Here is a 121,896-nt window from a genome sequence, read left to right as displayed (position 1 = left end):
CCCTGTGGCGAGGCTCTCCACAGCTGGTAACGGGGTGTCGCACGCAGGGGCAGGAGGGACAGCAGGGGCGGCGTGGGCAGGAGGGGCAGCAGGGGCGGCGTGGGCAGGAGGGGCAGCAGGGGCAGGAGGAGCAGCAGGGGCAGGAGGAGCACGAGGGGCAGCAGCGGCAGGAGGAGCAGCAGGGGCAGGAGGAGCAGCAGGGGCAGGAGGAGCAGCAGGGCAGAAGGAGCAGCAGGGGCAGCGGGGGCAGGAGGAGCAGCAGGGGCAGGAGGAGCAGCAGGGGCAGGAGGGGCAGCGGGGGCAGGAGGGGCAGCGTGGGCCCCCGACGAGCCGTCAACAAGGGCCGCGTCGCTCATGCCGGGCGCCCAGAAACCTCGCGCCTCACGCGGCAGCAGTCGCCATGGCACATTGACGTGCCAGTGGCCCCTCCGAGGGTGGAGGGACGGGAGCAAGAAGCAAGAGAGGAAGTGAGAGTGAAGCAGCAGCAGCAGCTAGTGGCGGGGCGGGGGTACACGGGGCGTGGTGGGGAGGGAGCAGGAGGGAAAGAGGCAGCAGCAGCGGTGAGCAGCCCCGGCCCCCAGCGATCGGTTCCGGGAGCGGCGTCAGGGGTCGGGCAACCCGCGGGCCGCTCCTCGCAGTGGCCGCTCGCTACCGAGGAGCAGCGAGCCGGAGCAGGAGGCCGCGGCTCGTCCCTCGCAGCCTCCGCAGGAGAAAAGGCGCCGCTACGAGGCCCGCGCTGTGCGACAGCGGCGTGAGGATGAAGGCGTTGCTATCGGCAGCGTCGAATAAATAGCGACCGAGAGTCCGAGGGGAGGCCCGTCCCGGACGATGGCTCGGCGCTGGGACCGGGCGGTCGAGGCCCTCTGCGGCCTGGCTCCGGCGTGGAGTGTGGCCCTGCGGGTGCCCAGCATTCTGGCCCTGGAGCGGCTCTACCGCTGGGACGGCCACGTCTCCCTGCACGAGTTGGGCCTTCCCGACGCGCCGCTCTTGCTCGCCAAGTACCAGTCCGTGATCTGCAACCTCTACTACCTGGGTGTGTTGAGGGGACGTCTGGGGGGGGGCTCTCGTTCAATTCTGAGACCAGAGGGTACCTCGTGCGGACCTGGGGACCAAGTGGGTACCTACGGGGGAACCTGCAGGGTTCCTACCGGGGACCTCTGGGGCCACGGGGGTTCAGGGGCGTTAAGTCCACGCCCCCGGACGAGGCATTGAACCCTCCTCATGCTGTGGCTTGTCTTATTAGGTAAAATATCATTAATAACACTATTATTATAATGTACACTTCTAAAGCGCCTTTTCAGCCGGGGATGACAAGGCGCTGCATGAGTGATGCGGGTGGCTGTAGTTTGTGTAGTGGGGGGGGGGGTGCTGAGTGCAGTGAGGCACGCAAGGGGCGCTTGGGCGTGGAGCGATCAGCGATGCGATGCCGGCGACACAAATTCAATTCCCGCTCACGGCCAACAGTGACGATTATCTGAATCGGTCCTGGGCCTCCTCTATTTCGACTCGGCCTCACATGAGTACCTGGGGCGGTGTGTAAACAACGCCACTGGGGAGACAAAGGCGGCCGGGCGTGGTGCTGGCCACCCACCCCCTCGTGTGCCGTGCTGGCCTTCATATATGCTCGCTAACAGCACTTGCCCCAACAGTTTGTTCAGGCTACACGGGGGATCTTTGTTTTTTGTTTTGTGCATCGATGCGCGCAAAGGGAGCTGGGGGGCGTGACGGTGAGATACGCGGCGTAACCCCCCGACTCGCCATTCCAGGCCACATCTTGTGCATCGTGATGCTCGGGCTGCCGCTGCAGCGCCTCGTCCGCCTCTACCTGTGCGTGCTGACTGCCGGGCTGCTCTACGCAGGACACCACATCTCCAGGTGACGTGCCCACCACCACCAACACCACCACCAACCACCAACACCAACCACCTGTGTGGTCACTCTCCCCGCCCCCAAAGACAATGATCCCCCGTGTAGCCTTAACATATTGTTGGGGCAAGTGCTGTTAGCACCTATGAAGGCCAGCATGGCACACGAGGGGGTGGGTGTCTCTCCAGTGGCGATGTTTGCACATCGCACCAGGTACTCATTTGAGGCGGAGCTGACCTAGGGGAGGCTCAGGACCGATTAAGGTAATCATCACTTGTGTTGACCGTGAGCTGGAATCGAACTTGGGTCGCAGGATTCGTAGTGCACCACTACACTACCGGTCCCCCCCCCAACACACACCGGGGTAGACTTTATCTCAAATGAAGCAGAAACCAACATTAAAATGCGTGACTCGCAAGTCCCAACTATGCGAGCTTATTTAAACATCTTCTTGGTTCTTTCGGTAAAGTCACGTAGAAGGGAAGTAATAAAATAATAAAAATCCCTGCAGTCACGAAAGCTTTAAATCGCAACGTATTTAAACAGTTGGGTATTTCCTGTTAAGACACTCACGGAGCGGCTACACCACTATTTCGTGAAATAAAGTGCTCTGCAGTGTTCCGTTTTTTTTGACAATGTGATTATTTCGTGCTCACCTGCAAACATCAATATTTTTATTTACACGTGAACAAATTTAGAAAGAGTTGAGCCCCGGAACTGCAGCACTGTTGTTGTGCTTGCCATTGGTGACCCGTCTACGGGATAGATGATGAACCTTATGTCGGGACCCCAGGGTCCCGAATAAACGCTGCGACCCACCTCGCACAGATCATTCTGTTGTCATGTCGTCCAAGCGCAGCGAGGACGAATGCGCAGAAGAAACAAAACTTTTAAACTTTGATTAGCGCATAGTGTAGAGCTCGTCAAGAGGAATAGATTGCCATATCGTTCGCCTTCAACAGACATAAAATGACGTCGCAATGCAGTTTATGCAAGAGCCGGGGGCTTAAGGGACCCCGGGGTCCTGCCATAAGGTTCATGTTACAAAACGGTGATTAACGATGAAGTTAGCACTTAGCTGTACACATGAAGTACAGGGGTCCCTCTTCTCAGATGTTCTCTTCGACAATGTTCCTCTCTGTTGGTTCCCCAGAGCCAGTGATGGAGATGTCCACTGTTTTGATACAGTCACTGGAACTTCTTCCGAATTGACTATGAACTGAAAACTTAAGAAAAATTTGTTGCACAGGCTTCATATTCCTCGACGGCCTGATTGTGTGTTGACAGTTTATTGGACTTTCACGGTCTCATTTGAGGTGATGTTTCCATGAGTGTATATTTTGTAAAAAACTTTATCACAAAGTAAGGTCATGTAGCTCCCTAAAGAGAGGCTGTGCTGTATGTGTGCCTATTTGTGCCAGATTTTATGTGGAGGCAGAGCTGGAAGCTGGTTATGAAGGCCCAGTACTGACCCAGCCGGATGCACGCACACGCTTCTTCTTCTGCTTGGCTGGTAATGTAACACCTGGATTGTGTCTCGAGTCCCAATAGTAATAATAATGACATATATAACGGGCCAGATTTTGCAGACAAGTCAACAACTCAGAGGCACGGAGCCAAGCTCAGGGCTGCACGAAATCCTGATCCAGACAGGCCTTTAGATGTTTTTTGAAAGTCAGAGTGCATTTGATGTTGTGGATGTGCAAAGGGATAGAGTTTGTTGTATGTGTCGGGTTATGAAATTTTGATGAAAATAATAAAAATTAATAATTTTCCGAAAAATGCGCAAATCGCATTAATTATGTTAATGTGTGTACTAACATGCATAAATTATGATGATGCGTGTGATTATATGCATAAATTATGATAACCGCTGAGATAATCGTAGTAATTTATGCGGATGCTTGCGATGATGTTAATGTGAGCAGTTGTGATAATTAGGCTTAGCTTCGTTTATCCAGAGTTATATCAATCAGGATAACACGCTTATCATCGATTAAACGTTTACCGATTATCTTAGTGTGTGTTATGATATTTTAGGTCTCCATTTTCATATCTCATCGCAGGATACAGTTATCAAGAATAAGATAGTTTTGCATGGATTTGGAAAGAAGCACTCGAACAGTTGGTGTTAAGCAATTTTATTCTAAACAAGCACATGACACTCTCTTATCCGAAAGCAAGTATACGTCAATAAATTCATGGACAAGATTATGCAGTAACGAAAATGAATGACTAAAAATACTTCTTCATTGGCGTGATTATGTAGTTAATGAAAATGAATGACTAAAACATTTCTTATTCATGTAACTCGACGGCAGCAACTGCTTTGCACGATCAGTTGATATTGAACGCACCACCTCGAAATGGCAACCCTTTCTGAAACGCAAAGATAATAATTTTTTTTTTTTAAGTCTTATTCGTGTGCGTGCTGTGTGTGCGTTGTCCCCTCGTAATTTTAATTGTGTCGTTAGCTTGTGTGGTGTAGGAGGATACAAACAGCGGCCAAAAGTTTTCTCTGGCTTGGGCGTGGCCGCCGCGAGCCCCTGCGTGTCTCTGCTTGTGCGCTCTCTCTCCCTCCACTGCTAGATGACGAGTTGGCACGACGCTCGGTGACGCCCGGTGACGTCCGAGTCGTGCTGCTCTTGCACTCTCTCTCCCTCTACTGCTAGATGACGAGTTGGCACGACGCTCGGTGACGCCCGGTGACGTCCGAGTCGTGCTGCTCTTGCGCTCTCTCTCTCTCCACTGCTGGATGACGAGTTGGCACGACGCTCGGTGACGCCCGGTGACGTCCGAGTCGTGCTGCTCTTGCGCTCTCTCTCTCTCCACAGCCGTTTGACCAGGCTTTCTCCACTGCTTCGCGCTCTCTGCTTTGTACGCTTGGTCGACGCTTGGCGATCTCCGCCCTTTTACAGGTTGATTGCTTGTCATCACTCGTCACTCTCTCTGCTCCGTGCTTCCCTTGTTCGGGCAGCTGCCAGCTTCACTCGCACTTAACTTCGTTCTGCGAGAAGCGACACCTGCTATCGGTGTTTCGTGTCCTCACGACGCTCCGCCAGCCGGAGCACGGCTGAAACCCAGCCCTGACCCAGGTTGAACTCAGACTTCTGCGACTCGAACGACCCCTCCTCGTTCCATCACTTCTCGAGGCACAACCGCCCCAGCTCTCTTGCGAGCCCCGTCGCAACACTGCGTCGCAAGCCGAGTTGTGAGACTGAGCGCGACTCGGACAGACTGCTCTCAGACTGTCACTTTAACGATGTCTCGTCGTTCCATCTCTCCTCGAGGCACGACGCGCCTCCGCTCTCTTGCGAGCCCCGTCGCAACACCGCGTCGCACGCCGAGTTGCGAGACTGAGCACGACTCAACCCAGACTGCTCTCAGACTGTCACTTTAACGACGTCTCGTCGTCCCATCTCTCCTTGAGGCACGACTGCCACACCTCTCTTGCGAGCCCCGTCGCAACACCGCGTCGCAAGCCGAGTTGCGAGACTGAGCACGACTCAACCCAGACTGCCTGTTCGCTGTGTGCGCCCATGCCTAACTCAAAACGTGACTCCCTTCTGTGCATTCCTTGCGAGCGGGCAACAAAACACAAACAGAGCGAGAAAAAGCAGACACCCCCGCGACCCTTGCGAGAGAAAACAAACCATGTCAGCACAAACCCCCCCCCGCCCCTTGTGACCTTTTTACTCCCTCTTTGCTTGTCAGGCCCTGCTGGAAGACAAAGGTGGCTGAGGAGATGTTTGCAATACATTTATGTGGTGCTGTGTATTACATTTATTCTTGAATTATATTTTATGAGTTCCTTCGGTCTTGGTATCGGGGTTATCATTCGTCTATGTTTAATGAATATTCGTCATGATCCTCGTCACATTATTATTTTGGGCTTCGCCAAGTTTAGTTCTCCAGAGATTGGTGTTTTTATTCTGAGTTAATTTTTTTATGTCCTGAGGTTAAGTGTACTATGCACTTAAGCTTTCTGGAATTCGTACTCTTTAGTTTTTCGGAAGGTCGTGTAGATAGGAAACATATACTTCTAAATAATATGTATGCGGTGAATATAAGGGAATTACTAATAATAAAAGTATTGTTTGTTGGTTAATTATCTATGTTAAGTTTCTACTTTTCGGTAAGGAAAACGTTAAGAAAACGCGAGTTTCAACCGTTGTTTGCTCTGCACCTTATCTGTACATCTCCAGATGTCTTTGGGAGGTTAGTCCATACATCTTTTGTCCATCTGGATGTCTATGACCTCTCTGTCACCGACTTCTTACCAGTTTAATGGCCGTTTCACAGATTCCTGGTGTGTTTGTAGTGGGTTGTTTTCATTATTTAATTAAAAGGTATATATAGATATAATAAAAAGAGAAATAGTTTTTTTTTCTTAATTATTCTTAATATTAATAACGGAAAACAGGGCATAGATCCAACAAGTTCCACACTGAGGGGGCGACAGCAGAAAACCGACATGAGGCTGTAACAGTTCGAGACCTTTGGTGTCCGAAGGAGATTTTGAGTGACGCTGCATAGGGTTTTATCGTGAGCTTCAGTGAGGCGAGGTACGGTGGGAGAATGGGTGGTGAAGGCGTGATGACATTTCTGTACGAAAAAAAATCACCCCGAAGTCATTATTCAGGTGCACACGTGCTGCCTGTGTGAGTGCCCATGTATAATTTTCTCCTGCATGTGTTAGCGCCGGTGGTTGTTCTTAGTCAAGTGTTCTTAGTCAAGTGAAGAAAAAAAAGTGGTGGTGTGTGTTTGTGGTACAGGTCAGCTGTTGGTGTGCACGATGTGCTTGCTGCTAATGCAGTCAAGACGGTTGTGGCTATTCTCGGCACCGCTGCTACCACTGCTGGCAAGGCTGTGCTCGGTGCCGCTCCCTACTCTACCAGTGGTTAACTGTTTTGCCATGGCATTTACGGGGCTGGAGGTGTTGTGCTACTTAGTCTCAAACCTGGGTGTCCCCTACGACCTTGCCAAGTCTGCCTATCGTGAGGCTGTACAGGTGGGAGGCACGAGCGCACACTCCACGTGATGCACTTGCACACAGAACACAACATGTAAATTTGTCATACATTATCACACGTAAATGAGCGAAATATTTTTTTTTATGTGAGCCCAGGTTTGTGTGTGTGTCTATGTGTGTGTGTGCACATCTGCTGGCATTTGCATTAGGTCACAGAGATGTATGGCTGGCTGGCGCTGGGCATGAGTCTTTGGCATTCGCTGGTGGTGCCCATGCTGTTTATGGTGTTCTGGCTGGTGCTCTTCTCGCTGCACATCTACTCATACGTGACCACACGTGGGCAGGCCGTAGTGCGCGAACGACTGCTTCTGCTGCTCTTGACCAGGTCAGGGCACCTCTGTGAGTGCCTTTAAGTGGCCAGCTATGGACTTGTTGTCTGTCATTCCACTCGTGTACCATGTCCTACCAATCCATGCCCGAGTGTGCATTGTTAGATATTTCGATATTTGTTCATTGACTGTTCCATCCCTTCCCCTAGTTTGGCAGAGTGCTGTGGGTCACCCTACTCTCTTCTGGGCCTCACCTTCACTGTGTCCTACCTGGCACTTGGTGTGCTCACACTTGGAAAGTTCTACCTGCAAGGATACCAAGCCTTTGCCAATGACAATGTCATGCATAGGTGAGACGAGGCACTTTTACATTCAAAGTCAACATGACTGTCTTGCTTTGCTTCAGATGTTCACACACAATGGGCCACCTATAACCTAACAGCCATATTTGTTATCATGTAGGGTCATGTGAATGTATTTAACAGATGTGGAACCATTAATTTTAGTTTATTGCTGCTGGCTACAATACTTCTTGTGCATCATGTATGGACACTTGCAAACAGGACTTTCCCCTCACAGACCAGCGATACACAGGATAACTTTATTCTTGCATGCATTTACTTTTGTGTGTGTCATCCTTGACCTGGTTTAGATTCTCAGCTATTATTAAAACATAACAGTGGCTACCTTATTTTACCCTGTTCTGAGTCTGTTCTTGCTCAAGCAAGGCTTAAAGGTGTAAGTACTGCAGCTGGAAGTTTGACAGATACCCCAGTGTAGTTGGAAGAGAAGTCTACCTGCCCATGTGTTACTGTGCATAGGGGTGTGACGGAGGGTGCCACACTACTGCTGCTCGCCGTACAGACAGGGCTCATGGAGCTGCAGGTGCTGCAGAGGGCTTTCCTCCTCACCATCATCCTCTTTATTGTCGTGGCCTCCACTCTGCAGTCAATGTTGGAGATTGCTGACCCCATTGTGCTTGCACTTGGGGCATCCAAAAACAGGTGCCCTTCATTTTCTATCTCCCTTGAAAAGCACACAGCTGCCTAGAAATGCAGACGAGTGCTCATTATAGCCCTGTGGTTTTCTGAATTGTTCACAAGTGACAGCATTTTTAATAATGTGCCCTCCCATCTAGGAGCGTGTGGAAGCACTTTCGTGCCATCAGCCTCTGCCTCTTCCTCTTCCTATTCCCCCTCTACATGACCTACTCCATCTGCCGCTTCTTCACTCTTGACTTCTGGCTCCTCATCATTGTGTCCAGCAGCATCCTGACCTCTCTACAGGTAGGAACATTTTTTTGTATACCTCCAGTGCAGTAATGACTAAAATTGATGTGACGTCACTACTGTATCGGGTCTGTATACACATGACGTCACTGTTATGTTGGGTCTGTACACACATGACGTCACTGCTATGTTGGGTCTGGACGCGTGACGTCACTGCCTGTTCGGTATGGAGGCTGTTGATGGATGCCACGGGGGTTGTGTCAGGCCGTGGCACTCCGAGTGACCCCGGCTGGACACGTGCCCATATCCAGGAGGGGGCCAGGGGCCCTGGGGGACCCTGGGGGTCACGTGGTCGGGGAGTGGAGCCTTCTTGTGGGTTCGAGAAGGGGAGCGTGGCCAGGGGGTGGCCGGCCACGCCAGAGAGGCTTATAAGCGGGCTTGGCACAGAGAGCTGGCTGTTGGTGCCTGGGATGAAGACGTCTCATGAAGACTTTGAAGAAAGAAGCCTCCAGTCATTGTGGCCAAGCAGAAGCCCTCCTGGCTTGGCCACGCGAAGTAGTAGCCGAGTGTTAGCCAGAGTAGGACGGTGGTCACCACCTTATGTGTCGGGTGTGTTGCAGTTGTGTTAAATAAATAGTGTTGCCTCCACACGAGTGTGTGCGCCTCTATCGAACCATTACACATGTATTCCACCACCCTCAGCTACTTGTGTTTTTCTTGTCCAGGTGGCGTGCACTCTCTTCATTTATCTTCTCTTCCTTTATGAAGAAGTGGTGGAGCGGCCTCTTGCTGCGCTTGATGACATAATCTACATAGCCAATGGATCATGCCGTGCATTAGAGTTTGTGGTGGCAGTCGGGGTAGTGGGCTATGGCACGGCTGAAACACTGTTGGGCGAGTGGAGCTGGCTGGGGGTCTTTATCCTGGCCGTGCACGCCTACTACAATGTGTGGCGGCGTGCACAGCACGGGTGGAGGAGCTTCCTGCGCCGCCGTGAAGCCGTGAGCCGTATAAACGCCATGCCCATTGCTACGGAACCACAGCTGCGTGCACTTCAAGACGTATGCTCCATTTGCTACCAGGTGCGGCAGGTGGTTTCTGGACGAGTTGGAAATGTGCATGTCCCATGGGGAATACATTCAAGTTCTCTAATTGTACATCATTATTTTTTATCATTACCCCTCCCCCTCCTGCATCTCTGGACATCATTACTCCCTATCCTCCACCTCACCCTTGTCTCGTGACGTCACCCCCTCTCACCAACTCACTGGAATCTTGTGACATCATCACCCCTCTGCTCCAACTCGCCAATATCGCGTTACTCCCGCCCACTCACTTTGGAATCCTTATAAGCAGTTACATTTGGAGGCTTGCCCCCTCTTTTCTCTCCGCCTGATGAACACCGCTTGTGTTGCGATCGAAACATCGTGGGTTTTTTGCTTTTATTTTCTATTCTTAATTTAATTATTTCAATTTTTTGTGGTTTTTTGCTTTTATTATTTTAAATTTCTTATTTTTCTTAATAATTTTTATTTTATTATTTTTTAGTTTTCTATCTACGTGACTTTACCGAAAAAACTAAGATCAATTCCTGCAGTCACGAAAGTTTAAGTAAAAATTTAAATCATGTCCCCTCTCCTCACTACCTTCTATGGCTCGTGACGTCATCAACCCCTTTTCACATTAGCCCAATCTTGTGTGACGTCATCAACCCTCTCCACTTCAGGGGTGTCGCATGACAATCATCCCTTTCCTCACCTCGCCAGCGTCTATAAACGTCATCATACCTCTCTTGCACCTCACCACCCTGGGTCTCATGACGTCATCATACCCTCATAACCTCACCCAAAACTGGCGTAACTTCAGTATACCTCTCCCGAAAAGTCCAGTGTCTTTGAGGTAAAACTATTAAACTAAATTATTTCGTTTATTTTACCAGGTAAGGCCCACTGAGCTATATAGCTCTTTTTCAGAAGCAACCTGGCCATAAATGATAGCTCAATGAAGTGGTTTATCATGTGGACATTTATCGCAGCCAAATACTCGAAACCCATGTTTCTAGGTCATCAGCCCCTCTCCGCCACCTCTGCACAATCAATCTCTCCACCTCGCATAAACCCCCCCACTCCCCGGCCAAATCTATTTGGCGTTACAAACAAGTGTATTATATAGATTATATGCATTATACTGTATAAACATCACTTTATGTAAGCCCACCCACATGTATACAGCCATAAATAATGAAAGTGGAAAAATCTTTTCACTCGAATCATGTTTGCTCAAGAGCAGCATAATATTAGACGTTTATACCTCGACATATTAGTACTTAAATGGGAAACATAAAAAAAATGCCTTCGGACCCCTTCTTGGGACTCTAAATGATCATTGTTCATCCTGGCTAAATAAGCATATTTTAAAAAATATTTTGGAGGTTTTAACAATTGCTCATTCACATTGCCTTTTTAAAGGTTATATTAGGATCCTGGCATAACTGGTTTTAATATTAAGTCCTTTGGTTTTTGTTTGCCTTACACATTGTGCACTGGTCTGTGTGTCTCCCTGTGTGCAGGACATGGAGAGTGCAGTGTTGACACCATGTGGACACTACTTTCATGCAGGCTGTTTACGCAAATGGTTGTATCTACAGGAGACTTGTCCAATGTGCCATCAGGTCCTGGGTGGGTCGACACACAGCCCTCAGCAGCAGCAACAGCAGGCACAGCACAACCTTCAGCGGGAGGTTGTGGTTGTTGAGGAACAGTTACAGAGTAGTTCTGGAGAGAAACGACCACTCAGTGCAGACCAACCGGAGCTGTCAGAGCTGTCAGCAGAGCAGCAGGATATGGAAAATCAAGAGATGAAGTTGTCACAACCAACATAATGATCCTGCAAGACTGAGACTTGGCGAGACGTATGGCCCAGTGTGCAGTTGGGGCTTGAAGAGTTGAGTTTCAAAGGACAATGCATGCGTTTTACAGATTGCCCTCAAAGGGATGTTTCAAGGTTGAACAGCCATCCTATCTTGGAAGTTGGTGGGAGAATAGACGGGATGGCAAGGATGAAAAGCGGTATGCATGGCCTACGTTTTACTGAGGATCAGTTGATAGAATCTTTAGTGAGCTTTGTGGGCAGTGAAGTATTTTCCAAGATGCGTTGTCTGGATCAAGTAGCCTTAAGATATCCATGAAAGGGATTCAAGCCAGGGTGGGTAGAACCAAAGCACGTGTAAAATCATGCACTCGTTCGATGTATTGCATTGTACAGAGTAAGTATATTTTGAAAATACTGTTAAGGCAGTTGACATGACGTTGCTGTGCAAGCTAAGTAGAGATGGGCAGAATCAATGCAGCCACAGCCACATTTTGTCCGTTTGAGTGCAGCCAACTGGCTTTGCAGGGAAAACTGAAATGTGACGTTTTGCACCTTGGCACAATTGCACACGGTTATCATGGGTGTTGCACCAAGTCGATTTGCACATGCAAATCTTGGGCGCTGGAATCTCACAGCCCACACTGTATCATTCTGAAGGTATTGCATACCAAAGAGGTATACTTGTTGGCCATAGCGTCAAGCCCAGTGTAGGCTTATGTGCATGACAGCTACCTTGATTCATCCATTCTTCATGACCATTACTGCCTGCAGTCTGACCGACTGCTGTATACTGCCTGGTGAGTTCAGACTATGACCCGGCACGTGATACATATTTTTTACATTTTGAAACTTAAAACTTGTCATTTCACCAGGTTAGTCCCACTGAGCTACATAGCCATTTTTCAGAAGCAACCTGGCCACAAATGATAGCTCAACGAAGTGGCTTATGTGGAAATGTATAGCAGCCAAATAAAAGCATGATTCTAAATGCGGAGGAAAAAACTGGAGGACCCGGAGAAAAATCCACATGACCACGGAGAGAACATGCAAACTCCAAATATACAGGCGTCGGGGTTAGGATCGAACCCACGACTTCATGTATACCAGGCGAGGTAGTTAACATCTCGCCACCCAGACCGCTTACTTGTCCTTTTGTATGAGCCATGTTTATGCATGAATGCTGTGAAAATATTTTTGTTAGCACCAATGTGGTTATTTCTGTATTGCGTTGCAGTTTTTTGTGTTGTGTTTTAAGTAGAAGTGTCTTGTCATTTGCAATAATTTTTCCTTTTTCAAGTTTTTATTAAAACACAAACCTCCTGCTCGTATGTGCTTCCTCAGTGGGAAGTGCCATTCAAAGAGAATGGCACAGCAAGCATTAATAGCTATGCAGAACAAATTTTGCAAGGGAATTTCTCGAGAGAATCTGTAAGTGTGCACACTGCAATCAACCCTGCACCTTTAATTAGCACGGTTGGCTATGTATGGTGTGAAAGAAGTTCAGCGTACATACCTCAGCTGGCAGCAGTTGCATAATCCAGACCATGCAAGGACAATCGGTAAGCCTTTTATTAACATCTTGCAATGACAGACCAATGTGCATTTAATATCCATTCCCAGAGGCACCATTATCATGACCAATACATCCCCCTAAAGACAGTATGAATATTACTGTCGTTTACATGCGTGTGTAGAGCTGAGGTTTTCGAGTGGAATCCGCCCCCATGCGGCTTCCCTCTGTGTGGAGGTATTCCGTTTGATCTTCTATTTTGGGGCTTGCAAGGTGGACAGGAGCTCCCCAGATTCCAGCAGTTCCTACAACAAAGCATCAAAAGAGGGGAAGAGTTAAGGGTCTGAGCACATGAAGAGCTTCATTAATATAGTAGTATGGCATAAGGGGGTAAAATTCAATATGTGAACGCACGATAGTTGGAGGGCCAGACTGATAGAGAAGTATGAAAATAGTCTACTCAAGTTGGAGCCAGTGTGTGTCCTATTCTTAATGCACTTAATTTAAACTGAATTTAGACTTCGGAAGCCTAGCAGCATGCAAGAGAGATTAGACAAAAAAACACACCTTAACAATGTCCAATCCTCCAACCAGCTCACCGCATGCATATAGCTGGGGATAGGTTGGCCAGTTTGAAAAAGTCTTCAGGCCCTGCCGAACCTGAACAGAAAATGTGGGACTGTTGGCATGGCCACTTGGGATACTGCTCCAAATGTGAAGAGTTCACAAAGTAACACAGTACTTTGTTGTTTAAAGTGTGTTCTTGCACATACCTCCTCATCTTGAAGTATATCGAAAGTTTCATACTTCACCCTGGACAAAAGAACATGTTTCAACAATGCTGATTCATAGAGACCAGTGTGGTAGTGTTGGCATTTGTATGTGCATTCCTCATTCTTTCGACTTACCCATTGTCATTGAGAATGTTCACAATACTCCGACTGAACCCACAGCGGGGTGTCTGTAACAGGCAGTGGAAATTTAGATTAAACTGTGGCCAGCCTGCTTTGAGTTTCAAAAGTATACACTGTATGCACTACATTCACTTACCTCTTTATTTCCTTTCATGAACAACATAACGGGGGCCTTGTTTATAAGAGATTTAAGCCTAGAAAAGAAACAAGTGTTAATGACCTGTCAGGAGTTGAGTCAAGCTTCGCTGCCGTTATTTTGTTCTGAATTGAAGACATTACCTGTCCTCTAAGCTTTCTTCCTTGGGGAACATCTTGTCCAACTCTCCAGTCTCTGCCAGCTCCTATGAAAACAGTACATTTATCCATAATGGAGGTTTTTGTGTTAGATCGCTGTAAATGTGTCATTAAACTCGCTACCATCCGACAGCCAATTTACTCTTCTTGGTTCTTTCGGTAAAGTCACGTAGAAGGGAAGTAATAAAAGAATAAAAATAAAACGTAAAATAATTCTCACGACGTTTCGGCCACAACGCAAGCAGCTGTCCTCAGGTGTTAGGGAGACAGCATCTCCCCGACAGACGGCTGCTTGCGTTGTGGCCGAAACGTTGTGAGAATTATTTTATTATGTTTTATTTTTATTATTTTATTACTTCCCTTCTACGTGACTTTACCGAAAGAACCAAGAAGATGAATCCCTGCAGTCACAAAAGCTTTAAATCGAAAGCCAATTTACTATTGTAATGAGAGAGCGCCATCTCAGGGACGACGTGGGATAACTGTGTAACGGGTCCCGGAGATACTTGTAGAGAGGTAACTTCTTTATTACAATCCAACACTCCAACTCTCCAACAGTCCAACTCTCCAACAGTCCAGATACTCTGTTACCGCCTAGGTACACAGCCTAGGTACACAGCCTAGATACTCTACTCTGGCTACGCTCTGGAACTCGCCCTCATAAGGTCGTAGAGTCGGGAGTTCCAGAGTCCCACCACTGGCTCTCACAACATCCCAGGGTCCTGAGATGGCTGGTCTTGGGACTTGGGTCTTGAGCTACAACTTGCCCCGATCGTCCAGGGAGCTCCCCTTTTATGCCTAGTCCCCAACGAGGGGTGGGGCCGTGTGCGCCCCCAGATATCCCACAGAGCACACACAGCCCCTCCGTTGGTGGCGCCATGCGGCTTAAGCGCCTGGGCCACCCGGGAACCCAACGCCTGGCGCCAAGAGGCTTAAGCGTCTGACCCGCCTGGGAACCCAGCGCCTGGCGCCAAGGGGCCCAAGCGCCTGGCCCGCCCAGGGTCCCAGAGCCCCCAGCAGCCCCTCCCTTCTTATGTCACTACAACTGCATAGTCACTGCTGGGTAACTAATATCCAATGAGAAGAAAGGGTTCCATCTGGGCCAAAGGTAACGGGCGGAGCTCGTGGGTATGTACGGGAACCATCGGGAAGGTTCCACGAGGAGGCATGGCTAGAGGCGGAGTTTAGCTCTGCCAAGGGCAATATAAGGTGAGGCAGTGAGAGGACTCGGGGTCGGTGTGGGAAGCCTGGAATCTGGACTGCATCAGCGCCTACCTCTACTCGCTACCGGCCACGTGGCGGCCTCTGCCAGCCAAGCCTTCTCTCCCTCCAGCGCGCCGCCAGCCAGCGGCGAGCGTGGAGAGATAGACGCGCCGCGATGGTGGAAGAGGGAGAGCGCACGTTACGGCAACAGAGAGAGGGAAGCCATCTGGAGAGAGGGTTCGTCGTGGAAGTGCTTTATTACACTACTATAATGAGTTGATGTCTGTGTCCCACACATGACGTCACTCCACATCGACCAGCGCCCCTCATTAATAATCATGAGCGGTTGACATCACTCCAAATGGAGAACCCACCGCCTCATTAATAATCATGAGCAGGTGACATCACTCCACATGGGGGGGGGCAAGGAACCTCTTCCCCCCTCAGCGTCAACTTATAACCCTCACTACAAAAGCAGAACCCTCACATCACACGATTTCCATAACGCTATTGAGACATAGAAGTAAAAAGGACGTCATGATGAACAAGGGATAAGAACTTAAATGAAGTATCTGTGTCACCGCAGCCTTATAAATTGCACATGAATGGATGCAATTAATATCACGTCGCGGTCTGCTTTTCACTTGCAAGTATCAGATTTACTGCAATACACTCGTCCTTGGACAGGCAAAAGGCTTGTAAGGTTTGTCATGTAAATAAAACATGCCAATTTGTTACTAGTTCAGCACATCGGTGTGTTGGAGATAAACTCACAACATTTACCGTGTTGGGTGGTGGCAGGTTTAACGACAGTTATATTTACACAATCTAACCCAAAAACCTCGTATGGACAATATTAGTCACGAAAGCCTACGTGTTAATACATATTTAATTCATGGGACCTCCTTTGCCAGTACGAAAATATGATAATCAGTTTTCCCCTTTTTTTAAATCCTTTATATTAAGTTCGCTTGCTTGCTTGCTTACGACCGTGCAAATCTTTCGGTCGTTTTTTAACCCACTTCCCGTGATCCAATCGAGCTGACATTTTCCACACAGACTCGTTGTGCGTGACAATTAATGTTCGTGAAAAATGTTTTCCAAAATTGTACACTTTTTAGGACAAAAATATTATATTTAATTACCAATTGCTTAATGGTGCAATGCAATCATCTGACCCATAGGTGGCAGCCATCTCAAGCCAGAGGACGAGAGGACTCTAGCCGCCACGCATATAAAGGATTTATAGTGAAAAACTTTGTTTTTACAGGTTATACAGTACTTGTCTGGCAATAAAACAGGTGCCAGAAAAAAGGGGAAAACCTATTATATTTTGGTATTGGCAAAGGAGGTCCCATGATGTAGAGGCTCACCCCGAGCTCTCATTACTCTAATAGTGCATTGTCTTTGGGCTGTACGCCTTTTGGCATGATCTAACACCGTTTGAGACGAGGCTCAAAAGAAAGCTGTCTCTGGTGTGGACCAATCAGTTTCAAGGACAATGCATATATTATCAGAGTATGTTTTTTTTGCATTCTGACCACAAGCATTGTGGTTAATGCAGACATGATTCCTTGTAAAAGGTTTCAGTTTGCTGTTTTAACATCTTAACACCTGTTTTGTTGCCAGAAAAAAGGGGAAAACCTATTATCACATATTTACTTGCCATACAAATGCCTTATGACAATTCCAAAACTGGGTGAAACGGTCTCACATTTATCGGCTAGTTTACTTTGTCAGGCTGCACGTATTCCTACCACCAGTACTTTTATGTCTTGCCGGCACCTCTCGCCACTCCTCGTGTGAAATTAAGATCAAAATGTCACCATAGTCAAACACGTTGATGACATGACACTTCACAAACGCTATTATCTGTCAGATATAAAATCAGTCGTAATAGTCTCCCACCATCTGGTCTTATGTCTTCCCCTTGGTTACCAGACCACGTGGAGACCACTTCAATGTCTGTCTCAGGACTAATTCCCCCCCCCACCGTCCTGTCACCCCGTTCTGGATAAGTGCCAGCTTCAACATGTGGTCACCGTTAATGTGATTACCACCCACCCCTGGGCTCACCTTGATGATATCGAGACCTCCTATGAGATCTCCGTTCACGTACAGCTGGGGGTAGGTAGGCCAGTTGGAAAACTCCTTTAGGCCCTGTCGTACCGCCTCATCAGAGAGAATGTCAAAGCTGCTGAACTCTGCTCCGTGTTGGTTTAGTATTTCCACCATCTGCCGACTGAAACCTGCGTGCCCAGTGAACAGGAGACGGCTGTTGGCGGAATCTTTCTGGGAATAACTTTGTTCAAGGTGTGTGTGTGGCAGTGTAGTCGTTAGGGCACTGCACTATAAACCCGGTGACACTGAGTTTGTTTTCCTGCCATCTCTTGAGTTTAACGCAGCCCTAAAAAAGAGGACATAGCGCGTCGCGTTGTGTACACATCGGCACTGTGAAGCAAATAAGGCGGGCGTGGCGTTGGCCACCCGTGCCGGCATTTTAGATTCCGGCCAACAACACTCGCCCCAACAGTCTGTGAAAGTCTATACAGTATATATATAGGGGGGGGGGGTGTTGTCTGTGTGGGGGGCTGGCCCACTTACCACATCGCGGTTCCTTTGACGTGCCCTTTATAAACAGCATGCACGGCGCTGCACGGACCAGCGTGTGGAGGCGCTCCTTGAGATCGGCACTGGGCGCCTTTGCCACGGCGGTGGTGGGAGCAGCGTGGGGGGGCGGCAGGGACGCGGCCAGCTGCTGGACTTTCCTCACCAGCTCCGGGGCGTGAGCTCCGTCCAGCCGCTCCACGGGCTGGCCGGCCTGCTCCCCCACACGAACACGACGCTTGCTACACGACGCCGTGCGAGTGGAGCAACCACGACAGCTGCGTGCCGTGCGAGTGCCCGCATTGTTACCTTGAAGAAGATGAAGGTGGGCACGGCGTTCACGTTGTGCTTGAGCGCTAGCTCCGGTACAGCCTCGGCCTCCAGCTACACGGGGGAGGGGGGGGGAGACGTGAGAAACACCGTGACCACTGCAGTTGCCGTTTAGTCAATGGAGGTTGCTTGGAGCGGATCGGCTGCGCGTCACCTTCACGAAGGAGACGGCCGGGTGCTCCGTGGCGAGCTCCTCCATCACGTCGTTCATCTGCGCGCACTGCGGGGCCCATGTTGCCCAGAAATGCACCACGATGTGGGGCCTGCGCCACGCGAAAGGGGGCAGAGGCTGCGTAAGACCGCCTCACAGGGGTAGAACGCCTCACCCCGGGGATGGCCACCGGCAGAGTTCGGGGCCTGTGTGTGCCCTCACACACAGGCTTAGGGGGGTGGGTCGGGGTCCGTGTGCCCCACAGCTCTGCTTAGTGGCCTTATACTCCATGGTGAGCGGGACCTGAGGCCCGGCTTAGAGAATATCTAGGACCCTCTGTTTGAGGGTGTTTAAGGTTTAGGGTGATGGAGAGAGTTGGGGCGGCGGAGGGGGTTAGAAGGTTGCACTCACAGCCCCGACAGCAAAAGCTCCTGCAGATCCTGGGCCGAGACGGACCGCACGGACATGGCTGGTGGTGGCGGACACGCGGTCGTTGTTGCGCTACTGCTGCTGTGGCCGGCGGCGGCGGAAGAATCGCGTCGTGCGACGCCCAGACTCGACGTGGAGCGTACCTCGCCGACTGGGGTCACGGTACCGAGACGGACGGCTACGGTTTGAGAAACTCGATCGGAGCCTTCGGCCGTGTGCCGACGCTGGGCTCCTCCCAACGGCTGTGGGGCCCCCCCCCACCCCCCACGCCCCCCCACCCCCCACGCCCCCCCACCCCCCACGCCCCCCCACCCCCCACGCCCCCCCACCCCCCACGCCCCCCCACCCCCCACGCCCCCCCACCCCCCACGCCCCCCCACCCCCCACGCCCCCCCACCCCCCACGCCCCCCCACCCCCCACGCCCCCCCACCCCCCACCCCCCACGCCCCCCCACCCCCCACGCCCCCCCACACCCCACGCCCCCCCACACCCCACGCCACCCCACGCCCCCCCACACCCCACGCCCCCCCACACCCCACGCCCCCCCACACCCCCCCGCGCCCCCACGCCCCCCCCACACCCCACGCCCCCCCCACACCCCACGCCCCCCCCACACCCCACGCCCCCCCCACACCTCACGCCGCCGCCAGGCGGAGCCGTCGAGCGCCTCCTCGGGGTCCTGTCGCAGCCCTGCGCGCTCACGGCTCTGCGATGCTCGACCTCACGTCGCTCATAGCAGTCCTACGTAGTCTGACAACCCCTTGCCCTTATTACAGGCCAATTCAGACATTATTGGTCACCCCGTGCCCTTATAAATCTCAACGTTCATCCTACAACGTCCCATCACAAGGGAGAAACACAAATTTAGTTTGTTTTGCCCGTATTGAAAAACGGATGTGCGCCGTATGGACTCGAACACTCAATTTCCATGGACAACAATACGTGGTAAACCGTGTGGGTTGATAGGTATGAAACACCGGTGCAGTAGCGTGGTTTTATTTACCAAAGACCCCCCCCCATAGCCTGAATAGACTTTGGGCAAGTGCTGTTAGCGAGTAGCGCCTGTGAAGAGCCGGCACGCACACCACACGAGGGGGCGGATGGCCTGCACCACGCCTGGCCGCCTTTGTCTCTCTAAGCGGCGATCACAAGCGGAGTTTGACTTCAATATTGGGGGGTGCAGGGGCTCTCTTTGTCCTTCACATTAGGAATCACGGGTGCATAAAATAAATGTTTTACCTTAATGGTAAACTACTACAAAAATACTTTGGATCTTTCGGTAAAGTCACGTAGATAGAAAAAAAAAATTTCACCCGAGGACGATTGCTTGTGTTGCGATCGAAACGTCGTGATTTTTTAATTATTTTTCTATCTACGTGACTTTACCGAAAGACCCAAAGAGTATTAATTCCTGCAGTCACGAAAGCTTTAAGACAAGATTTACTTAAAAATAATTAAGGTGTCAAGTTTGGGAGGAGCGTTGCCTACCCATGGTGGCGATGTCTGCACACCAGGTATTCATTTGAGGCCTATTCGACCTACGGGAGGTCCGGAACTGGTTCAGATAATGATCACTGGTGTTGACCGCGAGTGGGAATCGAACTCGGATCGCCGGGTTCGTAGCGCAGCGCGCTAACCGCTACCACTCCTGCTCCCCCCATGTTTGACAACACACACACACGTTGAGAAGCGATTGAACTATTGAATAGATCGGAAGTTAACATTTTAAATGTTTAGAATTTTCCAGCGTAGTTGGTATATTTGTAATGTTTTCATTTAAATATTTCACCTGTATCATTTCTGACGGTGGATCATCTCATGTGCACGTGTCCCATCATTTCCACGCGACGTAGCTCGGTCATTTTAACCACCTCTATTGGAGGCCAATCAGTTGCAGAACAGCACCCTCCTCTTGCTTATACACCAAATGATTACAGAACTTTATTTGGAAAAAGATTTATTTTTATAACATCAATAAAAAGCGTATGTAAAAATCAAATAACCAAACCAAGTTCTTGACAATATCCCATGTCCTCTACACACGAATTGTCAGTTTGTGTTGCAACTGTCGTGTGAAAGGCCATATGCTGGCATCTGTTGTTCAGGACTCATTGGGCAATCCAAAGAGCTTGACGGTTCCAGCATCTCGACTGTTGTCATATTTCCCATCTTTGTCATCACAAGCGAAAGCCAGCAGAGGTCGCTTCGGATGCCAAGCTACCGTGAATGTGGGAGAGTCACAGTGCACCTCCCATAACTTTTCACCTGTAGGCACACATTGCACAGTGTTGTCAGCCTATGCCGAAGATCCCACCAATGTCTGTGTAGATGTCGTGTCTGACAGACCAAGTGCAGAGCCTGTTAGTAATGAAGATAATGCAGAAGCTCCTGCGATTGTGCATTTGTGGGCTTCATAATTTCCCAAGCCATTCTACCAGAGGTCGCAACCGGGTATCCGATACCCATACCTTACCTGATACCCGGCTACCCGTACCCGGCCGGGTACGGGTAGCCGTTTGTGACCCTGGTGCGGCCGGGTACGGGTAGGCCGTGAGTCACTGGTGAGTAACCGTTTGTCACTCATTTCGGGTAGGGTACGGGTAGGGTACGGGTACCCATTTGCGACCCTGGTGCGGCCGGGTACGGGTAAGGAATCAAAACCTGTTTGCGACCTCTGCATTCTACTCTTTCCCAGGCTCAGAGATGGCTGTTGCATTACAGTGGTAACAAGTTATAAAAATATTTATGAACTGAGCAACATAAGTACCAGTGTCCACGTCTGCGATATCAATGAAGTGATCCTCGGAAGCAGAGGCCAACATCTTTCCATCGTGGCTGAAGCTGAGTGTCCGTACCGGCCAGTCCAGCCTGGAAATCAGCAGCAACAAGTCAACATGAGACGGAGAAGATGGTGCCAACAGCTGATGTAGGAACATCCATATATTAATAATAGTCACTTGCATCACATCTCATCCGAAACATTTGGAAGGGCACCCCCCCAGTGGCAGCTGTCCGTGGGTACAAGGTGACTCAACACCAGGCCTGCAATTGGGCATTAGTCTCAGTAGCAAGTGATTATTGCTGTGTGCGAGCAATTTGCGCGTAATTTATAGAATGGACGATGACGCCAGCACACAATGTCACGTTTGTTTTGAATGTCATCTGATTTTTAATGTCAACTGTGTGCGAACAGACGGCACATATTTTACGGCCAATACATCCGCAGTAATAACCAGGGTGGCCTATTGGATGCGAACCAAGAACCTGTGCAATAATGGGCGAATACACTAGCACTGGGTCATATTACATCCCCCCCCGCCTGCTTCATGCACTCACTCTGCACTGTCAAAAAAACTGGTTTATGGGGACAGATGAGTAATATTGTTTGCATGTTTATACTGGTAAGAACCTCCTGGTTACACCAGCCCACAGGGGATTATTGTGTCCGTCGTGCAGGGAGGGGCTGGGTGGGGGGTGGGGAGGGGCTGGTCACCCCGTGGTGCCCTTATAAAACTCAACGTTTAACCTACTCACAACGGCTTGTGCCCGCCCTCACAGTAGGGCATATTTGCGGAAGACACCACGCCACTGTTGACCCTGGCCATTGACCAAGCAACCCAACGTTCCTACCAGCTCCCTCCGCAGGAATGTTTTTGTGACTTCTGTTCTCCACAAAGACGCCGTTATTTTGTGCGACATTAGTTCATTCTCACCTGGAGAGGCAGCGAACACAGGTTAGCTCATTGGCATCCCACAGGCTCACCAGTGCATCCGCACTGCCTGTTGCGAAGTACTTTCCTGTCGGGTCAAACTTGATGCAGATGCAGTTGGAAGGGTGGGCATTAATTGATTGGATGGGTTTCAGTTCAGGGTAGCTGGCAATAAAAAAGGACATTAGAAGGCATTTTTACAGGAAACATCATGCTGTGTGCAAACCATGTTATTTGCGTAAATCAGAATAGACCTCACCTCATTATGCTAATACAGCCATTGCCGTTGGTGAGAAAAAAGAGATCATTGTCATTGTTCCAAGAAATTTCATTGACTTCAAACTTAAATTGCTCTTCAGCTTTTGTCTTGTAATTCTTGGCATCGATAAAAGTTACAACATCTTCCTTATTACCGACAGCAATTGTCTGACCATCTGGACTCCAGCAAATGTTTATATTTTCTCCTGAAACAAAAAGGCCCACACATTAGTACAAAAACATATACCCATTCAAAACTTGACCAAACATCCCAAAGCAATATATACCAGAATAAAAAAAAACTTTTGGGACTCCGTGATCATACCCTGAATAACGACGTTGTTATTTTACACAACAGTGTACTGACTGCTCACAGAATACACTTGTTCCACCCGCTCTATTTGAACCTCCCATGTGTACCACATGGCTCTTTGTAAATGAAGATATACTGGTTATACATTTTCTTTTTCTTGTACTTTTAAATCATGCAATTCCCTCCTTGTGTATATTTTAAAAGGATAATGGCCGATGATTGAATACTAATGATGGGAGTGGCAGCTGATAGAACGAAAACAGAGATGAGCTCGGCAAAACACAACTGTGCATGTGGTATGATGATGTAAAAGCCAACGTAAGTGCAGGAGAGGAGTGGACGTGTGCCTCACCTTTGGTGTTGACAGTCGCCGCACACTTGTTACTGCGCACGTCCCAGATTCGCACCGTCTTGTCTCCGGAGGCTGTGACGAACAGCTCTGGGTTGAGAGGGTGCCAGCACAGCTGGTCCACGCTGTCTCCGTGCCCACGGTAATTATTCTCCTTCACCTGTACAACAGCAGCGTGCATTTGCACAGAAAAATCGCAGCCAAAACTCGCCTCCACTTGTGATGCCAGATCGTCCTCAACCTGGTTATTTCTTTAAACCAGGTGAGAATTCAACAAGAGACCTGGCGAATTTCTTGGAAAAGTTATGTCGGTCAGAAAAATCATGAACGCAAGAACAAAATAAAGTACCGATTTAAAGCTTTCGTGACTGCAGGGATTCGTCTTCTTGGTTCTTTCGGTAAAGTCACGTAGAAGGGAAATAATACAAATAACACGTAATAAAATACAATTCTCACGACGTTTCGGCCACAACGCAAGCAGCCGTCCTCAGGTGAAGAACAGGTCTGTCGGAAAGACAGCATCTGAATGAGCACCACCAACTTGGCAGCGTATATTTAAGCTGGGTTGGAGGGGGAAGGGCGCCTTGACAAAGGAATTTGCATATCAAGAGGAATTTAGCATATTTATGGGAAATGCAGGTATGGGATTAGTCACTACTTGTGGAATGCGTAGGAGGTGGGGGGGGTTCAAAGTCATATTATGCCCGTGCATTATGTAGGATTAGCAGCATCAAAGGGAGGGAGTAGGGTTAGCAGTAATAAAGGGAAGGAATTTTAATAGTAAGGAGCTGCAGCAGCTAAACCACCACGTAAAAAACCTAAAATATAAACGACATCAGTATCATCAATATACTAAATATACTCTCCAATAAGCTGAGCTACTAACAGTAAGTCATACATTACAATTCTATGTCGCAAAAAATATAATATGCCTCCAGCTAAACTTTTATCTCTTACATCACACGGGTCTACCCCGTACTATATACTGCCATAGACAAACCCAACATTAAATTATATACTGCATTACTATACACCACCCTATGCCTTAGACTATACATTGTAATATTACACTATGTATTATTCTACCCACCCTACTGTATACCACACTGCTGTATATTCACTATACAATTACAATACTATATATTACCTTATACATTATATTAAACATTAAACTTTTATACTATTTATTATTATACAATCTGCTATACACTATACCATTGACCATCGCGTGAAAGGTACTAAGAGGAAGCAACGAAATATGTCAATGGGAGAGTGGTGGTAGGAGACTTGCAGTGGAGCAAAGACTCCATTCCCTGTGGAGAATAAAAGATATATAGTCAATGCCAGTGAGTGGACTGTGGTCTGAAAGTCACCGTAAACGTGAACACAATCAGTTAAGATCCGAAATGGTTTATTACGTCCTCCCAATGATTGCTGAGCCAGAATCCATCTTCTCGGTTGAAATTGTCTCTGTGTTTGTATATGTGGATCGCCTCATGAACGAATCTCTCATGGTAGCCAGATGGCTTGCAGAGAACCTCTGTCTTGGAGAAGTCAATGTCATGTGAGCCCACTGAATTATAACAGTGATCTGCCACGGCTGAGGTGTTTGTCCTACCGTGTTTCAGGTCTGCTTTATGTTCACGGATGCGGTCCGAGACATGTCGTTTTGTTTCTCCAATGTAACTGCTACCACAGAGGCAACTTAGTTTGTAGACGCCAGGGTACTGTATGTCTGGAACCACATATTTTACAGATGGGACCAGATTACGGATTTTATGTACTGTGTTGAATCGGACCTGGATCTTGTGTTTAATCAGGATTTTGGAGATCTTTTTTGTGACCCCAGCAATGTAGGGTAAGGTGATGGTTTTGAATGGCTCAACAGGATCCTTCTTGATGGCTGGAGTGATGGCTTTGCGGATTAGTAACCAATAGCATTAAGAGCTTGACGTACGTGCTTGAGTTCACTGGCAATGTGTTCCTGGTCGGAGATGCATTGGGCTCTATGGTGTAGAGTCTTGATGAGGGAATTCTTCTGGGATGGATGGTGGTGGGAATCTGGTTTTAGGTAAGCATCCGTATGGATGGCTTTCCTGTAGACAGAGTGGCTCATTGAACCATCAGGTCTCCTTTTAATTAGGACATCCAAAAAGGGTAGCTTTCCATCTTTTTCGACTTCCATGGTGAATCTGATGGCTGGGTGTATGGAATTTATGTGGTCGATGAATTGGTCTAGAGCAGGCCGGCCATGTGGCCAGATGACAAAAATGTCATCTACGTACCTCTTCCATAAGGTTGGGCGTAGAGTGGCAGTCTGGATGGCGTCAGTCTCAAATTTCTCCATGAAAACGTTGGCTACAACCGGAGATAGGGGGGAGCCCATTGGGGTGCCCTCAGTTTGTTTGTAGAAAGTTCCATTCCAGGTGAAGTATGTATTGGTTAAGCAGTGTCTCACCAGGGGGGTACCTCAGTATTCAGTCCTTGATGAACCAAGTCTTCAATGATTGTGATGGTGTCAGGTACAGGAACTTTGGTGAATAAGGAAACCACATCAAAACTGACAAGCAGGTCGTCTGGGGACAGGGAAATTCCCTTGATTGTCGATACCAAGTCAGTAGAGTTTAGTACCGCAGAGGTGATTTTTCCAGTGAAAGGCCGCAGGATTTCAGACAAAAAACGAGCCAGTTTGTAGGTGGGGGAGTTGATAGTAGTTGTATAGTGAATATACAGCAGCGTGGTATACAGTAGGGTGGGTAGAATAATACATAGTGTAATATTACAATGTATAGTCTAAGGTGGTGTATAGTAATGCAGTATATAATTTAATGTTGGATTTGTCTATGGCATTATATAGTACGGGGTAGACCCATGTGATGTAAGAAAAAAAAGTTTAGCTGGAGGCATATTATATTTTTTGCGACATATTATTTCCCTTCTACGTGACTTTACCGAAAGAACCAAGAAGAAAAATAAAGTACAGCAACAAAGCAAACCGGAGCAAACCATCTCCTTTTTACAGCCCTAAGCCAGTTTGGGAATGCCACATTCCTATGGTTGGGACATCTCTCCATAGGACAACCACCGTTGATTTCCCATTGCTGCGCTATATACTATATATATTTTTTCACTTGTTTACCCAGGAAAGACTCATTAAGTCTCAAGACTTTTTCAGGGGGGGTCCTGGCAAGTTTTCGCAGTAGGGAGGTGATGTCATATGTACGGGCGCCACGGTGGCGAGATTTTAGCTACCTCGCTTGGTACCTAGGAGGTCGTGGGTTCGATTCCGACCCTGACGCCTGCTGTATATTTGGAGTCTGCATGTCTCTCCCCGTGGTCGCGTTGATTTTACTCCGTGTCCTTCATTGAGCTATCATTTGTGGCCAGGTCGCTTCTGAAAAAGAGCTACGTAGCTCAGTGGGACTAACCTGGTGAAATGACAAGTTTTAAGTTTCAAAATGTAAAAAATATGTATCACGTGCCGGGTCATAGTCTGAACTCACCAGGCAGTATACACTATACAGCAGTCGGTCAGACTGTGCAGGCAGTAATGGTCATGAAGAATGAATGAATCAAGGTAGCTGTCATGCACATAAGCCTACACTGGGCTTGACGCTATGGCCAACAAGTATACCTCTTAGCTCAGTGGGCCTTACCTGGTAAAAAAAGTATTACTTTAATATCCCGGTATAATTTGCAGGTAAATTTTAAGCACTGGCATGTTTAGCCAACACCAGTGACTTTATTTTTATTTTAGCTTTGGGAAGATTTCGGAGAACACAGAGGAACCCCATGTAGAGCAATGGGAGAACATACAGAACCAGTATATTTTATACTGGAAAAATCCGATGAGCTATAAAGCTCCTTTTCAGACGCCCAGTAGGGGCGGGTCACAACGTTATAACAATACAAACACACGTCAGGAGTGCTAAATATAGAAAAAGGTAAAAAAAATAACTTAAAAATACTGTATAAACACCACACTGTACGGCCCCCCGAGTCAGGAATCGAACCGCGGCCTTTGCTGTGAGGACGAAGTGTGACCACTGCGTGACGGCCCTGCAGAGGCAGAGAGAGAGGGTACCATGCGGTCCTTGTCAAGCAGGAAGACGCTCGCGGTTTTGTCGAAGGAGCCGGACGCGAGACGCCTCCCGTCACAGCTCCACGCTACGGAGTGAACCTTGGCCCCGTGCGCGGTGAACTCCTTCACGCGGCTGTGAGCCCTGAAGTGCTGCTCCATGGCATGGGGCTCCGGCATAGCAAAGAGGGTTGTGGAGCGGGAGAGAGGGGATGGAGCAGGAGAGAGGAGGGCGTGGAGAGGGTGAAGCAGGAGATAAAGCGTGCGGCGGGGATGGAGCGGGAGAGAGATGATGGAGAGCGTGGAGCGGGAGAGAAGGGGTGGAGCGGGAGAGAGTTGATGGAGAGCGTGGAGCGGGAGAGAAGGGGTGGGGAGAGGGGGTGGTGAGGAGAGAGCGGGGAGCGCTGTGCCCCACTCACGAACTCGACGCAGCCGGTTTGGGAACGCGCACCGAGGACGTCACGCACGAGGTGTCCAATCGCAGGCGACGTAGTTACCCGCGTGACGTCACCCGGAATCGTGGCCAATCGCAAGGGCCGGGCTCAGTGGGCTCTGGGAGGCGACAATGGAGGCGGCGGGGCTCGACTACTCCGTGCACGAGGCGTGGACCGACGCCACGAACGTCTACCTGGTGGCGGCGCTCGCCAGCGTGGGGCTCCTGGTGTACGCGCGCCGGTGAGTCGGGTCTCGCCGTCGCAAGGGTGGGGGAGGCTACCTGCTCGTACGCGTGGAGCTCTCGGTGTGTTTTGTTTTGGTGGGTGGGGCCTCGGGTTGCCACCTTCACCATTGGAGACTAAACCCGGACATATGGCTGCCTTCGTAGGGCTATCAACACTACGTTAAACTGTATTGGCGTTTAGTTCCGGAACATATTTCCACATGCAAGACTACAACAGGAAACGGCAATACACTTCAACACAATACCGGCACCACTGCTCGGTAAATTAATTTTTTTCCATCCAAACAAATCCCCACCGGGACAGGTGGCAACTCGCGGTGGCGGAGCTTCTTGTGTGCGCACCGCGCCGGTGAGTGCAGCCTCACGGTGGAGCTATATCAATGGACCCCGTATGCGTGTTGGTGAGTGGACTCCCATGCTGCTACAGCTCTTTGGTGATGGACGCATTGGCCTCTTGGTGGACGCATCCCGGAGCCAAACTTTTGACCCTTAAGTCTCTTGTACAGCAAAGCAGCTTCAAGCCTTCCTGAATTAATTCAGACATGGAGAGTACGCAACCAAGCATTATGAAATTGGCAGGTAGAAGGCTCATAATTCAGTAAGACATCACTTTAATTTAAAACACGCTTCCTAATGATTGATGGTAGGTCTAGCTTTAGCCACAACAAACCATGCAACTACTTAAAGACCAATTTTTTTAAATTTGCATTTGTCACAAGTTCTGGAAAATGTTCATACGTGAACAGCCTGTCTCATAGAACAATGCCTCGTGAAAACTCGGCAGAGTAAGATTTCAGGCCGGGTCACTGCACTGCAACAGCCACCCACTGCACCAGTTATAAAACTATAAACAACAAAAAAACCCGTTATTTTACCAGGTTAGGCGCCCTGAACTGTAGGTCTTTTTCAGAAGCGACTTGGCCACAAATGATAGCTAAACAATGTGGTTTATCAAGTGGTCATTTAAAGCAGCCGATATTCTAAACGCATGTTGCTAAATCTTGAGGGAAAAACTGGAGGACCCAGACAAAAATCTATGCAATCAAGGGGAAGACGGAACATGGAAACTCTAAATATACAGCAGGCGTCAGGGTCGAACCCGCGAACTCCTGCATACCATGCGAGGGAGTTAACATCTCGCCACCGCTACGCCCCATATGGCTCATATGGCTTCTGAAAAATAAGCTGCTCATCCATTAGTGTCAATAAATACTTTCAATTACATTGTTTCACCAGGTTTGACTTCAAAACTAGGATCGTCAAATTTGCAAGTTCTATGGCTCTCGACTCTGGGCTGTGGTCTGAAGACAGAGGGCTCCAGATTATATTTGAGCAAGCAAATGTGAATTCCAAGGTTGTAGCTTGTGGTGACCTCATGAAAGTGAGCAGTTGTGAAAATTGTGCCGAGTGCTGTAGCCTGCTAGAGGGCTAGACTTTGGGATTCAGATGTTTCGAAAAGTTGAGTTTTGGAAAGCACAAATCGCTAACTTGGGAGACATTTGTTTTGTGTATGTGTTGAGGCCGCTGGCCCGCGAGGCCTCTCTCTGCTGGGCGCCGGCCGCAGGGGGTCCGCCGTCTCCCGATCCCTCGCTCGTGTGTGAACAGCTGCTGCCGCCGCTGTGCTCATCGCTCGAGGGAGAAGGGCTTCCGCCCGCCGGCTCTCCTCCCGGGGTCGCACCCCCGCGAGTCCGCGAGAGGGGCATGGCTCGTCGCCGGCTCACTGCCGCCTGAAAACACTCCGTTGCCTCTCCGCCAATCAAACGCGACGCCTCCCCTCACACAACCCCGCGCAGCAATCAAACGCCTTGAACGGGGGGTCAGGGGTCGGAGGGCGAATGACGCTGCTCGCGTCCGCGTTGCCGATTGGGGGTTTTCGTTACTGGTGGTATAAAAGGCTGTGGGACGGGCGTTCGCAAGGGGAGTTAGTCCACACGCAGTGCGGGGGTCCGCAGCAGCAAGATGAAGCACACACCCATGGAGCACCGACCACACACGCTGTGAGCGTACATACACACAGCACCACGCGCTTCCACCCGCTCGTCGAAACCACACGAGGCTGTGATTATTTATTAACGATTTATTACTGGCCGACTGTGAGCCACTGTTGAGTCAGTAGGAATCGGCAAGGCAGGCTTACACTGTTTCCCGATGGTCTGTACCCGATTTATCTAGTTCGATAGGATCTAAGCTGCTTTGGCTTTTAGACTAAATCTCAATACTCTCTTTCCCTCTTACTCACAGTTCGATGCGTACGGCGCTCCGGCGGGCCCGTCCTCTGCACACCTCAACTCGTCGCACGGACGTTCCAGTGGCTGAACTGGAGAGCTTCCCTATTGCTGACTTTAGGAGCAAGAGAGCTTTCCCCTTTCTGCGTCCCCCTTTTATTCTTTACCCACATCAAAGAAAAGCCGTCGCTGATCCGAGGGCCTTCTCGGCCAATCAGATTGCTCGTCTTGCGCCGCAGCATTCGGCGCTCTCATTGCCGTCCACGTCCCGGTTTCCATATCAAAGGGACCGCCGCTGGCTGTTGCGCTGGCGGCACAAGCACATTCGCCCTGCCAATCAGACGCCCACCCTGGTTTCCCGCCGTTCGTGGCTCCGCTCCCCTACCTGCCTGCCGATTCGTGTGTGGGGGTGTGTGTGTTAACCACGGTGGCTGGGTAGTCCCGCCGTGACCATGTGATCTCAACCCAAGTCACAGCGCTGCGGTGCGAGTTAGCATCGGGGGAGATCGCCCAATTCCCTGGCCGCAGGAAACCGTGAAGATTATCCCTATGAGAGGGCTTCTGGGTGAAAACCTGTTGGCCAGGTGACCTCCCCTCGGAGCTCTATGGGGGGGAAATGTATGAGGGTGTGTTTATGTGGGGGGTGGTGAGGGGGAAGTAGTGTCGGCTCCGTCGCTTGGTGGTGGCGAGGTCGTAGATGGGGCACCCGCAGAGCGGCTTCGCGGCGGCGGCATCACATATGTGATGTAGACATTTAATTTCAAAAGGTGTCATGTGTTCAAACGTCCCTTCCCTGTGAGTGGGTGTTGGCAGTGGAATGGCAATGTACGTTAGCAGCACATCGCATAATGGATCTTTCCCACGTATGAGGAGGCAGGACACGAGCACACTTGATGTCAAAGTGATTTCCTGCTCAAAATGAGCATTGAGGCATTGATCATCTGTTTACAGCCCTGGGTTCATGGTGGAAATTTAACATTTCATGGTAGAGATGAGTCACCCCATATGACAACTACTGTTGCCCCACAAAGTGGTATATATTTTATCAATCCCGGAGTGATGATAAGCCCACTCAACTCTAAACCAGGATTTTAACTCGAAAACCTTCTGATTATGAGCCGTGGACTCCAATGAGTTATCAGGTGGGATATGAGCACACTACTTTTTGCCTTGAAGGATTTAACTGCAGAAATTAACACATTGGATAAATGGGCTTTTTATACATTGCGTGTTGTGCAGCGCAGCAATGCAAACATTTTCTTGGTTCTTTCGGTAAAGTCACGTAGAAGGGAAGTAATAAAATAAAATAAAAAAATAAAATGTATTATATAAAAATATTCTTATTTTATTACTTCCCTTCTACGTGACTTTACCGAAAGAACCAAGAAGATGAATCCCTGCAGTCACGAAAGCTTTAAATCGAAATGCAAACATTGTTAACGTTTTTACAGCAATCGGCGCAAAATTCAGAGGATATTTGGAGTGCCCCCAAGTGCTGACCGTGGACAAGAGGATGCCTTCCTCAGTGACCTCCAGACGGTGCGACTCAGACAGCAGCTCGAGATGTACTACATGTGTAAGTGGCCTGATCCCTACACCTAGATTGTGACCGTTGGACATTTTCCGGTAAGGCTTTCAACACTTTGAGAAAGCAGCTCGCACATTCATCGTAGAGTGGTTAGGGTTTCATTTACATTGCTGACAACTAACTCGAACGAAAAAGGGCCACATAGTTCTTATTAAATTTGTGCACAAGTCGGTCTTTTTACATGTGTAGAGAGTCCACCAGAGGAAGATCGAGAGTCGACACTTTTCTTTATTTTGCGCGAGCTCACGCCGCACGCGTCCACCCAACTCCGACTCCCTCCAAAAAGTGCCCCGATCGCCCCGCCTCTGTCTGGGCGCTCCCTCTGTCTCTCGCCCCACCTTCTCTCTCCTTTTCCTCGTGATGTCATCCTAACACGAACCTAGTATTTCTATCCCCGGATATCGTAAGTACACATGTAAGCAAATTAGTTGGATTCAACATGTGTAATAATTTGCCATTGCTTTAAAATACTAAAATCTTGGGCAGAGCATTGTACACCAAATTGGCCATGTGTATCCTGGTGGCATGTTGTGGATGTTAGTCAGTGTATTAATAAAATCATGCTTATCATATGTAATGCTGATGCTGCAGAGACCCATGTCCTCACAGCAATTACGGTACCATGTGTAAAATCTAACAGGATTTTTTTCCCACATTAATTCAAAACTTTGGAATGCACTTCCACAATTATTGCAATAATTTGACAATTGGCTTACATTCATCACCAAACTGAACATTAATTTGGTGGCTCAGCTGTAGTGCAGACAACTTGCAGTCTGAAGGTTGCAATTTAAAATCCTAGTTGGAGGTTAATTCAGCCCATCATCTTTGTGGGGAAGTCAACAGTGATTATCCTTTGGAGAAAATTACCCCCACTATAGGAATACACACTTACCTCTGCTCATTTGAGATAACTTTTTACTATTTAACATTTGGTGATGATGGATGTTGCAGCAGCAGTTATTAAATGTTATACACAAGTTGGAGAGGCACGTAGTCTTTTAATATTCTACTGGACAATACATATAAGACATTATCGCACCGTTATCAGTAATGTAATAGTTTTTTTAATCTCGGTTCATGTTATGGAACATTGCATGCTCCGTATAATTTTGAGGCGTTGTGCATTGTTGATCATTACCTACTATAATCACCCAGAAATGTCTGTGTCCCACGTGTGACGTCACTCCACATGAGGTCCCCCCCCCGCTCATTAATATTCATGAGTGGGTGCATTTTTACACTAACGCAGGTCGAGGTGAATTAAATCATTTATTACGCAAAGTCACTTCAAATTTGACATTTCTTTACAGAAAGTGACGGTAAAAAAGAAATCTACGCAGCACAGTGCGACATCCATACGTGACGTCACTGCAAAAGAGCCCCCCCCCTTCATTAATATTCATGCCCGCGTGGAAATTTACACTAATGCACAAAGTCGCGCACTCCACATGCCGCACCCCTCCCCTCATTAATAACCATGAGGGTGACGTCACTCCACATGCCGCACCCCTCCCCAATAACCATTAGCAGATGACGTCACTCCACATGGGGCAACCCCCTCATTAATAATCATGAGCTGCACAATTTTTCTATTGAATATTTCAGATTTACTGCAATGTACACCTGTCCTTGGATGGGCAAAAAAGCTAGTTTCGTTATAAAATGCACTTTTTAAATAATTGACAAGGGGAAATGGGCATTTATGTTACTGAACGTCATGGGCAATTGATATGCTATTTGTAGATTTACAAGTTCATTGCATATGTTATTCACCTCTAATGAGTTGAGCGTGTGATTTTTTTTTTACAGGTAAACTTGTTTCTTACCATAAATGGGTTCTGTGAAATGATAAGGCAGTGTCGGTTTTATAAACTATTAATCCAAACTGTATAACTGGGAAACCATGTAATAATATTTAAATATTCCTTTTCAGCAAGGAAACATGAACAGCGACAACAGCAGCTGGGAATTAAACCGGACTCTGTACAACTACAGCTTGAATGAGGCCCTGAACACAAAATGGTGAAGACCGTGCACTTGCTTTTTCTCTATTCAGAATGATGCAAGGGAGATTGTCAATGTTGATTTAGCATCATGGAACCGTGCATGGAAAGTGAATTATAACCGAAAACTCTCACATCATATATTTCCTAAATATGGATGCGTAACTTAACAAAACCAAGTCCACTTTTCCCATTTGGGCTGCACCTTGAGAATTCTCTCAAGCTTTCGCAATGCACTGTTCATTGCGGGCATTGTTTGTTACATGTTAAACACGAGCCCCAAGACCAGTTCGAATGAACTGAAAACCATTTACCTTCATGTTTGATAAATGAATGGTTATGTTTAAAAGTGCAGTAGTAATATATTTTCCTTGCCTATAAACCATTTTTTAAGTATGTACAATTACATCAATGTACAAAATGTTGCACTATGTAGTTATCAGCGACATTGCATGAAAAATTTTGGCAGTTTTAATGAAAGTGAAAACAATACATTGCTTTAGAATCTCATTAAAATTTCTGGTCTAGTAATTCCAGTATCCAATACTGTATCTTGGATTTAATACTTGTTGTGTCTGGTCTATGTTGGCAATAGATATATTCTTGCGCACTTTGCGTCTGTTTAACGATTTTTTTGTATACATGTGTAATAAAGGTCGTTGAGGCGACTTCTGGAATCCGTCTTTTATTAAACTTGTATTACAGCTTTCCTTCACGCTGCTAACAAGCAGCGTGAGAGGGACCCCCTTCCTCTGTTCGTTCCTGTTCTGACCACGTGTCGTTCGTCTCCACCCCTATTTAATACCCGGGTCACGTGGTACGTTTCCACCAATCCTGGTTAGCCTCCATGGAATATTCCAGGCTCCCTCGTAAGCTCCCGGGACCACGCCCCTGACTCATCTCCCCATTGGCTGTGGCCAAAGCCAGCAGAACCAATCCTCTACTTACAGCTGTCACCTTTCCATTACGTCAGGGCCACGCCCCTAGGCTTTCCCCCATTGGCTATAGACCAGGACCGGCAGAGCCAATCATCATTACGAGTTGTGATACGTCAGTGAGCCGGATATATCCTCACATTACACATGTTCTATTCTGCTTGTATTGTGCTGATTACAGGTCAATAAATGACATCAAACGTTAAATCCTGCACTGCATTTAATTTAATGTATATGTAATAAAAGACTCCGTCAGGCACTGCTGGTCTCCGTTGGTCTTTTATTTAGTTTCTTTCTCCGCACCCCGCTGGTCCTGTCCGCGGACCAGCGTCGTCTCGCGCGCGCCCCGCACGCGCTCCCTCGTCAGCTCCTCCACGCTTCCTCACACCCCGCTGGTCCTGACAAGGGACCAGCGTCTCCTCGCGCGCGCCCATGCACGCTACTCCGTTAGCTCCTCCACTCCCGCACTCCGCACACCGCTGGCCGACGGCGTGCTGAAGGTCCTTCGGCCACGTGGCCAATGGCGCGGATCTCCTCTCACCACCCAACCTGGCTCAGCCTCTTAACTCCCGCAACTGACCCAGATCTCTTCCGGGCTCCCACTTATATCCTCTCCCCCCACGTGACCCTGACTCCTCCCCTTCCGGATCGTCAGATCTGGCCTTCCCATACTGCCCTGCTGGCTCCACCCCCATTCACCTCGCTTCCCATTGGAGCCTAGGTGAACGGCGGCCCCTCCCACACGCCCCCCATACCGGGCTCCGCCCCCAATACCCCGGGCCGTGTGATTGGGCCAGAGCCCAGCAGCAAACCCCATTTACGCTCGCATTACATATGTTGGGGCTACTGCCCCCCGATTCCTCTCTGTGAGACATAACTCTCGGCTGGCCCCTGAGCCACTTTGTCCATTCAAACACCCTCCGCGTGCCTTCCCTCACACAGCCCCGCGCAGCAATCACACGCTCTGAACGGGGGGGGTCAGGGGTCGGAGGGCGAATGACGTTGCACCCGCGCGGCCACCGCGAGCGCGTGATAACGCTCGTTTAAAGGGGCCGTGGAACAGGTGTTTACGGTCGGTGTGAGCCCTCACACAGCACAAGTCTCCACGGCGACAGAACGGGGCGTGCACCCGTGGAAACACCGACCACCCACGTTATGAGCGCACACATACAGCACCACGCGCTTTCACCCGCTCGTCCAAACCACACGAGGCTGCGATGGGTTATTAATGATTTATTATCGGCCGACTGTGATTCACTGTTGGGGCAGTATGGATCGGCAAGGCAGGCCTCCACTATCGCCCAAGGGTCTGTACCCGATTTATCTAATTTGATAGGCTCTAAGCCAGGGGTCTCAAACTCAAATTACCTGGGGGCCGCTGGAGGCAGTATCTGGGTGAGGCTGGGCCGCATCAGGTATTCCACAAAAAAAACTTTGCTAAAAAAATCCAAACTTCTCAAATGTCATTACTAACAGTTATTTAACTTCAATGGGTTCTTCTGAACATGAATAGAATATTGAAGAACATGAACGGTTCTTCTGAACATGGCTTCTCTTGCCTACTTCTTGCTGCCAGAGACCTGGCAGCGCTTCCTCTCACATAGCTGAGCCACATTTGGCTTGAGGGAGGAAGCAGTTGAGACCCTCAGTATGGCTTGAAGATGATCATCAGTAAGTCTGGACCTGTACTTGGACTTATTGAAGTTCAAGGTGGAGAAGAGCTTTTCACACAAATATGTGCTCCCAAAAAGGCACATGGTCCGCTTGAACATTCTGGAAAGCTCAGGGAAGCTGGGGTTCAATTCTCGCAAAAATTGCCCAAGCTTGTCTTCTTTTCCACTCACCTCCCTGAACTTGGCTTTGAGGTCAGAGTTGCACTGCAGGTCAATGAGCTCCATTTGAAGCACAGGAGGGGCATCTTGCACATCAAAGGAGAAGGGATCCGCAAAAGTTTGAAAAGTGGCTCTGTGCGTCTTGAAGTCTGCAAATCTGTGATCAAATTCCTCCTGTAGCCTCAAAATGGCATCAACATACTTCTCACCACTGAATGGTGTGCCTGCATTCAGGAGTGCCTTGCATGCTGGGAAATGGCAAAGGTTTGTCTGAGAGAGCTGGGCTTTCCATAGCACAAGTTTTGTGGAGAATGCTCTCACGTTGTCATAGGCAGCACTGACGAGCTGCCCCTCGCCTTGTAACTTCTTGTTCAGTACATTCAGCTCATGCGTGATGTCAACAAGAAAAGCTAAGTACATGAGCCATTTGGGATCACTTAGCACAGGAACAGCCACCCCATCCTTCTCCATGAAGGCTTTCACTTATGCTCTCAACTCCAAACATCTCTTCAAGACGTTTCCCCTGCTGAGCCAACGTACCTCGGTGAAGTAGAGCACATCCTCATATTCTGACTCCATTTCCTCTAAAAAAGTACGGAACATCCGGTGCTTTAAGCCCCTGGATCTGATTTGGTTGATGCATTTCACAACAACAGACATTGTCAAACTTCAGGCATTTGCTGCAAAGGGCCTGATGATGGATGATGCAGTGCAGAGCAATGGCCTCCTCCACACCCTCCTCTTCTAGTTTTCTTTGAACAATTGCCACCAGTCCATTTTTCCTCCCTGTCATTGATGGCGCTCCGTCGGTTGTTATTCTAACAAACTGCTTCCATGGCAAACCGGCATTCACAATGGCATAACACAGCTGGCAAAATATCTCCTGAGCGGTGGTGTGGCCATGCATTGGAATTACTGTGAGCAACTCCTCCATCACTTCAAAATTGTCATCAACACCACGGACATATATTGTGAGCTGGGCAGTGTCAGTGATGTCTGAACTCTCGTCAAGAGCGACTGAGTATCCATTGAAAAATTTGGCTTTCTCACACAGTTGATCATAAATGTCACTTGACAGGTCAGAAATGCGCTCTGCCACGGTCTTAGCAGAAAGGCTGATGTTGCTAAACTGACCTTTCTTTTCCGGACAGACTATACTTGCAGCCTGTAAGATGCACGTTTTGATAAACTCGCCTTCTGTGAATGGCTTTCCTGCCTTAGCAATCATCTCACTAACCACGTAGCTTACTTCGACTGCTGCATTATTCTCTTTGGTTGCTTTCTTGAAGACATTTTGTTGCCTCAGTAGACATATTTTAAGATTGGCAACCGGTTGGCTCTCTCATCTCCCTGGTATTTTGCATACTCCTCAGCATGTCTAGTTGAGTAATGACGTTTGAGGTTGTATTCCTTGTGCACCGCAACTTTTTCTGTACAAATAAGACACGTAAGGGTGCTCATGTGCTCAACAAAGAAATATTGCATCTCCCACTTTTCCTGAATTTGTCTGTGCTCGTCACCAACCTTTCTCTTCACTGCAGGCTTTGAAAAAGACATGATTGGGGCTGTGTGACAAGATATATATTCATTCCACTTGCTGTCGCTCACGCAATAAAGTTTCAGTCAAGTGTTTAGCCAACCAGCGACGCACGGAGACGTAATTTCCGCAAATGCACGTCATTTCCGCTTTTTCCGGTAACAACAGGTGCGTAGATTATGGGGGGGGGGGGGGGGTAATGCGTTCCCATCAGATTTCGTCCCCACACCCCAGTCACAGGCAGACACAGCTGTAGCGGCTGCTACTATACACGCTTCTCTGTTCAAAGTACGGGGATCTGAGCCGGGATGAGCTGTGGATCTGCGCTTTGACGCGCTCCGGTGCGCGCACAGTGGAGAGCCGAAAGAGGGAGAGGAGAGGACTATATGAGGCAGCGTCATTGTGTGACCACGGGGTTCAAATGCTGCTGGTCACTGTCGGGGCTTTCGCTGCCTTCAGTCACATCATCACATTTTTCTATACATTTTTGTGCTTACTTTGTGCCGGCGTGTTGGCTTGCCTGCGTTCCGGGACTTGTTTGAGCAGATCCGGTACCTCTCGTATCGAAAAAAATATGAATATTAAAAAAAGCTTTTTAAGAAATGATTAAAATAAAATATAACAATATAATGTAATCACTAGAAAATTACGGAGCCCCTGTTGACATCGGTGGATGAATTACTAATTTGTGGCCACGCAATAACAAGATAACAGGACCCTGTGGGGTGGGCTGGTAGGACCGAACAATTGAATGGCTATAATAAAATGAAATGGCAAAAAATGGCCGCCAATAAGTGGATGCCCCATGGTCCCGCCCTCCACCCGCGTAACCCCGCCCCGGCCACCCGTGGCCCCGCCCCATCTTGGTGTCCCCGCCCCCAGCTCGTTGCCCCGCCCCTTACCGCCGTAACCCCGCCCCAACCCCGCGTAGCCCCGCCCTCCACCTCGTGCCCACGCCCCCTGCCGCCGTTGCCCCGCCCAGCCCCGCCCCCTGCCGCTGTAGCCCCGCCCAATACACCCCGAGCGGGGGAGAGATTCCCAGGCCTGGCTCGGCTGGAGAGCCACCGACGAGGGGGGGGGGGGGGTAGGGAGTTGTTTTTAATGTAAAAGCTTTAAATTTAAATGTTTCTATTAAAAAAACATCAGGGAATGTAACATTGTTAAACATTAACACCCTTTCACACACACGGGAAAACTATACGAAGGGAGAGCTTGAGGCCTAGGTCTAGGCTTTAGGCCTAGCTGTAGGCCTTAGGCTGCCGTGAGTTAATTGTTAATATAAATGTTTTAATTATTTATGTAAAAGCTTTAAATGTAAATGTTGCTATTAAAAAAACATCAGGGAATGTAACATTGTTAAACATTAACTCCCTTTCACACACGCGGGGGTACGATACGAAGGGAGAGTTTCAGGCCTAGGTCTCGGTTTTTGTAGGGTCATGCCAAGTTTTTTCAGTAGGGGGCGATGTTGCTACACGGACGGACGGACAAACGGACGGACGATATAATCTATTGGTGGCTGATCCACTTCGTTCCTACCAATATAATCTATTGGTGGCTGGTCCACTTCGTTCCTACCAGTATAATCTAATAAGTTATATATAAAGCTTTCTTAACAACAGCATCACAATTTCATAAAATAATAACAAATGCAGACTTCTAAGATGAACCAAAATAATTATGCACATCGTCATGTACAGTCTGTGGCTCGGTGCGTAAATGTCACTACCAGAGGATGAGGGAATTTAAATCATTAAAATTCATCCACACATATCAGGTGTAAATAATAATGTAAAACAGCCCAGACTGTAAAATGTAGATATTAGCTCAATGACGTGTTATAAACTGCTGCGGTTTAGAATAATCTGTCTGCGTCAAGAAGCTCCCAAAACCTCACAGCGCAGCGTGTGCGTAAAGGAGCCGTGGTGTCCCTTGAATTTGCCTTCAATTTAACAAATTGTGTGTGTGTGTGTTCTGTTCGTTTTCTCCGCTGGACACAGAAGTCGCCTTTGCTCAAGATGCCACTTTATTAATCACTGACACAAAGACTGATACCGCCACTGCAGTATAGCCTAAATAAGTCCCACTGCATTGTAAGTGGCATGTGTGTGCTGTTTTAAGCGTCGTTTTATGTGCGTTCCGGGACCTGTGCTCGTCGTACCTGCGCTGTCATATGTACTTAGCGTTCCGGCACCTTGTGATTTACAAATGAAGCACTGGATACATCATGACCTGCGCGAAAGAGGGCGGAAAACTATGAATTTCACCCTCCTGCTCTCCGCACATCCAAAGCCACTCTTTTCTCTCCCGGCTCTCTCTCTCACTCACTCTCACACGTACACAAACACACACACACACGACCCCGCCCCCCATGTCACTCACATGCATGCCGCATTCACTGGACAGGCACACAGTAGGAAACCAGAACATCATAACATTGTCCCACACAGCAGCTAACAGCGGGGTTGCTACAATATAAAACTCGCGGGCCGCACTAACATTAAACTTTCATATTAAGGTGGGGGCCACAAAATATCGTCCCGAGGGCCGCGAGTTTGAGACCCCTGCTCTAAGCGGTTTTGGTTTCTCTAGCCTCAATCCCATTACTCTCTTTCCTCTTACTCACAGTTTAGATGCGTACGGCGCTCCGGTGGTCTCGCCCTCTCTGCACACTTCGACGCGTCTCACGGACGTTCGAGTGACCGAACTGGGAACCGTCCCGGACCCTGACTTCAGGAGTAAGAGAAGGCTCTACCTGTCTGTGCTCCCCTTTTATCGTTAACCTACATCAAAGACAGCCGACCCGAGGGCCTTCTCGGCCAATCAGGTCGCCGTACCGGTTCAGCCGCATTCCCGGTTTCCCTAACAATGGGCCCCCGCTGGCTGCGGCGCCGGTCCACGGGCGCCTTGACTATGCTAATCAGCCACAGTTTCTGTAACAAAGGGCTCGCCGTGGGCTGCTGCGCGGTGGCGGTCCCCGAGCACACCCGCTATGCCAATCAGCCGCCCCCCTGGCTTCTCCCTCCGTTCGTGGCTGCGGACCCCTGCCTGCCTTACCGATACGTGTATGTGGGGGGTGCGTTTCAACCGTGGTGGCTGGACAGCCCCCACCGTGACCATGCAATCTCAACCCAGGTTACAGCGCCGCGGTGCGAATTAGCATCGGGGGAGGTCGCCCAATTCCCTGGCCGCAGGAAACCGTGAAGATTATCCCTATGAGGGCTTTCGGGTGAAAACCTGCCGGCCAGGTGACCTCCCCTCGGAGCTCTATGGGGGGGAAATGTGTGGGGGTGTGTTTATGTGGGGGGCGGTGAGGGGGAAGCGGGGTCGGTCCCGTCGCTTGGTGGTGGCGAGGTCATAGATGGGGCGCCCGCCGAGCGGCTTCGCGGCGGCAGCGGCATCACAAATATATTAGCCAAAATGTGAAATTTGTACCTCTTTGCCACATCAGTAATGGGTCTCAAAAGACCAGGTTTGACACCTTACTTAAGCAGTATTTATGACGTAGATATCTAAAACCTTATTCTTAGATTTGTTGTCATGACTTTTAAATAGCTATATTTTTAAAACGTAATCACTAATGTTCATGAAAATTGGCATGGTTCTTAATAAGGTATTTTGCATTTTCATAGAATGAATCTTCTAATACGTATAAAATGACATTTACTTCCTCTAGGTTTGAAGCTTTCATGACTGCAAGGATTCATACTCTTTGTTTTTTCGGTAAAGTCACGTAGGTAACACAATCAATACAATAAATGAAAACTAAATTAAATCACGATGTTTCGGAGGCAACTCAAGCTTCCTTCATCAGGTGTAAAAAAAGGCACAGCAAAATAACAGTAGCGAGAGTTATTTGTGATGAGACATTGTTATATAGGGTAAGAGGAGGGGGAGGAGCCAAGGAGGACGGGCGCAGGATGGGTGGGTGGGGTGTGGGTGGAGCCAGGAAGGTGAAGGTGGTACTACACGACGGAGCCACGGATGGGGGAGGGGGGATGCAGAGCGGGGGAGAGTAGCGGTTGAGGTTTAACATGGTTAATCACATCTTTCCAATAATTGCTCAATTTGAATCCATCTTCTCGGTTGAAGTTATGTTTATGTTTGTATATCTGTATGGCCTCATGGACACATTTTTGGTGGTATCCAGACGGCTTGCAGAGTACCTTGGTATCGGAGAAAAACTATCATGATCACCCACAGCGTTGTAACAATGATCAACAACGGCCGAAGAATTCGTTCTGCCGTGTTTCGAATATGATTCGTGCTTGTGAATTCGGTCCGAAATATGTCGTTTCGTCTCCCGATATAGCAGTCACCGCAGGTACAACTCAATTTGTAAACACCGGGGTACTGTAAGTCCGGAATTACATCATTTACGGATGGGATCAGATCACGGATTTTGTGTACTGTATTGAACCGGACATGGATCTTGTGTTTGTTTAGAATTTTGGAAATCTTTTTGGTAACGCCTGCTATGTATGGCAGCGTGATGATTTTGATCGGAGTTTCAGGTGGTTGTTTCTGCATGGTGGGAGAAACAGCTTGGCGGATAGTACGGTCTGAGCATCCGATCATCTTGAGGGCCAGATGTACATGCTTTAATTCACTGGCCAGGTGATGTTGGTCAGAGATGCAATGAGCCCGAATGGTATAAAGTTTTGATGAGGGAATTCTTTTGAGCTGGGTGGTGGTGGGAATCAGGCTTCAAGTAGGAATCTGTGTGGGTGACCTTCCTGTAAACAGAATGTCCCAAAGAACCATCAGGCCTCCTCTCAAACAGAACATACAAGAATGGCAGCTTGCCATCTTTCTCCACTTCCATGGTGAATTTAATGGATGGGTGTCTAGAATTGATGTGGTCTAGGAAATGGTTCAATGCTGGGAGGCCATGGGCCAAATGACGAAAGTATCATCCACATATCTCTTCCACAGGGAAGGACGAAGGGTGGATGTTTGGATGGCGTCTGATTCAAACTTCTCCATGAAAACATTGGCTATCACTGGTGATAAGGGCGAACCCATAGGGGTACCCTCATTTTGTTTGTAGAAGGTACTATTCCAGGTAAAGTAAGTGTTGGTGAAGCAGTGCCTAACCAGCGCAGGTACATCAGGGTTCAATCCATGTTGGACCAAGTCTTCAATTATTGTTATGGTGTCAGACACTGGGACCTTGGTGAACAGAGAGACCACATCAAAGCTGACAAGGATATCGTCAGGAGACAGTACAATGTCCTTGACCATAGAAACCAATTGAGTTGAGTTAAGTACTGCTGAGGTTGTCTTGCCAGTGAAGGGAAGCAGAGTATCCGATAAAAAACGGGCTAGCTTGTAGGTAGGAGAGTTGATCGTGGACACGATAGGCCGTCGTAGGGTACCTTCTTTATGGATCTTGGGAAGACCATATAATCTGGGAGGTCTTGCAGCCGAGGGTTTTTGGGAGGGACGTTTGGTTGGTTCAATTAGGGACGTCGAACTAGTAATGATCTTGTTGGTTTTTTGTTAGGCTGTTAGTAGTGTAATGTGAGAATATATCCGAGTTGCTGATGGATCACACCTCATTATGATGATTGGCTCTACCGGTCCTGGCCCATAGCCAATGGGGGGAAGTCTAGGGGCGTGGCCCTGACGTAATGGGAAGGTGACATCTGTAAGTAGAGGATTGGATCTGCTGGCTTTAGCCACAGCCAATGGGGGGACAAGTCAGGGGCGCGGTCCTGGGAACATACGATGGAGTCTAGAAGATTCCATAGAGTTTAACCAGGATTGGTGGAAAGGTACCACGTGACCCGGGTATTAAAAGGGGTGGAGACGGACAACACGTGGTCAGATCTGGAACGAACGGAGGGTGAGGCCATGCTGGAGCGAGGTCCAAGCTGCCACGTGGCCGCGCGTATGTCTCTCTCTCTCCCTCTCACGCTGTCTGTCAGCAGCGTGAAGGAGCAAGATAGGAGTGTTGGGAACGAAAGACAAATAAAGACCGGATTCCAGAAGTCACTTCCACGACCTTTATTACATTGGTGACAGAAGTGCTTCTTGAGACCGTTTGGACAATTATTAGAAAATGTCCAAGCACCTCAAGAAAAGAAACCCACCGGATCCTCCGTCGGATGAAGATGTCGAGGCGGACAAGGACGAGCTGCTGGGAGCCACGGGTCCTCTACCGCCGTCTGCCGCTCTCCCCGACGCCGCGCATCGACGACAGGCCGGCGAGGCGACGTCTCCAGCTGCGGACGAGGGGGGGCGTCGGGTGGCGGAGCAGATAGAGTCGCTCCGTGCGATCCTGCTAAATCTTGCAACGGCGGTCGCGTCATCAGCGGCCCTCGGTCGGCCACATGGAACTCACCCAAGGGCCGATGACCAAGATCTTCAGCGGGAAATGCCGTCCGCCATTACTCCTGCCGTGGAGGGGGAGGCCTCCATCTTGGGCGGGGCTGCTGCCACGCGGCCGCCGGATGTCATCTTGGGCGGGGCTACTGCCACGCGGCCGCCGGACGCCATCTTGACGGAGCCGCGTGCTGCGCGGGGAGCGGGATCTGACACGCCCGAGGCCTCGGATATTCACCGCGGCCATCGCCTTCCTCAAATTAAATAATTTGTCACCGGGGGCGACTGGAGCGCGTTCACGTGGCAGTTCGAGTGAGCCTTTCGGTCGGTGCGATAGACGGAGGCAGAAGCGCTGGAGGTTCTGCCCAGGCTATTGGACGACGTCTTCTTGGCAGTCTTCCGCTCCATCCCGGTGAGTAAGAAAAAGACGCTGCGTGACGCTTTCGCGGAAATGGCGAAGTTCTACGAGCCGCCGACGGCGGCTACCAGGAAAATCATGCAGCGGCGTCGAGGAGCGGATGAATCGCCCTTGGCCTACCGAGGGGCGCTGTTGGCGCTTGCCATGGCCGCCTACCCCGATTCGTCAGCCGATCTCCTGGATCCTCTCATCCTTTCTAGAATGATTGAGTTTTCCCAGGAACTTAGCATATCATTACCGGTGTGCGGCCACGAACCGCTAACGTCTCGATGGGCGGCGCGCTGTTTGGACGCCAAGTTCAAGCTCAAACGCTGGGACCAGATGGCTGCATGGATGGGAGATCCTGAGATAGACGAGCCACCGTTGGGATGGACCCCATGTCGTGTCGTCCACGGCTCCAACGACTCCAGCGACGACGAGGTGATGGCAGCCGTTCCTCGCTGGGTCCCGAAACGCTGGCTGCGTGACCAGCGTGACGGGGCCGGACGTCCACGAGCGGGGACCGGGGCGGCCGACCGCCGGGCGGGGGTTGCCGACCGCCGGGCGGCGACGGCCACATGTTTTAAGTGTGGCCAACAAGGCCATTTCGCCCGGGATTGCCGCTGCCGACTTCAACCTCCTCAGCTCCCGTCGGGCCGACTTCCATCTCCTCCACCGGACGTGGATCCACGGCACCCTCTGGCAAGTCGGCACATATCGGACACCCGGCAGGTCTTGACACATCACGCATCCACTCGCACCCATGTTTGCACTCCTGAAGGGAATTGTGGATCACCTGGGTCGATGCCACACTCGGTTACACAATGGAAAAAATTGGCTCGAAGGGTGGTGACAGCCGCGTCGGGGTCCTCGACGGTACGGGGTACTATCGATGGGATCGATATCCGTATTTTGGTGGACACCGGCGCGTCTGCAACCATCATTTCCAATGTTATTTTTTCATCTCCTGTCCATTCCTGCGTCGCGGATCCGACCGGCTAACGATGCATGCGTTGCTGCGAATGGGGGTAGCATGGGTATTTTGGGGCGAGTAGATGTGCGCATTGCTATATGGAATATCACCGCGGTGGGACCAGTTTTGATCTCGCGTTCATTGGCCGTCCCATGCTTATTGGGCACCGATTTTCTTCGTCGGATGCCCGTTAAAATACTCGTCAAGGTTGCTTGGAAATGCCAGGGGGCCGTAGAATGTCCTTTCTGCCGTCCCTGCTGGGCCGTTCGCCCCCAGGAAACGCTATTAACACGATTGTTGCTGTCACGGAAGAAGTACCATCAGGCTCACAAATGCTTATTCCGCTGCGTTACCGAAAGCGGTTGGAAGCCGCGGATGATGCGACGGGTGTGTTGTTGTCCCCGTCGAACTCTGTGGCAAAATCCTTTTCCCTAGTGGCGGCTCAAACTATCGTTCGGCCTGGTCAGGCCCCGTTTATACAAGTGTTAAATGGGGGCCCGGACCGGGTCGTCGTCCCGGCTGGCTCGGTGTTGGCTCACGCCACTACCGATTTCACCAGCTTTGAGAGCGACCAACCCACAAAAATGGCCGCTGGCGTGCCACGATCCGATCGTTCGGACGATCGATGGATCGCAGAATTGTGCGGGGAAAATACGTCCTTGTCGGCCAAGCAGCGGAGCGCCTTGCATTCACTATTGTCGGAGTACGCTGACGTTTTCAGTAAAAACGATTTGGATTTGGGCCATACCTCGCTCTTGTCGCACCATATCGACACCGGTGCGGCGGGACCAATTTGTATGCACCCGCATCGCATGAGCCCTGCAGAAAGGGAACACGTGCGTGGCGCGGTGGACGACATGTTGGCGGCCAATATAATTTCGCCGTCCAACAGTCCTTGGGGCGCACCGGTGGTGTTGGTTAAAAAGGATGGCGGAACGAGGTTTTGTGTAGACTTCCGCTGATTGAATAAGATATCCGTGGCGGACGCATACCCCTTGCCACGGATGGACGACTCGTTGGATGCTTTGTCGGGGGCAAATTTCTTCTCTACCCTTGACCTGTCGTCTGGGTTTTGGCAGCTTCCCCTCGATGACACGTCCAGACCGAAAACGGCGTTCCACACGCCGCAGGGCCTCTTTGAATTTAACCGCCTACCTATGGGCTTGAATGCAGCACCGGCGATGTTCCAACGCCTGAAGGAACTGGTGCTAGCGGGGCTGCAGTGGGAAACGTGCTTCATATATTTGGACGATATCATCGTATTTAGTCGCACCTTCGAAGAACACCTCCAACGACTGGAGACTGTCTTTCAGAGGATGCGGTCGGCTGACCTTAAATTTAAACCAAAGAAGTGCCACCTTTTGCAACGATCTGTCCGCTACCTGGGACACATCGTCACGGACCCTCAGAAAACGTCGTGTGTCCGAGAGTGGCCCACACCAACTTCAGTGGGCGACGTACGGCGGTTTATAGGGTTCGCATCCTACTATCGCCGATTTGTTAAGAATTTCGCGATGCTGGCTAAGCCACTGCATGTTCTGACAGGGAAGAATCAGAGATTTAAATGGGGCCCGGAAGAGGAGCGCTCTTTTCAATCTCTCCGGGATCGCCTGGCCACCGCTCCGACACTCGACTACCCAGATTTTCCCAGCCGTTCATCCTTGACACGGATGCTAGCGACATCGGCATAGGGGCTGTTTTGTCGCAACGGAAAGACGGGGTCGAGCGAGTGGTGGCATACGGCAGCAGGGTTCTGTCTCCTGCCGAGACGCGCTATTGCGTGACGCGACGGGAATTGCTGGCAATCGTCCATTTTGTTCGCCAGTACCGGCCATACCTGTATGGAAGGAAATTCCTCGTGCGCACTGACCATGCTGCCTTGCAATATTCTTTGAAATTGGAACAACCGTCCGGTCAATTGGCTCGGTGGTTAGAATCGCTGCAGGAGTTTTCCTTCAATATCACGTACTGCAAGGGTACTCGCCATGGCAACGCGGGTGCTCTCTCTAGGTTGCCCGCGACTCCTCCCTGCGCCTGTCTGACGGGTACGCACCGCTGTGCGGCGCTGCCTACCCCGCCCTGTCCGGTCATGGGGGAGATGTCAAAGGATGAAGGCCAGGATGTACCCGTTGGCGCCGACAATACGCTACATTTGCCGCACTCGGTGTGGCTACGCGAGCAAGAGGCTGATGCCTCTTTGGCTCCACTGCAGGAATTGGTCGGGATACCGAGATCTCATTTGGCAGGATGGAAATGGCAGTTGTTTCGGGGCCAGGCGGGATTACTGATGTGTACGGATGGGTTGTCGGCCCGTTCACGCCTGGTTGTGCCGACGTCCCTTCGCCACGATCTGATCCGCGCGCTGCACGCCGACAAGCTGATGCACCTTGGCATGCAGAAAACATTGGCCGCGACGCAGCAGGATTTATTTTGGCCAGGCATGACAGCGGATGTCACTAACTTTATACAGGTAGGAACAACAGTTCCACACTGCCCACCAGGGATTGTCTGTCTGTCTGTCGTGCATGGCCCCGCCCCACCAGAGCCCTCCCATTGGCATGGGGGCACCGACCAATGGGAGCGGTGGGTTGGGGTTGGTAGAGGGAAGGGGTTAGTGGTGGGGGGGGGGGGCACCGCCGCGACTCGGGCCAATGAGGAGACGGGCGATGTTTCATTCACAAAATTGAACTGGGGGAGGGTGGCTTCATTCATAAAATGGATGCCTTGAAAAGAAAAAAGCGGATCTTTTTGCCTCGTGTTTCTTTCAACATTCCCAGCCTTAAGGTGATTCAGTTGGGGGTGGGAGGGGTGGGGCTGGGTGGAGAGGGGCTGGGTGGGGAGGGTGAGGGTGGGGCTGGGTGGGGAGGGTGAGGGTGGGGCTGGGTGGGGGTGGGGCTGGGTGGGGCTGGGTGGGGAGGGTGGGGCTGGGTGCAGAGGGTGAGGGTGGGGCTGGGTGGGGGTGGGGCTGGGTGGGGAGGGTGAGGATGGGGCTGGGTGGGGAGGGTGAGGATGGTGCTGGGTGGGGAGGGTGAGGGTGGGGCTGGGTGGGGAGGGTGGGGCTGGGTGGGGCTGGGTGGGGCCGGTGGTGAGGGTGGGGCTGGGTGGGAGGGTGAGGCTGGGTGGGGAGGGTGAGGGTGGGGGCTGGGTGGGGAGGGTGAGGGTGGGGCTGGGTCGGGAGGGTGAGGCTGGGTGGGGAGGTGAGGGTGGGGCTGGGTGGGGAGGGTGAGCGTGGGGCTGGGTGGGGAGGGTGAGCGTGGGGCTGGGTGGGGAGGGTGAGGGTCGGGCTGGGTGGTGAGGGTGGGGCTGGGTGGGGAGGGTGAGGGTGGGGCTGGGTGGGGAGGGTGAGGGTGGGGCTGGGTAGGGAGGGTGAGGCTGGCTGGGGAGGGTGAGGGTGGGGCTGGGTGGGGAGGGTGAGGGTGGGGCTGGGTGGGGAGGGCGAGGCTGGGTGGGGAGGGTCGGGCTGGGTGGGGAGGGTGAGGCTGGGTGGGGAGGGTGAGGGTGGGGCTGGGTGGGGAGGGTGGGGCTGGGTGGTGAGGGTAAGGGTGGGGCTGGGTGGGGAGGGTGGGGCTGGGTGGGGAGGGTGGGGCTGGGTGGGGAGGGTGAGGGTGGGGCTGGGTGGTAAGGGTGGGGCTGGGTGGAGATGATGAGGGTGGGGCTGGGTGGGGAGGGTGGGGCTGGGTGGGGAGGGTGAGGCTGGGTGGGGAGGGTGAGGGTGGGGCTGGGTGGGGGAGGGTGAGGGTGGGGCTGGATGGGGAGGGTGGGGCTGGGTGGGGAGGGTGAGGCTGGGTGGGGAGGGTGAGGGTGGGGCTGGGTGGGGAGGGTGAGGCTGGGTGGGGAGGGTGAGCATAGGGCTGGGTGGGGAGGGTGAGCGTGGGGCTGGGTGGGGAGGGTGAGTGTGGGGCTGGGTGGGGAGGGTGGGGCTGGGTAGGGAGGGTGAGGCTGGGTGGGGAGGGTGAGGGTCAGGCTGGGTGGGGAGGGTGAGAGTGGGGCTGGGTGGGGAGGGTGAGGCTGGGTGGGGAGGGTGAGGGTGGGGCTGGGTGGGGAGGGTGAGCGTGGGGCTGGGTGGGGAGGGTGATCGTGGGGCTGGGTGGGGAGGGTGAGGGTCGGGCTGGGTGGTGAGGGTGGGGCTGGGTGGGGAGGGTGAGGGTGGGGCTGGGTGGGGAGGGTGGGGCTGGGTGGGGAGGGTGAGGCTGGGTGGGGAGGGTGAGGGTGGAGCTGGGTGGGGAGGGTGGGGCTTGGGTGGGGAGGGTGAGGCTGGGTGGGGAGGGTCGGGCTGGGTGGGGAGAGTGGGGCTGGGTGGTGAGGGTGAGGGTGGGGCTGGGTGGGGAGGGTGGGGAGGGTGGAGCTGGGTGGGGAGGGTGGGGCTGGGTGGGGAGGGTGAGGCTGGGTGGGGAGGGTGAGGGTGGGGCTGGGTGGGGAGGGTGGGGCTGGGTGGGGAGGGTGAGCGTAGGGCTGGGTGGGGAGGGTGAGCGTGGGACTGGGTGGGGAGGGTGAGTGTGGGGCTGGGTGCGGAGGGTGGGGCTGGGTAGGGAGGGTGAGGCTGGGGTGGGGAGGGTGAGGGTCAGGCTGGGTGGGGAGGGTGAGGGTGGGGCTGGGTGGGGAGGGTGAGGCTGGGTGGGGAGGGTGAGGGTCAGGCTGGGTGGGGAGGGTGAGGGTGGGGCTGGGTGGGGAGGGTGAGGCTGGGTGGGGCTGGGTGGGGAGGGTGAGGCTGGATGGGGAGGGTGGGGAGGGTGGGGCTGGGTGGGGAGGGTGGGGCTAGGTGGGGAGGGTGAGGGTGGGGCTGGGTGGGGAGGGTGGGGCTGGGTAGTGAGGGTGGGGCTGGGTGGGGATGGTGAGGGTGGGGCTGGGTGGGGAGGGTGGGGCTGGGTGGGGAGGGTGAGGCTGGGTGGGGGAGGGTGAGGGTGGGGCTGGGTGGGGAGGGTGAGGCTGGGTGGGGAAGGTGGGGCTGGGTGGTGAGGGTGGGGCTGGGTGGTGAGGGTGGGGCTGGGGGTGAGGGTGGGGCTGGGTGGTGAGGGTGGGGCTGGGTGGGGAGGGTGGGGCTGGGTGGGGAGGGTGAGGCTGGGGCTGGGTGGGGAGGGTGAGCGTGGGGCTGGGTGGGGAGGGTGAGCGTGGGGCTGGGTGGGGAGGGTGAGGGTCGGGCTGGGTGGTGAGGGTGGGGCTGGGTGGTGAGGGTGAGGGTGGGGCTGGGTGGGGCTGGGTGGGGAGGGTGAGGCTGGGTGGGGAGGGTGAGGCTGGGTGGGGAGGGTGAGGGTGGGACTGGGTGGGGAGGGTGAAGGTGGGGCTGGGTGGGGAGGGTGAGGCTGGGTGGGGAGGGTCGGGCTGGGTGGGGAGGGTGAGGCTGGGTGAGGAGGGTGAGGGTGGGGCTGGGTGGGGAGGGTGGGGCTGGGTGGGGAGGGTGAGGGTGGGGCTGGGTGGGGAGGGTGGGGCTGGGTGGTAAGGGTGGGGCTGGGTGGGGATGGTGAGGTTGGGGCTGGTGGGGAGGGTGGGGCTGGGTGGGGTGAGGCTGGGTGGGGAGGGTGAGGGTGGGGCTGGGTGGGGAGGGTGAGGCTGGGTGGGGAGGGTGGGGCTGGGTGGGGCTGGGTGAGGGTGGGGCTGGGTGTGGAGGGTGAGGCTGGGTGGGGAGGGTGGGGCTGGGTGGGGAGGGTGAAGGTGGGGCTGGGTGGGGAGGGTGAGGCTGGGTGGGGAGGGTCGGGCTGGGTGGGGAGGGTGAGGCTGGGTGGGGAGGGTGAGGGTGGGGCTGGGTGGGGAGGGTGGGGCTGGGTGGGGAGGGTGAGGGTGGGGCTGGGTGGGGAGGGTGGGGCTGGGTGGTAAGGGTGGGGCTGGGTGGGGATGGTGAGGTTGGGGCTGGTGGGGAGGGTGGGGCTGGGTGGGGTGAGGCTGGGTGGTGAGGGTGAGGGTGGGGCTGGGTGGGGAGGGTGAGGCTGGGTGGGGAGGGTGAGGGTGGGGCTGGGTGAGGGTGGGGCTGGGTGGGGAGGGTGAGGCTGGGTGGGGCTGGGGAGTGTGAGGCTGGGAGGAGAGGGTGGGTGGGGAGGGTGGGGCTGGGTAGTGAGGGTGGGGCTGGGTGGGGATGGTGAGGGTGGGGCTGGTTGGGGAGGGTGAGGCTGGGTGGGGAGGGTGTAGGCTGGGTGGGGAGGGTGAGGGTGGGGCTGGGTGGGGAGGGTGAGGCTGGGTGGGGAGGGTGAGCGTGGGGCTGGGTGGGGAGGGTGAGGGTCGGGCTGGGTGGTGAGGGTAGGGCTGGGTGGTGAGGGTGAGGGTGGGGCTGGGTGGGGAGGGTGAGGCTGGGTGGGGAGGGTGAGGCTGGGTGGGGAGGGTGGGGCTGGGTGGGGAGGGTGAGGGTGGGGCTGGGTGGGGAGGGTGAGGCTGGGTGGGGAGTGTCGGGCTGGGTGGGGAGGGTGAGGCTGGGTGGGGAGGGTGAGGGTGGGGCTGGGTGGGGAGGGTAGGGCTGGGTGGTAAGGGTGGGGCTGGGTGGGGATGGTGAGGTTGGGGCTGGTGGGGAGGGTGGGGCTGGGTGGGGTGAGGCTGGGTGGGGAGGGTGAGGCTGGGTGGGGAGGGTGAGGCTGGGTGGGGAGGGTGAGGGTGGGGCTGGGTGGGGCTGGGTGGGGAGGGTGAGCGTAGGGCTGGGTGGGGAGGGTGAGCGTGGGGCTGGGTGGGGAGGGTGAGTGTGGGGCTGGGTGGGGAGGGTGGGGCTGGGTAGGGAGGGTGAGGCTGGGTGGGGAGGGTGAGGGTCAGGCTGGGTGGGGAGGGTGAGGGTGGGGCTGGGTGGGGAGGGTGAGGCTGGGTGGGGCTGGGTGGGGAGGGTGAGGCTGGGAGGGGAGGGTGGGTGGGGAGGGTGGGTCTGGGTGGGGCTGGGTAGTGAGGGTGGGGCTGGGTGGGGATGGTGAGGGTGGGGCTGGGTGGGGAGGGTGAGGCTGGGTGGGGAGGGTGAGGCTGGGTGGGGAGGGTGAGGGTGGGGCTGGGTGGGGAGGGTGAGGCTGGGTGGGGAGGGTGGGGCTGGGTGGTGAGGGTGGGGCTGGGTGGGGAGGGTGGGGCCGGGCAGGGAGGGTGGGGCTGAGTGGGGAGGGTGAGGCTGGGTGGGGCTGGGTGGGGAGGGTGGGGCTGGGTGGGGAGGGTGAGCGTGGGGCTGGGTGGGGAGGGTGAGCGTGGGGCTGGGTGGAGAGGGTGAGCGTGGGGCTGGGTGGGGAGGGTGGGGTTGGGTGGTGAGGGTTGGGCTGGGTGGGGAGGGTGAGGCTGGGTGGGGAGGGTGAGGAGGGTGAGGCTGGGTGGGGAGGGTGGGGCTGGGTGGGTCACCCCGTGGTGCCCTTATAAAACTCAACGTTTAACCTACACACACTATACACGACACGATGCACTACACTTATACAGGTAGTAACATCTACCACACTGCCCACCAGGGATTGTTTGTCTGGCTGTCGTGCACGAATGCGCTGTCCAACCAAGTTCCTACCTGCCCACTCCGAAGGAACGTGTTAATAAAATAAAATTCTCACGACGTTTCGGCCACAATGCAAGCAGCCGTCCTTAGGTGAAGGACAGGGCTGTCGGAAAGACAGTGTCCGAATGAACACCACCAAGCCGGCAGGGTATATTTAAGCTGGGTTAGAGGAGCGCGCCTTGACAAAGGAATTTACATATCAACAGAGGAATTTAGCATATTTATGGTAAGTGCAGATATGGGATTAGTCACTACTTGTGGAATGTGTAGGTGGTGGGGGGGGTCTCAAAGGCATATTATGCTCGTGTATTATGTAGGATTAGCAGTAATAAAGGGAGATACATTTTAATAGTAAGGAGCTGCAGCAGCCAAACCACCACGTAAAAAAGTAAAATATAAACTACATCAATATCATCAATATACTCAATATTCTCTCCAATAAGCTGAGCTACTAACAGTAAGTCATACATTACACTTCTATGTCGCAAAAATATAATATGCCTCCAGCTAAACTTTTTTCTTACATCACACGGATATACCCCGTACATTACACTGCCATAGACAAACCCAACATTAAATTAGTACCTTAGTACCTTTCACGCGACGGTCAATGGTATAGTGCAGGGGTCGGCAACCAAAATAACAAGAAGAGCCATTTCTTTCCAATTCGGTACAAAATTCAGTATTTCAAGAGCCGCAATGCATCTGAGTACATACTGTACATACGTAAATATTGTCAAGAAGCAGCCCGTAAAGAGCTGCATGCGGCTCCGGAGCCGTAGGTTGCCGACCCCTGGTATAGTGTATAGCAGATTGTATAATAATAAATAGTATAAAAGTGTAACGTATAAGGTAATATATAGTATCGTAATTGTATAGTGAATATACAGCAGTGTTGTATACAGTAGGGTGTGTAGAATAATACATAGTGTAATATTACAATGTATAGTCTAAGGCGGTGTATAGTAACGCAATGTATAATTTAATGTTGGGTTTATCTAAAACGAAAGGCGCCAAGTGACCCCGGAACGCGAAAGGCGCCACGTGACCCCGGAACGGGAAAGGCGCCACGTTACCCCGGAAAGCGAAAGGCGCCACGTGACCATCGGAACGCGAAAGGCACCACGTGACCCTGATGTGATCGGCGTCGCGTGTCGTGGGGGTGTCATGGCCGCGAGCGTTGCCCCCGCTCTCTGGGGGGAGGTGAAGCGAAGCGGAGATCCGGGCCGCACGCTCCGCATCCTCAACAAGAGTGAGGAGCGTGCAATGCGCGAGCACTCACAAACTCACTTGTGTCGAATGGGGGCCGGGGGGCGACAGAAGGCGTGTGAGGGTGTAGTTGTGCGTGAGGTTTGGATACACGTGTCAGTGGGGTGTGAGAGCCAGATGTGGGGGTTGAGCCGTGTGGAGCTGTGTGGGACCTGTCTGTGAGAAGCTCTGTGAGGTTCATTTTTGTACTGTACGAGCATTATGAGGATAGTGCTGAATGAGCGTGAAGATAGAGCTGAGTATGAGAGTATGTACGTATGTTTAACTTTTTTGCACCGTACGTAGCCAACCGTAGTAATCGGAAGTGTGGGGGAAGGACAATAAACTAACCACAAAAATTTGGTTTAAGAATTGAGTTTTCAATCTAGATGTAAAAGTGCATAGCTTCATTGGCTTTCTAATATCGGAAGAAAGAGCGAACCAGACGGTCGCAGAAGCACATCTGAATGCTCGCGATACAGTAACCGTATTTGTTCGATGGCTCGCCAAAAGCCGCTGCTGTGAAGAGACGGGAGTTCGCGTGATGGTTTATGCTCCTTGAGGTCAGCAAGGTATTGTGGTTTATCTGTGGCAAGCACTTTGTGTGTAATGAGTCCGACCTTATAGTGTACAGTATTCGTTCGGCAACCGGAAGCCGATGCAGCTCAGCGAGCACAGGACGGACATGATCGGATCTTGGGGTACCCGTCACGACACGTGCCAAAGAATGTTGTACACCCCGTAGAGTAGTGAGTTGCAATAATCTAGCCTTGTCGGTACTATGTTACATACTGCCGTGTTGGCTACAGTACGTCACGACGCAAATAGTGGTCGAAAGTGTCGTAGAGCCCTAATATGAAAATTGCAGGACCTGACTATTTTCACGTGGTAATCAAACGACATTCTGCTCGAATATGTTGTCGAGGCTCTTTAGATGAGTATAACACTGAACCGTGGAGTCTGCGACCGCCACACCCGTTCCTCCCACACATTCTGGAGCTAGGTGTGAGACTAGAGCAGGGGTCGGCAACCTACGGCTCCGGAGCCGCATGCGGCTCTTTACGGGCTGCTTCTTGACAATATGTACGTGAGTACAGTATCAGATGCATTGCGGCTCTTGAAATACTGAATTTTGTACCGAATTGGAAAGAAATGGCTCTTCTTGTTATTTTGGTTGCCGACCCCTGGACTAGAGCCTTGTTTAAGACAAGCATCCTTACGTGGGAAGCGGTTGGATGGAGCCGCAGATGTGGAGCAATGTTTCAGGGTGGATCCATGCATGAGAGTGGTTTGCGTGTGTTTTTCTATGACATCTCCCTGCATGGATCTCTCCTTGTGGATGTCTCTGTGCCGTACGCAGTCTTGCAAGACAGCAAGGAGGACGTGACTGCGCTGCATTGCAAGGTCGTGTGCCTCATTCAGCAGGGCAACTTCAAGGAAGCCCTGCACCTTATCAACAACAACTCCAAGCTTCTGACCGCGTAGGTTCCACTGCAATTGAGCAGGCGAATGAGTGACCAGTGCAGAAGTGGTTCACATCGACTTTGGCATAGCATGTAATTTGTTTGTCGGCTTATCTCAATGTAAAGGTCTTCACAGCCAATATTATGGTTCATAATTGATTTATTGTTAGGCTTTGTAATATTACGACCAGATATGTCATAAAACCCTCCACGACCAGACAATTGTTACTTGTTCAAGTATTTAACGAGCCAATAGTTTGATGAACAATCCGCACAACTATATTTAGCAATTAGACACATTGGATAAAATATGTCAATACGCGGCCTATTTCAAACATTCTGAATTATTTTATTTTGTTTACGAAATATTCCATGCAATAATCATAGATAATAATAAAAAATACAAATAAAATACCTACCAGATAAATAGCATTTAGTCCTACATTTTTTAATTAATTCATTATAAAAATATAACTTTTAAATAAATTATTTCTTTTGAACTATTAATCGTATGATGATTCACTTAAAACTAGGTCAGATCACATCAGGGGCGAGATCTAGGAAGTCAAAATAAAATCCAGCAAGCTAGAATAACCCTATCACATCTTGCCAAGTTTCTTAAATAGGTGTCTGATTTTACAGGGACAACCAATTAAATTAAAACTAGACCAGTTGACCTGTGAGCACATCTGCAGCACAAAATGTATGATTCTGCCCGCTGCACATATTCTATTCTATGCTTCTGTTACCTTCAATTAACAGGGAAGTTTAACTTCTGTAGGCCCCGCCCATTGCTCTTTCGGATCTTGCCCTCCCACTGTCTCTTCCCCTCTTGGCTCCGCGCCTTTCCTTTTTGCTTTGGCCCTTCCCCATGACACAGGGTTGGGATAGTTTGGGCGGTGGTGAAGGCTGTGGAAGTGGTAGTGGGCATTGTGTGCGTAGCAGTAGCAGGTAGTGGTGGGTGGGGCAGCTTCATGATGATGACCAAAATCCCGCTGAGAGCAATACATGTTAAACATTGCAAATTAATATATCATATTTTCATAATAATGTATCGGAGCCAATTATTAACATACACATTTTTTATTCATACTGTAATGGGGAAAGTGTGAGTTTGTTACTCAGAATCTATATGCTGGAGAAATCCGATGAGCTATAAAGCTCTTTTTCACAGATGTCCAGTCGGGGTGGGTCCAAACGTTACAACAACAAAAAATACAAAAACACGATAGGAGTGCTAAGTATAGGAAATGTAAATAAATCACTTTAAATATGAAAATTTAACTAAATAATTTATCTTATGAGGTAAAGCCCACTGAACTATTAACTTATTTTTCAGAAGCGACCTGGCCACAAATTATATAAGCCAAACAAGTGGCTTATCATGTGGAAATTTATAGCAGCAAAATCATTTAAATAATCTCTGTCCGGATTTTGTTTATGTTAAAGCCCATTTTTTAGTGCATAATATTTCTGAAACATTAATATTGAATTAAATATTGCTTTTATATACTTGACTTAAAGCTTTTGTGACTGCAGGAATGCATATTCTATAGGTCTTTCGGTAAAGCCACGTAGATAGAAAAATAATAAAAATAGCACGATGTGTCAATCGCAACACAAGCAATGTCTCTTACCTGAAGACGATTGCTTGTGTTGCGATTGAAACGTCGTGATTTACCCTGCTGATTCCTTTATTGGTTTAGGGGGAGCAGCATCGCTGCATTGACAATTCCCCTGTCGTTTCCTTTGTTCCATTTGGGTGCGGCGTGGCTGGGATCAGAATCGATTAGCAGACAACGGTGCGTTTCTGGTGATTCCACCAATAGATTAAATTGTTTTTTTGGGCGGAAGGTGGCGTGGTCTAACATTGAGGGGCGAGGTCTAACTGATGGTGGCCGTGGCTCAAGCCATGAGTGGGGAAGAAGGTTTTATGGCGGAGGGCAGGGCTTGCCTGGAGGTGACCGGGGCTGGGGGGCTAACGGAGGGTGGTTGTGGCCTCACCTAGGGGTGCAGAGAAATGCACGTGGTGGGGGGGGGCTGGAGCTGTGGTGCACGCAGCACGACAAACAGTGGTGGGTGTGGCACCACAAGAGCTAATAACAAAACAATGTGGAAAATTGGAATCTTACTCGCACGTTTAGTCATGGCCAATATTACGCGGCAAACTCACGCGCTGGATCCAGTAAAGCCATCAAGATTTTGGCCCAGAAGGCTTCCTATCTGGACAAAGATGCAAAATACATAGATAATGTGCTCTATAAAACTTATTTTGTTAAATTATGACATCGTTTTTTAAAAAAATATTCGCGAATGTTATTGTTCAGTTTTTCTTTCAGTAGTTTAGATTTTTCGATTGCATATAGTACCTTGGCTTAGCCTTCATACGTTACAAGTGAAGCCTGAAGGCCTCTATGCCCCTCTGCAGGACTTCGGAGATCAGGGCCATTGGGCCTTGAAAACTTTTAGTTATTATAAAATTTTTGATATTTTTACTGTGAAGTGCAGAAAGTGGAATATCTGGTCAAAAAAAGATTGGATTTAATGGGGTACTATTAAGAAACTATCAAGAAATTTGTGATCCCAGTCAGGGCCAGATGTTATGATATAAGGTGGTCAAGAATAATAACTGTCAGCAATGGAATGGAACTCGTCTGAGTAGATGTCTGCCAAAGAGATATGGAGCTATGAAATCAGTTCATGTGCACGGTCTGGATGCATCGTTGCATCACAGGAATATGAGAGGTGGTGTTGGCTTGGGGAAGTCTTCATCCAGCAGTGGGTTATAACCATGACTGATGGCACTCTACGACTGCACATTCACTTGTCCCACTAATGACCAGATATGTGTGCATGGTTTTTTTGCAGGGATGTAATTGCCTTTGAGAAAGCGTATTGTGAGTACAGACTGAACAGAATTGATGGTGCTCTAAAGACGATCGAAAGTGCTTCACAACAAACCAACAAGTTAAAAGAACTCCTGGGACAAGTGGTTGGTGTTTATCCACACACGTGAAACTTGTGTATTGTACAATAACATTAAGTGCTTTCAATTGACAATACCTCATCACAAACGTTTCTGTTTGACCTTAACTTATGTTTACCTTCTTTTGACGTCTATTTTGGAGTTTTCTGCTTTTTTAATAGTTAAATATTTACAAAGTTGTGAAATGGTGAAACCAAAAAAACATCACGCCAGGAATCAGATTGAGTTGCATATTCGGCGACAGGGCGGTGCATTGGTAACACTTGCGCCTCCGCAAGAAGCTCTTGGGTTCTGATTCCTGACTCGGGCATCTTTCTGCATGGAGTTTGTATGTTCTTTCCCTCTTTTTGCTTTGGGTTTGTCATCGGGATCTCTGTTTTTCGCCCATAGCTTAAAAAACGTACAATGCGACTGGTGATGGCCGCAAATTACTTCGTTGGGGTTGCATATTGTAACATCGCCCCCCGACCGCAAAAACTCAGCAGGTCCCTCCTGATTAAGTTTCTTGAGACTCAGTAGGGCTTCCCTGGTTAAACACGCACAATAACAACTATATTTGTTGATTTTTCTATAAATTAACCATGGGGGAATTATGACTGGTAAGGCTGCAGTCATTGGGTATTTGCAGTAATAGTCAGGTATGTCATTGTATTGTGCGTTCTGCAGTGAGTTTGTTAATTCTCAGCATGAATCATGCGGGGGAAGTATGTTATTAATTAGTGAGCAGGGTGAATTTTTCAAGTAGCATATTAGTTTGATAACTTCGAACCCAATTATGTTAACACCCAGCATTATCAATTGGAAGGTAGTTGCCAGGGTAAAAACTGAACATTTGCAGTGCAGGCCAAATACAAATTGTGCAGTGAAGTCTTAATTGATTTTAAATTACGATGTTATTATGATGACACTTGTTTACCCAGAAAAGCCTCACTGAGCTTGAAGATGTTTGCAGGAGTGCCCTGTAAAGTTTTTGTTGTAAGGGACACAATTGTTACATGTTCCCAACTAAATTATTTGAGTATTTGGCAAATTTGAACTCTGACCTTAGCACAGAATGGCGGGATCTTTAATGTCCCCCGTGAAGCAACCCCTAATAGACCAAAATGCGGAGATTACTTTCACCTATGCCTAACTTTATTCTGGCACCCTTTGCTCTCATTTTATGTATGCACTGTTTACACTGCCTTTTTTCGATTTGCGTGTTTGTTCCTATTAGACCAAAATATTGATCTTAAATGCACCCATACCTACATGTTTTCTGGCACTTCATGCTCTCACACTGTGTGCACTGTTTTTAGATTCACTTGTGTTTTGTTCATGACCGTTAAATACCCTGTTTTTTATCTGTGCAATATTCCTTATAACCCTGTACTCATTCTCGGAAATATTATTTTTTTGTCTTTTTGTTTGTGTTGCTGCTGCACTCGTACTCCACGGGTCTCGCTTGTAAAATATCCTGGAAACTGGCTAAACGGGATCATCCGTGAAACAAATTAAATGAACTCAAACTTTTTTTTTGTACAGCTAATACACTTGCAAAATGAACGAGAATGGCCTGCCAGATTCAAACCGCGAACTTTTGCAAAAAGCAGTGAGCGCACTATCACTCAACCAAGGGTTCTCCTGTAGCTTGGGATGTGATCACAGTCATTGGATTTTGCTGTTGCATCTTCACGGATTCTTCTGTAGTGCTCATGGGGAGCTGTTTGAAGAAATGACTCGATGTGATATTTTAATTGATATTTGTACTACGAACAAGCTAATGAGCTCGATGGACTGAATGTGACCCCCCTCTCATTTGGAATATTTCTCATGTTCTTATGTATGTACGGTTCATGTTTTTAAGTTGTTTGAAGCGAATCTCATTTATGCAGTATCTGTATGCTTCATGCTTGTGAGGTGATTGACCCGCCAATCTCTCTTGCAGCTGTATCGACTGGAGAGGTATGAGGATTGTCTAGCGGTGTACCGGGACCTCATCCGCAATTCCCAAGATGACTATGATGAAGAGCGAATGACTAATTTGTCTGCAGCATACGCAGCCGTGGCAATGTGGACAGATTCTGCTGCATGTGTAAGTAGCTCCGTTTTCTTAGATGAGAAAACTAAACCTGTGATTGGGTCCGATTAGTGGTGCACCAAATAGTGCTTCTGATATTTGCCAAATACCAAATCCTTAAGTAATGATGATAAAACTATTTGTAATGCTTCACATTAGAAAACATTTGACAGTTGAATGATGGATTGCGACTCGCAGGTGCATAAAGTGTCCTGCAAATTTGATATCAAAGCCAAAATTACGTTCCTTTTCATGCAATGAAGTACAATAAAAGAGAGTCGGTGACGTGAGCAAAATAATGTCGAAAACATACAGGGGGCAAAATATACATGACAGAGAATGCAGCCAGATGAGAAATTTAGGACAATATAGAGTTGTATTTTCAAAATAGATTTCTGAATTCCATCGAACGTAAAAAAGCGTGCATAGCTTTAGATTTGCAAGTTGACATCGCACTCCACCTAGTGTGCTCATTCAATCGCACGTGAACAGTGTTCCAGTCAGTCTTTTTTCTACCTTCATTTCAGGTAGCCTGGGATACCGTGAATTCTGGGTTACTGGAATCTGGCTTGGAGAGGTTTTTATAAAATGTAATGCTAGTGTTTTTATCCACAACCATGCTCATTATTATTTTGTTATGTATCCGTGTGAGTTTGCATTGAACCTGGATTCATATCTTCTATGCTGGCAGTTTACCAACATTGACTCAAGCAAGTCTGGCTCTGCTGATGAGACACTGTCGAATCCGGTCCAGAGTTTGCTTGTACTCAATGTTGCTGAAATTATGCACTCCCAGAAGGCTGTCAGGCCGATGGTTTGTGTAATAATTATCTTTTACATGAAGCGACGAATATGTGAAGGAGACATTGCTTGCCCATTGAGTGTTTTGTCAATGTCAACCATTATGTAAGACAAGATGTATATTTTTGAACGTAATTTTTTTTCTACTGATGACTTAATTCAATACTTTAGGACTAAATACTGTGTCTAGTCTGTTCTTCAATACGCCACGTGTTTGCATAATGTGAATTGGATGTAACGCGATTACTGTATCACAACACATTTTTTATAATGTGGATGTGAATTGTTTATAATGCGATCGAGTGAACGGAACGATGTCGCTCAATTAGGAATTAGCGGTTGTACGACTGCCTCGGCGTAGCATCACATGAGGCACTGGGATGCTGCTGGATGCTTCTAGATGCTACCCACGGGCCTCAGTCTTTGTTCGTCCCGCGTACGCATATCATGCATTATCGTGGACTATGCTTTTCCCTATATTAGAAATGATTAACGATAACACGTTAAAGGAGAACATCCTGTATTGAATGTCTGCCTTTGATTTGTACTTTATGTTTAACACGTAGGCTTTCGCGACCAATATTAGTCATAATAAAGGTTTTTGGGTTATATCACGTTATTTATAAATTTGTTGTAACCCTCCACCACCCGACATGGCCAAACAGTAAAAAATGTGTCACGTTTACAAAAGACAAATAAAATAGTTCACTACTTTCGCCCACCGGTGTGTTGAAGAGTGAATCAGCATCATTTCGAATTTTTTAGTGCGACGTTTCGCTGGTGATTACGTCCAGCATCATCGGGCAATTTTGCCAGAATAGTGAAGCCCTCCACTTGCTCCCGGTCTTAAATAGAGCAGCAGGGTGACGTCATAATTTAACCCAATCTGGTGCGGTGATTTGAGGTGGAGAGGGTGGAGGGTATTGTAATTATAATAGATTTGTAATCATTCAATTGTTATTCATTCGTATTTGTTTCCCCTATAAGGAATTGTAATTGTAATATATATTTTATTTAATAATACGCTTCCTGGCCGCACTAAGCCTGTAGCTGTCAGAGCGATTAAAAGTTATTTGTATTTCTATCAATTTCAATGGATTCTCTAATTAGTCTTGGCCAGTAATAATTCGTTTTACACAACACTTCAACGTTATGAAAATAAATTGAGTGTCCTTGTTGACAAGCATGCTCTGCCACTGCCGAGAGTTGTTTGAGATAATTTAATATTTCTTTGGTGTTATTTTCGTCTTATGGTGATGTGACGTCCTGTCTGACCAATATAGCATCTGCCACATAAACAATTAATCCGATATACACCTTCTGTTAGTTATTTAGGCAATTCGTCTTTAGTGCAAGATACAAGTTTTAGAATTTTGTGTACTGTACCAAATCTTACTTTAATGTTTTGCTTTTGCAAAACACGGGCTAATTTGTCAGTTACTCCTGAGAAATATGGTATTTTAATTGTTTTAACAATCTGAACGCTTTCAGCAGTGTTGCTTTGCGTTCGTGATTTGACATTCAGTGCTCTGTTAATTTCAGTATTATTGTAGCCATTCTGTCGTAGTGCTTTTTTAACATGTTTAATGTCTCCCAATAGACTTTCACCATCTGACACTGTTTTAGCCCGATGTACGAGTGTCTTGATAAGAGAGGATTTCTGAGCTGGGTGATGATGTGAATCTGCATTCAGATACTCAACAGTGTGAGTTTGCTTTCAGTAAACGCTGTGTTAATTTGCCATTTATACCATGTCCAAGCAAAATATCTAGGAACGGGAGTGTTATTCACCTCCATTTCCACGGTGAACTGGATGGTCAGGTTTTGTGAATTGAGATGATTTAGAAAATCATTAAGTGCATCTTTACCATGTGGCCATACAACCAAAGTGTCGTTAACATATCTAAACCAAAAATATGATTTTAATGTATACGAGGCAAGTGCTCTTGTTTCAAAGTTTTCCATGTACATATTTGCTATAGCAGGAGATAAAGGAGAGCCCATTATGGCTCCTTTCTTTTGTTTATAGAAATCACTTCCATAAGAAGTAAGTGTTATGTAAACAATGGCCAGCTAGTTTCGGGATATCTTTTGGTAAACCTGTATTCTTTACCAGTGTATCAAGTAATTTAAGCGACTTGTTCACTGGAACCTTTGTGAATAGAGAAATCACATCAAAACTCACCAGAATATCATTAGGGTAAAGTTTGATATCTTTAATCACATTCACAAGATGTTCTTAATTTCTTATGAATGAAGATGTCCTACCGATGTAGGGCTGTATTTGTTTAGTTATATATTTTGTTAATTTATATGTGGCAGAGCCAATTGTACTGACTATGGGTCACAATGGGATGCCGATTTTATGAATCTTTGGTAGCCCATACAGTCTAGGTGGTTTTGAGGCCCTTGGCTTAATTTGGTTTTGCTCAGTCTTAGGGATTAATGCATTTTCAATGATTGCAGTAGTCTTATGTTCTCAAGCAGGGGTCCCCAACCCCCGGGCCACGGACCGCTTCTGGTCCGTGGCTTGTTGGGAACTGGGCCGCACAGCAGGAGGTGAGCGGTGAGTCCGCGCGTGGCCTGCCCATTATTTTATTTACCACTTCCGTCCGTGCCTCTTTCCCGCACTGCGCACTTGTCTCAGTCACAGTTTTGGTAAGCCCACAAGCTTTAACCCCTAGCCAAAATGAGTAAAAAACAAACGTCGCTGGAGAGCTTCTTTGAAAAGGGGGGAAGACCCAATGATGATGATGACCCCCCCCCCCCCGGTCCGTGAAAAAATTGTCTTTCACGAAACCGGTCCCTGGTGTCAAAAAGGTTGGGGACCGCTGTTATAAAGTATTAGATGGATCTCGTTTAATTTTTATGTAGGTACTTTCCTCTAGTAGATCTTTAATTTTATTATCATAATCGGCTCGTGACATCACTACAGTAGTGCGACCTTTATCAGCTGGCAGGATTTGAATCTTTATTTAATCGGAGCTCTCTTAAGGCTTTTGCTTCGTTCGAGCTAATTTTTACTTTTGGTACTTTGCTATTCTCAATTATTTTGGCAATCTCGTGTCTAGTCATCTCTGTCTCATTATGTGGAAGGAGTCTTACCGCTGATTCTACCTCGGCAATTATCTCAACCACTGGAATTGTGCGTGGGGTAACGGCAAAGTTAAGGCCTTTAGAAAGGACGGAAATCATGTCACTGGTTAAAACAGTGTTAGTTAAGTTCATTATGGTTTTGTTTTTAAATTGTTCGTTTTTAGTTATTTCATAATAAAATTATTCATAATTTGTGCATGCATGCATAATGTACGTTGTTTACCATATACATAACCCAACCGTTAATGGATACCCATTGTAATTTATATGCATGAATTAATCCCCCCCTCGCACGTAAAGGGCTCACAAATGACGACATCACATAATCCCTCTAAGGAACGAAATCTGGCTGTCTGCATAATGAACCTATTTGTAATTACTGGCGAAACGTACTCAGATTTTCAATGTTGTGGATTTGCTCTCCAACACACCGGTGTGCCGTACTTGTAACGAATTGGCATTTTCTGTTTACGTGACAAACCCTACCAATTGGCTGTCGGGTGGTGGCGGGTTTAACCACGTTTATATTTACGTGATCTAACCAAATAAACCTGTTATGGAAAAGAAAACCTGTATTATTTTTAGGAAAGGCCATGTATTGATATATTATATGTACTTTGTCTAATTTGCTAAATACTGTACAGTTGTGGGGATTGTTCTTCAACCCACCGATGAGCTGAAACAATTATTGGCACGTAAACGATTGTACATGTGATAATTTTATTGCACAAGTGGCAATTAATTATTGGATGACGGACGGTCTCAATCACGCATTTTGTGAGACCATTACATGGCCTAACCCAAAATCAACTATGAATCAAAATAAAATTGGGATGTGTTTCTGTCTCCTAAAGGATAATGACTTTGGATTTGCCGAGGAGAGCTATGAGCAGTGCTACAATATGGCATGTGCACTGCTTGGTCAAGGGAAGCTGCTGGAAGCGATGCAAACACTAGGGAAAGCTCAAGGTAATTCAAGATACAAATACACTATTGTGTCATTACAGTTATATCTCGTTTTTACACAGCGGGCTCTTGAAAAGCGGCATGTAACTCAAACTCGCATAAGGGGCCGTCCATAAATGATGTCACGCACCGAGGGGGGGGGGGTGAATGGAGAAGCATAAATTAAAAAAAAAATTTGAATGATTGTTATGAAACATTTTGATTCTAATGATTCTACCAGGGCTTTTCATTTGGTGAAATGAGTATGTGATTGTTATAATTCTCTCCATTTTGCTTTGTTCTACTACAAAGTTTCAAGTATTTTTTATAGTTATAATTACTTTTAATATTTTAGAATTATAAGAGAATTTCACTAATATTCTGAACATCTGCAGTTTTAGTTAGACGTTGAATATTTTCAAGTGAATTTTATGCTAAATTTCAGCTTTCCAATTCCTCCTTTTTAATACTTGTTTTCTCCTACAACATCAGAGTGCAGCGCCACGTTAAATACGTACTACAATGACAATAGTTTTAGTTAAAAGTGATTTGAAGCATGTTTTATTTTCAAAATGGAAATATGGTTTGGGGGGAGGGCAGAGCTTTGTGACGTTATATTTGAGGGGGGTCTAACTTTTTGTGACGCCGTGTGACGAAAAACGGCCAAAATCGCGTGACGCCATTTATGGACGGCCCCTAAATTAAATGTAATTTTCTCATAAAAATGTAAGGAAATGGTTGGGGTTAGGGAGAGCACTATCGAAACTCATTCTTACATTGACACATTTTACTGGTTGCAGTACATGTTACAATGCTACCATACAGGTGTTAAAGATAACATATTTAAAGAAAGAAAACCAAGTAAAACAAAAAGATGTTTAACACGCAGTGGAGATGCTTATACAAGACATTGGTAGGCAAATGCATGCACAAGACAAAGTTCACGCGGACAAGATCTCCAAAATGGCACACAAGGAGATGCTGATGCCGGCCCTGCTTGTTGTGGTTGTCATACTCCGCCTCAGGTAGCATCGCTACTTTGCTGCCTGACTAACGATTAGCTCGCAGCGTGTTCCGTAGCACCATGACCAACGAGCTGGAGCGCGTTATTTCAATAGTAGTGCACGCATAAAAAAAATAATTGTAAATGAATTTTTAACGCCATATTGAAAAATCGCGATGCGTAAAAGGCCAGGCTGACTGTATTTACAGACCTTCAGAATGGCTCTCTATCTGTCCACTTCGTGCTTTTCAGAACTGTGTCGTCAAAGTTTGTCTGAAGATCCCGTGAGTACTGCTGCACGTCACGCTCGTGTTGATAAACGGGGTGGTGTCGTGTCCTAATCGTGTAGTGTGTTTCGCTACTGCTTGTTGTAATGCTCATACATTTTTAATAAATTAAACCCGGCTATTACTCTGGGTGTATTAACGATAAACAATTAAATGTGCCGTCTGCTTCACAGTAAATGTTGACCTTCATGTGGAGTAATTCGCAATTGTAGGCATGTTCTGTTTGATGGTCCAAATTTTACTATTTCGAAAAATTACCTCCAAATTACGCCATTAAGATTACACATACCAGTCATCACTACTGGCAGACCAATACCTGATTGTCGGCCAGATGCGGAGTCACCCTGCACCCATAGGGGGTGCCCTTTCAAATGTTTGAGATGAAATGTGATGCAAGTTGCTTATCATGTTCAAAGCTCTTTGAGATGCCCCGGCGTGAAGGGCGCTCTATCCAAAATAAATCATCTTATTTTTTTAAGTGGTGGGTATTCTGATTGGAGTGCACTGTCAATTGGGGAATTATTTTAGTGAGTTTCTGTGGTGCAGGACATCACAGAGGATGACATCCAGATGGAGCTGGCCACCATCCATTGCCAAGAGGCTTTCATTCACCAAAAGCTTGGCCGACACGAGGAAGCTCTGCACCTCTACAGCCAGGTGGTCAAATCGAGGTTTGTGCGTTTGTGATTCGGTATTGCACGCAAGGCCCCTGAGTATGTGCGAGTCTGGTCATGTAGCCTAAATGCCCAGACACCGCATGCCCCAAGCAAGCAGCTTCTGTTCAGCCAGATAGAAGGAGCTAAATGGGCATGGCATGGGTAAGAGAAGAGATGGACTAATGTGGTACAGGAGGATGTGGAGCTGAGTGGCCTTGCCAATGACTTGTACCAGCGGTTTGAAGATTGGCCTCTTGAGAAGGCCCATGAAGATGCTATTGGGCATTTGGAGACAGTCACCCTCCAATATCAATGGCGAGCAGAGGAGTGACACAAAAATGAGTGCAGCGCCCGGCAGCTACTCTGAAATGTTGGCAGAGCCCTCTTGAAAAAGGGTCTTGAGACTCAGTGAGGCTTAAATAATAATCGACTAACCCAGCATGTTTTTCCCCTTTATTTCAGGCCCTCGGACATTGGACTTCTTGCTGTCGCAGCAAACAACATTGTTACTATTAACAAGGTACATAGATATTGTTGTGTGTAAAAACCATTTTAACCAGAGAAACTAGATCTTTATTGTTTTGAAGCTTTCGTGACTACAGAATTCCATACTTTTTGGTTCTTTCGGTAAAGTCACGTAGGTATAAAATAAATCACGACGTTTCGGGTGCAACACAAGCGTCCGTCATCAGGTGGGAAAGCATGGTCTGCTGCTGAGGCAGACTGTTTTAAAAGGTTTGAAATGGGTGTAGCCCAAGGGTCATAAAGAAGTGGCCGGGGCTAGTGATATTAATGTGAAAAATTAGCATGTAGCTGTAAGATAGGAGGAGAGCGGCCTCGATGAGGGCACGGAAGTGGCTATGTTAATGTGAGAGATTAGCATGATGTTAATGTGAGAAATTAGCATGTAAACGTAAGATAGAAGGAGAGCGGCCTCCTCGACGAGGGCATGGAAGTGGCTATGTTAATGTAAGAGATTAGCATGATGTTAATGTGAGTAATTAGCATGTAATTGTAAGATAGGAGAGCGGCCTCCTCGACGAGGGAGTGCAACCCAACGGGTGCAATCCAAAGGGCATGTGAGTATGAGAGTGCAATCCAAAGGACATGTGAGCATGAGAGTGCAATCCAAAGGCTGAGAGTGCAATGCAAAGGACATGTGAGCATGAGAGATCTAAGAGAGAGGCATAGAGAGAGACGCAGAGTCGGAAATAACAGCTGACATAGGCACATAGGATGGAAACATCGCAGTCAGTTAGACTACCTGGTTAATAACGTCCTTCCAATGATTGCTCAGTTTGTACCCAACCTCTCGGTTGAAGTTGTGTCTTGAAGTTGTGAATTCCCTCATCAAAACACGACACCATAGGGCCCGTTGCATCTCCGACCAGCACCACCTAGCTAGTGAGTTGGAGCACGTACACCATGCCCTCAGGATGAACGTAGGATGGAAACATCGGATACTCGGACCATACAATCCGCAAAGCTGTCTCCCCAGCCATGCAGAGACAACCTTCTGAGGATCCAACCAAATCCATCACTTTACCGTACATAGCAGGGGTTACCAAAAAGATTTCCAAAATCTTAAAAAATCCAGGTTCGTTTCAACACAGTACACAAAATGCGTGATTAAATCCCATCTGTAAAGGATGTGATTCCTGACATGCAATACCCTGGTGTCTACAAACTGAGTTGTGGTTGCAGCAGCAGTTACATTGGGGAAACGAAACGACATGTCTCGGACCGCGTTCGTGAACACAAGGCAGATTTGAAACATGGTAGGACCAATACCTCTGCCATTGCCGATCATTGTTTTAACACTGTGGGCTCACACGAAATAGATTTTTCCAAGGCGGAGGTACTCTGCAAACCTGCCGGCTACCTTCAGAGATTTGTTCATGAAGCCATCCAGATATATCAACACAGACACAACTTCAACCGAGAGGATGGGTACAAACTGAGCAATCATTGGAAGGATGTTATTGACCAGGTAAAGTCTTAACTGACTGATGTTTTCATTCTACCTGCCTATGTCAGCTGTTATTTCTAACTCTATGTCTCTCTCTCTATGCCTTTCTCTTAGATCTCTCATGCTCACATGTCCTTTGCATTGCACTCTCATGCCTTTGGATTGCACTCTCATACTCACATGCCCTTTGGATTGCACCCATTGGGTTGCACTCCCTCGTCCAGGCGGCCGCTCACCTATCTTACAGTTACATGCTAATTTCTCACATTAACATCATGCTAATCTCCTACATTAACATAGCCAGTTCCGTGCCCTCGTAATGAAGGCCGCTCTCCTATCTTACAGCTACATGCTAATTTTTCACATTAACATCACTAGCCCCGGCCACTGCTTTATGACCCTTGCACTACACCCATTTCAAACCTTTTAAAACAATTGCCTCAGCAGCAGACCATGCTTTCCCATCTGATGACAGACGCTTGTTATGCGCCCGAAACATCGTGATTTATTTATTTTATACTTACGTGACTTTACCGAAAGAACCAAAGAGTATAGATCTTGATTGATGTGGATGTTTCTGGGACCTTCAATAAAATAATCATTACTCATGCTACATTTATGTAAATGCGTGGAACGCTACAAGTTCCCAAATAAAAACTGGCACACATTTCTCATTTCTTTTGACAAGGATATTGCATGATTCTTTTAACATGGATGTCTTCTAGGATCAAAATGTTTTTGACTCGAAAAAGAAGATCAAGCTAACTCTGGCTGAAGGCGTGGAGAACAAACTGACCAAGCTTCAGCTCCAGGCTCTCAGCTTTAACCGTGCCCTCCTGTGCATGCACACCAGCCAGGTGCGTACGTACATTGGGGTTGTTTTTCTCCTTTAACTAGGTGAGAACACAGGCGACGAGAATAGACTAGATGGCAAAGGTGGCCTTGGTCACCAAGGACAGTAGCATGAAAAGCAAAGTCCTAAATGTTGCAATAGAAATCGGAGCAACAAAACTACTCAATTACATAACAAATTGCAAAGTAGTGCGCACCATGAAAACTTGCTGTGACGAAAGTGAATAATTGTAATAATACTACTGTAGTGTCATCGACAGATGTCACTGCATGTTGTGTGAAGCCGACCTGTGTGAGGCACGACACACGCCACTCACACCACCTACATCACTGCAGTGGGAATGCAGTACCGGCCCTAGCGGGGGCTGGCTGAGATCGCCGATCAAGGATGGATGGCACTGCACTCCACGTGCAGTGCCAGTTTCTGGAGGTTAGGGGGCGAGAGTGCCAGGGACGGTGCAGGGGTACACGGGGCCATGGCACTCCCATGTGAACCCGGAGGCCTGGTGACCAGAGGTACCAGTCCGGGGGCCCCATAGAGGAGGTTGGGGGACCACGGGACCAGAACCAGGTCCCTCTCGACGGCTCGAAGGGGGGGCGTGCGGAGTAAGCCCCGCCGCAGGCAATATCAGCCAGAGCCCTGAATGGGTCCGGCTGGCAGTTGCAAGAATCAAGACCGAAGCCGTCACCTAGAGAAGACCTACCCGACTACAAGACCCGGATCCGAGCCGGGGTCCGGTCCGAGATAGCCACCCCGTGTGAGTTAGGGTTAGTTAGCCCGGAATGAGATTCCTCCCTTGGGTAGCTGGTGAAGGGGCAGATATAACCCTTTATTGTTAAATAAACGTGTTGCCTCTAAGAAATTACTGCCTCCCTGGTGTAAACCACTACACTACTATTACTTTACACCATCTGCTTCACAAGTGGACATCAAAGATCCCCTGACGTCATTCGCAAGAGCAGCCCGTTGTTTTCCCGTTGTCAGGGTCCAAATTTGCCAAGTCATAAAATGAACCGCAAACTTTTCAATTGGGATTATACATCGCAATCATCAACACCTATTGACAGACTAATGGCACAGGTCACTTTTGCATCGAGTTCATTCGGCACATTGGGCTCTAGCCTTGCCGGATTATCCAATATTTCGAATTATGTACAATTGTATTCCCCAGTGCTACCGCGAACGTTAACACCAGCTACACGCTCCTGTTTGTACCACTTATACATTGCACTATCCAAGTCGATAAACTTTGCAGCCTTGATCCTCTTCTGCACCTTTTTGGAGCTGCTAGGATCCTCCAAGGTTAAGGCATGCTTCTTAATCTTCTCCCAGGCCTTTCTTGATGTCAAAGCTGCTTGATTTTATGTCAAACTCTTCACACACCATACGCATTTGTAGTGAGTCCAACTGAGTCGCAGACGTTGTCTTGGGAGCAACACGTTTTATTCAACTCTTCACAATATACTCCCGGCTATTAACACAACACACTCTCGGGTGGTGACCACCCAACTAACCACGCTACAGTGGAACTAGACATGGTTCCACTATCCCGGTCCGGGACCCAGCTTGTGGTTTCTTCACTCTTGACGTGGATCTCCTGCCTCTCCAACAGTAAGAACCCCGAGCCCCTCACAGGGCCCCCTTATATCGGGCCGGGCTGGGGTTGGCTCCACCTCTCGCCCCGCCCACCTTCTCGATCTTTCTCGCCCTTGCCCGAAGGCTCTCGAGAGTTCTTCCCGGACCATGTGACCACCCATTAGTCCCCTCCATCGGTGGCCCCCCCTCCAGTATCATCCGGTCACATGTCCCCAGGTCAGCCAGAGTATCATGCCCCCAACGTAACCCCAGCTGGCTGACACTCTCGTTCTCTCCACGGCAGCCCACACTGCACGCTGTGCGTGGCCATCGCGCTTAACCAGCGCTCACCCAAGCTCCCACTAGGGCTGGTACTACACCCCGTGTCCGGGGTGTACACACAACAGTATACATCCCGCCGTGGCCTCACAAGCCCGGCACCACAATGTGACATTCCCAGTGACTACACAGTGACACACCTGCATTCATTCTATCCAAAACTTAGACTTTGTCTCACAGACTAATGGTTTTATACTTCAGTCCCTTTCTATTACTTCTTGAGGTAGGTGTAGACGATGTTTCTGAGAGGGTTGGCTTGCACAGACTGCATAACCAAGGTGAAGTCCAAAGCAACCGGTTTGCAGTAACGCTCACCATGTGCACCGCCACTAGACTGAGTAATTGTTTTGGTCGTTGTGCGCGGCATCGCTCCACTTGTATGCCGAAATTCGGTACGGCAATTCGGCTCATGGGGAATATCTCATTGTATATATGCCGAAACCACAGCCGTGCCGAATTATCCCCAATTACAAATGATCAAATACCAAAATAATAAGGTTTTACTGTAAAACTGATTCTGGTCTCCTGAGGTATCACCCTGTTAAACAAAATACACCTCAAACTTGAATCTATATGTTAAATAGAATTGCAAAAGCGTTGTGCCCTTCTGTGCATGTGTAGCATCGGAAATACATAGCACACACCGCCCTGTGTATACTTACCTGTAGTTGCAGGCATTGGTCTATAGGGGGTGCCACCCTGAGCTAGAGAGAGAGAACCGGACCGTTGAGAGGCCGAGTTCCCCCCCTGACCCCAGGTGAAGGGTTGGGGGGTTATTCCAGAGCCCCCTGGAAGGTTCCAGAAAGGGGGCGGTACCTCAGAATGGTTCGAGACAGTGCTCTGAAGACGAAATATATAGAAGACCAGCTAGGCTAAGTACCTGGGACCCGGAACTCCGATGTCATTTTAAGGACCGGGGCCGAGCGCGGACCAGTGGTTGGGACCCGCACCTTAGCTGGGTCGGGTCAGCATAGCCTCCCCTAGGGTCACCCTTAGCCGGAGGACTCGGAGCCCTTAGCCCCAGTGATGGAGCACGTCAGCCCGGAGGCCATTCCTCCCCAGGTAGTGTGAGTAAAAGGGTCTTCTTGTTAAGATTTAAATAAACCGTGTTGCCTCTAAAGACTACATCTCCAGTCTCCATGGAACCAACTACACATGCAGGTGAAAGTACTGGGGAATTGTTTGCTGATTTTGGATAATCTTTCGTGTTATTGACCCCGATATAATGAGTTACACTTTTTTTTATCAACCTCGGATGGGCCAAGTTAACCAACATCCACCGATTGAACTCGCAACCTTGCGATTGCAAACCCCCCTGGCTGTACCGCTGAGCAGCCTGGTTTGAAAATGTGTGCTCAAGGTGCTCCTGCATCTTTTTGCAAACCCTGTTGCTGTTTATGAGCTGGGTCACGTGATGACCGACGCATACTTTTGAGCTGCCTAAGAGTCGGCGCTCGCCAAGTGATGGGATGGTGTGCCGTTGATGTTTCTTAGTGTAATTTGAATGCCCCTTCAGGTGGAACAGTGCCAGAAGATGGTGTCGTCTCTAAAGAATCAATGGCCAGACCATCCGCTGCCCCCACTGATCTTGGCTGCTCAGTATGTCAGAGAAAAAAAGCAAGAAAAGGCCATACAGGCTCTGGAGGTAATATACCACTATCACAGGCAATATACCACTATCACAGGTATTATACCACTATCATAGCTAATATACCACTATCACAAGTAATATACCACTATCACAGGTAATATACCTCTATCACAGGCAAAATACCACTATCACAGGCAATATACCACTATCACAGGCAATCTACCTCTATCACAGGTAATATACCACTATCACAGGCAATATACCACTATCACAGGCAATCTACCTCTATCACAGGTAATATACCACTATCACAGGCAAAATACCACTATCACAGGCAATATACCACTATCACAGGCAATAAACTACTATCACAGGCAATCTACCTCTATCACAGGCAATATACCACTATCACAGGCAATATACCGCTATCACACGTAATATACCACTATCACAGGTGTAATGAGAGAGCGCCATCCAGTGGGTGCCAGAGGGTAACTGGGTACAGGCACTGTTATGTAATCGGCATCCAATCCTAAGAGGAAATAATATCTGGCCAAAGGTGATGCTTCGGGAACCATCGGGAAGGTTCCACGAGGGGGCATGGCTAGAGGCGGAGCCTAGCTCCGCCGGGGCAGGGGAGGACTCGTAGTTGGTATGGACAGCCTGGGGTCCGGACTGCGTTGCTGCTCGTCATCTCCTCTCTTCGCCACCGACCACGTGGCGGGTTCCTCAGTCAAGCTCGCCTCTTATCTCCAAAACGCCGCCAGCCAACGGCGAGACTGGAGGAGCAGAGCGAACCTCACTGGTGGACCGGAGAGAGATGCCTCGTCCATGGCGTTGTGAGAAGGGAAATTACCCGGAGAGGGAAGGAGAGGAGCTGTGGAGTACTACAGTTAATAAAGAAGCACTTTTGCAACAATCGTCATGGAAGTCGTTTATTACATTGGAGTCAGAAGTGGTCCTTCAATAGAAGAAATATTACCAGTTGCGAAAAATGTCTAAACATCTCAAGAAGAAGAAACCACCTGTCGCGTCTTCTGACGACGATGAGGTGAGGACCCAGGACCTGCCGACCCCGGGATCCGTGGTCTCGGTCATAGGAACCACAGCTGGTGAGGTCGCTGCACCGGAGGCGGTGGGCGCGGCCGCGGCATCTCCGCCCTAGCGAGCCGAAAACGGCTGGAGGAGGGTGGAGGAGCAGCTAGAGTCGCTGCGGACGGTGCTCCTTCAGTTGGTCTCGCTCGTCGTGACGTCCACGGTGGCGGGGCGTCCACCTCAAGCATCGCCGGGAGGTAGCGATTGGAGGTCCGAGGCTGGAGTCTCTGTGAGTTCTCCTGCAGAGGCGACGTCCGCCATATCAGGCGCTGAGGAGACGTCCGCCATTACACGCGCTGAGGATGCCACGCGGCCATTTCGGACGGCGCGGCAAGGGCGCGGTCGGAGCCCGCCATTTTGGACGGGCCGTGTGGTGCGCAAGGTGTCGGGGCCGTCGTTGAGGTCGGACGAGGCGGTGCCGATTGCACCCGACGACTCCCACATGTCAAATAATTTGTCGCGGCCGGCGGCAACTGGAGTGCCCTTCACTTGGAGATTTGAAGCGGCGTTCCGTTCGGTACGCTGGACAGAGGAGGAGGCGTTGGTCGCTCTACCGACTGTATTAGATGACGACGCCCTGGCAGTCTTCAGGTCTATCCCTCCGGAAAAGAAGGCAACGTTGCAATGTGCATATGCCGAGATGGCAGAAGTTTACGAGCCGCCTTCCGACACACGACGAAAGTTTATGCAACGTAGGCGAGGGAGTTCCGAGTCACCTCTCGCCTTCCGGAGTGTGCTGATAGCGTTGGCTGTGGCCGCCTACCCTGACGTGAAACAAGAGGCCCTCGACTCACTTGTCATGGACTGTATGCTGGCTCTGGCGAGGGACATGGGGGTGGTTTTGCCTGCGTGTGGCCACGATGTACAATTATCCCGATGGGCCGCCAGATGTCTTCACTGCTCACGAGAGCCTGCAGCGGTGGTCTCAAATATCGGCATGGACGCGTGAGGACTGGGGGGCACAAAGGCCGCCCGTGACCTGCTACCTATGTGGCCGGCTCGGACACTTCGCGAGGGAATGCCGGAGTCGCCCTCGATCTCCGACTTCGGCTGCTGCTCCGGCTCCTGCTGCCCCTCCGACGGCTCAACCTCCACCCCCACAGGCGAGTCGGTACACGTCGGACACCCGGCCCATTTCGCAACCTCATGCATCTTATGACACGGAGCTCGTTCGTTCACAGCACGGTTCGTATGTTGACACCATGCAATCAGGTTCAGTTACACGGGGTTGGGCTAATTCGGTGACACAATGGAATAAATTAGCGCGTCACATGGTCGCGGCGGCTGCGGGATCCTCGGCGGTGCCTGGTTCGATACAGGGAGTAGACGTTCGCATCTTAGTGGACACGGGGGCTTCCGCTACTATTATTTGAGACGTTATTTTTCAATTGCTGTCGACCCCTGTTACTCAAATCCGCCCGGTCATTGACGCTTGTGTTGCAGCGAATGGGGGTAGCATGGGCATCATTGGGCAGGTGGAAGCCCGCATTGTCATCAGTGATGTTGCTGTATCGGGACCGGTTCTGATTTTTAGGTCGTTGGCTGTGCCCTGCTTGTTGGGTACTGATTTTCTTAGATGGATGCCCGTTAAGATCCTGGTAGATCAGGGTTGCTTGGAAATGCCCTCGGGTCGCAAATTGTTTTATTTTATTGTCGCCATTGTTGCGTTCGTCACCGAGCGCTGCTGTACAAGCCCTCTTTGATGTCGCAATCGAGATTCCGCTGGGATCCCAAATGCTGGTGCCGTTGCGTTATCGTAAGGGAATCTGATGTGTTTCTTCGATGGCTGGGGTCCTTCTGACCCCGTCTAATGCTGCGACCCGGGGTCTGGCGCTTGTCGGCGCACAGACAACTCTAAGCCAGCCCCGTTCTTGCAGATACTTAACGGGGGGCCCGAACGCTGTTGTAGTTCCCGCTGGTACGGTGTTGGCTCATGCCACCACTGCGTTTTTGGACCGCGACGAGGCCGAGCTGCGCCCCTTGGTGGGAGCGGCTCACCCCTGTCATTGCGGATGATCGATGTGTGTTAACTTCTATGCGAGTTTTTGGACGTATTTAGTAAGAATGAATTCGATCTGGGTCGTACATCCCTGTTGTCTCATCATATTGATACGGGTGAGGCCAGCCCTATTTGTCAAAATTCGCACCGGTTGAGCCCGGTGGAGAAGGAACATGTGCAATGAGCGGTCAATGACATGCTGATCGCCGATATTATTTCCCCGTCTAATAGCCCTTGGGGCACGCTCGTCGTGCTTGTCAAAAAGGATGGTAACCTCAGATTTTGCGTTGATTTCCGCAAATTGAAAAAAGTTTCGGTGGCCGACGCATATCCGCTCCTGCGCATGGACGACTCCCTAGACGCCTTGTCCGGGGTGCGATATTTTTGCACTCTCGATTTGTCTTCGGGGTTTTGGCAACTACCCCTGGACGACTCGTCTAAGCCGAAAACTGCGTTCCGCACACCCCAGGGACTCTTTCAGTTCAATTACCGTCCGATGGGCTTGAATTCGGCTCCGGCTACCTTTCAACGTTTGATGGAGCTCGTCTTGACCGGCCTACAGTGGGACACTTGTCTTATTTACTTGGACGATGTTATTGTTTTTAGCCGCACTTTTGATGAACACCTCCGGCGTTTGTGCTCCGTTTTCGATAGAATGCGCTCTGCTAACTTGAAATTTAAATTGGCTAAATGTCACTTGCTGCTAAATTCGGTGCGTTATTTGGGTCCCATTGTCACCTCTGAGGGCATCGCCACGTACCCGCAAAAAACTGCCTGTGTTCGCGACTGGCCTACCCCCCGTGTGTGTGGGTGATGTGCGCAGTTTAGTCAGATTTGCGTCATTACCGTAGGTTCGTGCCGCATTTTGCTACGGTCACTAAACCCTTGCACGCGTTAACAGCTAAAAATCTGAGATTTTAAATGGGGTCCAGAGGTAGAGGCTCCGTTTTTGGCCCTCAGCGAACAATTGTCTGACACGCCCACGCTCGAGTATCCAGATTTTACTCTGCTATTTATCCTTGACACCGATACGGGCATCGGTGCCGTTCTATCTCAAGTTAAAAAGGTGGTCGCGTACGGCAGCCGTGTCCTTTCCCCGGCAGAACGTCGTTATTGTGTCACCCGGAGAGAACTTTTGGCCATTGTTTATTTCGTCCGGCAATACAGGCCTTACCTCAGGGAATTTGTTGTTCGCACTAATCATGCGGCCCTCCAATATTCCTTGAAAGTCGAGCAGCCAGCTGGCCAACTGTCTCGTTGGCTCGAGATCTAACAGGAATTATATTTCAGTGTGGTGTATCGTAAAGGTTCTCGACATTGCAACGCGGATGCCCTGTCGTGATTGCCGCAGTCTCTTCGTTGCCCGTGTTTGTCTGGGATGAGCCGTTGTGGACCCGTTGTGTCACAACCGCGTACTGTCATGTCTGCGGTAGCCGGTTCGAAACCTCCGGATATAGATGCGTCGGTTGACTGTGTTGCAGCTTCCGCGCTCCGTGTGGGTGCGCGAGCAGCTGCTGGATGACTCCTTAGGGAGTTTGCCGCGTCAGGCTGAGCTCGCACAACCAGTTCTCGCTTCCAGTGATGGGGGCCGGTTGATTCTTCATGACGGCCTTTTGATGTGGAGAGAGGAAATGCTGGATCGCTGGCGAGTTGTTCCCGTTTCTCTCCGTAACGGCTTGGGTTGCGCGCTGCACGAGGAGAAGTTGTTGCACCTTGGCGTCCAAAAATCATTGTTAACGTTGCAGCATGATTATTATTGGCCGGGGATGACAGCCGACGTTTCCAAATGGATTCAATCCTGTATAGAATGTGCTCAGAGGAAACCGCCGCAGCGGAAATGTCATCTGCCGCTGCAATCTATTTCGGTTTCGCGTATTAACAAACTGGTGGCACTCGAGGTCCTTGGGCCCTTTCCGGTCACTAATAGGGGTAACAAATTCCTTTCGGTGGGTGTGGAATCTTTTTTCGATGGCCGATGGCTTGGCCGCTGCCGGATCAGTCGGCGGCCTCCATTGCCGACGCGTTTTTGTATGGGTATGTAATGGACAAAGGTGCTCCCGAACAGCTGCTTACGGACCAAGGTCGGAACTTCTCCTCTAAGTTGTTGCGCGAGGTCTGCGACGCATTGGGCACTAAGAAAATCAGAACGTCACCGTACCACCCTCGGACAGATGGGATGGTCGAACGTCTGAACAGAACTTTGTCCACCATGCTCTGTAAGACGGTGGATTCCAAACAAGCTGATTGGGATTTACATGTGGCGAGCGTGCTTGCTGCGTACAGGATGGCCCCGCACGCTTCTACGGGATTCTCGAAATATTTCCTTATGGGTGGGAAAACGTACCCCCTATAGATACCCATTTGGGAGCACCGATTGATAACGTTAAATCTAAACTGCCGGAACATGTTCGCGATTCCTTGCGACGTATTTCCAAGGCCCGGGAGGCAGCTAGGATGAACACCGCCAAGACGCAGGTGCGCAATGAACGTTATGCGTGCAGGTCTGCAATGACATGTTGTGGTCCATTGGCGACAGGGCTTGGCTTCATTGTCCTCAGGTGCCCGTTGGCACCTCACCTAAGTTGCATAAGCCCTGGCAGGGACCTGTGGAGGTCGTCGAGATTAAACGTCCGCAGTGTGTGCGTATCCGGGCGGGCAGACGGCGTTAGTTCGTCCATCCCTCTCGGTGGAAACCGTTTATCCCTCCGCGTGTTGCTCCTTCATCTCCAAAAATTGGACTGCCAGGGTCTGACGTGTCTGATGGACCGGGGGCGGTGCTGTTACAGGATGAACTCCCGAAGGATTCTGTTTTGCCACCCACAGCATCCGAACCTGTGACTGCCGATGCGGGCTGTGACCTCGCCCGGGCCGGCCCTACTGCGGTGGAGCCTTCTGCTCCTCCGTCGCTTGTCCTGCCGCCCGGCGTGCCGGTCCGGCGTCACGGACTCGCTCCAGGATGCTGCGATTTCGTTGAAGTCGCCCATGTTGTTACCCTTACATCCCTACCTACGTTGACGGATTCGTCCCATGTTATTTTATCCCTTGTTATGGGTTGCATGTTTTTATGGGATTTTCATCCCTTTTTGGGACCAACCCTCCTAACTCGCACCACGAGTTCTCCTGTGTTGCGTCTCTTCATTACTTATATGGGTTTTATCTCTAGCCGGGACGGGGGGGGGAGGGGTGGTGATGTAATGAGAAAGCGCCAACCATTGGGTGCCAGAGGGTAACTGGGTACAGGCACTATTATGTAATCGGCATCCAATCCTAAGAGGGAATGATATCTGGGCCAAAGGTGATGTGCGGAGTCGAGAGAGATGCTTCGGGAACCATCGAGAAGGTACCATGAGAGGGCATGGCTAGAGGTGGAGCCTAGCTCCGCCGGGGAAAATATCAGCAGGGGCAGGGGAGGACTGGTGGTTGGTGTGGGCAGTCTGGGGTCCGGACTGCATCGCTGCTCGTCATCTCCTCTCTTCGCCACCGACCACGTAGTGGGTACCCCAGTGAAGCTCGCCCTTCTCTCCGGCACGCCGCCAGCCAACGGCGAGACTGGAGGAGCAGAGCGAACCTCGCTGGTGGACCGGAGAGAGATGCCTCGTCCATGGCGTTGTGAGAAGGGACATTGCCCGGAGAAGGAATTAGAGGAGATGTGCAGTACTACAGTTAATAAAGAAGCACTTTTGCAACAGTTGTCGTGGAAGTCGTTTATTACATTGGTAATATACCACTATCACAGGTAATATACCGTTATCACAGTGGTGTCCAGTGTGCGGATGTCAAAGCATGTTCAGTGTATGGTCTGGTTAAACCGTCACCATTATTCAAGTCAAGAGCAGCAACGACATTTAAAAACCACCTTTCCACTTAATTGTCCAGCTGATATAAGATCAGAAATAGAATATTTTTGTTCAATAGTACACCAATGCGAAAATATTATTTTAATTACTGTGCTTGATAAAATCCATACAATTATAAAATATGCTTGGGGACTAACAATAGTTTGACTTGTGTTTTATATGTTTTCTCACTAACCATGCAGCAATCTATTTTATATGATGCTTGTGAACCATTCAAGTGACTTTGTTAACATTATTTGCACATTTTACCGTGTGTTTATTCCAGGACTTTTGTAATCAACATGGCGATTCTATTCCTGAAATTGAGTTTACTATCGCTCAACTCTACCTTTGTCAAGGTTAGTTCCTGCTGCACACTGACAAAGGAGGGCATGTTTTCTGCTCGTATGGAGAGTGACACTCAAATGTGTGGGTAACAGGGTGGCAGCAGTGGTAACACTTGTGCCCCACATCAAGATGGACCTGTGTTTGATTCCTGACTCAAGCGCCTTTCTTTGGAGAGTTTGTTCTCCCTCTGTTCTGCATGGGAGTTTCCCTCCGGTTTATTCTCGTAGCTAAATAAACCTACGGTATAACTGGTATTAACCAAACATTGCAATGCTTAAAACAATTATACAAATTATTACTGGTCTGGGTCTGTTTTTGTTGTTGTTTCGCTACCTTGCCCAAACTTACATGTGGTTTTGACAAGTCGGGAAGAATGTATTGCACTTGTGCAATTTGTACTTGTACACTTTACATAGTTTATTTATCTTAGCAACTTGCTTACCTTTTCTCTATCTTGCACTCATGTCATGTATTGCATTTTTGTTGAACTAACTCACTTGCCCCTACTGGACATCTGTAAAAAAGAGCTTCACAATTACAATAATCTTAATTTCATTTATATAGCGGATTTTCATCCAGGATTTCAAAGCACTGTACAGGACATGGCAGCAGACACTGAGCATAAAAAATATGATATTATAAATACATTTTAAGAATCCATTTACGAAGTGAACTAAAAGCTTGATAAGCGTTGGTGCATAAATAGGTTGTAAGACACATTTTTAAAATGTCCACATACTCGGAGATATCTCGTGTAAGAGTGTTCCGTAGCCTGGGTCCTAGACGGGAAAATTGTCGATCACCCATAGACCAAAGCCTCAACCTCGGAATGCAGAGAAGAACTAATCTCCAGATCTTAGGGACCTTGAGGGGACATGGATGCAGCATGTCAATGATGTAGGCTGGGGCAAGATAGATTCCTCCTGCAGTCTAAATTAAGATTCAGAACATCGCCCCATACTGGAAAAAAAAGTGTCAGGACTGTCCTGAAAATGTGTTGAGACTCGGTTAGGATTTCCAGGCATTTTAACAAAAATACATAAATGCATACATATCCATACATATATTTTACCTATAAAATATCTTTAAGTGGAACATCTCGTTTGAAAGGGTGTCCAGTGTGTCGTTGTCCTTCCTCGCACCTCTGATTAGCCCAGTTGGCTACGTACAGTTCAAAAGAAGTTCAACATACGTACATAGCAAACACGTAATGACATATACAAACACGTAAAATTTCTAAATGAATTTACATAGTGAACGTCAAAGTAAAAAATGTTTTTAATAATTTGATGATGCACATTACCAGTTCACAGTAAATATAGTCTAGTTGTAGCAGTTGCAAATGTTGTGCAAGTGTTTTTATTATGACCATATCAGCCATAGAATTTGCTCCTTAACAGCACTTGTCCCAACAGGGCTAAACAAACTTTGTGCTTGTGTTTGGTGCATGTCTTTGTGTGTGTGCGTTTATCAATCTTGGGCCTCCCTGAGGTCAACTCGGCTTCAAATGAGTACCTGTTCCGATTTACAAACATTGTCACTGGGGAGACAAAGGGGGTCGGGCGTGGTGCTGGCCGCCCACCCCCTCGTGTATTGTGCTGGCCTTCATAGATGCTCGCTAACAGCACTTTGCCCCGACTGTTAAAGGATATACGGAGGATCTTTGTGCGCATACACGTCTGAGTCTGTTTTTTTTGCGTGTATTGTAACAACTTGCATTATTTAAGTAATGTTAAGGATTTAGATTTTTTTTGGAGTGCTTAAATAATTGAACACGCATCTTAAGCACTTAAAGATGTATCTATTGCAACGTGCACGTGTAATGTTTGGTACTTGTAAACTAACATCTATTTTATGTAAATTTTACAATAAAAAATATATTTTGCCCGTGTTTTTTTAGCATTATACAAAATCATGTCATTTGACTTTCTTATTTTGGGAAATTCAACATGGTATCGGATATCCAAACATCTGATTTTTTAAATTCATCTGTGAAATTCCAATATCTAATAATGTAATTAAATGGTAAGTAACTTATTATTAGTTATCTAACTGATGCTTGCTTTGGTGCACTGCCTTTTATAGGTTGTGGACCCAATTCATCATCACATGAGTCATAACACATTTGTCATCGGATAGTCTGAGGGCTTAGTGTCCCTATTATCCAATAAAGACAACAGACTAGACACACTTTTGGTGATGTGGCATGCAAGATTTCCACAAAAAATACACTACTCAGCAACTGCCTGGGGTAGATGGTCTCTGAATCCACACAATTTTAAGTCGCATGATGTGCTTCAGAATGCATCATTTCCCGTGTATTTTTTTTTCTCAGGACATTTTGCCAAGGCCTGTGAAAAGTTGAAATCCATCGAAAAGTTCAGGTTTTGCCCTGGAATTGTAAGTTTTTGTGCAGATTTACAGTAAACCTTTGCATATTCGCGAGCCACTAAATGTGTCCTAGTTCCCTATTCGCGACCCACCAGACTCCAGTGTTTGCGAGTGTACCTAGTACCAGGCCACCCACGCCGGTGAGCTGCGCGCAGAATGTTGATGCATTAGAAACTTGTCTGCGAAGATTGGGCATGCCCCCTCGGCTGCCCGCTTAGTCATCAAGTTTCGCAGTCATCCCGCTTGGAACTCGCTATTGTGCATTTTTACTTTATATGTACAGTGGTCCCTCAGAATATGATACCATCGATGAGTTATGTTTTGATTAACTATCCACCTCGCATAGAGTCCCATTGTTTCTATTCACGATACATTTTCGATTTACGATATCACGCGGCCGCCAAATTCGGCTAATCGGAGCGCTCCCAAGTGGACTCGGCAGACCTCAGCCAATCAGTGACGCCCTTTTATGAGCGTTTTGAGAGCAACTGGATAGCTTTTCAATGTTTAACGTGTGTTGCTTATGGAAACAGCTCTCTTGAATAATGTTTGTTTTACTTAAAAGTTAAATAAGATCAATAACAATGGCCCTTAAAATGAATGTGAAGAAAGACAAAGTGAGGAATACTTTTTTCTTCCACCTGAACTTCTCTCAATCCATTAAGCCATCCATTATCTTAGCCTGAGGTAAGAATTTTTTATTTTATGATTTATTTATGCACCTTTTTATGCTCATTAGTAATTATCAAATTTTCTATTACTATTAATGCTTGAATATGTTATTATAACGTTTTTCTTTTAAAATAGCGTTCTAAAATATTAGAAACGATGTTTTTAGGGTGAAAAAGGTCAACTTCCAATTGTCTTGGAACAAATTAAGCCTTTAACGTGTATGTCCTATTTTCGATTAACGATAATTTCAATTAACGATTATTTTCGTGGAACCAATTAATATCGTTAACCGGGGGACCGCTGTACTTACAGCCGGCTCATTTCTACATTTTGGTATAAACGAGTCGACTGTGAGGACCTTTAAAAAGAACGCGGATGCAATCAGGAAAAGTTTTGTGGCTATTGCTACTCCCCCAGAGTGCTAAAATCATAATAATTGTGCAGCATTGTTATCAAACACCTGCATCTCCCGAGGCATCCTCCTGAATTCCTCACCACCACCATCATCATCATCGTCAAATCATCATCATTATCAAAGGCAATACAAAAACACACATCGTTCTTTGTAGTTTATTTATTCTAGTCATTGTTATTAATCATTTACCATTTATTTTACCATTTCTTCCCTGTGTTCCTCATTGGAATAAGGTTTCTGCATTTTCAAGAACATAACCCTCACGGATAGAGGGTTTACTATACTATATTATATATTATGCATACGCAAATTGTGTATTATGATCCTTTATTCTTAAAACTACAAAACATGTTTGAATTTTAAAAAATATATATATATACTTATTTCATGGGTGGCACGGTGGGCAGAAAGGGTAAAACCTATTCTTATTTTGTTAATCATTTTTGATACTGGCAAAAATGTCCCACAGATATAACTGCTCGACCCAAGCTATGTGTTCTGATACTTGCATTGTCTTTGTACTTTTGCCTTTTGGCGTTTTCTTGTCTAACACTGGTGTGGCAAGGCCATGAAGAAGGCTGCTTTCTTTGGTGTAGGCCAATCAGTTTCAAAGACGATGCATATATCAGAGCATATTTTGCCCCAAGTATGTGTGCTTAATCCAGACTTGATGCCTTGCAAAAGGTATCTATTTGGTGTTTGAACATCTTATCACCTTTTATATTTCCAGGAAGGGTAAAACCCATTCTTATTTTTTCCATCTTTTTTTGATACTGAAAAAGGTCCCATAGGGTAACTGGTGTTGGCCAAAATACACCAACGCTGAAATATTATTTGCAAATTACTTAATTTGGGATTACACATGGCAAAATCTCCCCCCTACTGTGAAAAACTTGGCACGAGCCTCCTGAAAGAGTCATGAGAGTACAGAGTGAGGCTTTTTATGGTAATCGAGTGTGATCCTAAGAAATTATACTCACCTGTTGTACGTTTGTTTTGATCGTTTGCCAGGTCTCCGCTCTCGTGACGTTGCATACACATGAGGAGAATATCGATGAGGCCATCGACATTTTAAACGGGGCCATTGATTGGTACAAGAAGCATGAGGTAAATTATTCAGCTTTGGTGACACATGTAGGCGCTCGAGATATTTTATGTATGTTAAAATAAAACTACATTTTAGTTTTCTATTATACATATGTATGCATGTTGAACTTTCTTTCGGCCTACTCTCTGGGAAAAAAAACATTTATCATCACCATCAGCCATGGACAATCCAGATAGACTTCAAATTGCTGAAATGTTTAGTGTTTGTCCATTAGTTGAGTGTAAGGGGTAAGTTACTGAATCTGTTTTTTGATCGGTAGTTTCAGATCTTTCTGTGACAGCAATATAACATTGATGAACTGTTAGGTTTAAAATCTATGTGTATTAGTAATATAATTAAAATACAACAGGAATTTGGGAGAATTGTACATCTGAGCAGAACCCAAAAGCACATTCTGTGCCTTGATTAACATCCCTGCATTCAGACAGAAAGGACAGACACGTTCTGTTTGGCCAGCTGATCTCGTGCTCCATAGACATCTAGATTGAGTGACATTGAGAGAGGCTGAATTTCTAAGATGGTTGGAATTTCTTTCAGATTTCTCACCATCTAGCGTTCATTTTGTTTGTTTAATGTAATCTATATATAAAAGGGAAATTTGTGAACATGTGTGTGTGTTAGAAATGTTTAGCATACTTCCCAACATGCAACAAACTTGAAATTTGGCATGTGGTTAGCTTCCAGACTGTACCTAATGCAAAAAGTATAAAAATTTACTTTTTATTTGGGGGGGGGGGGTGGGGGGCAAATAATGGATATATTTTGCACGGCAAGTGAGCGGTGATGTCACATCTGTGATGTCACCCGCATGCGGTAGCGTCACGCAGTGTGTCTGCTGATGTCACGCATTTGACATGTGATCATCTGACGAAATCTCAAGAGCCTCCACCACCCGAAGCAGCCTAACAAATTGATTGTCTCTCATACAGTGGCTTAATGCACCAATTGTTATCGTTGCAGCTCAATTTAACACGTAGTAGGCTTTCGCAAGCAATATTATTCATAATAAAGGCTTTTTGGTTAGATCACGTAAATTTAAATGTGTCGTTAACCCACCACCACACGACACAGCCAATTATTAAGGTTTGGCATGTGAACAAAACGTGCCACTTAGCTGTACTTCAGCACATCTGTGCGATGGCGAGTAAACGCACATCATTTACAATTGAGTACTGTGACGTTTTGCTGGTGATAACAACAACCAGCTTCATCAGGCGATTTGCCAAAATTGTGAGGAAGTCTTCTTGCTTCTGGTCTTAAATAGAGTAAGATGATGTCATCACTGTGATCTTTGCACCTGATAGGCTCAGAGGGGGTTTAGTGTTATCATATCAATTATATTGGATCCTGTTAAATCTGAAAATATGCAGTACATAATAGATGATGGGTTAATCACAGTTAATCAATATGTGCTGCCTTTATAATGTTCTTGGAGGGAGACGGAGTCTTCGTAGAGGCAACACGGTTTATTTTACCAACAGTTTACACTAATCCCTAACACAAAGGGGTAATGGCCCCTTCCACCCACAACCTGGGGAGGTACAGCCTCCGGGCTATCGTACCTTCAACTCTCTCTACTCCAGCCCTGCGGCTAGCTAGACCTAGGGGAGGCTGACCCACCGCTGGCCCGGTGGGTCCCTGACCACTGGCCCATCCGGACCTGGCCCTTACAAGGGCATCAGGCCGAGGGAACCTCAGGGTCCTAACCCCACGACCACTGGCACCGCACTGAGCCCTGGCCCTTAGAAGGACGTCGACGGCTTGGGGTCCAGGGTCTTCTTCTTCAGGCGGCTTCTGGCTTCGGCTTGAGATGGGCTGACTCGCGCTCTCAGGGACCCGCCTTATATACTCATTCTCCCTGAGGGGCGGGGTTCTGGGGGATCGTCGCTTCTGCCAGCCCCCTCCCCTCAGAGGGGTTCCAACCGCAGTTGGCCCGACCGGTCCGGACCGGTTTCTACCCCTCCCCCTGGTTGTGGCGCGTGTGTGTCAATCATGACCACCACACCTTGAATAAGCTTGCAATAAAAAAAACATACACAACACCTAAAAATATAATGCTATAGAAAAAAATGCGAAAATAAGCTATTTTAGATAATAATGATCATTGATAATTATACGGCGTTTTTGAAAATCGGTTGCCCCCTTTGCCCCGAAGCCGCTGGATAATCTATGATTTACTGTACTTGTTTTGCACCATTAAAAGTGGTTGTGTTCAATGTGTGCAATGTTTTGCAGCCTCACTCCACTGTGCATCTGCGACTCATGAGAGAAGCCGCCCAGTTCAAGCTAAGACACGGGCGCCAGAAGGATGCTGTGAATGACTTGGAACAGCTTTGGAGGTGGGGGGGGGGACCCTGTGGTGTAAAGGGCATTGTTAATTCTTGACTTAAAGCTTTCGTGGCTGCAGGAATGAATTTTTTTTGGGTCTTTCGGTAAAGTCACGTAGATAGGTTCGAATAAAATAACAAAAACTACGACGTTTCGATGGCAACACAAGCGGGTGTCATCAGGAAAAGGGGGTTAGCCTCTAAAGGCAAACTGTTAATATTGGGTTGGCAGTGAGCAGATAGCATGCAATATTGAGCAGATAAGTCAGCAAGGTGGCGCAGTGGTGACACGAAAATAAAGCCAAAATGAACCACACGGAATTATTGGTATTGGACAAAATATTCCAATGCTGAAAATTACCTGCAGGTAAAAAAAACGTCTGAACCCTCATATAAAGAGTCTTGAGACTCAGTGAGGCTTTCTTGGGTAAACAAGCATAGGCATAAAATATATCACAAAATATATAGAATCTGAATATGTATTTATACTGGAGGAATCTGATGAGTTATAAATCTTCTTTATATATCTAGATTTGAAGCTTTCGTGACTGTAAGGATTCATATTCTTAGGTTTTTTCGGTAAAGTCACGTAGGTAAAAACTTAAAATTAATAAAAGTAAAATAAAATAAAAATCACGACGTTTCGGAGGCAACACAAGCTTCCGTCTTCAGGTGGAACCGTCACAGCCACGACAGCTGTATCACGTAAATGAGAGATTACAAGAGCTACCACTCCGTATATATAATGGTTGAAGAGGGGAAGGGCCAAGTACGGCACACTTTTTATTGATATGGTAAGGTGAGGCTTAAGACTAAGAATAGACTGCATAACAAAAGACTGAGCCTTTGTTATGGAGAGGTGCGGTTTGTGACTACGCCTAGCCTACATAACAAAAGTGTGAGAAAAGAAAGAAAAAACTAAACCTGGTAAAACAAAACTGGCTGTCTATCAATAACCTGTAATAGTTGTCTGTCAAATAAGATGGTCCAAATAAGTGTAGTTAAATCTTTTTTGCATGGTTAATCACATCTTTCCAATGATTACTCAGTTTGTAACCATCATCACGGTTGAAATTATATATTCAAACACAGACATAATTTGCAGATTGGACAAATTTCGATTATGACGACAGCACACAATAGCCCAGTCGTTTTCGGATGACATCACGCGACCTTTAACATCCACTGTGAAGCAGACGGCTTGTATTTTAGGGTTGATACACCCGCAGTATTACCCAGGGTGCCCTGCTGGATTAGATCCATGAGCCTCTGTAACAAGCATTGAACGTGCTACCACTGGGCCATATCATGGCACAGTTCAGGTTGACTGTGGTATCTTTGTGTTCACTGGTCACACTCCTCATCGCAATGTACCTTGACTGGGTATTGCTCAACATTTCACTCCTCATCATGCAATATGGCATCATCACTCATGTCATCTTTCATCGTTATCATTACATTTGCCATCAATAAACATTATGACCAACCACATCATTACACCAAAGACTCTCACATCAATAAACACACCGTCAAAAGTAGCCTGTGGTCATTGTATGCATGCCTTTTTAACTCTGCTTATGTCATGACATTTCAGGCAGGACCCCCTGGATGTGAAGAACCTTGCTCAGCTCATCTCTGCCTATTCTCAAGTTGATGCTCGCAAAGCCAAGGAGTATCCTATCAAGATCTAATTACATTTTCCTTGGTTTCCTTTTAAATATAACTGATAATGACCATAATATTCTTCTTCCACATACCTATGAAAAGTGACAGATTCAGTTGTAAGTGATTTATCCAATCAATTAATTGTCTTAAGAGTTGATGAATTGCAGATTTGTCCACCTCCACCGCTGCCTTCCCATGTATATATGGGGTGGCAGCACAAAGTTAAATCGCTCTAGACGGTGGGATGCTGACAGGGCATATCTCGGAGGTCGCTGCGTGTCGACTGCAGCAGCTGCGGGTTCTGGCGGAGGGTAGACGGCATTGGCGAGGTGTGGTGGCATCAACGGCTTGAGCCACGATGACATCTTGGTCTAGAATGAGTAAACCAACTTTCTCAAAGACTGCAGGGTGAGGACGATACAGATGCATTGTGGTCACTTTACATGATGAGAAATGCTGAGAGGATAAATGGTGGAGCCCATTGCCCTTAACCGCGCTCCTCAGGCTGAGCCAACACCTGCCAGCAGTGGATGCCACCGCACTGCACGTAGATGTGGATGCCTTGGAGAGTCCGCACGGCTTGGCATTTGTGCGCCGCAAGGCAGTGCGGCAAGCAGCAACAGCAGCAGCAGAAACTCAGAAGCAGCATGTCAAGGAGCAGAGGTGAGTGGTGGGCCCTTGGGCCCTGTGGTACGCAACACCTTCCATGCCATTGCGATATTAGTATAACGCTTTTTTACCTGGAGATGCCTCGCTCAGTCCCAAGAGGGTCCTGCCAGGTTTTTGCAGCAGGGAGTGACAATGCTATATTTCCCAATTGATTTTCAGGTAACATTTAACATTTCTCTGATGTTTTTCCAAAAGCTGTTACATTGTACGTTTTTAGCTCTGGTTGGAAACCAGAGAACCCAGAGGAAATATATTTAGAATAGAGGAAGAAAACATACAAACTCTACAACAGATAGGTGCCTGAGTTGCAAATCGATCCCCGACCCTTGTTGCTATGAGGTACAATTGTTGCCACTGCGCCATCCTGCTGTTCAGCATATCATGTGAATGACTTGGAGTATGTAGATGGTGTAGTGCAGCTTTTGCCAGTTTTAATGTAGGCTTTTTTGATATGTTAAAACTATATTTATTTTACCAGGTCAGGGCCACTGAGCTATGATAGTCTTTTTCAGAAGCGACCTGGCCCCAAATGATAGCTCAATGAAGCGGCTTATTATGTTAAATTGTATAGTAGCCAAATACTCTAAAAGCATGATTCTTACGTCTTTACCGACGTCATGCAATACAGTGATGTCATGCTGTGATGCAATGACGTAATACACACGTTATGTGACTTAACGCCGTGCTTACCCCGTGGATACTCAAATTTCCAGGCCGCGGTTGGTTAACAGGCGTACGGAAGTAAATCATATATTCAGATCTCGCGGTTGGTAAATTCGCGGTTGGTGAAGGAATACTGTAATTTGGTACTGCCATGGGGTAAAGGCGAGTGCACAATAGGTCAATTGGCAGGTTTGCGTATGGTGAGGTAAAGTGTGGGTAACTCCCACCTCTTGCCAAAAAAACACCTGGCCAGTGGGGACGAGTAGGCCAAATATCTTCTAGAGATGTGCGCGTTGGGAGTCAATGAAAATGGGGAGAATAGTAGCTTACTTATGTAGGTTGTAGTAAGAGAGTTGTTCATGAGTACTCTTTTTATCAGAAGTACAGTATTTATTAGAAGTACAGTATTCCCGTGTTACAGTATTCACAAACTTGCCCCGCAATTTCGGCTTTTCACTAATCGCATCTGGAACTCTACACGACTGCATCGAGAGAGAGAAAGAAAGTGATGAAATAAGGTGATGAGAGAATGTGTTGTGAGAAAGGGATGAGATGAAGTGATGAGAGATAAATCTAAGTTCATTTAAAATTTACTAGCGGTAAGTACCCGGCGTTGCCCGGGCGAAAAATATATTTCAAATATTCTTTTTAAAACCCTACATATACATACACAGATACTAAGGTGTTGTGAAAGCCCGGTGGGCCGTTTGTACATTTCTCCAGCAACAAAATTATAAGAGGCTTGCACAAGTCGAAAACGTTATAGAAAGTGGGTAAATAGTTGATCTAAAAGGTTTACGAAAATTGTCGACCCCCCCCCCCCCCCTCAAAAAATATCTTTACCCCCACGTAGGTATATATACCTACACACCCTACATACAACAGAGTAAGTAGTATCTACTGACTGTACAGTAGTATCTACTCAGCCAGTAGTTGCTGCTGTTTAGTAGTATTTACTGATTGTAGCAGTAACGACTGACCGTATTAGTATTTACTGGCCCTACAGTAGTATCTACCAACTGTATAGTAGTAACGACTAACTGTATAGTAGTATCTGCTGACTCGATAGTAGTACCCACTGACTATAGTAGTAACTACTAACTCTATAGCAGTGTCTACTCTATAGTAGTATCTACTGAGTCTAGTAGCTATTGACTGTTTAGTATCTACTGACTGTAGCAGTATTGACTGACTGTAGTGGTATATACTGACTTTTAGTATCTACTCACTCTATATAGCAGTATCTACCAATTCGATAGCAATATCTACTATCACTACAGCAGTGCATACTGAATGAGGTGGTACCTGGTATCACTACAGCCGTGCATACCCAATCTGGTGGTACCTGCTTTAACTACAGCAGTACATACCAAGTTTGGTCGTACCTGCTTTCACTACAGCAGTGCATACGGACTGTGGGTGTAACTGCTTTCACTACAGCAATGCATATTGACTGTAGTTGTACCTACTATGACTACAGCAGCGCATGCCGACTTTGGTGGTACCTGCTTAAACTACAGCAGTGCATAGTGACTGTGGTGGTATCCTGCAATGACTACAGCAGTGCACACTGACTGTGGTGGGACCTGCTTTAACTACAGCAGTGCATACCGACTGTGATGGTTCTTGCTATCACTACAGCAATGCATACTGACTGTGGTGGCAACTGCTATGACTACAGCAGTGCAATACCGACTTTGGTTGGACCTGCTTTCACTACAGCAATGCATACTGACTGTGGTGGTACCTGCTTTAACTACAGCATTGCATACCGACTGTGGTGGTACCTGGTATGATAACAGCAGTGCATACTGACTGTGGTGATCCCTGCTATGATTACAGCAGTGCATACTGACTGTGGTGGCACCTGCTATGATTACAGCAGTGCATACTGACTGTGGTGGTACCTGTTATGATTACAGCAGTGCATACTGCTGTGGTGGTACCTTGCCATGATTACAGCAGTGCATATTGTGGTCGTACCTGCTATGATTACAGCAGTGCATATAGTGGTGGTACATGCTATGATTACAGCAGTGCATACTGCTGTGGGTGGTACCTGCTATTACAGCAGTGCATACTGCTGTGGTGGTACCTGCTATGCTTACAGCAGTGCATACTGCTGTAGTGGTACCTGCTATGCTTACAGCAGTGCATACTGACTGTGGTGGTACCTGCTATGATTACATATCATACGCTGAGTCACACATCATACATTCACTCACACAACCACTGACCCATTCACTCATCATACACTAATTCACTCATCATACACTCATCATACGCTGACTCATGATACACTGAGTCATTCACACATCATACACTCACACAACCACTGACCCATTCACTCATCATACACTAATTCACTCATCATGCACGCGCTCATCATACGCTGACTCACTCATCATACGCTGACTCACTCACACATACACTCACTCATCATACACTAATTCACTCATCATACACTCACTCATCATACACTGACTCACTCATCATACGCTGACTCACACAACCACTGACCCATTCACGCATCATACACTAATTCACTCATCATACACTCACTCATCATACACTCACTCGCACCTCATACACTCACTCGCACCTCATACACTCACTCACACTACCACTTACTCACTCACACATCATACACTGGGAGTGTCATGCTGCCAGCTATGGCTGCAAGTTTGGTCGTACATGTTATGTATATCGTTTATTGTTAAATGAGAATCACAGTTCCTATGATTACTGTTGTTACATTGTTTTTATAGCTTTATTTTGGTGATTTAGAAAACATGGTTAATCTATCTTATGGTTGTTATTATTTAACTTGCATCACACTGGGATTTGAGCACACAGCGTTGTAATACATTTTTTTAAGATTTGCTGGTTTATCCAGGATGTTTCTGTTGCGCGTCGTCACTTCAAGACGATTCTAAAGTAATCTACAACTTTCGATTCCTTTGCGTGATTTAAAGAATCGATTCTTGGCACACTTGGGTTTAATTTCAATTGAGTTTTATTTTCATTTGTATGTTATGTTTTTAAGTTTTCAGAAGTTTTAAAATCTATTATTGCCCTGGGCAGCGCTGGGTATTTCCCGCTAGTAGCACTCACCTGACAGAGGCCTAGTCCCGTGCAGAGTCCCCGGCTTCGCCTAGATTGCCCAGCCGGGCGAGGCTGGGGGCTGGGCCGCTACCACCCCCCCCGCTCTACAATAATCCTGTCTAGGCACTATAATTTTAGTATCTTCCAACCCTATAATGGTAAGTGCACACATTGGGGGGGGAGAAAAGAGGACGTGACATTGATGAATTTACCTCAGCGTTGCGTGTAAATTTGTGTGCATTTTGATCGGGAATGAGAAATCCCCCCCACCCTCCACCGATGACGCACGTGCGTTGCCAGCGGCAACCCCCCTGCATCTTGGGTGGCAAAAGTAAATAAATTAATAAAGAGTTAGCACACAAAAACACGATTTTAACCACTTTATAGGTGACAGATGAGAAAACGGAATAGCCTATTCCCACCGTGGGGCTCGAGGCGTGCCGCCTGGCAATTTTTTTTCGACGTAAACCCCACGGTCCGAGCGCCAAAACCCTCGCAAGCGCGCGTGCGCAGACGGACAGACAGAGGGACAGACAGACAAAGATTGCCTTTTATAGATAAGATTATTTAATACTTAAATATAAATTTTATTTTATTTGTTTACTAGAACCAATTTTGATATATATTTTTTCGTGTTAAGATAATTTTCATGTGTAGGGGTCTTACGGAGGGAATATCTGTGTCGAGCTGATATGTATGGGATCCAACGGGAAACTAGCACAGTGGGCGGGGCTACGTCAGTGCACGGGCAGGTGCCCTCTACGACGTCCGCGCTTCGGACGTTACGATCCCCCGGGGCCCCACCTCTCAGGGAGGGGGATGTATAAAAGGGGAATGTATCGGGGGGCTAGGGAGAGTTGGGTTAGCTAAGAAGAGAAGACGGAAGACGTCCCAGATAGAGCCCTGGTCTCCCCCTGCTACGCCGTCCTTGTCAGGACCGCGCAGGCTCGAGCCAGTGGCGTGGTGCCAGAGCCAGAGCCAGGGTTGGTCTGGACTCTGAGTACCGGGCCCGACTGACCAGTGTCGGGCCAAGATAGCCTCCCCTAGTCCACGAGAGGAGGACTCTGAGGCAGGCTAGGGTTAGCTAGGAGAGGTGTCCCCAGAAAGACGGGTGAGGGGGCCGATACCCCCTCAAGTGTGTATGTCACGACGGTTGTTGTAATAAAACTCAGTGTGCCTCAACCCCGGGTGTCGACCTGTATTCGACGGTACTACACATGTACTAAATCGAACCGGGCGTATAAATAAGCACGGGATCCCAGGTTACTATTAAGATAACGTCACGTAGGAAAGGAAAGAAAAGGCAGGGCGTGAGAGAGATGGAAACGCCCAAGGAGAGAGTGGTGATGTCACCAGATGAGGCGGGGCGATCGGGGCGCTTTCTGGTGGTATTTGGACGGGAGTGGTTGCACACAGCTTGAGCTCATGTGGAAAATAAAGGAGTATCATCTCAATCTTTGTCTGGTGGACTCATTACGACTGGTGGCAACGGTGGGATCGTGAAGATGCCTTTACGCAGTAACCGAAAGGACGCCGACCGAAACCCCAGTGCAGAAAGAGAAGAATGCGCCTCCACTCCCAGCGCCTTGGACTGCCGTGATCCGGAGATGGCGAAAGGCGAGGAGTGACTCATCAGAGAGTCCTCCAACCCGCGAGAGAAGGAGGCCCTCGGTGGACCTAGTCGATCAACTCTTGGGGGCGGTCACGCTATTCTTGCAACAGTTGCGGGAAGACAAGATAGCTGCTAGCCCGGTGACGCTGCCTCTAGTACCTGCAGCGACTTCTTCTCCCTCGGTTCGAGCGGAAAACCCCGAAGCGGGGATGCCATGAGCAACAGCGACGGCCGAGATGGTCGCTACCCCTGATGAATCGCGGGAGACATCTGCGCCGGGGACGGAGTACTGTTGATGGTGAGAGCGCAGCATCACGACTGACAGGATCCACCTTCCCCGGGCTGGCGAGCTCATCGGAGGCTGGGAAACGGACCGGAGAAGGGCAACCTCGGGAGGGAGTATAAATACATTTGGTGGGAACTACACCGTTTGCCGCAATCAGAGCGAAATTGACGCGAAACACACCAGGCCCAGCGGTAAGGGGCCATCCATTACGTATGCAAAAATCTGTCAAAACTTGACCCCTCCCCTCCTCCCTGTATGCGCGTGTAATTTTTACACCCCCCCCACTTTCGTACCTACACTTGATGCACCCCCCCCCGAATTCTATAGAACGGCCGATATTTAATCCACGCAGAAACGATCAAGGATTAGTCCACCGCCGGACTATGAAATTCATTTGAAGGCCAATGTAGACAAATTATTATCGAAGCTTCATCCCCCCCCCCCCCATTTTCTATACGTACGTACATTGTCAGTAGACCCCCCCCCATACGCAAGCATACACATTTGGGTTAAACCCCCCCTCCATACGTATGTACTAAATGGATGGCCCCTAATGCCTAATGGCCGCCCCAAGCCCGAGCGGCGGAGCGTTTGAGCCACGCGTAGCTGCGCTAAGACAATGGTCCGAAGCATGCGCAGCAGCCGCAGGCCACGTCGCAGAAATTAATTAATCGGCGACGAGGAGAGGGCGCTGATCGACTTTGTAGGTTGGGCCACGTGAAGAAATATGCTAAAGGAGGTGACTGGAGTGCATTTGTTCGCCGATTCGAGGCAGTCTATACATATCTAGAGTGGACAGAGCCTTGAAGCACTGAAGGCTCTTCCCACGGCCCTTAGCACAGATGCTTTAATTATATATTCCTCCATTCCGGCGGGGAAAAAGAAGAGCTTGCAAGCTGCTTATCGAGGGATGGCAGAGATTTTTGACCTGCCATCCTGCGGGAAATAACGATTTCAGAACTGTCGGTGGGAAGAGGGGGAGTCATTCTTGGCCTACAGGAGCGCTCTCATGGCTCCAGCTCAAGCTACTTGCCTGGATGCGGAGGTGTTGGACTTTATGGTGGCCGACCGTATGTTAGCGCTGGCACAGGCTTTAACAATAGTTTTGGCAGTCACGGAGGAGGACAAACAGACCTCATTGTGGATCGCAAAGAGCATAGCCCATGAGGAGGTGATGAGGCCACAACGTATAGTCGCGCAAATAGTGGAACTCTTATATCATCAAGGACTGGAGGGGGTTCGGGGGACAGAATAAAGAGGACGACGCTGACATCAGGCTGCCCAGGGGAGAGATGTTGGCAGCTGTAATGGGGACGTTTCGGGACCCTATCCAGAGAACCCGTCGCTGGACACCCCGGGGACTCGGTGCACCTAGCCGGAGCCAGAACCCTGTGACCTGTCACCGATGTGGCCATATGGGCCACATCGCCCACGGGTGTCGTACCGATGCTGCTCCACCGGGACTGACTTCGCGACAACGGCCATTCTCCAGTCCTATATACAACCAGCAGGCGAGTCGCGGCACCCCGAACATCTCGGCAGTTCCCATCACAGACCTCTCATACGCACCATCAGTTTATATACCAGCCACTTCCAGATGATCACAACCACCATTGTATACACGCGATCTTTCATCACAACGATGGTTGGCTTCGGGTACACAATGGCACAAGTTGGCAAGGAGAGTCGTAGTGGCCGCAGCCGGAATGTCAGTGGTGGTAGGCTCAGTGGGGGGAATTGAGGTTCGGATGCTGGTCAATAAAGGAGCATCAGAGACTTATCCTCACACGTTTTTGATATCTTTCCTCACAGGGCCCAACGATTGCGACCCGTACAATCATCCTACGTAGCGGCAAATGGGGGAAGCATGGGAATTTTGGGACAGTTGGAGACCAAAATCTGTGGTGGAAAATGGGTCATATCGGGAACCCGTACTCGTCTCCAGCAGTTTTGTGTCAACTTCTGTCGACTAAATAAGGCCACAATGGTGGACACCTATCCGCTACTGTGGATTGACGATTCCTTGGACATCTAAGCTGGCGCCAAATATTTTTTTACATTGGACCTATCATCTGGGTTTTGGCAGCTACGGTTGGATGACGATTCGAAAAACAAGACCGTCTTTAGGACACAGCAGGGGTTATTCTATTTTAACTGTCTCCCCATAGGATTACAAATGGCCCCACCCACATTCAAGCAGTTCATGGAACTAGTCCTAACAGGTCTCCAATGGGGCATTGCCTGATATATTTAGATGACGTAATTATGTTAAGACGATCCTTCCAAGAACACTTACACCGGTTGAGGCTGGTGTTCTCACATATCAGGGAAGCACAATTGAACCTTAAGCCTTCTAAATGCCATCTCGCCTGGCCTTCTGACAGTTACCTTGGGGTACAACAGGGTTGGCAACTGATCCCGAGAAGACACGGTGTGTTAGAGAATGGCCAACCCCCGTTTCCGTGCCAGATGTCAGAAGATTTATAGGTTTTGTTTCCTACTACTGTTGATTCGTACAGGATTTCGCAGCCATTGCAAAACCCCTACACGCAATCACAGCTAAATTACAGAAGTTCCAATGGGGTATGGAAGAGGACAGGGCTTTTAATAATCTGTGGACGCTCCTTATGGATGCACCACCACTGGCATATTCAGATCTTTCATTGCCCTTCACGCTAGATATGGATGCAAACGATGTGGGCATTGGGGCTATCCTATCTCAGGTGCAATCAGGCAGAGAGGTAGTGATAGCATATGGCAGCCGGGTATTATCATTGGCCGAACAATGCTACTGCGTAGAAAGGAGAGAACTCCTGGACAAAAATTTAAGGTGGGGACTGACTACGCAGCACTGCAATACTCGTTATGTATTGACCAACCATCTGGCCAAATGGCCAGATAGATTGAAAGGCGGCAAGAATTCACCTATGAGGTGGTCCATAGAAAGGGGTTGCGCCATATCAATGCGGATGCTTTATCTCGTCTACCAGAGGCAGATACATGTGCATGTGTTAAGTGGTCACCCAGGTATAAACCACTCTCACTTGACACGGAGTGCCTCGTGGCACCTGTGCACATACGGGAAAGCAAGCCAGAAAATTCCCTAGCCGATTGAGATTTTGGACTGAGCCCAGAGGAGTGGCGGCGATTGCAATGGGAGGATGAGACGCTTGAACCAATTCGTGTGATCACTAAATCTATCCTAGAACAAGATCGGCCTCCAACAGCATCAACATCCGTAGAGTACGAAGGGCTGTTGATGCACTGGGAGATCGACACACAGTCCAACTGTGTCATTGTGCCGACCTTCATTCGCAAAAAGTTAGTTGCGGAGGTGCACGGCCGCCGTCTCATGCATTTGGGGGGCCCAACCTGGCTCCTCCCCGCTCAACCAGTCTACATAACAAAGGCTCAGTCCCAGCAGCAGCCGCAGCCGTACCAACATCATAAAAACTCCTCTCCAGGGGCCTACCCTGGCTCCTCCCCCCTCAACCAGTATATATACAAGGTCGGGTCTCTTGGGATTTCTCTTTACTTGATACAGCAATCGTGCTGTGACGGTTCCACCTGAAGACGGAAGCTTGTGTTGCCTCCGAAACGTCGTGATTTATTATTTTAGTTCTATTATTTTTATTATTTATCTTTTATTATTTATTTTTTTACCTACGTGACTTTACTGAAAAAACCTAAGAGTATACCTACACCTTCACCCCTTCACTCACCATCATCACTGTTGAGGTCGGGGAAGCCATTTTCCACGACGAATCAACCTCAAGAAGGTTGCCTTCCTTCCTCAGGACTGCCCGTGACCAAGGAGGTGCGGCAGCATCCGACCGAGCCGCGCCTACACGGCCCGGTTACTCAGGCACGAGCTCAGGCTCGGACAGTGCTCCCACGGTGATGAACAACCACTGCATGCAAGACCATGGGACCGCGGAGGAAAATTACATTGTCGTTCCTTCGCGCTGGAGGTTGTCGTTGGTTGTTCACGTGTTGCTGTTGGAAGGTCCAGTTGAACCTTGTGTGTGTAGAGGTGTATTGGTACAGATGGCAAACAAACACAAGGGGCGTGGGTTAGGGCCGTACGCAGAGAAGGTGCTCACACCGACGTCCGCACCTGCCACCCCCCACGGCCCCCCCCGGGGGCCGATTGCTATATAAGGTGGTGAGCCGGAGGGCTCGAGTGTTAGCTTTAACCAGCGAAGATTGAAGACCAGCTAGAGTAGGCCCTGGAACTCCCCTGGCTCGCTGTCCTTGTCAGGACCGACCAGGGAAAGCCGGTGGCGTGGCCCCGAGAGCCCAGACCGATGTTCTTATAAGAGCCGGTCTGGAGACTCAGGGTGCCGTAAATCCCAGCTTGACCAGGGCTGGGATAGATAGCCTCCCTTAGCTCTGTAGTGGAGGACCTGGGAGTAGGCTAGCCGGGTTAGACATTGGGTCTCCCTGTTAGACGGGTGAAGGGGCCGATACCTCTTCAAGTGTTGTGTATCCCCGTCTCTGTAAATACGTTGGTGTTAATAAATAAGTGTGCCTCCAACGACGTCGTCCAAGCCTCCTGCAACTTACTACATGTGTACTGTCTCGTTTTACGGTTTCTTGTTTATTACTGTCTTAAATATTGTTCTGTACACATGCACTCCACACCCTATACACACAAAGTGACAGGACTCCAGTTGAGTCCAAAATTGCTAGTTTATTGTCCGTCAAAAGTTTAGATTTTTTCCCCTTTATGCCTACATACTCCCCTTCCACCAGAATTACTCTGAATCCCTTGGATTTTCACGGGTTGTGTTGAGTTGAGGACGACTTTTTCTTCGGGGAAGGGGGGGGGGTTGATGTAGTGCTAATACTTACGCGATCCGGGGGTAGAAATACCCACAGGATCCCAGGTTACTGTTAAGATGACATCACAAAAGAAAGAGAAGGCGGGGCGTGAGAGAGGGAACGCCCTGGGAGAGAGTGGTGCTGTTATCGGATGAGGCAGAGTGATCGGGGCGCTTCCTGGTAGGATTTGGAGGGGAGTTGTTGCACGCAGGTTGAGCTCATGTGGAAAATAAAGAAGAGTGCCATCTCAATCTTCGTCTGGTGGACTCATTATATATTTAATAGCTTATGTATTTAAGGTAATTCATAAAAAGGATATAGCTTTTTGAAGGCCAATATCGTAATATTAGATATTCACGAGCATCTCCAGAACGTATCGCTTGCAGATAACGGGGGAATATTGCAGTCCCTCAGTTAATAATATTAATTTATACACGAAAACCATCGTTAATTGAAAATCTTGTTAATGCAATATAGGAAATACGTTAAAGGCTTAATTTGTTTCAAGGCAATCGGAAGTTGACCTTTTTCACCCTAAAAACATGTATAATATTTAAAAACGCTATTTTCATAATTAAACGTTATAAAAACACATTAAAGCCTTAATATTAATAGAAACATGGATAAATAATGACGAAAGAGCATAAAAAGGTGCGTAAATAGAGCATAAAATAAAAAATCTTACCTTAGGCTAAGAAGATGGATGGCTTAAGGGGTTAATTGAGATGTTGGGGTGGAAGAAAAAAGTTCTCCTCACTTTGTCTTCACATTCATTTTAGAGGCCATTGTTATTGATCCTATTTAACTTTTAAGGAAAAAAACACTAAGTATTCAAGAGAGCTGTTTCCATAAGCAACACACCTCAAACATTGAAAAGCTATCCAGTTGCTCTCAAAATGCTCATAAAAGGGCATCACTGATTGCCTGAGGTCTGCTGAGTTCACTTGGGAATGTGCTAATTGGCCGAAATTGGCGGTCGTGTAATATCGTGAACATATCGTTAATGGTAATGTATCGTTAATAGAAACAATGGGATTCTATAGAAGGCAGATTGTTAATCAAGATATCGTTAATCGATGGCATTGTATACTGAGGGACCCACTTTATCGTATTTTATTGAAAAAAATTGGGGAAGTTGCAGCATACGGTCAGACGGGGTTTGGTGGGGGAATGCGAGGAGTAAAGTATTATGGAATAACGCCAGCAAGTGTGTTCGGAACCCACACAGGGTGAACGTTATAAGTTGAAGAAAAATAGTGGAAGGGTGATACTTCGAGTGTTGTGGGGAAGAGGGTGTGCTGTGTTGTGGAGGTTGGGTGATTCATGGGGTGGTGATCGGTGAGTGCTTATTGATTGAGGGTATGTCTGGTGGGGCAAGTAGGGGAGGGACGTGTAGGTAAGAGAATGTGGGGTCTGACACAGGTGAACACGAGTAAAGTAACGAACCAAACACGGGAAGATGGGGGGTAATTGGGGGGAGGGGGGGTTGTGGGGGGGAGCATCCATTAAACTATGACCATGAGTCCTCTAACCCTACCGTAGGGGTAGAGGAATTTTGTTGCCACATTTCACAGAATTCCTCCTAACCCCCATCCCTGAGGACTGACTGTTCTAAGATGCTAGTGTGGGTTTTTATGGACGATGTGAACCACGTTGATATTACAGAGGTTAACTGAAGTGGTACGAGATGGGCGAGTTTGAAGTTCGTGTCTAATTGTGCGTGGAAGAAACTTGGTCTTCATCAAAGTAACTTGAAAGTAAACATATGGCGTCTGAATATCGGTGCTTGCAGAAGGATGATAGAAATCTCACAGCAGGATAGAGGGTTATACACTTGGATGTTTTGCAATAGAACTTGACAAAGTATTCATAAAGCATCAGGATTTGACACAGAAAATTGTGTGGGCAGCAGGGTGGCATAGTAGTAGCACTTGTGCCTCATATTAAGAAGATTCCGGGTTCACATTCTGACTGGAAGCACCTTTTGGCGTGGATTGTCTTTTTGTTCTGTGTGGGTTTCCTTCTGGTTCTCTGGTTTCCTCCGACAGCAAAAAAAATACTAGTGTAACTGGTATTTGGCACACAACTCATTCCTGAACATTATCTTGCAAAATTACTGAATTGGGATTACAATTATCAACATCGCCTCTCCTGCGAAAGCTTGGCACGGTTCTCCTAAAACTTGCCTTGAGACTCGGTGAGGCTTTCCTCGGGAAGCAAGGTAAATAATAATAATACGTTCCAAATTAATAGAACATGGGAATTGGTTGGAAGTGACCAAAGTCACCTTTAATGAATGCAGTATAAACCACCATGGGAACCTCATTTGCCAGTAAAAATGTATGATAATTGGTTTTTTACCCTTCTATCTGGCAACAAAACTGACACCTTTTTACAAGGAGTCATGTTTGCATAGACCGCAATACCTGCAGCCATAATACAAACAAAAGACATAACTCTGAAAATGTGCACTGTCCTTGAAGTTGATTGGTCCACACCCGAGACAGCTTTCCTTAGAGCCTAGTCTCACATGGGTTGGACCAGATGACGCCAAAAGGCGCACGCCTAGGCTCTAAGGAAAGCTGTCTCGGGTGTGGACCAATCAACTTTAAGGACAATGCACATTTTCAGAGTTATGTCTTTTGTTTGTATTATGACTGCAGGTATTGCGGTCTATGCAAACATGACTCCTTGTAAAAAGGTGTCAGTTTTGTTGCCAGATATAAGGGTAAAAAACCAATTATCAGTATAAACCAATTCATGAATGCAATCAGACCTTGGCACTAAAAATTACAATGTTATGCAGGTAAACCTCTTTAAAAAGTTCACGTGATTTAACTTTGTTTTTCAATTATATGTTTTAATAGACAAGGAGAATTGAAGAAAAAGAAAAAGAAGAAAGGTAACACCTAAATGTGAAGTTGTGTCTGTTATCAGAAAAAGTGGCAGGTGGGGTATGGAAATTGAAGTGCACAATGGGCAATACTAGCCAAGCCCATCAAGGCAGATAAGATTCTTGACAAAATAGAAGCAGATAAGATTCTAGTCAAGATATAGGCAGATAATATTCTAGACACGATAGAGGCAAATAAGATTCTAGACAAGTTGGAGACAGATAAGATTATAGACAATATATAGGCACATTAGATTCTAAACAATAAAAAAATGTTGCAAATGAAGCTATTGCGATTACACAGCAATATCAACCGCTCCTGCAAAAAACAAAGTCTTGAGACTTTGTGAAAATTTTCTGAGTAAACAAGTATAATATTAAAACGTGTAAGATTATTGATTATCCGGCACCGCACGATTATCCGGCTGCTTCCAACATTATCCGTCGGTCCCGGGTCGATCCGGCAAAGCGGCAAAACCGCTTCGTTGAAACAAGAGCTTTTTAGTGCTACGTACATCATCACATGCAGAGTCTTCCAGATTGGAGTGGTACAGTAAATACAGTAACTTTTTACAGTCGGACGTTTATTTTTGTATGTATATTTATACCAATGTCACATAGTAAACATTTAAAACACTAAAACGACATGCACAACACCTAAAGACATAATTTTATCCAAGAATGTAAAAAATAAGCTATTTTAAATAATGATGATTAGTAATTATCCAGCGTTTTTGAAAATCCGGCACCACCTTCTCCCCCGAAACTGCCTGATAACACTGTAACACAATTTTTGTTCCTGGGTAGTAAGTGTTATTTCCTAATTGCTTATGCCTAAAAAGTATAGAAAATAGCTATTCCCCACAAAATTTGCTTTTGTGACCAGGACAGTGATATTTAGAAATTCACCTATTTTCAATGAGAAAACGGGCGAATTTGTGTCTTTTCATTATAATCGATGATCTGCTCTAATAAAAATAATGTATTTTTTCTTTAAAAGAGCGACCACATTTATTTCATTTAGGAAAGCTTCCTAAAAACTGTGAGGAGCTGACAGAAGGTGGGCCAGACCCTGAGCGCTGGCTGCCCATGCGGGAGCGCTCCTACTACCGGGGCCGCAAGAAGAGCAAGAAGAAGGAGGGAGCGGTGGGCCGCGGCACACAGGGCGCCACCGCCGGAGCCATGGCTGAGTTGTGAGCGCCTCTCTCGTTTTATCTTTCACACAAAGGCACGCGCAATTGTTCACTAGAAATGCGTACTTGCACAAAAGCGCAGTAAATTTTATGCCATTGAATATTATTAAGTACACATGGTATAACATTTAAATGTTATTTTTGTTTTGTTAGGAGCTCGATGTGAGCCCAAAACATCCTGCAACTTTGTAGTAGTCCTCATAACTTTTTTTGCGGTGTTTACTTCATGGTAGAAAAGCTGACCACGCCAAGAACCATTAACTGGAGTAATGCTAAAAAAAAAAGTTGGAGTTGCGGGTGGTGTCGCAATTAGACATAAACTATCATCGGAGGTAGAAGTCACTTGGAGAATAGTGGACTTGGGAAGAACATTGCCGCTAGAAAGCATGGATTATGAAATGCCCAACGTGGAATATGAGGATGTGTTATAGCATTGAGACTGAAGGCGTTGAAACAGCATGGAGTAACTGTATAATATAAAAAAAAAAATTTGGTTTGTGAGCCGCTAAATCTTGACCAAGCCACCTGGCCACCTGGCCGGTTGTCTAATTAACACAAAATAATGTTGTGCGTGTCTGTACAGCTTCCACACAGGTAGTTTGTTTAGGTCATTGATATGTTGCCGTGATAATAGGAATTTGTTAAGCTCTCTTGACATGGCCTTGTTTTTCACAATCGAATGATTGTGAGTTCAAATATCCAGTTTGGGAAGTCAATAGATTGGGCTAACATGCAATTAGACTGACATGGAATTAGACTGACATGAAATTAGACTTGCCTCTGCCAATAGCTGTGTTGAATTTCTGCCACTGGCTCGGGACTATAAGAAAAGGAGACGAGCAACACCACCCTCGTCATCGATGCTCATTTGAAAAAAAGGGAAACCACTTTTGACTCAATCTTGATTTGAAGCTTTCGTGACTGCAGAAATCCATACTCTTTGGTTCTTTCGGTAAAATAAAATAGATCACGACGTTTCGGGTGCAACACAAGCGTCCGTCATCAGGTGGGAAAGCAACTTTTGACTCATGGGACCTTTTTGCAAGTATCAAAGTACAAAAAAAAGGGTTTTACCCTTTCTGGCAATAAAACAGGATGTGTTAAGATTAACACATAGGCTTTCGCGACCAATATCCATAATAGAGGTTTTTGGGTTAGATCGCGTAAATATATAAATGTGTCGTTAAAACCCGCCACCACCCGACACAGCCAACTAGTAAGGGCTGTCACGTAAACAGAACATGCCAATTCGTCACGAGTACATGACACCGGTTGTGTGTTGGAGAGCCAAGCCACAACATTTACAAACTGAGTACGACCTTTTGCCAGTAATTATAACTAGCTTCATCAGGCGACAGCCAGATTTGTGGAGAAGCATTACTGTTTCGTTCCTTATAAAAAGGCGTAGATGTGTTTACCACCCATCTGCGCTCTTGCAAATGTGGGGGGGGGGGATTACTGAGGCAACGGGCATTGTGCATTATGCGAGCCCTTTGAATTTGTCCTTCTTGTCTATTGTGTTTATTAAAATAGCCCTACCAACGGTAATCCCTATTGAAGTATGCATTTAAAGAATGTATTATTGGATGATTCGCTTCCACGCAGCACTAAGATGGTAGTTATCTGTTGGTTAAAGTTATTTAGATTTCTTTCAATTTCGATAGATTTTCTAATTAGTCTTGGCCAGTAGTAGCTAGTTTTGCACAAAACTTCAACATAATTAAAATCAATCGAGTGTCCTTGTTGGCACGAGTGTTCTGCTACTGCTGACAGTTGCATTTGGGAGAATTTAATATTTCTCTGATGTTCTTTTAGTCTCATGCTGATCATTCGTCCTGTTTGCCCAACATAACATTTACCACACGTGCAGTTAATCTTGTACACACCTTCTGTTGATAGCTTCGGTAATACACCTTTTGTACCAGATATTAAATTCTGTATGTTTTGTTTTTCCAAACATCTGAAACAAATACAGCTCTACATGGTAGCACCTCTTCGTTCATCAAAAACTCTGAACATCTCGTAAATATAAGTTCAAAGGGCTTGCATAATGCACATGCATAATGTACGTTTCCTCAGTAATCCCCCCCTCCACATTGTGCAAGAGCGCAGAAGGGTGGTCAACACATCTACGCCTCTATATAAGGAACGGAACAGTAAGACTTCTCCACAAATCTGGCTGTCGCCTGATGAAGCTAGTTGTAATTATTGGCGAAACGTCGTACTCAGTTTGTAAATGTTGTGGCTTGGCTCTCCAACACACCGGTGTGATGTACTACTGACGAATTGGCATGCTCTGTTTATGTGACAACCCTTTCTAGTTGGCTGTGTCGGGTGGTGGCGGGTTTTAACGACACATTTATATATTTACGCGATCTAACCCAAATACCTCTATTATGGCTGTGTTAAGATATTCAAAAACCACATAGATACCTTTTGCAAGGGATCAAGTCTGCATTAACTACACACAGTACTTGTGGTAAACATGCAAACAAAAACTGATAATGTATGCATTGTCTTTGATACTGAAAATAAGGCTGTCTCTTGTGTAGGCCAATCAGTATCAAAGACAATGCATATATTATCAGTGTGTTTGCATGTTTACCACAAATGTGTGTGGTTAATGTAAACTTGATTCCTTACAAAAGGTATCTGTTTGGTGTTTGAACATCTTAACACATCCTGTTTTATTGCCAGAAAGGGTAGAACCCATTATTATTTTTCATTCACCTTTGACTTGTCACTTTTGTTCAAAGGGATGCAAGCAAGAGGCTGGCAAGTCCCCCTGCCTCCCCGCAACCTGGAGCTGCCTCTTCGGCAAGTGAACCCGTGCCTTCGAGGCAACAAAAACTCACGGCAGCCGCTGCTGCGGCTACTGCAAGCAAGAAAAAGGCCAAAAAGAAGAAGGGCAAAAGTAACTGGTGAATGGCACGTCAGCAAAGCTATTTGTGTTCAATAATACCACATGGGTCAACTTTTACAACTCATTTAAGTGTGGCCTTTATTTCAGGAGGTGTCATGAAATGTCCACTAATTGCGTGTAATTTGAGTTCCAGCTCCAGCCAGCTGTAAAATGTATCATTTTGGAAAATATTAAATGCTGCATTTGATAAAAGATAATCACATGTAACAACTTTTGAAAGTAAGTCAGTTGAATGTGTTAACACTGGCGCAACCCTGTTGGGGCCAGTGTCATAACCAGATCATGTGTACCAAGAACATTTCACAGCTGCATCCAAATCCCATTGAAAATAATAAAAAGGCATTTGACCAATGTGCCAAATGTTGCACGTTTCTTGTTTGAACATATGGTATTATAAATGAATTGAAGGTCTCGGTCCCTTCTGGCCATCATACGGAGGTGTACGTGGTATATATGTGTGCTCTTATTAATAACACAGGTGTGTCTCGCTTTAACGATCATTCTTTCTACGAGAATTCGCTACGATCTATTTGAATTTTTTCATAAAATGAGCAAATGTTCGCGTAACGAGCAGAGACCAATTGTACAAATGCGTTTCGTGGCGGCAGGGGGCGCACCACTGGCCGGAGCACTTTGTTTCGCTTCGTGCGGCACTTTCAGATGCGCTTCTGCGGCCGTCTGGAATGCTCTTCTCATATTAGGAAGCCACTGGAGCTATATGCACTTTTATATCGATTTTTTTGTTTAGAACTGATTTTTGTGTTTAGTTTGTTGTCCTTCCCCAGCACCTCCGATTCGCATGTTTGGCTATATACGGTGCGAAAAAAGTTAATCATACACACGCACATACCAGTTGTACTGCCTCGTGGTGGCACTGTAATGGGTGGGTGGGGGGGGCGATGATGGCGCTAATTTCACACGCTGAGGACAGGCACCTGTGTAATGGGTTCCGGAGACACTTGTAGAGGTAACTTCTTTATTACGATACAACACTCCAACAGTCCTGATACCTCTGTTACAGCCTAGGGAGACAGCCTAGGGACACAGCCTACTCTGGCTATGTTCTCGGGTCCTCCGGCTACAATTACCCTAGGGGAGGCTACCTGACCCGACCCAGCCAAGGTGCGGGTCTAGACTCTGGCTTCCTCGGAACTCGCCCTTACAAGGACGTAGAGCCGGGAGTCCCAGAGTCCCACCACTGGCCCGCACAGCGTCCCGGCCCTTACAAGGACAAGCGGGGCGAGGGGGTCCAGGGTCTTAAGCTGGCTGGCCTCGATCAGCTGGGGAGCGACCCTTTTATCCCTCTTGCCCATCGAGGGGTGGGGTTGCGTGGGATCTCAGATCCCCCATAGCCCCCTGTTGATGGCGCCAAGGGGCTCAGCTGTCTGGCTTGTCTGGGATCCTGAGGCCCGGCGCCGAGGGCTTAGCTGCCTAGGATCCTAGAGCCCCCAGCAGCCCCCCCCCCCCTCTTGGGCTGGCACAGTGGCCCCTCCCCTGGGGGTCCGAGGTACCTGCAGAAGGGTTCTGTCCACCACTGCCGGTAAGTGTGGCCCATCTACGGCACTACAACTGCAAGAAATTGTGGTTCGTGTAGGGTAAGTGTTACATTTGATGTTTTTTATTACTTTATTTTAAAATGATAAATTGTATTTCTCATGTTAAAAAAAGTTGTTCAAGTGGAACATTTGGTGGTTGAAACATAACTCGGCTAATAATCGAATACGACGTTTCGGTTGCAATACAAGCAACCATCATCAGGTAAGAATGAATGATAAAACAGACATGGAAACAGCATAGGCAGACACATGCAGAGAGACAGAGAGGCACACACTTGGTCTGTGTCTCGCTCCGTGTCTTTGGTGTGCTCACTCTGCATGTGTGTGCCTATGCTGTTCCCGTGTCTGTGTTTTATCATTAATTCTTACCTGATGGTTGCTTGTGTTGCAACCGAAACGTCGTATTCTATTATTATTTTATTTTCTACGTGACTTTACCGAAAGAACCAAAGAGTAATTCCTGCAGTCACGAAAGCTTCGAATCTAGTTTATAACTCGGGAAAGCTACGATGGTTTCACGAATTTTCGCTTGGCGAGCAATTTTCGCGGAACGTATCTCACTTGTTAAGTTGAGACACCTGTTACAGGAAGACCTCGCTTGGTGCGACCCCGGCAGAACTTCAATTCGTTACAGCGCTCTTTGTCCTGCATAAATTGTTTACATTATATATTTTTAAATCAACATGTAAACAGCTTACTAGTGAGAACAAGCAGCAGCTCCGGTGAGGGAAATTTACCCACCCCTATCATTCGCTCAGCCAATCTTTCCATCTTTCAAATGGCTGTTGATTGAGGTGCAGAGGAATAACACCTCCGATTAGCACGGTTGGCTACGTACGGTGTGAAAGAAGTTCTAAATGCATGCATCAGGAGTAGCGGAGTGTATCGCTGTGATGTCTCCTTCCTATTTCCGGATCGGGCATTGAATCATATATTGTATGGTCCTGTTCTGGTTGACCACAGTTGCACACTGGAGAGTTTTGAATTTTCCATCCGTGCATCAGGTATCCGCATCTACTGCCAACAACAAACAGCTACCCAACAACACCCACCTAACAACAACAACCACCACTCAACAACAACCACCCACAAACACCTACCACATCCAACACCCACAACCAACCACCACCAACAACCACCATCAACAACCACCCACCCAATAACAATCACCCACAAATAACCACCCACCACGAACAACCACCCACGACCAACAACCACCACCCACCAACCACCCAACAACAACCACCCACCAACAAAATGCACCCACCAACAACAACCACCCAACCACCCACAAACAACTACCACCAACAACCACCTACCACCAACAACGGGAAAAGATGGCGATATTGCTGATGAGGGTGAAATTACGGATAAGATAGCTCAATTATATTCGATAGAGCGACATTTGGATGAGGGCGAATGTGCAGATAACATAGCGAGGAAGTGGGCAAGACGGTGAAATTGCTCTATGCTACTTAGTCGCGTCTACAAAACGCCTCCCACTATACCGACATCGCCACAAATATATGCACTGGCCCCAGGTGCCGAGGGTTGGCTGCTTCTGCAGGGCTGTGTCACGGACTTCAAAGCCCCTTTCCTCACCACACCTCTGCTGTCTCAGAACGGCCACTTCTACTGAGGTGGGGTAATGGGGCTCCTCCCACTCCTCTCCTCGCTAGGCCCCCCTGCTGCCCTCCCATTGTACATTTGCCTCCTCGAGCTCCTTCCTCTCGGTCGAGAGGTGGCCCTGCTGCTGCAATGCTGATGCTGCTGCAATCCTGATGTTGCAATGCTAATGCTGATGTTGCAATGCTAATGCTGCAATAAGGGTGGCGGAACCTACATAGGTTGCTGCGTCCCAGGCCAGCTGCATCTGTCTCAGTGATTGATTTTCAAACCTCTGCTGTTCCTGTAGCACAGCAGCTACCCTGTCTACCGTACCAAACAAATCGTGAGGAGACGATAACAGCTCCCTCCGTGCTGGTCCCGTGGTAGACCAACACACGCACAGCCACCACCACACACGCAACCACCACACACTGCCACCACTACATGTGTTGTGTGTCTAACTAACTACACGGAGACGGCTTCTGGAGGCAACGCGTTTATACAGGTAGGAACAACAGTTCCACACTGCCCACCAGGGATTATTTGTCTATCTGTCGTGCATGGCCCCGCCCCACCAGAGCCCTCCCATTGGCTCGGGGGCGCCGACCAATGGGAGCGGTGGGTTTGGGTTGGTAAGTGGGGGGGGGGCACCGCCGCGACTCGGGCCAATGAGGAGACGGGCGATGTTTCATTCCCAAAATTTAACTGGGGGAGGGTGGCTCCATTTATAAAATGGAAGCCTTGAAAAGAAAAAAGCGGATCTTTTTGCCTCGTGTTTCTTTCAACATTCCCAGACTTAAGGTGATTCAGTTGGGGGTGGGAGGGGTGGGGCTGGGTGGGGAGGGGGGGGGCTGGATGTGGAGGGTGAGGATGGGGCTGGGTGGTGAGGGTGGGGCTGGGTGGTGGGGCTGGGTGGGAAGGGTGGGGCTGGGTGGGGAGGATGGGGCTGGGTAGTGAGGGTGGGGCTGGGTGGGGAGGGTGAGGGTGGGGCTGGGTGGGGAGGTTCATGGTGGGGCTGGGTGGGGAGGTTGAGGGTGGGGAGGGTGGGGCTGGGTGGTGAGGGTTGGGCTGGGTGGGGTGGGTGGAGAGGGTGGTGCTGGGTGGGGAGGGTGAGGGTGGTGCTGGGTGGGGAGGTTGAGGGTGGGGCTGGGTGGGGAGGGTGAGGGTGGGGCTGGGTGGGGAGGGTGGGGCTGGGTGGGGAGGGTGAGGGTGGTGCTAGGTGGGGAGGGTGAGGGTGGGGCTGGGTGGGGAGGGTGAGGGTGGTGCTGGGTGGGGAGGGTGAGGGTGGTGCTGGGTGGGGAGGTGATGGTGGGGCTGGGTGGTGAGGGTGGCGCTGGGAGGGTGGGGCTGGGAGGGTGAGGGTGGGGCTGGGTGGGGAGGTTGAGGGTGGGGCTGGGTGGGGAGGTTGAGGGTGGGGCTGGGTGGGGAGGGTGGTGCTGGGTGGGGAGGGTGAGGGTGGTGCTGGGTGGGGAGGGTGAGGGTGGTGCTGGGTGGGGAGGTTGAGGGTGGGGCTGGGTGGGGAGGTTGAGGGTGGGGCTGGGTGGGGAGGGTGAGGGTGGGGCTGGGTGGGGAGGGTGAGGGTGGTGCTGGGTGGGGAGGGTGAGGGTGGTGCTGGGTGGGGAGGGTGAGGGTGGTGCTGGGTGGGGAGGGTGAGGGTGGTGCTGGGTGGGGAGGGTGAGGGTGGGGCTGGGTGGGGAGGGTGAGGGTGGGGCTGGGTGGTGAGGGTTGGGCTGGGTGGGGCTGGGTGGAGAGGGTGAGGGTGGTGCTGGGTGGGGAGGGTGAGGGTGGTGCTGGGTGGGGAGGGTGAGGGTGGTGCTGGGTGGGGAGGGTGAGGGTGGTGCTGGGTGGGGAGGGTGAGGGTGGTGCTGGGTGGGGAGGGTGAGGGTGGTGCTGGGTGGGGAGGGTGAGGGTGGTGCTGGGTGGGGAGAGTGAGGGTGGTGCTGGGTGGGGAGGGTGAGGGTGGGGCTGGGTGGGGAGGGTGGGGCTGGGTGGAGAGGGTGGTGCTGGGTGGGGAGGGTGAGGGTGGTGCTGGGTGGGGAGGGTGAGGGTGGTGCTGGGTGGAGAGGGTGAGGGTGGTGCTGGGTGGAGAGAGTGAGGGTGGTGCTGGGTGGGGAGGGTGAGGGTGGTGCTGGGTGGGGAGGGTGAGGGTGGGGCTGGGTGGGGAGGGTGGGGCTGGGTGGGGAGGGTGGGGCTGGGTGGTGAGGGTTGGGCTGGGTGGGGAGGGTGGGGCTGGGTGGAGAGGGTGGTGCTGGGTGGGGAGGGTGAGCGTGGTGCAGGGTGGGGAGGGTGAGGGTGGTGCTGGGTGGGGAGGGTGAGGGTGGTGCTGGGTGGGGAGGGTGAGGGTGGTGCTGGGTGGGGAGGTTGAGGGTGGGGCTGGGTGGGGAGGGTGAGGGTGGTGCTGGGTGGGGAGGGTGAGGGTGGTGCTGGGTGGGGAGGGTGAGGGTGGTGCTGGGTGGGGAGGTTGAGGGTGGGGCTGGGTGGGGAGGTTGAGGGTGGGGCTGGGTGGGGAGGTTGAGGGTGGAGCTGGGTGGGGAGGTTGAGGGTGGGGCTGGGTGGGGAGGGTGAGGGTGGGGCTGGGTGGGGAGGGTGGTGTTGGGTGGGGAGGGTGGTGCTGGGTGGGGAGGGTGAGGGTAGTGCTGGGTGGGGAGGGTGAGGGTGGTGCTGGGTGGGGAGGGTGAGGGTGGTGCTGGGTGGGGAGAGTGAGGGTGGGGCTGGGTGGGGAGGGTTGGGCTGGGAGGGGATGGTGGGGCTGGGTGGAGAGGGTGGTGCTGGGTGGGGAGGGTGAGGGTGGTGCTGGGTGGGGAGGGTGAGGGTGGTGCTGGGTGGGGAGGTTGAGGGTGGGGCTGGGTGGGGAGGTTGAGGGTGGGGCTGGGTGGGGAGGGTGAGGGTTGGGCTGGGTGGGGAGGGTGAGGGTGGGGCTGGGTGGGGAGGTTGAGGGTGGGGCTGGGTGGGGAGGGTGAGGGTGGGGCTGGGTGGGGAGGTTGAGGGTGGTGCTGGGTGGGGAGGGTGAGGGTGGTGCTGGGTGGGGAGGGTGGGGCTGGGTGGGGAGGGTGAGGGTGGTGCTGGGTGGGGAGGGTGAGGGTGGGGCTGGGTGGGGAGGGTGAGGGTGGTGCTGGGTGGGGAGGGTGAGGGTGGTGCTGGGTGGGGAGGGTGAGGGTGGTGCTGGGTGGGGAGGGTGAGGGTGGTGCTGGGTGGGGAGGTGATGGTGGGGCTGGGTGGTGAGGGTGGCGCTGGGAGGGTGGGGCTGGGAGGGTGACGGTGGGGCTGGGTGGGGAGGTTGAGGGTGGGGCTGGGTGGGGAGGTTGAGGGTGGGGCTGGGTGGGGAGGTTGAGGGTGGGGCTGGGTGGGGAGGTTGAGGGTGGGGCTGGGTGGGGAGGTTGAGGGTGGGGCTGGGTGGGGAGGTTGAGGGTGGGGCTGGGTGGGGAGGTTGAGGGTGGGGCTGGGTGGGGAGGTTGAGGGTGGGGCTGGGTGGGGAGGTTGAGGGTGGGGCTGGGTGGGGAGGGTGGGGTTGGGTGGGGAGGGTGGTGCTGGGTGGGGAGGGTGAGGGTGGTGCTGGGTGGGGAGGGTGAGGGTGGGGCTGGGTGGGGAGGTTGAGGGTGGGGCTGGGTGGGGCTGGGTGGGGAGGTTGAGGGTGGGGCTGGGTGGGGAGGGTGAGGGTGGGGCTGGGTGGGGAGGGTGAGGGTGGTGCTGGGTGGGGAGGGTGAGGGTGGTGCTGGGTGGGGAGGGTGAGGGTGGTGCTGGGTGGGGAGGGTGAGGGTGGTGCTGGGTGGGGAGGGTGAGGGTGGTGCTGGGTGGGGAGGGTGAGGGTGGTGCTGAGTGGGGAGGGTGACGGTGGTGCTGGGTGGGGAGGGTGAGGGTGGTGCTGGGTGGGGAGGGTGAGGGTGGTGCTGGGTGGGGAGGGTGAGGGTGGTGCTGGGTGGGGAGGGTGAGGGTGGTGCTGGGTGGGGAGGGTGAGGGTGGTGCTGGGTGGGGAGGGTGAGGGTGGGGCTGGGTGGGGAGGGTGAGGGTGGGGCTGGGTGGTGAGGGTTGGGCTGGGTGGGGAGGGTGGGGCTGGGTGGAGAGGGTGGTGCTGGGTGGGGAGGGTGAGGGTGGTGCTGGGTGGGGAGGGTGAGGGTGGTGCTGGGTGGGGAGGGTGAGGGTGGTGCTGGGTGGGGAGGGTGAGGGTGGTGCTGGGTGGGGAGGGTGAGGGTGGTGCTGGGTGGGGAGGGTGAGGGTGGGGCTGGGTGGGGAGGGTGAGGGTGGGGCTGGGTGGGGAGGGTGGGGCTGGGTGGGGAGGGTGGGGAGGGTGGGGCTGGGTGTTGAGGGTTGGGCTGGGTGGGGAGGGTGGGGCTGGGTTGAGAGGGTGGTGCTGGGTGGGGAGGGTGAGGGTGGTGCTGGGTGGGGAGGTTGAGGGTGGGGCTGGGTGGGGAGGGTGAGGGTGGTGCTGGGTGGGGAGGGTGAGGGTGGTGCTGGGTGGGGAGGGTGAGGGTGGTGCTGGGTGGGGAGGTTGAGGGTGGGGCTGGGTGGGGAGGTTGAGGGTGGGGCTGGGTGGGGCTGGGTGGGGAGGTTGAGGGTGGAGATGGGTGGGGCTGGGTGGGGAGGGTGGTGCTGGGTGGGGAGGGTGAGGGTGGTGCTGGGTGGGGAGGGTGGGGAGGGGGGGGCTGGGTGGGGAGGGTGAGGGTGGTGCTGGGTGGGGAGGGTGAGGGTGGTGCTGGGTGGGGAGGGTGAGGGTGGTGCTGGGTGGGAAGGTGATGGTGGGGCTGGGTGGTGAGGGTGGCGCTGGGAGGGTGAGGGTGGGGCTGGGAGGGTGAGGGTGGGGCTGGGAGGGTGAGGGTGGGGCTGGGTGGGGAGGTTGAGGGTGGGGCTGGGTGGGGAGGTTGAGGGTGGGGCTGGGTGGGGAGGTTGAGGGTGGGGCTGGGTGGGGAGGTTGAGGGTGGGGCTTGGTGGGGAGGTTGAGGGTGGGGCTGGGTGGGGAGGTTGAGGGTGGGGCTGGGTGGAGAGGGTGAGGGTGGGGCTGGGTGGGGAGGGTGGTGCTGGGTGGGGAGGGTGAGGGTGGTGCTGGGTGGGGAGGGTGAGGGTGGTGCTGGGTGGGGAGGGTGAGGGTGGTGCTGGGTGGGGAGGGTGAGGGTGGTGCTGGGTGGTGAGGGTGAGGGTGGTGCTGGGTGGGGAGGGTGAGGGTGGTGCTGGGTGGGGAGGGTGAGGGTGGTGCTGGGTGGGGAGGGTGAGGGTGGTGCTGGGTGGGGAGGGTGAGGGTGGTGCTGGGTGGGGAGGGTGAGGGTGGTGCTGGGTGGGGAGGGTGAGGGTGGTGCTGGGTGGGGTGGGTGGGGCTGGGTGGGGTGGGTGGGGCTGGGTGGGGAGGGTGAGGGTTGTGCTGGGTGGGGAGGTTGAGGGTGGTGCTGGGTGGGGAGGGTGAGGGTGGTGCTGGGTGGGGAGGGTGAGGGTGGTGCTGGGTGGGGAGGGTGAGGGTGGGGCTGGGTGGGGAGGGAGGGTGGTGCTGGGTGGGGAGGGTGAGGGTGGTGCTTGGTGGGGAGGGTGAGGGTGGTGCTGGGTGGGGAGGGTGAGGGTGGTGCTGGGTGGGGAGGGTGAGGGTGGTGCTGGGTGGGGAGGTTGAGGGTGGGGCTGGGTGGGGAGGTTGAGGGTGGGGCTGGGTGGGGCTGGGTGGGGAGGTTGAGGGTGGAGATGGGTGGGGAGGTTGAGGGTGGGGCTGGGTGGGGAGGGTGAGGGTGGGGCTGGGTGGGGAGGGTGAGGGTGGTGCTGGGTGGGGATGGTGGGGAGGGGGGGGGCTGGGTGGGGAGGGTGGGGCTGGGTGGGGAGGGTGAGGGTGGTGCTGGGTGGGGAGGGTGAGGGTGGGGCTGGGTGGGGAGGGTGGTGCTGGGTGGGGAGGGTGAGGGTGGTGCTGGGTGGGGAGGGTGAGGGTGGGGCTGGGTGGGGAGGTTGAGGGTGGGGCTGGGTGGGGAGGTTGAGGGTGGGGCTGGGTGGGGAGGGTGAGGGTGGGGCTGGGTGGGGAGGGTGAGGGTGGTGCTGGGTGGGGAGGGTGAGGGTGGTGCTGGGTGGGGAGGGTGAGGGTGGTGCTGGGTGGGGAGGGTGAGGGTGGTGCTGGGTGGGGAGGGTGAGGGTGTTGCTGAGTGGGGAGGGTGAGGGTGGTGCTGGGTGGGGAGGGTGAGGGTGGTGCTGGGTGGGGAGGGTGAGGGTGGTGCTGGGTGGGGAGGGTGAGGGTGGTGCTGGGTGGGGAGGGTGAGGGTGGTGCTGGGTGGGGAGGGTGAGGGTGGTGCTGGGTGGGGAGGGTGAGGGTGGTGCTGGGTGGGGAGGGTGAGGGTGGGGCTGGGTGGGGGAGGGTGAGGGTGGGGCTGGGTGGTGAGGGTTGGGCTGGGTGGGGAGGGTGGGGCTGGGTGGAGAGGGTGGTGCTGGGTGGGGAGGGTGAGGGTGGTGCTGGGTGGGGAGGGTGAGGGTGGTGCTGGGTGGGGAGGGTGAGGGTGGGGCTGGGTGGGGAGGGTGAGGGTGGGGCTGGGTGGGGAGGGTGAGGGTGGGGCTGGGTGGGGAGGGTGGGGCTGGGTGGTGAGGGTTGGGCTGGGTGGGGAGGGTGGGGCTGGGTGGAGAGGGTGGTGCTGGGTGGGGAGGGTGAGGGTGGTGCTGGGTGGGGAGGTTGAGGGTGGGGCTGGGTGGGGAGGGTGAGGGTGGTGCTGGGTGGGGAGGGTGAGGGTGGTGCTGGGTGGGGAGGGTGAGGGTGGTGCTGGGTGGGGAGGTTGAGGGTGGGGCTGGGTGGGGAGGTTGAGGGTGGGGCTGGGTGGGGCTGGGTGGGGAGGTTGAGGGTGGAGATGGGTGGGGAGGTTGAGGGTGGGGCTGGGTGGGGAGGGTGAGGGTGGGGCTGGGTGGGGAGGGTGGTGCTGGGTGGGGAGGGTGAGGGTGGTGCTGGGTGGGGAGGGTGGGGAGGGGGGGGCTGGGTGGGGAGGGTGAGGGTGGTGCTGGGTGGGGAGGGTGAGGGTGGTGCTGGGTGGGGAGGGTGAGGGTGGTGCTGGGTGGGGAGGGTGAGGGTGGTGCTGGGTGGGAAGGTGATGGTGGGGCTGGGTGGTGAGGGTGGTGAGGGTGGCGCTGGGAGGGTGAGGGTGGGGCTGGGAGGGTGAGGGTGGGGCTGGGTGGGGAGGTTGAGGGTGGGGCTGGGTGGGGAGGTTGAGGGTGGGGCTGGGTGGGGAGGTTGAGGGTGGGGCTGGGTGGGGAGGTTGAGGGTGGGGCTGGGTGGGGAGGTTGAGGGTGGGGCTGGGTGGGGAGGTTGAGGGTGGGGCTGGGTGGAGAGGGTGAGGGTGGGGCTGGGTGGGGAGGGTGGTGCTGGGTGGGGAGGGTGAGGGTGGTGCTGGGTGGGGAGGGTGAGGGTCGTGCTGGGTGGGGAGGGTGAGGGTGGTGCTGGGTGGGGAGGGTGAGGGTGGTGCTGGGTGGGGAGGGTGAGGGTGGTGCTGGGTGGGGAGGGTGAGGGTGGTGCTGGGTGGGGAGGGTGAGGGTTGTGCTGGGTGGGGTGGGTGGGGCTGGGTGGTGCTGGGTGGGGTGGGTGGGGCTGGGTGGGGAGGGTGAGGGTTGTGCTGGGTGGGGAGGTTGAGGGTGGTGCTGGGTGGGGAGGGTGAGGGTGGTGCTGGGTGGGGAGGGTGAGGGTGGTGCTGGGTGGGGAGGGTGAGGGTGGGGCTGGGTGGGGAGGGTGGTGCTGGGTGGGGAGGGTGAGGGTGGTGCTGGGTGGGGAGGGTGAGGGTGGTGCTGGGTAGGGAGGGTGAGGGTGGTGCTGGGTGGGGAGGGTGAGGGAGGTGCTGGGTGGGGAGGTTGAGGGTGGGGCTGGGTGGGGAGGTTGAGGGTGGGGCTGGGTGGGGCTGGGTGGGGAGGTTGAGGGTGGAGATGGGTGGGGAGGTTGAGGGTGGGGCTGGGTGGGGAGGGTGAGGGTGGGGCTGGGTGGGGAGGGTGGTGCTGGGTGGGGAGGGTGAGGGTGGTGCTGGGTGGGGAGGGTGGGGAGGGGGGGGCTGGGTGGGGAGGGTGGGGCTGGGTGGGAAGGGTGAGGGTGGTGCTGGGTGCGGAGGGTGAGGGTGGTGCTGGGTGGGGAGGGTGAGGGTGGTGCTGGGTGGGAAGGTGATGGTGGGGCTGGGTGGTGAGGGTGGCGCTGGGAGGGTGAGGGTGGGGCTGGGTGGGGAGGTTGAGGGTGGGGCTGGGTGGGGAGGTTGAGGGTGGGGCTGGGTGGGGAGGGTGAGGGTGGTGCTGGGTGTGGAGGGTGAGGGTGGTGCTGGGTGGGGAGGGTGAGGGTGGTGCTGGGTGGGGAGGGTGAGGGTGGTGCTGGGTGGGGAGGGTGAGGGTGGTGCTGGGTGGGGAGGGTGAGGGTGGTGCTGGGTGGGGTGGGTGGGGTTGGGTGGGGAGGGTGAGGGTGGTGCTGGGTTTAGGAGGGTGAGGGTGGTGCTGGGTGGGGAGGGTGAGGGTGGTGCTGGGTGGGGAGGGTGAGGGTGGTGCTGGGTGGGGAGGGTGAGGGTGGTGCTGGGTGGGGTGGGTGGGGCTGGGTGGGGAGGGTTAGGGTGGTGCTGGGTGGGGAGGGTGAGGGTGGTGCTGGGTGGGGAGGGTGAGGGTGGTGCTGGGTGGGGAGGTTGAGGGTGGGGCTGGGTGGGGAGGGTGAGGGTGGTGCTGGGTGGGGAGGGTGAGGGTGGTGCTGGGTGGGGAGGGTGAGGGTGGTGCTGGGTGGGGAGGGTGAGGGTGGTGCTGGGTGGGGAGGGTGAGGGTGGTGCTGGGTGGGGAGGGTGAGGGTGGTGCTGGGTGGGGAGGGTGAGGGTGGTGCTGGGTGGGGTGGGTGGGGCTGGGTGGTGCTGGGTGGGGTGGGTGGGGCTGGGTGGGGAGGGTGAGGGTTGTGCTGGGTGGGGAGGTTGAGGGTGGTGCTGGGTGGGGAGGGTGAGGGTGGTGCTGGGTGGGGAGGGTGAGGGTGGTGCTGGGTGGGGAGGGTGAGGGTGGGGCTGGGTGGGGAGGGTGGTGCTGGGTGGGGAGGGTGAGGGTGGTGCTGGGTGGGGAGGGTGAGGGTGGTGCTGGGTGGGGAGGGTGAGGGTGGTGCTGGGTGGGGAGGGTGAGGGTGGTGCTGGGTGGGGAGGTTGAGGGTGGGGCTGGGTGGGGAGGTTGAGGGTGGGGCTGGGTGGGGCTGGGTGGGGAGGTTGAGGGTGGAGATGGGTGGGGAGGTTGAGGGTGGGGCTGGGTGGGGAGGGTGAGGGTGGGGCTGGGTGGGGAGGGTGGTGCTGGGTGGGGAGGGTGAGGGTGGTGCTGGGTGGGGAGGGTGGGGAGGGGGGGGCTGGGTGGGGAGGGTGGGGCTGGGTGGGGAGGGTGAGGGTGGTGCTGGGTGGGGAGGGTGAGGGTGGTGCTGGGTGGGGAGGGTGAGGGTGGTGCTGGGTGGGAAGGTGATGGTGGGGCTCGGTGGTGAGGGTGGCGCTGGGAGGGTGAGGGTGGGGCTGGGTGGGGAGGTTGAGGGTGGGGCTGGGTGGGGAGGTTGAGGGTGGGGCTGGGTGGGGAGGGTGAGGGTGGTGCTGTGTGGGGAGGGTGAGGGTGGTGCAGGGTGGGGAGTGTGAGGGTGGTGCTGGGTGGGGAGGGTGAGGGTGGTGCTGGGTGGGGAGGGTGAGGGTGGTGCTGGGTGGGGAGGGTGAGGGTGGTGCTGGGTGGGGAGGGTGAGGGTGGTGCTGGGTGGGGTGGGTGGGGCTGGGTGGGGAGGGTGAGGGTGGTGCTGGGTTTAGGAGGGTGAGGGTGGTGCTGGGTGGGGAGGGTGAGGGTGGTGCTGGGTGGGGAGGGTGAGGGTGGGGCTGGGTGGGGAGGGTGGTGCTGGGTGGGGAGGGTGAGGGTGGTGCTGGGTGGGGAGGGTGAGGGTGGTGCTGAGTGGGGAGGGTGAGGGTGGTGCTGGGTGGGGAGGGTGAGGGTGGTGCTGGGTGGGGAGGTTGAGGGTGGGGCTGGGTGGGGAGGTTGAGGGTGGGGCTGGGTGGGGCTGGGTGGGGAGGTTGAGGGTGGAGATGGGTGGGGAGGTTGAGGGTGGGGCTGGGTGGGGAGGGTGAGGGTGGGGCTGGGTGGGGAGGGTGGTGCTGGGTGGGGAGGGTGAGGGTGGTGCTGGGTGGGGAGGGTGGGGAGGGGGGGGCTGGGTGGGGAGGGTGGGGCTGGGTGGGGAGGGTGAGGGTGGTGCTGGGTGGGGGAGGGTGAGAGTGGTGCTGGGTGGGGAGGGTGAGGGTGGTGCTGGGTGGGGAGGGTGAGGGTGGTGCTGGGTGGGAAGGTGATGGTGGGGCTCGGTGGTGAGGGTGGCGCTGGGAGGGTGAGGGTGGGGCTGGGTGGGGAGGTTGAGGGTGGGGCTGGGTGGGGAGGTTGAGGGTGGGGCTGGGTGGGGAGGGTGAGGGTGGTGCTGGGTGGGGAGGGTGAGGGTGGTGCTGGGAGGGGAGGGTGAGGGTGGTGCTGGGTGGGGAGGGTGAGGGTGGTGCTGGGTGGGGAGGGTGAGGGTGGTGCTGGGTGGGGAGGGTGAGGGTGGTGCTGGGTGGGG

The 121,896-nt window shown here is 50.1% G+C and overlaps 5 protein-coding genes across 6 annotated transcripts; 3 read left to right on the top strand and 2 right to left on the bottom strand.

Moving 5' to 3' along the window:
• The first annotated feature begins 316 nt into the window (after positions 1-316).
• On the top strand, positions 317-12,581 carry LOC144934992 (RING finger protein 145-like). The gene is made up of 10 exons (XM_078861259.1): positions 317-1,033; positions 1,767-1,875; positions 3,288-3,379; positions 6,642-6,877; positions 7,048-7,223; positions 7,377-7,517; positions 7,989-8,171; positions 8,306-8,453; positions 9,122-9,478; positions 10,966-12,581. The coding sequence occupies exons 1-10, from the start codon at positions 829-831 to the stop codon at positions 11,275-11,277; spliced, it is 1,959 nt and encodes a 652-aa protein (XP_078717385.1). The 5' UTR covers positions 317-828; the 3' UTR covers positions 11,278-12,581.
• Positions 12,582-12,822: 241 nt separating this feature from the next.
• GLRX3 (glutaredoxin 3) lies at positions 12,823-18,961 on the bottom strand. 2 transcript variants are annotated; one of them, XM_078861256.1, is made up of 11 exons: positions 18,688-18,961; positions 18,280-18,388; positions 18,105-18,179; positions 17,793-18,009; positions 17,265-17,437; positions 13,971-14,032; positions 13,828-13,885; positions 13,686-13,738; positions 13,551-13,590; positions 13,345-13,437; positions 12,823-13,082 (listed from the first exon to the last, which is right to left on the bottom strand). In XM_078861256.1, the coding sequence occupies exons 1-11, from the start codon at positions 18,741-18,743 to the stop codon at positions 13,032-13,034; spliced, it is 987 nt and encodes a 328-aa protein (XP_078717382.1). In that variant the 5' UTR covers positions 18,744-18,961; the 3' UTR covers positions 12,823-13,031. The 2 variants fall into 2 exon arrangements, with proteins under 2 accessions (XP_078717382.1, XP_078717383.1); XM_078861257.1 differs by lacking the exon at positions 13,345-13,437.
• A 1,669-nt stretch (positions 18,962-20,630) lies between these two features.
• Positions 20,631-27,731, bottom strand: THOC3 (THO complex subunit 3). The gene is made up of 6 exons (XM_078861254.1): positions 27,421-27,731; positions 23,340-23,496; positions 22,676-22,880; positions 22,420-22,581; positions 21,474-21,574; positions 20,631-20,971 (listed from the first exon to the last, which is right to left on the bottom strand). The coding sequence occupies exons 1-6, from the start codon at positions 27,592-27,594 to the stop codon at positions 20,808-20,810; spliced, it is 963 nt and encodes a 320-aa protein (XP_078717380.1). The 5' UTR covers positions 27,595-27,731; the 3' UTR covers positions 20,631-20,807.
• A 125-nt stretch (positions 27,732-27,856) lies between these two features.
• SMIM19 (small integral membrane protein 19) lies at positions 27,857-35,054 on the top strand. Its single transcript, XM_078861255.1, has 3 exons — positions 27,857-28,089; positions 31,770-31,894; positions 33,843-35,054. The coding sequence occupies exons 1-3, from the start codon at positions 27,980-27,982 to the stop codon at positions 33,911-33,913; spliced, it is 306 nt and encodes a 101-aa protein (XP_078717381.1). The 5' UTR covers positions 27,857-27,979; the 3' UTR covers positions 33,914-35,054.
• Positions 35,055-54,448: 19,394 nt separating this feature from the next.
• On the top strand, positions 54,449-108,655 carry SRP72 (signal recognition particle 72). The gene is made up of 19 exons (XM_078861253.1): positions 54,449-54,597; positions 55,954-56,074; positions 58,925-59,048; positions 60,970-61,116; positions 65,853-65,967; positions 67,199-67,230; positions 67,780-67,904; positions 68,352-68,409; positions 70,584-70,715; positions 74,142-74,270; positions 81,433-81,505; positions 83,830-83,894; positions 85,984-86,079; positions 88,316-88,419; positions 90,002-90,079; positions 90,577-90,735; positions 104,099-104,133; positions 105,149-105,317; positions 108,074-108,655. The coding sequence occupies exons 1-19, from the start codon at positions 54,513-54,515 to the stop codon at positions 108,240-108,242; spliced, it is 2,016 nt and encodes a 671-aa protein (XP_078717379.1). The 5' UTR covers positions 54,449-54,512; the 3' UTR covers positions 108,243-108,655.
• The last annotated feature ends 13,241 nt before the right edge of the window (positions 108,656-121,896 follow it).

Source organism: Lampetra fluviatilis, chromosome 12 (assembly GCF_964198595.1).
Source record: "Lampetra fluviatilis chromosome 12, kcLamFluv1.1, whole genome shotgun sequence".
In the NCBI taxonomy this organism is placed as follows: domain Eukaryota; kingdom Metazoa; phylum Chordata; class Hyperoartia; order Petromyzontiformes; family Petromyzontidae; genus Lampetra; species Lampetra fluviatilis.
Note: the sequence above shows the minus strand (reverse complement) of the source record. Positions and strands in the feature narration are given on the sequence as shown.

What these genes read in the sequence shown, in the direction of transcription:
- LOC144934992 (XM_078861259.1), top strand. Translation starts at nt 829, where the DNA reads ATGGCTCGGCGCTGGGACCGGGCGGTCGAGGCCCTCTGCGGCCTGGCT. An exon ending in GCAGGACACCACATCTCCAG is followed by an intron (nt 1,876 to 3,287) that starts GTGACGTGCCCA and finishes TATTTGTGCCAG; the next exon opens with ATTTTATGTGGAGGCAGAGC. An exon ending in TATGCTCCATTTGCTACCAG is followed by an intron (nt 9,479 to 10,965) that starts GTGCGGCAGGTG and finishes CCCTGTGTGCAG; the next exon opens with GACATGGAGAGTGCAGTGTT.
- GLRX3 (XM_078861256.1), bottom strand. Translation starts at nt 18,743, where the DNA reads ATGTCCGTGCGGTCCGTCTCGGCCCAGGATCTGCAGGAGCTTTTGCTG. An exon ending in GAAGAAAGCTTAGAGGACAG is followed by an intron (nt 13,886 to 13,970) that starts GTAATGTCTTCA and finishes TTTCTTTTCTAG; the next exon opens with GCTTAAATCTCTTATAAACA. An exon ending in GAGGATTGGACATTGTTAAG is followed by an intron (nt 13,083 to 13,344) that starts GTGTGTTTTTTT and finishes GCTTTGTTGTAG; the next exon opens with GAACTGCTGGAATCTGGGGA.
- THOC3 (XM_078861254.1), bottom strand. Translation starts at nt 27,594, where the DNA reads ATGCCGGAGCCCCATGCCATGGAGCAGCACTTCAGGGCTCACAGCCGC. An exon ending in GGCTGTATTAGCATAATGAG is followed by an intron (nt 22,582 to 22,675) that starts GTGAGGTCTATT and finishes TTTTATTGCCAG; the next exon opens with CTACCCTGAACTGAAACCCA. An exon ending in TATCGCAGACGTGGACACTG is followed by an intron (nt 20,972 to 21,473) that starts GTACTTATGTTG and finishes GTGTGCCTACAG; the next exon opens with GTGAAAAGTTATGGGAGGTG.
- SMIM19 (XM_078861255.1), top strand. Translation starts at nt 27,980, where the DNA reads ATGGAGGCGGCGGGGCTCGACTACTCCGTGCACGAGGCGTGGACCGAC. An exon ending in CTCCTGGTGTACGCGCGCCG is followed by an intron (nt 28,090 to 31,769) that starts GTGAGTCGGGTC and finishes ACGTTTTTACAG; the next exon opens with CAATCGGCGCAAAATTCAGA. An exon ending in GCTCGAGATGTACTACATGT is followed by an intron (nt 31,895 to 33,842) that starts GTAAGTGGCCTG and finishes ATTCCTTTTCAG; the next exon opens with CAAGGAAACATGAACAGCGA.
- SRP72 (XM_078861253.1), top strand. Translation starts at nt 54,513, where the DNA reads ATGGCCGCGAGCGTTGCCCCCGCTCTCTGGGGGGAGGTGAAGCGAAGC. An exon ending in AAAGTTTGTCTGAAGATCCC is followed by an intron (nt 67,231 to 67,779) that starts GTGAGTACTGCT and finishes TCTGTGGTGCAG; the next exon opens with GACATCACAGAGGATGACAT. An exon ending in GAAAAAGAAAAAGAAGAAAG is followed by an intron (nt 104,134 to 105,148) that starts GTAACACCTAAA and finishes TATTTCATTTAG; the next exon opens with GAAAGCTTCCTAAAAACTGT.